Source organism: Lissotriton helveticus, chromosome 3_1 (genome assembly GCF_964261635.1).
Source record: "Lissotriton helveticus chromosome 3_1, aLisHel1.1, whole genome shotgun sequence".
Classification (NCBI taxonomy): domain Eukaryota; kingdom Metazoa; phylum Chordata; class Amphibia; order Caudata; family Salamandridae; genus Lissotriton; species Lissotriton helveticus.
This window is the reverse complement of record NC_136061.1, coordinates 846,147,671-846,291,849: the sequence shown is the minus strand read 5'-3', so window position 1 is coordinate 846,291,849 and position 144,179 is coordinate 846,147,671. Positions and strand designations below refer to the sequence as shown.

Sequence of the window (144,179 nt, the reverse complement as noted above, 5' to 3'; positions counted from 1 at the left end):
AACATCAGGGCGACCGGGGAGTGATCCGACAGGCCCCTCGGAAGTATGGAGGTGGAGTCAATTCTGCCCAACCAGGTTTGCGGGACGAATAGGTAGTCCAGGCACGAAAAGGATTTGTGGACCGCAGAGACAAATGTATATTCACGATCACATGCATGCTGGTGGCGCCAAGTGTCAATCCATCCCATCCCCTGCGCCATCCTACTCAGCCTCGTAGAGGCATCCGACAATTGACCGCCCCCAGGCCTACAGCGGTCAAGTCTCCCATCCATCACATCGTTCCAATCACCACCCACTACTGTCAACACATGCGGGAGAGTCGTCCATACCTCGAACAGCCGTTCAATCAGGGCATCTTGGAGTGGGGGTGGAGCATACACACTCCCAAAAACCACCGGCTCACTCCCCAGACTCCCCTTAACAAAGACATACCGACCATGCACGTCCAGCCATTGTGTTTCATGTGTGTAGGAGACCCTACGGTGTATGAGAATTGCAACTCCTCTGGACCCTCGTGCAAACCCAGCATGGAACACCTGATCATACCCGTATCTGCGTAGACTCAGAACCTTGGTGCCCAAGAGGTGTGTCTCCTGAAGGAGCAACACATCCGCTCTTTCAGTCTTCCCCAGACGTAGAACTGCACTTCGTTTAATTTTGTTGAGCATCCCTCGCACATTCCAGCTCAAAATTCGCATTGAGGCCAGCGGGGGGCTCGTCCCCAGTACTTCAGCCGCCATCAATCATCCAGATTCCGAAATCGTCGGGCCACTGAGGCCACACACACATGCTCAGTCGTCTCCAGGTTCCCATGTACACCGTGCTAAGGCCCTTCCCAACTTCCCTCCCCACCATCCCCGGAACCCCCAAACCCCCGCCCCTCCCCCTGCAAACCTTCCCCAGACACCAACCACACCAACAACCTCCCCTCCAATCCCCCACCCCATACCTCAGCAACATTGAAGTACCTGTCGCGATGCAGGCAATCTCAGCCCTCCAACGGGAGGCCCAAGACCCACTGCACCAATGGATCCCACCCAACTACCCACAAAGTGCCCAACTACTTCCCACTCAACACCTGGGAATGAACTCCGGGAGTAGGCCCGCTCTCGCACGAGCGTCTCCCGACCAACCGTCCACCCATGAACAGGGAGTCATGAAGCCAATCAGTACGTGGCATGTCGAAGAGGAGCGGCTTGCTCCCGCCACCAAGGCGTCTCACCAACCCTGTAGTTCCACGGTGCGCACCAGTACAAGCGTGGGGGTCTCAGGATTTCGAAGGAGAAGAAGCTGTTTCCTCCGGAGTGTCCGCCGTGGCATCACTCGGAGGCGGGCGCTTCTGAGAGCGCGACCTCCAGTTACTCTTACTGCGTGATCGTCTGGGCGTTCTCGGGGGTCTTTCGGTGGTTGACAAGTCCGAGCCCCTCCGAGGGGGGGTGTTCACCTTGACTCGCACCGTCTCGTCCGTCCACTCAAACACTTCTTCCGGGGAGTTGAAAAACTGAGTGCGAGATTGGAAGACCACGCGCAGGCGAGCCGGAAATAGTAGAGCGTAAGGAATCTTGAGTTCCCGCAGCCGTGCTTTTGCCGCAGTGAATGACTGTCTCTGCTGCTGAACTAGTTTAGTGTAATCCGGGAACACAAGGATCTTATGATTTTCAAACATCAGTGGGTCCTGGGCGCGGGCCTGCCGTAAGATAACATCTCTGTCATGATAGTTGAGCAGTTTGGCCATCACCGAGCGAGGGCGAGCCCCAGTGGGCGGTTTGGGAAGCAGTGCCCGGTGTGCCCTCTCCACCACAAAGCAGCGCGACAGGGAGTCCGGGGGGAGCCACCCCTCCAGCCACCGGGTCAGGAAGGCCTCCATATTTCCTTTCTCGCAGTCCTCCGGGAAGCCTATAAAGCGTAGGTTATTCCTTCTGGCCCTCCCTTCCGCGTCCTCCACCCGCAGAGCCAGTCCCTTCTGTATCCCTTCCATGGCAGCAACTCTCTTTTTGAGATTCACCGCGTCGTCTTCAACTTCAGTGATTCGAGTTTCTGTTTCGGTGATTCGTGCCACTGCGTTGCGCAGGTCCTGTCTGAGCAAGGTCACATCGGCCCCAACTGCTCCGATTTTCGCGTCGAGCATGTCCCTTGATTGTGTGATCGCCGCCATCAACGCCACGTTGTCCGGCCCAGAGCCCTGGGGACCTCCGGACGCCCCAGCACCTCCACTGGGTCCCGCGAACTTGTCCATCGGTCCCTGTTTGGGAGCATTCCCACTATTGCCCCCTCTCGTCATGTCGCCGGCGGAGTGGTGACCCCAGGTGAGGGGGGCTGACGGACTAGGGGCACCCCCGGCTGAATGAGTGGTCGCAGGCAGCAAGTGCCCCCGAGGCCGCCCAAGTATATTGTGGCCCCGTCGGCGATCGAGCGTGGTGCACGCTTTGATGAATCAACTGCTGGTCACCACCCTGTTAGTGGTCGGAGAGGCGCTACACCACGGTTCACGCGGTCGATGGGGGGTCGCCCACCCCTCGGATTGGTCCGTCTGGGGCGCCCCAGAGTCCGCACCACGCTCTCAGGTGCCAAAAGTGGGCCTGCCGGCTGGGTTGGCGGCCTGCAATAGTCCGGGAGGGGGGGGGGGTCTCCTCAGCCCTCGCCGCGGTCCGAGGCAACCGCCGAGCGCGCCCTAGGTGTTTGGCGCCAGTGCCCGGCAGGGGCACGCTTCAATGAGGATGGAAACAGGCAGGAGAGCTGGCAGAGCGTTCGCCCTCCCGCCTTGGCAGCAGGACTGTGCCCCGCGGCTCGAGACCGCCGCCGAAGGGGGCAGACACGTCCCCTCCCCCGCAGCACCACGGCTCCTTACCCCCACCTCGAGCTCCGTGTGCGCTCCGACTGCTCTCTTCCCCAGCCGCCGCGTCCGCCCTTGCTCCGGATGGCTGCCCAATCCTCTCCGCCTGCTCCGCAGCGTTGCGCAGTGTGTCGTGGGCGAGGCGGCACTTCCGGCCGGCGCCACCCGGCTCCCAGCTACTTCCGGTCGGACCGCACTGCAGCGGAGGTCCCGGCTGTGGTGTGTGATGCAGGCCTCGTCGCCAGGCGGGCTCCCAGCCGCCGCAAATCACTGATCTCGGGCCGCCGGGACTCCGAAATCGTTGTCGGGGGATCCCCGCGGGAGCCGCTCTCCGCCACACAAATTAGGGTGCAGATCGGTCAGGGCGACGCAGGATACCAGAAGGATAAGGTGACGGCGGGACGGAGCTCACTCAAGCTGCGTCTGCCATGATCGCCGTCTTGGCCACGCCCCTAAGGGGACTAATTTTAACCTATCAGGGCATGCAATGAAAATACAAGCCTTAGAGCAGCCGGGCGGCGCTGCCCGAAACGGACTTGCAGTGGTCCCACAAAAATTGCCAGAGCTGCTTTTGGCTTTCAATCCGGCCTTGTCCAGGTATAATGTATGCAAGGGGGGGGGGCGTTCCGGCGCAAGTAAGCCTCGTAGAAGTGACGCAGTGAAATCTATGAGATTTCACTGTGCCACTTCTAGGACGCAAATGCGTCAATATCTTACGCCGTAAGACTGATGCAAGCACATTGAAATGGGACTTGCCCATGTTAAATGACCCATTGCTAAAGTTGCGTCACTTTTGTGACACACTCCAGCAATGCGTAATTTTTGCACCTCCAGATACGTTCGAAATACTGACATATCTGTAACTCTTTGCGACGTGATGCGTCATATTGTAAATATGACGCAACCAGCATGTCGCAAGGAGGGCGCAATGAAAAGTGACGCAGCGATACATCACTTTTCATAAATGAGACCCTCTTGTGTTTTACCCTCTGTTTGAACATTCTATGCCATCACACCTTTTTTTGCTTTCTTTTCTCTAAGAGGCACCTCTCCTAATTTTTTTCTTAACCAAAATTATGTTTTTTTTGGCTAAGGCTGGTTCTCCATTCTCAGAGTTCTGTTGATCCAATTGCTTCTGTTTAACATCAGAACGACTAAAGGTAGTGCAGTGTGCTCATGGGGTCAGTTGTGACAGAAACAAAGAGAATGGCAATGCTGCAGGAAGGGGGTTGGATGTCGAGTCATTTCTCCAGGTTGGTCTCTTTCTTGCATTCTTAAATATAGACATAGTTCTTCCCTGCCTCACCCCCATCAGCATGACATTTCAGACAAAGGACAAGATGCCTGGGAGCCAGGTTGACCAAACTATTGGTGGGGCCCTGACCACGTCATTTGAGCAAATGCATTGAGGTGCGATGATGAGCATGGGAGACCCCGACTCGTGTGTCCAGTGGTCCTAGAAACAAACAAGAGTGACTGCAAGCCTCCGACTCCAGAGCTGTGGATAAATCACTCTTTTTCCAAACCAGGTGTAGGGCGAACGAGAAACCCAGCTGTCTCTCCTTTGAAAGCAGGGATGGAGTCCTAAAAATAGACGAGGGGCTCATTGGCACAATCAGTGAAGTCACTTCTTCAAATACAATTTATTCACAACTTAAGCCCTGTTCTGCAGTCGTAGACATCAAAGCAGTGAAGGTTTGAGGCACTGCATGACCTAAATGTAACAAATAATGCGTGCATCCTTCGACATTCCTACAGACCTGCCGGGCAAGAAAAACGAAGGGCTGTAAATGCTGCTTTGTCAGGCCCTGCACTGCTGTTAGCATCTGTGGTGGTACATCGTGTCAAATGTGCCTGTTTGTGATACTTTATAGAAAGGAGTACAGTTTACGTGCAGGGATATCTGAGCTATATGAGCCTGCTCTGTTATTGTTCATGTAAACACTACACACATAAACAATGCACTGGAGAGCCTCACAAGGGGAAATCTGAAAAAAATAATGTATTTTACCAAATGAAAATCTGCATTTTTTATGGGTAAATTGAACATCTTAATAACTCAAAATGGCATCACTGTATAACAAAGGGGGTGGAGTGTTCACTATCTCTGTACACCTAGAAAGGGGTGTTTTCAGCAAGTAAAACAAATGTTCTGCCTTCAAAATGAGAATGCTTTACTGCTTCTGCTATGGTGTGTGAGGAACGAATTTCAACCTGGAGGGTGCTACTTCTCCCTTTAAGGAGGCTCTACACAGGCAAATCTCTCCCGCATTAAAAAAGAAAAAGCAGATTCAAGGCATCAATGTAGTCTGGGCAAGATAAACTAGGCCATTGAGCCAGGCCTGCGCAGTTAATATATATTATTATTGGTGACGCCGGGGCCCCAAGACCCCTGTAACTAGGAACCAATGACACGGCGATCTAAGGTCTGATTACAAGGACGGTTGCTATACGTTGTTTTTAGTGTTACAGGTTTGTAACTTTACCTTAAGGCGGCAGGGATCGCGTATGTGACCTCCATGCCAGCATGTATAGCCCATGACTCTGGAATGGCACAGACACACTGCTGAATGTGCCCCTCAGTGCAGCCTTTTCTATTGGCTCTCTAGCCTGCCCTTCACAGGTTTTTTTGCACTACTCCCGCCCCAACATCTCAGCCTTTCTCTCCCATTGCAAATGCCTTTAGTTGGGGTGGACAAAGAGACTATTCTTGAACTCACCCAAGGCAATCAGAAGTGTGCGCGGAGGGAGGGCAGCCCTGTCAGGGGTGGGCAGCCGCTCACCGTGCGGGGCTCTCTGGGCACCAGTGCAAATATTTTGATGCTCCAGACAAAATAGATTTTTCAGATCAGTCTGCCATTTAAGAGCTGCCCTTACCCAAGGGCTAGAAGGACTTGTTTGAGGCCCTTGACTGCAGTCTGGTGACCTCTTGTTTAGTCTTGTGTGGATGCCGTAAGGCAACGGCCTGCCACGACACTAATGTCGTGCCCGCCCTGTGTGCACCAGCATGTCACAGTTGAACAGTAGAAGGTGAACCTCTTTAATGGAAGGGGAGGTGTTTTTCTGTCACTGGTCTGTTTGGGAGAACTTCTCGGCAGAGAACGGTCCTTCAGAATATCTTGATTGACACCTTCCTACGTTTCATTGCGTTGCTGCCTTGTCCGGGTTGAAATACACGAATATCCCAGCCTGGATGTGCATAATGCGGAAGAGAAGACGTGGCAGAAATAGGTACGCGGTTATGAGCCAGGTGCACTGGCAATGCTGTGCGGGTCTCACGACGAAGGTTCATGGAAGACCATAAAAAAGTATGGGAACTATGATGAGTGCAATGGGGGCGGAGTCAGCTGGGTTGGGTGTGGGACCAGAGATGTGGCTAAAAAGAATGAATTGTTCTGCAAATATTTTGTTGGCCTCTCACCTTCAGGTAAATACATATAAAGTGCAACGCATTCTTCTGTCGGACTCTCCCTTGTCTTCACTGTAGAAGAAACCCCTTCCCTTTCAGTCAGAAGCACCTGAAGATGCAACAGCTGTTTCCCAACAAGAGGTTTAGCCACTTCCACCATTGCTGGCTGGATCTATTTCAGGTCTTGATCTGAGGCGGTTCTCAGGGCTTTGGCAGCTGCCTGTGTCCCTGTGCTATAATTTCAGGTCTCAATGTAGGTTATTGTAGAGGTGTATTGGAAGAGCTGTTTAGGGCCAGTCTGAAAAGCAAAACTTTTTGCACCATCCCCACACTTCAGGAAGCTGCACTAGTATTGGGGCAGGTGTGGGTGATGGCAACCCTGAAAACAGCTACGTAGCCTCCAGCCTACCACGGAAATGCCAGAGTGGCACAGTGGCCAGTCCGGCCATGCCAGCATTCGAACAGCTAAGGTTCAGCAGCTCAGAATGGAGTGTCATTACTGGAGCTCTGTTAGGCTTCCAGTAGTGGCAGCACAGGGTAGAGGGGTGAGACTGGAATGGTCCTACTTCCCATGATCATAGGAACCGTGGATTGATCCACCCCAGATTTTGGAGAGGGGGAACAAAGTAAACAATATATCCCTCTCCCACCCTCGGTCAGATTTATGTAGTGGAATTAAAGACCAAACAGTGGCAAGCAGAATATGTCTCTCTAAAGCCATGCTGCACATTGCCGGTGTGTTCCCTTGAAGCCCTTTTACATCAGACGCATAGTCTGTGAGGGTTCCAGGACCTCTTTGTGTTCTTAATTATTTAATTAGAGTGACTGAGGTGTTGACCTTCTACTCTAATCTGTCTGTTTATCAAGACAGGAAACCCAGCAGTACAAGGAAAGTCAGGAGATGCTATTTTTAGATCTCGCCTAAGACAAGGCATGCTCTGTCTGTTGCAAGACAAATTGTTATCTTACAATAGGCATAAAGCCCGCCCAGTGACCCTCATTTATTTTTTAGCAGTGTGGGCTTTCCTTCCTCTTCTTTTGTTTGTACTGTCCCTGGAACATGGACACAAATATGTCCTTCCACTGCTCTCTTCTACAGATGCTACATATTTATTTTAGTTTAAGCTCTCTATAAGAGTGCATGAGTTTTCCTGGTGTCTCCTTCATCTTCCTTTCTCCCCTCCTTCGCAACGCTCAGTGTTTCACTTGCTCACCCATGTGCTTCTGCCCCACATTCCCACATTGCCTTCTCACCCATTTGCTTTCTCCCCGCCATCTCTACAATGCATTGTTTCTCCTGTTTAATCCCCTCACCATCCCTGTGTTGCTTTCCCCACCCACCCACTTGGATTGCTTCAATCCCTCATCCCCTGTGTTGCTTCTGTCCACCTTTGTTGCTTCCCTGACCCACTTTAAACAAGCATTGGCGTAGCCAATAGGTCTCGCTTTTGGGACCTTATAAGTATTTAGTTATGCAGCATAATATCCTTGATGCAATAACAACTGCTGCATGGCTAAAAACGTATAAGGTCCCAAAGGCGAGACCTATTGGCTATGCCAATGCATGTTTTTTTTGCAACACAGCAGCATGAGTTGCTGGGCAACATGACTTAAAGAAAAAAAAGCACTATGACTCGGTCAATACTGTCCACGTCATTGCGCTTTTAAAAAAATGTTTTTATTTTAAAATGCCTAATTGCACAAGCACACACAGAACCCTCCTTGCTTAGAGAAGTGCATGAGTCGGAGGGTGGGTAGAAGTGGTGGGGGTGAACAAGGGGAGAAGAAAGGGATGAGGGCGGGCATGGTGCAAGAGAGAAGAAACCTTCATGGGGTGAGTAATGGGAAACAGGAAACGAAGGGAAAAGCAGAGGGGGATGGGGGAATCTGTGGACAGGGCCATTTACGTAATCATTATAATACGTAACAGAACCTACCCTTTACAATCACGTAGGTTAAAAAAAAAAGTTGCTCAATAAGAAACGCTGTGATTGAAAACGATAACCTGCTCAACTTAATGCGTAACATTGTCTGCATTGCCCCCAGACACAATAACCAGTCCCATCTCTGCTAGGCTTTGAACACAACTGCATGAAAATGCAGCTGGCGATTAATCGGAGGCCGGTGAGATGAGAGGACGCGATAACAAACACTGCCAAAGCCAAGACCTGATCTCCTGCTAAGTGGGCTAGGGCGCGGGATGGATGACACATACAAAGAATATGTCCCACTTTGCATATTAGCATATCACATACTGTGCTTCAATATGGAGACCGCGACAACAATGGGCTTAGACAATGTCCAACCCAGAACTAACCTGTGGCAATCATTGAATTTCTTTCGGCTGCTTACAGACTTTAAAGGCATTAATGTAAACGGTTTGTGCCGGACTGCCTTTGATCTTAAAAGTTACATTGTGCAATAGTGTCAGCATTTCACGTCACTTAAACGAAAACCAAAATGACGTATCTATTCATTAAGAGGTAGTACATGCTTTGGTTGAAAGCAGAGCAGGTCGTAAATGTGTCTAAGAAAATAATGGTCCAATACACGGAGTCCATGTTTTGTTTTATATTTATAGTGATGCAAAAGCAGCGTTCTCAAACACATTAAAAGCTTTTCGAACTTACCAAGGCGATCCTGTTCCCAGCTACTATTTACTCACCGGCGCCAGATGGTCTCCAGGTTTAATTAGTGCTTACGTGCTTTGGGGCCTGGTGCAAGCAATGATGTGGGGGAGGTTCTCTGGCTGCAGGGAACTACGTAGAAGGGGTGCATTGGAGAGGGAGATCGTCCGAAACCACATCCAATCTTATGGTGTGCTCAAACCATAATAATAATAAAAAACAAGGCCTGCACGCCATTTCCATTACACAACAAGTGGTCTTCGACACGGACAGGGCGGCGCGAGTGGGCGCGTGACTGCAAAAGTGAAAGCAGCTGCAGCGTCCACATGCTTTCTGTGTGCTCGCGAGGGATGCGCTGAGCGCATGAGGAGAAAGGCGGTCTGGACACGGACAGGGCGGAGCGAGTGGGCACGGGCTGCAAAACTGAAAGCAGCTGCAGCGTCCACACGCTTAATGACCTGTGAAAGACCGATGGCGGCTGCGCGCATGCGCGCTCGCATGAACGCAAGTTCTAGGCCAGCCAAAACGTGGGGTAGCACTTTGAAAACCCACCGACTAAATGTCTCGCAGAGCAGCGCATGCGCTGGCTCAGCGAGACCTACAAACTATACTCACCCCCACCTGCATCCCCATATTGCCTCCTCCCACCCGCTCTAGAAAAAAGAACGCTGTTGCATAGTTTTTTTCCATTTTAGTTACTAATCAAACTTGTATCAGTAACTATTGAGAAAAAGAAAGCGGCTGTGTCTTTTTGTAGGCACACGCATTAATGCACCCATAAAATGACACTGGCTGGCTGCTTCAAAAGCATTTTTTTTTAGTTTGTTTAACATTAGCAAAGACAAAAGGTCCCAAATCGAGACCCATTGACTTTGCCAGTGCTTGTATGTTAATATTAGTGCTAGTTTGGGTGAAATTGAAAAAATAATAATTAGTAAATAGCTGAATAATCTCAGAGTTCCCCACAGGGTTGGCTCTTTAGGTTGCAGCTCTTCGAGGAGATGCTTTACAGTTCAGCATGATTTCAGACAGACATGTCTGCCACTGTGATTCATCTTTAGTGTTTGTGGAACATTCTAAAGAGAAGAGCGCACCTTTAAATCATATGAAGAATGTGTGTGTGTGTGTGTGTGTGTGTCTGTTTGTCTGTCTAGCGTCAGTTGTATTTAAGAAGTGAAAAAGTGTATTTATTGAACACCACAAAACAAATTAAATAACGATATTTGAATAACAAAACACAAAGCACTGACCTCTGATGTTTAATGGAAGCGAGAAGAATGTAAAGCTACAGTCTCCGAACTGCACAATAAGCAGTCCTGGACTCCAATCCCAGCTTCAACACTTGACCAAATTATGTGATCTGTGGCCCACTGTTTTACTTCACTATGCATGATTTTCTCTTACCATCCAGTTTGAAAGCACATTGAAGTGATTAAGTAAAAGGATCTGCCCTCTACTAAAACCTCACTGATATGTGGATAGTATAAAACCATCTTGCTTCACGTTTAATTACAACACAGGCTATATAAATATAGACTTTATAAACAAGGGGGAGGTAGAGGAAAAAGAACAAAGGGGCTCATCCTTCAGGTAGATAAGTTATAATCTAAGAGAGCCCTTCTGTCACACGAAGGTTTTTTTTTCTTTCCACTGTGATGTTTATTAGGAAAACGGTGAGTTTTCCTTAAATAACCCTCACCCACCAGGGTTTCCCCTTGGTGGCATGCTTCATCATTGGGTTCTTCCCGTTCTGCTGTGGAACGGGGCAGCTACGACCTACGAGTTACGTGGGAGCACTTGTTGGTAAACAAATATAGTGGATGAAGTTTAAGGTGGGAGTGGGAGAGGGAGAAGAATTAAAAATACCTGGCTGGTAGGAAAGGATTCTTAACTTATACCTCTACCCGGTATGTTTAAAATGTGGGGAGAATGGGGGAACTTGGAGGAAACAATGTACCTCAGTTCCGCTGGTCAGCATGTTTCTAGCCCTACCCCAAAGCTATTCTTCAGGACTAAGCTTGAATGCTCCCTAATACCTCTCTGATATCTTCTCTTTCTTAGGGAAAAACAAAACTGTGAGAAAAGCAAATAAATACATACTGCACCAAATGGTGTTTGTATCAGGATAGTCTGTTGACAAAATATCAGTTGCTGCCAAATTGCAGCATGAGACGGTATGGGGGAAGGGACGCCTGTAGTCACACTTGCATGAAGGCTACTCCCTTGCTAGGGGTGGCGCCCGCCCGTGGCCCCACGTTTGGAAGATGCTGCTTTGTTATTTATTCAAAAGGTAAGGAATCTGTGGTTAGAAGTATGCATTAGAAGAGCAATTTACTTATCTTTGGTAGCACTCTCTCTGGTGGACTAACCTGAGATTCTTCACCACCTTCCCTTCCCTCTATTCTGTGGAGTGGACTTTTATGTTTATAAATCCTCCAAAGTTAGAGAACGCACACTGTCACTCTTTCAATTTGTCACTGATGGTCTCCGTCTGACTGTGTGGAAGAGTGCAAATGTAAATTGCATAATCACACTGGAGTGGTATATATAAACCGCTCCAGAGCGGGAACGAGGTGACCACAGAGCCCAATGATGCCACCTGCTGGCACTTGAGAACTTTTACCTTGAAAAAGTTTTGAATCTAAGCGGATGCAGACAAAATTCAAATGGTGAGGAATCTGCAGTTAAATAGAGTATCCTCCAGAATGAGTGTTATCAAAGGTAAGTAACTTGCTGTTTTATGCACTTTGGGTTTGATGTGCATTGCCAGAGTGGTGTGTGTGTCAGTGACCTGGATTAACAAGTAGTCATGACAAGGGGTTAATTTATGTGAAAAAAAAATGCTAGGGCACTCATCAGGAGGCAGCTTGCAACAGCCTATTTCTCCTACTAGCGCCGCCTAAAACAGAACCAACTATTAACCCTGAAAGTAGGGAGATGATGTGGCACAATGGCCAGAGCTGCCGACTTCGAAGCTGCGGAACCAGGGTCAAGCCTCGGCATCATCTCAACATCCTGTTAATCTTGGCAAATCACTTACCGTGCCTACCATAAATGAATGAGTCCTTAACTGGTGCTCGTGAAAAGTGCTGGTGTTGATTATTAAGTGCCGGTGCTGAGCACTGGAAACCACTGACTCAAATTGAGCACTGGTCAGGACAGTTATTAGGGTCAGAAGTGAGGCACATTTGACATACCACCTGTAGGTTCTAAAAATGGAATAGCAAGGTATGCTGTAGTTCGAGACACAACTTAAACACAGTTGTGTAGAGAGCTGCTCACTGAAATAGCTGGGACTCTGTCTGCTGGTTAGGGTCACTTATGAAGCTGTGTGTGCATCCAGCATGGACACAATGTACCAAGTGAGAGCAGTCTAAATAGAAGCGCATTGCTAAAGCTCCTTGTTCCCATAACCAGAAAATACCTGGCAATAAAATACGGGGGGCAGGAAATGGTGGCACTGGATTGTCAGCAGAAGGTAGGAACCAGCACACATTGCCATTGAGGAAGAGATATACATTATTAAACAACTAATCAAAAAACTCAGAGTAATTGAAGAATCGTTGAACATTTTAGAATGAATTGAATAGTGCAATGGTTAAAAACAGGCAGGCAGTGATCAGGCTTGTAGGTGCTCTTTGCTGTTGTCTCACTCATGGAGCAGCAGAACTGAGTTTGATGTCTGTCACGCAAGTGCAGAAGCCAGGCCCGGACTGGCCGTTGTGGGCACCGGGTAATCCCCCGGTGCGCCGCAAGGGTGGGGGCCGGTGTTGGTGCAAAATCGGCCCTGTAACAAAATTTGGCCGAAAACCGGCCCTGGCAAAGAGTGCGGTCGCACCCCCCCCCCACCCCCCCACCCCCTCCGGCGGGGGCGGCCGAGCACTTTGCCAGGGCCGGTTTTGGTTCCCAGTCAGGCCCTGGCAGGAGCAATGGCAGCTACCATAAACAAAGGGTGGTAGGGCGGGTGGAGGGAATGCAGGAGGTGTCGTGCCTCTCCCATGTTAAAACAAGCATTTACAATGCAATGGTTTTGCCTTTGGAAAAGTTAGAGCTATTGGCATTGTAAATGACAAAATTTGTATTTATGTGTTGGTTTTGAAAACAGATAAATAAATGGCATTGTCATTTACATTGCCATTAGCTTAATCTCTCGCAAATGTGAGACCTATTGCAATTGCACCCACACATACACACAGAGCCACACACACACACAAAGGCACACACACACACACACACACACACACACACACACACACACACACAGAGCCAGCCGCACACACAGAGCCAGCCGCACACACACACACACACACACACAGCCAGCCACACACACACAGAGCCAGCCGCGCACACACACACAGCCAGCCACACACACAGCCAGCCGCACACACACACACACAGCCAGCCGCACACACACACACACAGCCAGCCGCACACACACACACACAGCCAGCCGCACACACACACACACACAGAGCCAGCCGCACGCACACACACACACACACACACACAGAGCCAGCCACACACACACACAGAGCCAGCCGCACAAACACACACAGAGCCAGCCACACACACACACACAGAGCCAGCCGCACACACACACACACACACACACACACACACAGAGCCAGCCAAGGCTGCAAAGAAGATAAAAAGTAACTGGGTAATATAAAGGAGGTACAGGAATATGAGTAGTAGAGATTGAAAAGGTGTGTGGCACATGAAGAGGTCTGGCAACAGGTTATGAGGTAAAAAGGCTGAGTGGGTGTTAAGGAATGGGTGGGATCTGCAGAGTGGGAATGAAAGTTGTCGGGGTGGAAGAAAGGAGCCCAGGCTGGGGTTCAGGATGAAGGGGAAGAATAGCAACACAGAAGGCAAGGAGCAGCATTAGCACTCCACGTGACCTCACACTGGACAACTGGACAGAAACCGCAAGATTTCCAGCCCACAGATTTACATATTCTGCGCACTAATGCACCCATCACTGGAGAGACTAAATTGCATGCATCCTAGCATCAGAGCGCAGACAGCAATGGGGAGGGGCAAATGGAGCAAAGAGGCGGGAGATATTACCTGTAGCAATAGAGGAGGGGGCACAACTGGGTGCCCTGGGCCATTACCTAGAGCAAAATGCTTGATCTCAAAGAAATGCTTTGGAAGAACAATGGTTCAGGGTAGGCCTTAAGAGGTCCTTAGCGAGGAATAGAACAGAGAGCGAGTGCTTAATAAGTCGCTGGGGAGCAGAGGTAGTAGGTATTGGTAGGAGTTTTTTATTTTACTCTCTTTTCTTAAGGGTATACATAAATAACTATACTGTATTGCAGGTGCTCAAGTGAATAATAAGGTGCAGGACGTGACATAAGTGATCAAAGTGAACGAACTGTCACACAACAACAACAAGGATAAAAACACAACAATTATATACAAATAGAACGGGTGAAATTCCTTGGGTGGGTCGACGGCGTTTCGATCTATATTAATCTAGATCATCATCAGGACAGATGAGCCTCCTGAAACTTGCCGGTGCTCTTTAAGGCAAGGATGATTAGTTGGCAATACAGTAGATGTTGCTGTACTCAATTTGAATTGTTTACTTAGTGAAAGCATGGGTCTTCCACTGAGGGGAACAAGTAGCGCTCGGTCACATCTACTTTGCCCAGGGTCCTACTTGAATTTGAGGGGTTTAACTGTGAGAACCCGAAGTTTAGTGGAAGGGGTTCGCTTAGCAAGGTCGCTTTTGCAGTGCAGCAGTCTTGGCGCCTGTAATTATTCGGGCGTCACGTCGTGGCAGTAGAAGGGAGTCCAGGTATCTCTTCCGCGATAGCTCAGAAAGTCCTGTGCACCAATTAAGCATTAAGGCTAGTTTAATCTGATTTTTAAAAAAATCAGCTTAGTCCGTTCCTCCTACCTCCTGGCTCCAACCTCAGGTCTGCACCCCTTCACCTCATGCCTCTCCGACCTCTGCAGTCTGCAACCTCTGTGAAAGCTCCAGGCAGTTTCCCGGTAGCTTCACTCCAGGAGGTTTCAATGCGCCGTTTGTATTTCAATTGCCGGTACCTCACCAGCACCTCCAGCTGTTAGGATGCTGGTCCAAAGAAAGAACAGCCAGTGGTGAGATTCGGACACAACGCTGCGTATCAACGCATCAGCCGGACATCAAAGGGCATCAAGGGGGCCACCATTAGGCACTCCATAAACCAACACGGAGCTCCATGATTTCCGTGACGTGATCACTCAAGCACTGAGCGGCAAAACTCCATTGCAGGGGGCAGGGCTGCGCTACTTGTGGCTACTCGGAGGCATGGTTCTACGTAGCCATCCCCAGCATGCAACCCGCAAACCGCTATTGCGCTATTAGCGTAATAGAGAGCACAGAACTATCGCACTGCTGAGAAGCAGCACCTTGGACACAATGAACAAGATGACGGGATTTTGACACGGAGAGGTAACCGCCCGAGCCACACGAAGGAGACCTGCCGGCAGGTACACTATGGCGGAGCTGCTGTTCAGGCGCTGTCAGACAATAGCCTGCATTGCTCCCTAATACTAAATTTGTTGGAGGTACCCACTAGGGGTGCCGGATGGCGCGGCTATGCGATGACAGCGGCGACAGCGGTGAAGATAGGACTGCTACCAAGTGCTGTGACCGCTGCCCACAAGCAGCAGAAACATTCGTATAGGGCAGGTACACGAGCACTACCGGCGAATTAACTTGAGGGCTGCCGGCAGCCTGAAGCAATACCATCCAGTGCGGCCGACCGACGGCCCTCCGGAGGCCGCTGCAGTGATTAAACACTTACCGGGGAGAGGCTTCAGATAGCGCTGACCACAAGACCCCCAGCACTAAGTTGTGTAAGATGACAGGGGCTTGATGCAGGATGGGCCCGCTACCCCAGCGTGGCTGATGAGCTTAGTGAGTACACAGGGAGCGGGCCTGCAACGTGGGAGGAGATGGATGACTGCTAAGCATTCTGCTGCCCAGGCGAGACTTTGAGATCCAATGTAAATGTGAGGCAGCGCTGGGGAAGAGATCTGCTGCATGCGGTTGCGTGGCTGTATGGAGGCCCAGTGCCTATGATAACATCTCTGTGGGGGCCATCTTGAGAATGGTTTGACTGTGGCTGCAAGTACAACAAGCACCTACGGGCACACAGACAGCGGGAGGAGGGCGGGAACGGACAGCGGGAGGGGGGGCGGGAAAGGGCACACGGACAGCGGGAGGGGGGGCAGGAACGGGCACACGGACAGCGGGAGGGGGGCGGGAACGGACAGCGGGACATCGCGCAACCCACCCCTGAAAACCACACTTCCAAAATGGCGAAAACAAAGCTTGGAAAAAAATAAATAAACCACCGCCCACTGCCGCATGACGTAGGAAAAGGGGCAGGATGAGAAAAAGATCGCCGGAACGCCCACGAATCGCCTCGGACCGTGACGGACAGATCTCACTTCCAATGGCTAGCCTCCATTTATGGAGCTAGCCAATGGAAGTGAGAGGCGGTGACCAAGCCACATACTCTTCTCAAAAGTTGCATCGTGCCGCCTCTTCTCTTCCTGCCTGGTCCCAGCAGACCCTGGGACAGACTCCCATCCAATCCCTGTGCTGCAGAGCAGCACGGGATTGGCCTGAGTGGGATAGAAAGAAGCTCCGCTCACGCCAGGGAGTCTGTGGGGTTTCTCAAGCCCGGCTGCTCAATGCAGCTGGGCTGGAGAAAACCTAAGTGCGCATGTGTGTTTTGGTCGGCCTGAGACTTCCAGCCAAAAACACATGAGCACTTAGGGAATGGAGTGCACATAGCACTCCTCCTACCCTCCCATGCCTTGGCCCGCCCCTCCCTACAGTGCTGGCTCAGAGCGGGCAAATGCAAAATAAAACAATTATTTCGGTTTTCATTTGCTGGCACAGAGCCAGGCAGTGGGGCGACGGTCCTCCGCCATCGCGAAGGAGCCACCTCTGCAGGAGCACTGAGGCTGCTAGAGACTCCCAGTGTGTTGCTAGCTGTGTTCTACATGCTCAGAAGTGTTGGTCCGAATTTCAAGAATTATAGTGATGAAAATGAAGCTACAAGTCCCAGACTCCAAAGAGTTGATCATTGAACAAGGTCTGTCTGAAGATGAGCCGCGTGGGACAGGGCTATTTGGCAGCTGTGGGGCAGTGAGGAGAGGAGCTTTGTGCACTTGTTGACTAGAACTATTGTCACAGTTAGGTCTGGATAGATGAGAAGGATCCAGGGTGTATCTATTACTATATTGGAGAAGGTCGGAGGGAAGTGACCGGTGCATGGAAAGGAAAGAGGAAAGTGAAGATGAGATGGTGATATGAGAGATGTGCAAGTGCAGAGAACAGTGAGAGGGTGAGATGATGAGGCAAGATGCAGGGCGAGGCAAGATATGCATAACAGAACGTGTATTTGTGAAGCGCACTTTCACCCAGAAGGACATCTTGTCTCTGAATAACAGATGTTTGTTTGATGTTACTCATTTTATTGGCATTAGAAGGATGAAAAGCTGAGTGGACCCGACAGAATTTGAACTTGTGACTATGAGGTCAAACACAGGCCCCTATAGTGGATGCATGAGGGCATGGTGGGGTTCAGATGAGCATGGTGAGCAACGCAACATTTTTTTGTATATAGTTTTTTTGGGGTTTCACAGTAATACTTCAAGTGCATTCTCGAAGCCATATACTTTTGATATTTTGAACGATTCCCAAAATCCCCCCACACGCCCCTTCTCCTACCAGTGCACACCTAAGGTAGGTAGACAGTGCGGCAAGCAGAGTCCATCAGTATCTGTGCCAGGCCTGACATTAACAATGGTGAGCAATGTAAGATGATTCCATTACACCTTAAAGCCACTAAGGACACTGCAAATACTTATACCCCCGTCCCACAAAATGTTGTGACCTCAATCTGGCCTATGGGCAAGTGAGGTCTCCTCTCACGCCTGCGGGGTACCAACCCTCTAGCCCCACAGTGTGGCCTGCTCATAGGCATGATGGGATCATAAGAGGAGACCCCGAGCCAACATTGAGACTGCATTAGAATCCTTCCAGGCACTAGCATGCCCCATCCAGAGAGGGAGGAAAGCCCTATATTCTGTGGCAGAGTAAATATAAGTAGTCCCCAGGACAATGAATCTAACAGGAATATTCAGTGGCTCAGTAATTCCATTGATTATGGTAACTGATATGTTTATTCTAGTCATACAATAATTTTTATGACTGATATACTCGCACAGAAACGTAGCCAGGTATATTCACTCAAATGGTAATTAATTCTGCTTCACATGAGCAGGAAGATATTTTCATGAGTAAAGAAAATGTTTAATGACCAATTAGATGGCGCCAGAATTCTAAGGTCTATTGTGCACAGCTGATGGTGACAATTGTAAAGTGTTCTTATAAGCTCATTTATCAGTAGCTCTAGTTAACCGGCTTAGTACTGAGGTAGCTGTAACTCCTGAGATAATGGCTTGAACCGGAGAAATCTTGGTAGAATCTGCATCTTAACTTTTTCATTGTTTAGAAGGGTTTTTCATTTATGCCCACTGTAAAGTGAGTAGTTTAGGCAGTGCTTTTTAGGTTTCGCCTGGCGTAGCACTGCGCAGCAGTGTTCGCGCAGGCGAAATCTTATGTTTTAGCAGTACGGGGCTTTGTCCCGCCTCCCTGTTCCATTGGCTAGCTCCATAAATGGAGGCTAGCCATTGGAAGAGAGATCTGTCCGTCATTGTCGGAGCAGATTCGTGGGCGTTCCGGCGATTTTTACTCTTTCCGCCCCTTTTAGAACGTCATTGCGGCGGTGGGCGGATGTTTTTTTTCTTTTTTTTGGTCTCGGCATGTTTTTGCCATTTTGGACGGGTCTTTTGCAGGGGTGGGCTGCGCGATTGTCGTCTCCGTGGCTTCGTCCTATTTCATAAATGCTTAGTTTACACTGGAAATGGACCAGTGAGACCATCCTTCGCCCTGGCCCGCTGGGAGAGCATGTGCCCATGCGCATTTTCAATCGATTTCTCTCCTCCGCGACCGGGCTGGGAGGAGGGATTTGAGGCGGGGCTTGTGTGTGTTGGCTGATGCCGTCCTCTTCCTCTAATCCCTGCTGCTGCTTCTTTCTCCTCGCCGGGGTCCCCTCTGCCAGAGCTTTCTCTCCGTCTGTGCAGCCTCGTTTTCCCGGTTCGTATGCGGCAGCTCCTGGGGCTGGATGCTGGTCGTTATCCTACCCAGGAGCTACCAGAGACGGCGTGGACTAGAGGTAGGTGGCTGGCTGGTGCAAAACTGCTTCTCTCCTGTTTTATGATGATGCGCGATTACGGGTCCTCGCTGCTGTGCTGAGCTGGTAACGTTAGCATGGGGGTGGCGGTAACCATGAGGGAGGGATTCTCACAAACACATGGACTCTCCCTCTGGGGCTACAGCTCCATCACCCAGCGGCTTTATAGAGAAACTGATTGACTCCCCTCCCTTTACCTTACCTAGCAACTCGGATTAAAATAGGAAATTGTCATCCTCTCACGCCCCGTGTCCCCTCTCGATTTCAAACCGCTAATTCTGACGCCCTCTCCAGGTTATTTTCTTAAACATATTTTGAATGGAAGCATCTAAAAAAAATAATAAAGCGTTTGTTTTTCTCAAAATCCACGCGTGGTGCCTAGCAACAGGGCGGTGCACTACTTTTCTGCGTAAGAGCCGTGTGATTTGTGTTTTTATTCAGATGTTTGTGGCTTTTTTTTCCCGTCAGCTGTTGTGTTTTTTTATGAATGTAGTTTTGTGCTTTAAATACAGAGTGCCCACGCCGGCCCTTTAAAAGGATGTATGTGTTATTCAGGGCACAGGTTACTCCAAGGTTGCCCGTGGTGAGGGTGGTGCCCTCACGTTTCTTCCTCCTTCCGCATTAGTCCCCACCTTCCCTGTGGCCGCTGACAGGTGAGGGTGCAGCTCCAGCAGGAACAGCGATGATGTTGCAAAACAGATTGCACTGGAGCATCCTCAGGAGGCTCTCTGCCCACGAGGGCAAAGAATACATGTTGTTAGGAAGCTTCAAGCCATTCCATCAACTAATCCCAATAACGGCTTCCAAGCACCCTTTTTCGAGGCTGCTCACACTTTTTTCTGGGGTTTTTTCACGCATGCCGGCACAATGGCAAGAAGGCATGTTTAGTCACTTCAACTCCTGGTACCTTGCAGCATGTCTGACTCGTCCCTGTGGCTAAAGTGGAGATTGCAGAGGAGGGTTGGCTCTGTCAGTTATTTTTTAACATCAATGGGGCTATCCCACCTTATGAAGACCATAGTAGGTCACATCTCGCTTTAAGGATTGGAGTGTTTTGTGTACCACAAGTGCTTTTGATATCTGCTGCTCTATCCTGCAGATGATTGCACGAGCGTCTGGATGTCAAGGGAAATGGTTATTTTGTCACATAACTGTAGTAAGAACACCACTTGACTAGTGAGCAATGAGATTCTGAATGTCAGCCAGTTTATCCACAGACATGAATAGATTTTAGAGTTAAGTGTAGACTAGAGTATTAAATAGCAAACACAAGGAGATGAATGGCTGAAACTTTTCAGACACTTGCCCCAAGTCACAGATTGGGGTTGAATCAACCATCGTTCTTTAGTTCACTTTGCCACCTCAGTTCAGACCCAGCTATATACAAATCAGTCTTGACCCCAGGCCTCATGGGAACAGTCCAGCCCAAATTGCCAATCCAGGTCTTCCCTGAACCGGACACAAGCATCCTGGGGTCCCTTTCGGGTAACACCCCTAATCAGCAAGGCTAGCTTGAATCCAGTGGCAAAGTGAGCAAGGCACCCACTTCGGGTATACCCTGCCAACAAGTGTGTGGAGTATTAAGATATCCAGGTTTATCGACCTGGAAGCCCCTTGGTTGGATGAATGCTGAGTAGTTTACTTTGTGCCCCTGTTTCGTTGGCAACATCGTTAAGAGGAGGTTATTTCCACACATGCTTAACTAAATAAGCTAGTTCCCCATGTTGGCTGTTACTTAAGTGAGTGGTTTCCCTTAATCTCCAAAAATCTGGATACGTTAAAACATCTGCAGTAATAATGCACACAATGTTGGTGAATGCGGGCCCTGCAGCCAGAGAGATTAAGCTATTGGCATTGTAAATGACAATGCCATTTATTTATCTGCTTTCAAAACCAACACATAAATACAAAATTTGTCATTTACAATGCCAATAGCTCAAACTTTTACAAAGGCGAAACTGTTGCATTGTTAATGCTTGTTATTTGCATGTGACCACGCCCCCTACTCTATGTCCTGACTCTTTCCCATTTTCAGTGCATGCGTATACTCGGTTTACGCTCTCATGTCACCTATTAAGTGAAGCCTCGTATGCAGGACACCTTCTTACATAAATGTATGATCATCCTCAGCAGCTCCCTTTTTGTGATGGACTGTGTGCTTCAGAACATGCTTCGCACATGCTCAGAAAAGTCATGCACTTCTTCATGATCGCTTCTTCTATTAAAATTATTTTTTTGTGGGGAGGAGCATGGATGGCTTGAATGGTGTACCTTTTTATTTTAATTTTATTTTATTTTAGGAGTTTTGTATAGCGCTGCCCTGACCCGTGGGTATTGGAGCGCTTTACAACATTGTTTCAAGATATTTTAAACATATTAGAACAATTTTCAGCAAAAAAGTTCGGTAGTCCAAGAGTGCTGAGTCTTCTAGAGGTAGTGGTAGAGTCCAGAGGTAGCCTTGTTGAGTGCTAAATTTCGGTATACTGAAGAAGATCGGCAGTCCCAGACTGCTGAGTCTTCTGGAGGGAGAGTTCTGAGGTAGCCTTGTTGAATGCTGAATTGAGGTAGACCGAAGATTGTGAGGCAGCGTGAATATTGTGCATAGCTAGTCATTCAGGTGGGTTGAGGTGGATGTGAGCAGTGTATAATAAGAGAACACCGGCGTCAGGGATAGCGTGGCTATCCATTCGGGAGGGTGCGGTTCAGCAGGAAGGTTTTGAGGTGTTTTTTTGAATTTTGTGAAGGAAGGGATATTCTGATGTCTGCTGGGATAGAGTTCCAAATTTTAGGTGCGGTTCCGGCAAATGATCTCGCAGCTGTTTTTTGTTTGCGTGTTCTCGAGGGGATGAGAAGGAGGGAGTTTGAGCTCCTGAGGGTTCTCGTCTGCCTGGCCCTTTTGAGTTTGGTGGCTAGATAGTCCGGTTTTCCAGTGTGGAGGGCTTTGTGGGTGAGGCATGCTGTTCTGGAATTGGCAAGCTGTTCTACTGGGAGCCATTTGAGTTCTCTTAGAGCTGGTGAAATGTGGTCATATTTCCGGATTCCAGTGACCACATTCTGGCTAGTGCGTTGAGTGTTGTTTTGAAGGGAGCCAAGTTGGATTTTGTGGCGCCGGTTAGGGTTGTGTTGCCATAGTCGAGCCTGGATAATATCAGAGATTGTGTGACTTGTTTGAGGTCTTTAGCAGGGATGAATGGTTTGATTTTATATGGAACCTTTAGGTTGAGGAAAGCAGTCTTAGCAGAGTTTTTGATGTGTTTGGTCATGTCCAGTTTGGGATCTAGGGTGATTCCTAGGGATTTTACGGATTTGGCCAGGTTGAGATTACCGTTTCGAGCGTCCAAAACTTTTAGCCACGCAACAATTTGAGGGTTCTCTTCTTTGTTGGAGATGAGGAGGATCTCTGTTTTTTCTTGATTGAGTTTGAGGTGATTTTGGGATAGCCAGCGTTGAATTTGTTTTAGAGTGTTGTTGAGTCTGAGGATGTCTTTCCGGGAGGAGGTTTCTAGATAGATCTGGGTGCCATCAGCGTATAGGTGGAAGGGGATCCTCGTCTTTTTAAGAATGGTGGTGAGGGGTTCCATGTATATGTTGAAAAGTTGCGATGAGAGCACTGAGCCTTGGAGTACACCTCTGCTGACAGGGTGGAGTTCAGAGGTAAAGTTTTTGATTTTTATCTTTTGCGAGCGGTTCTGGAGGAAAGAGGTGAACCATCAGAGGACCATTTCAACAGCACCAACCTTTTCTTGTATGGCCTTGATGAGAAGTGGGTGATCTACCGTGTCAAAGGCTGCCGATAGGTCGAGGAGAACCACTTACCAAACACTGTCCCCAATATCACTCGTCTGCTCCTTTTCGTCAAAACGCCAAGTTACTTCTCCATCCCCTCCAACTTTCTAAATACCAATCATTCTGAACATGAAAGACGGGCTATTACAAAATGACTCGAAAAAATGGTATGAACTCAGCCACCATCTTGAAGGGGGAAACCTTCCTCCAACAATACAGATTTCACAAGTAGAAAATTCAACCCCGCGATAACTGCCTGGTCAATTCCCTATAAGATGTTACAAATACCATGCTGGACTCCTGTTCTACCTCATGATGACGCGTGCATCAAAACTGTACACTACTAATTCCAAGTGACACGGTAGGAAGACAGACTAAACACTCCGATCGGTGAATGCTGGACCGCAATAACGAAGGAGGCAAGTGTGCCCCTACACTGCCAAATTACTACTTCATCAGTCATACCCTACAAGTCGACAGGGTCAAACTCATAACACCACTGATCGTTTGGCACAACTACCTCACAAAGTTCTATGCGACCACGAAACCCAGATTCCTGAGCTGGGCATCATTTTAGGACCCACATATGGTACCATCCAGTTGATCACGTGTTTTCAGTGATAGGCGTGGCACACATTATGAAAATGAGTCGTTTCGCACTTGGGTGAGGTGGAGGTCTTTTTTGTTTATGCTGGGAACTACCACACAGATAGTTCAGCCTGATAATTTGGGATATAGGTTTTTAAATGGTAACATTAAGAGTTATTGAACTTTCGGAGAAGTATCGGCATACTGAAATGTATATCTTTCTTATTGTTTTAGATTTTCCCCTGATGAAGGGACTGACAAAGTCCCGAAATGCATTGGGCTCCATCACAAACAAGCTGTTGATATTTGGAATATCTGTAAACCTCATACATTGAATTCCATGATACATTGCGTTATATGTTTGTAAAAATGCATTTGCTATTGTACAATTTGGAAAACTCAGTCTATGTATAGATGCTTATCTTTATGTTCTTTATTGAAAAAGTATATTGAAAACTAAAATGTATGTTTCTATAAAGAGGTTTAAAACAAGGAAGGTTGCCTTCAGTGAATTGTGCGCAGCGTACCCAGACACTAGTACTTTGTCTAACTAATAAAAAAGTTTTGAATATATGTACCAGGGGTCAAAACTGTACTATTTGAGACTTCAATATTATGGTACAACCGCAGCTGAGTGGTATTATTAGAAAGAATCGCTTTAGTCCCCTCCCACTACTCATGAGTGAGACATTGTTTAGCTCTAAATAAAACTTTTAATGGATGTTACATGGGGCTAAAAACATGTATCTGCAACATTAATGTGATCAAAACCCACATCAACGAGCCTCCCCTTACTAAAGACATAAATTAAAAGAAATATACAGTTAAGTTTTAGTAGGTATCCATGTTAAGACTGTCTGAATAAGACAGATAGACCAGGGAATATCTGAGAACATTCTGGTAGGGGGCCCCCTAAAAGACTGGGCCCCTAGGCAAGAACCCACTTTGCCCATGCCTTAAAACGTCTCTACTGGGGCAGAAACCTTTGAGTATTGGTTTAACGCTTGGACTAGTGGCTGATCACGCCACTCTGGTTTGCTTTCTTCCATCCTGATGCAGATAGAAGCCGCTTCCGAGCACCCTGTATACTTGGTGACATTCGTACATGTCAGAGTTGTTTCATAGGGTCCCCAGAACTTGCAGAGTCAGACACATAAGACTTTAACTATAGTACAGTGAAGGGGGATATCTACTTGCCGCCATTCTATAGAGGTGCAACCACTGACTCAAGTCTAGTAGAAGCATCCCTATGCAGTTTAAAGAGCTTAGGCACCATGTTCCAGTCACACACACCGGTAAGTTCGAACATGTAACGCGATCAAGTTTTAGTGAAAATGGTGCATTGGATCAACAGAAGCTGGTAAAATGGCAGAAACTGGCATGCTAGATGCACAGACACCACATCTAACATTTATCTGCCGCAGTTTATCATAGATGTATACAAGCAGATCGCTGAGAAAATGGACTACCTGGCCACGTATATACCACTTCTGAAGTAAGGCATGGACAAACTTTCTAACAATAGGATGGAGACAAAGAGAAATCAGGGGGCATATTCACGAATAGTTCACACAACGCAGTGCATTGAGGGAAGTTGCTGTGCTGCTTTGCATAAAACGGCGAGAGCAGAACTGCACCATATTTACAAAGATAGGACACAGTACTGCTCTCTCCCTGTGATGGCGCACTCGTGGCTGCGTAGTGCCAATGCAGGCTCCCTTGCTCCATGACACAAGTGTGCCTCCATTGTAGTCAGAATACATTTTGTGCAGGAAGTGATAGCTGTCTACAAAAAACTATCCCTTGTGACTATTTCCTCTTTGCATGTGTGCTGCAGAATGTAGCACACATGCAAAGAGGAAGTAATGCAAAGAGGAAGTAATGAGGAGAAATAAAGATATTTCTCCTCTGTACGAGAGTCTTCGGTAGGCGCACCAATTGGCGCCACCCCATTTCAACTAATTTTGAGTAAATACAGGTTTGCATAAAAATACACCGGTAGATGCATAGGAATGCCCATAGTGCCATGTAATGCCTCCCAGATGCAAATAACACAATACAGAGCTATGCGCTGTGATGCATAACTTTCTTTTTTTTTTTTAACAAAGTCACACAAATCAGGCTTTGTAAATTTCAAAATAGATTTTGGGCCAGGGCTGTGCAAAAAAAGTGACACAACATCAATATAAAATCTTATTAAATCTGTGACTAGATCTAGAATGTGGCACAATGATACACTCCACACAAATCGGCAAATTAAAAATGTAGTGAAGAAATATGAAACGAAAGTCATGGACTTGGCCGTCGGATTGCAAAGAAATACTGTGCAACTATTTGTCCTGTGTAAGTGCATCGATATACTTCCTGTGGAAGCGTTCCAGAAAAGCTTTCTACCATCACTCTTTAATCGCATGCGCACGGAGGCTTTTCCCGCTGTACGTGGCGTTTTTTAAAAACGCGCGTTACAGCGTGCGAGCGGCGCAACTGATGACGAGCTGAGCTCGTCATCAGCACCGAAGTGGGTAAATACGAAGAGCCCATGACAGGGTTCCAAGTCGAAAGAGTACATAGACCAGCGACACAGCATCAGCTGCCTGGTCCTTCCATGAGAATGATAAAGATTCCCTACAAAGATAAAGATCCAAAAAACAAGATTTTATCAATGTAGCAGCATCAAAGCAAAATAACATATAAAGGTAACAGAAAAAATTTCCTTCAACCCTGGAGGGCTAACCTAGATATGGATAGCAAACACAAGACATTTTAGGGTAACCTAGATATGGAGAGCAAACACAAGACATTGAAGGGGCAGCTTAGATATGGAGAGCAGACACAAGACATTGAAGGGGCAGCTTAGATATGGAGAGCAAACACAAGACATTGAAGGGGCAGCTTAGATATGGAGAGCAGACACAAGACATCGAATGCAGTGACACTGCAAAAAAAAAAAAGCATACCGTACACACTCCTTCCTCCATCCAAGTTCAGAATTGATGCAAAGGATAAGAGATATTTGTTTGATCACAAACTTCAGAAAGAAGGAACACTGGATAAGAATTTATAGGATTTGGATTACCAGACATTTGTACAAATGAAACAGGTGAGCTTGACAAGAAAGATTAGAGAAGGGACTCCTAGTTATACAGTCAGTAATATATATTTTATTAAAACATTGTAATGATGTTTGACGTTACAATGACTAATGAATAATCAACCAACGCCTCACCGATCACATCATCAACACCACGCAGAATGGATTTAGGCTCAACCACAGAACAGAAACAGCACTCATCGCTGCCACTGACGACATCCTCATAATCATTGACAAAGGAGACACAGCAGTCCTCATTGTCCTAGACCTCTCTGCAGCATTTGGCACAGTCTCACACTCCATCCTCATCAGGCACCTGAGGAAGACTGACATGCAAGTACCCGTTCTGCACTGTATCTGCTCTTTTTTAACAGATAGAACACAAGCTGTCAGCCTGCTACCCTTCTCATTGGAAACCAGCAAACTCATCTGTGGAGTGCCTCAATGTTGATTGCTCAGCCCTTTTGGCTTCAATGCATACATGATCCCTGTGGCCAGCCTCATTCATTCACACAACATCAACATCCTCTACTATGCCAACAACACGCAATTCATACTCTCTCTTTTAGGCAAGACCCCCCAACACAAGAAAGAAATTCACCACCTGCATGACTGTAAGTAAGTAAGTAACCTGCATGACTGATGTCGCTAACTGAATGTTAATGTTATTTGTATTTATAAAGCGCAAACTGATACCCGAAGGTGTCCTGGCGCTATGAGAAGACTTCCAGTGAGCTGAGCATGGGAACATCCAGTCCCCAATGAAAGCCAACTGTCTCAAGCTCAGTATCAACAAGACAGAGGTAGTGATCTTCAGCAAGAACACCTCACCATGGGACTCCGCCTGGTGCCGGCCTAACTCAGACCCACACCTTGCACCAAGAATCTCAGACGTTTCATCAACAACAAACTGGACATGACCACATAAGTCAATACCATTACTGCAACCTGCTTCCACATCCTGAAGATGCTGAGGAAGATCTTCAAATACTAGACTTGGACAGTCCTACATATCTGGACAGTCATATCTCCTTCCACCAACCACACAGGCACCTCCACTCCGCATGACTGCTGCTCGCACACATCCCACACATACACAGACCCAGATCAGTAGGACAGACTTTCTCTTACATCGCTCCTAAGGCACAGAATGGCCCCCCACTCCACATCAGAGTCTCGGCCTCTATTCGTGAATTCCACACAAACTTAAGACCTGCCTTTTCAATAAACCAACCTACCAAAGGCAAAGCTAGACACACACTCCTCCTCAGCGCCAGAATGCCCTCGCCAGCGATAGTGCGCTTTACAAAATAGCATACCATAACATCTTTTTGAAATTTATTGGGAAAATTCAAGGACAGTAATTCTGGGGCACTGCTATTTTCTGGGGTACTGGGGATAATAGCCACAAGGACAGGATTTAATGTTGAAGTTGTTTAGGTTAGGTGTGAGTTTGTGATGGAAGGCAATGTGAACCGTGTGCAGAGACTGAAGAGTGGGGGGATCTGTTGAATAATTGTAAATGGCAGACTCTGCGGAATTAGATTCCTTGATTCTTTGGTGGAGCAGCTGAGGCCTAAACAGATGCCTGTTCTAAAGACTTCACAGTGACAGCTGGTAGAGTTGGGTGCATGTCCTCGTGCTAACAGGCACCGGACTCTCCGTCAGTGCCTGGTTTGTCTCTGCAGCAGTGGTAGCCGGTACAGGTAAGTGCGGTGAGGCAGGGTTGGGGGTGTGGGTCGACAGATGACGGAATAGGTAATATTAAATGAAAAATAAAATAAAACCACTTACCTTGTGCTCGCCACATTGCCAAGTCGGCAAGCGCAAGGTAAGTGGTTTCATTCCATTTTTATTTAATATAACCTATCCCGTCATTTGGCAACTTCCACCCGCCTCACCGCTCTCACCTGTGACGGCCGCCACTGCTCTGCAGACTCTCTTCTTAGGAGGATGCCTAGGAATTAAAGCACCTCTACCAGAGGTTTCTTTCTACCTACATCAGAGAGAATATGCCCTGCAATTAGTCTTGGGCAGCCCAGGTTGTACAATCTTGACCCCCTTGATTCCTAGGTTGCCGCGGTTTCTGCTTTCTGTATATCATTTTAGGATAAGCAAGCCCTTTGACTTTTGTCCTCTGAACCACCAGCGTGCTGTAGTGCATGGTAAAATAACAGCCCTACCGCTTAGGCTAGTTAACGCACTCAACAGTTCTCCTGGGCTGGTCTAGGTGTGACTTTGCAGGTAGCGCTACCCACACAAGGTAATTTGCATTTGGTTGGTCCTAATCTGATCCTTCCCATCAGATGTATCCTTTTGAGAAGCCTGCAGATCTGGAATTAGTCTGTGGACATTTTACTTTAAAATTTTAATTTTGATGGAGATTAAAATGGTTACTTTGTTCAGCCAGCCAAGTTCAATGTACTTTCGGCTGCAGGCAACATATGAATATTAAATACCTTGTCTAGGATCTTCTTGTCAGAATAGTTACACCCAGGAAACCACATCAAGGTGAAAATTACCCGATGTGCTATGGCTCTTCCCACAGGGATCAGAGCAGACTTTTGGCTCCGACCCTGAAATTGAAAAGCTCTAAAGTACCTGAAATTATGAAAATGAGTAATGTAAAAAGAAAAAAAGCATCTGCACATGATGTATATTACAAGTAGGTCTCTGGCTTCATGACATCTATTTTTTACATGTCCATCTGTATTTATCCATATTTGGGGGTTTTTCAATCACACTAGTGTCAATCCATGTTTATTTTTCCAGCTTGGAAAAAATGAAGGGAGAGATTTACTAAGATGTTGTGCCATGTTTGCGTGACAAAAGTGATGCAAATCAGCGCACATTTTTTTCCCCCTATTTACTTTCCAGCGCTAGACTTGTTTAGCGCTGGGAATAACGAAAAAGTACGCGAAGCAGCGCTTAGCGCTGCTGCGCAATACTTTGCGTCGTGGGGGCGTGCCAAGGGGGGAGCATGGGTGCTCCTATACAACCACCCAAGTTTTCTCACACTAAGCCCATTTTACTAAATAAAGTAGATGAGGTTTAGCGTGAGAAAACGGCGCCCTTTCCACGTAGGCGCACGGAAGGAGAAATGCTTTAATTTCTCCTTGCTTTTTCTACTTGGCATGAGTGCTGCACTGTGCAGCACGCATACAAAGTGGGAAAAACTATGCAATGTCTGTGCATCGTATTTCGTACAGGAAGGGTGCCCTTTCTGTACAAAACCTATGCTAAACTAATGCACACTCCCTAGAGCTATGGCGCTATGGTGTGTGCTTGGCGCACAGCTGCTGTAATCGGCATCAGCGCAAGGGAAAGAGGAGGAGAGAGCCATATCTCTTAAGATATGGCACTCTCCTGCTACCTCCCTGTCGCGCAACGCATCGCAGCCTCACGGGGGGCTGCGCTGAGTGAACTTTTTGTAATCTACCCCAAAGTTGCTATGGGTATACTTCAATATTTTTAAGCAAAAAAATGTGCACTTGCACGTAGATTACTGGCTGGTGTTTGAACTATAAGCAGCCCTGCATATCGGTGGAATAAATGGCATTGTAAAATGAACACTTATGCACTTTCACTGTCATTTGAGGAAATGTAATCTATTTTTGGCCCCTATTGTTGCCATTCTGTACATCTGGCAATCATGACCGATTGAATGGAAACTCACTCTGCATTTTAAAAATTGGTAAAAAGCAAAAAATTGGGACCATTAAATGTACGTACACTATTGTCTGAGTACCAGTTAAAACAATCAAAGTGGACGGACCCACTAGCAATTGCGACTCACTCTGATTTTGATTTAATGAGTGCCAGAAAACCCTTAGGTTTATTAAAAGACCCCTCACCCACCAACCTAGTAGGTGGCATGCTTCATCATTGGCTCCCAACTGGGAAGCCAAATGCCACCCAGTTGTGCTACAACACCTGATTACAATGGAGCTGGTCTTGTGTATTGGTGAAGGAAGTGATGCAAGTTAAAATTATCTCTGGGGATCCTTTCTGAATAAAACTTTATTCTCAGCGGCCCAGGACAAGGTTAAAAAAAGAGAAAAGGACAACTTTGGAAAAAAGATCCGGGTTGGACCCACTGGAAAAAACCTGTAAGGAGAAAAGACAGAGACAAAACACAAGTAACATAAAATGCAGTCTTAATAGCAGTATTAATGTGCCACTGTATTTTGAGGTGTCTTTGGTGGATAGGCACAGATATGAGTCGATCAAAAGTATCAACCTCATGGTTGACGGTAAATGCATGCTGTACAGGTATATTGTGCTCATTTGGCATGCATCAGTCTGCTAGTTGTGGCGTCCTTGTAGCATGCCGGTACACCACAACAACAAAAGTAAAGGATTGGGGAGGCCAAATGAGGTGCCGTGTGTGCCTTTAGCTATACTGTTAAATACTAAGTGCTAGGTGTTGACAGGAACACATCGTTATGTAGATGTGCCGCTGAGGCCATAGCAAAACGTCACATATGTTTGGTGGCTTTAATTAAGTACGTAAATAATTATCTGCAAAAACTTCATAATTACACTTGCTACGTGTTACTTGTAGCTTTTACACTTGCTACGTGTTACTTGTAGCTTTTAGCAGGACCCGGGAGGGGCGCCCATCTGTAGTCACACACTGAGGGCGAGAATGAAGGATAGAAATATTAGCGGTGGCCAGAAGAAATGCTGACTCGAAGGAGTCAAAAAAGGGGCGAGAGAGCGTGGCTTGCTGGCTACGGAGCTGCACGTGGTCGTGTCTCAGTACTGGCTGTAAAGAAAAGTCTTACTATGTCAAGATGAAGCGTCGGCGGGCAGCACCTATTGCAGTCTCCCAGCAGTCCTGGATGTTACTGAGTACCCCCGTGTGGTGAGAATAAGTATAGAGAGGGTCCCGTAACTGGAGAGGAGCAGGCCGTGCTGACGTCATTCAGTCGCCTCCACCTCTGCTGCTGCCCGTGGTCCACGCAGGGGACCCGCTAACAGTGCGGCCGCTTTAGTGCCACATGAGGGCACAGGAAGCAGTCTTCTAGTGTTTCGGACCCTCTGGGGTCCGGATGGCCGCGTCACTTCCGGTCAGAGGTAGGCGGGAGTCAAGAAGATCAGCAAAATGGTCAGGCGATTTAGTCGATGTCTCTTCAGTAATTTTGCCCGGCGTTAAACGCCTCTAATACCTTACAAAGATTATCAAATAAAGAGGCAGGCGCTGGAGACAGGAAGACAGGAAACACGTTTTATTCCGATGGAGCAGAACACATCAGATCGGACAACAAGGTATCGTCTCGAGGTGCTCTCTGACAGCCTCTCTGAGACCTGGTCTTTTATATACTGGTTTATGACATGTGACCGTTCTTTATTACAATAAAGACATTGTGAAGTAGTGAAAGATGACATCCTCGGTACCCCCCCCCCCCATTCCGGCTCATTCCAACACGTGGCTACAGTAGAGGTCCTCACCCCCCATACAACAGGAGGGGGCTATCACGCAGCTGAGTGTTTCGCCGATTCCTTTGGAATGTGTGCGCCTGATCGAATCTCAAGGGGTGGGGAGGTCATGATCAATAGTAGCTCCTTTGAAAAGGGTCGAGTGCATACAGTAGTGGGCAATAAACTGTATCCTCAGGCCAAGGGATGACCAGCGGTTCATACAGACAATCGGGCTCAGAGGAAGGGGTCATCAAAGGAGAGGTATTCATAGAAGGAAAGGATCAGTGTGATCAGTGTGGATAATCGGAAGGAGGTGTTGGTCAGGCGCGGGGTGTGATTCCTAGAGACAGAGTCATGTGGAAGAGGAGGGTTCATGACTTACGCATGTGGATGCGGGGTCAGCCAGAGTGCATGGGGGAGGCTTGCAGGGTCAGGGAAGTGCGCTGATGATTGATCGTGAACAGGGAGATCATGGTACCTAAAAATGGCTGTCGTGTATGTTCATACGTGAGTCTGAGGAATGGACAAGATGGCGCAGATGATGTTTAGTTCACGAACTAAAATTCCACAGTCCTCCCTTTTAACATGTCTCGCCAGTTTGTCAATTCGGATCTATCCCCATAAGACCACGTATTTCTATCTCATAGAGGGGACTCATGTGTTCAGTTCTAAAGTCCAAAGTCTTAGGGCACATACAGTTAGAAATGAGTTAGCACAAAGGTGGCAGACATTGAATACCTAAGCAGCATCCACACAGTACCACGACTGGTATCAGTATAAATGTAAACAATCTCCATCCCCAGTCCTTCAAAGTGTCCCAAAACCAGCTTCCAAGCGACCATCCTTCTTGCTCTTGGTGAACCTCTGAGGATAGTCTGTGGAGGTGTTCAATTGCTTTGTAGACTGAAGGCGAGTTATCTGGCACGTAGGTGCAACAGCTGGAGCCGATGATGCGGCATGCTCCTCCACGGTCGGCCAGAATCACATCTAGAACAAGGCGGTTTTGGAGAGCCACCAGGCGGACTGCCTGAAGCTCAGCCGTGTTGTTAGCAAGGATGCCAGCCGTGATGTTAATGGTTGTTTCTATTGCCTGAGTTAGGTGTCGGATAGCACGGCTGTTTGCCATTGGTCCCCACAGAGGAACAAGTCCCTTTGCTGCATCCAGGAACTGTGCTCCGGTGGAGTCGGCTTGTTCAATGTCTCCGGCGCGCTTTTGCCGGTGATGGTAGGCTGAGGCCACATACGTGGGAGGAAGAATGAAGGCGATGTAGTACGTACCCCTCCAACCTTTCGGGAGCCAGGTGTAAGCTTTGGTGCCACAAACAAAGTACATATTCGGAGAAGCAACAAAGGAAGGAGGATCAACTGAGACCAATGTTCTGGTGATGCGGCAGGAACTGTGACCCACCAGCTGCGTTCCCTGGCCTTCAAGACACACGAGTCCTGTGACATTGATGACAGACAGGGCCACGGTCAGGGTGGCAGCTGTTTGCTTCCGCAGGTGGGAGAAGGTGGGTCTGGCTGGATTGTGGAGTACTTGCACTTCGACTCTTTCTTTGGCAGGGATATTCATAAGGAAGGCGGAACCTGAGACCGCAGGACAAATGGGGGCAGACGTTCTTCCTGTTTTGTTCAGCCAGAACCCATAGTAGAAGTGTGACACTGTCTGACCAGAAGCGGCGTTGTCCTTGTTGCTCTCCTGCAAGAGGATCAACCAGGCGAGGCAGGAGCCATGAACTGAGAAAGGAGAAGGGATGAAAGGTATGGAGTGTTCAGTGGCATGCGGGAGCAACCCGCAGATCCAGCAGTTCGTGGCATTTGTAGCAAGGTTGTGCTGGTGCAACAGTTGCACGAAGGAATTGTTCCAGAACTCCCTACGCCTCTCTCGGAGCTGAGGCGAAAGGGGGATCAAGTGATGCTCTTTCATGGTGATTGGCTGTACAGTGGCCAGCAATCTCTGATGAGCGGGTGTGCTGTCCTCCAACATCCAGAAGGAAGTCATGAGGAGGAGGCAAAAGAGGAAAAGGATGGAGTAGGCGATTGTCTTTGATTTGTGCAAATTGTCAGTCTTTGGGTTCCTGTAGTGGGTATTTCCGGTTGCGTCCATCATCTTCTTGTCTGGCGCTTCCATCATCTTCTTGTCTGGCGCTTCCATCATCTTCATCTTCAAGGTGCTCGGTAGTGGGCAGAACCACAGACTTTGTTTAGCTTCTCTCCAGGTGACCCTTGGTTGTTTTAGGTCACCGTTCTGAGATTTTAACTTAGTCCGTGGTCTACTTAGCCGAAGCTCCCCCCTTTCGACGCAGGAAATATCCTTCCCGGGATGGCACAGTGGGATCAGAGAATTTTGCAAGTTCAAGTGCCTCTGTATCAGGATAGCAGTTCAGTGATGGTCGGTCTTTGTTCAGGAGCTCTTCTTGGGTGTCGACGTTTTCTGTCGTGGCCAGGGTCGAGGAGACCTTCTTACAGTGATGGCCGTGCAGCCAGTGCCTCTTTCCCTCCACTCGAAGAGCCGTCCGAGTGGTGATCAGTACTTGCCAGGGGCCCGTCCACCGGGGTTCCAGACTCTTCGCTCGTTGAAAGTTCCGGACTAGAACATAATCTCCCGGTTGGATATCGTGACCGGGGCCCCTGGAAGCATCGGGGATGGCCTGCTGCACCTGTTGATGAATGACAGACAACGTTTTAGTTAATTTGCACAAATAATCTGACAACAGGACGTCGGGGACGTCGTGAATGGAGGTTGGTTTTGGGGCAGTCCAGAGGTTCATTGGTCGCCCAAACACCACCTCGTAGGGGGTCAAGTGGTGCTTAGTGGGAGTGGAGCGCATCGATAGCAATGCCAGTGGGAGGGCTTCTGGCCACTTAAGTCCTGTGGTGGCCACTATTTTTGACAGTTTCAGTTTCAGTGTAGCATTGTGTCGCTCAACTAGGCCAGCGGATTGGGAGTGGAAGACCGCATGGAACCTTTGTTTTACTCCCAGCCCCTTCAGGATTAGTTGGATAACTTCAGCTATGAAGTGGGGGCCATTGTCGCTCCATAAAATTCGACAAAGGCCGTAGCGAGGGAAAAACTCTTTCAGTAGTACTTTGGCAGTAGTCATGGCAGTGTTATCACGGGTTGGATAGGCTTCCACCCATTTGCTGAAGGCGCATACAATGACTAGTACATACTTCAAGCCTTGGCATCTCTCCAGCTGGATGTAATCCATCTGAAGGACTTCAAAGGGGTGGTCGGGGGTCCCAAACCCTCCCCGGGGTACCACAGTTCCTTTCCCGGGGTTGTGTTGTAGGCAGATAAGGCACTGCTGGACCAGGCGTTTGGCCGAGTCGGGGATTTTGTTGTTGTGCCAGACTTTGGAAATGAGTTCAATCATGGGGGCAGAACCTATGTGTGCAGGGGAGTGTGCCATTGTCAGTATGGGGATCAAGTATGAGTCAGGCAGCAACCACTTGTTAGCATCCTTTGTCCGCCAGCAGCCTTCGTCGTCCTTTAAACCCACCCGTTCCCACTCAGTCTGTTCGTCAGGTGTGCTGGCCGACTGGATGTCCCTAATCGTTTCGTCGTCCTATTCTCAGCTGTGGTTTGGGCAGTGATATCGGCCAGTGCGTTTCCTTGTCCAACTACGTCTGTCACCTTCTTGTGTGCCTGACATTTGATCACTGCTAATCGCTTGGGGAGGAGAACTGCTTCAATCAGGGCGGAGACTAGATCTCCATGGAGAATGGGTGTGCCGTGGGACGTCAGGAATCCCCTTTCCCTCCACAAGAGCCCAAAATGATGAACCACCCCGAAAGCATACTGGCTGTCCGTGTAAATGTTTGCCGTGGTTCCTGCTGCTATGATACATGCTCGTGTGAGGGCAATTAGCTCTGCCGCCTGTGCGGATCGTTGTGTGATGCGGGCGGTTTCAACTACTGTTCGGGCTGTCGTCACCGCATAGGAAGCTGAGGTGGTGCCGTCTGGGAGTTTGATACAAGAACCGTCTACCCATAGTTCTCCATCAGGGTCTGTAAAAGCAGTGTCTCTAAGGTCAATTCTACTTCTGGTCTGTTCGTCCGTGAGGGTCACACAGTCGTGTATAGGGGGCACATCGGGGTCATTTTCAGGCAAGGGCAACAGTGTAGCAGGATTCAAGGTTGTGCATCTCTTAAGAGTGATATGGGGTGCAAGTAGAGTCAGTTCGTACCCCGTCAGTCGTGCACTAGTCAGGTGTTGAGTCTTGGTCTGGTTCAAAAGGGTGTCAACTGCGTGGGGTACTAACACCGTGAGAGAGTTTGAAAGTACAATTCCCTCACTCTGACGGATAGAGACAGCAGCGGCGGCTACTGCTCGAAGGCAAGCAGGTAAAGCTCTGGCGACTGGGTCAAGAGTGGCAGAGAAGTAGGCACAAGGGCGTTGTTTGGAGCCGATGGGCTGAGTTAGAACAGACAATGCGCATCCCTCCCTTTCGTGAGTGAAGAGAGAGAAGGGCTTGGAGTAATCTGGTGTTCCTAGGACGGGTGCCGAGCAAAGGGCATCCCGCAACTCCTTAAAGGACGCTTGGCATTCAGAGGTCCAAGGGAGTGGGAAAGGAACATCTTTGGCCAACAGGGAGAGTAGGGGTTTTATGATGAGACTGAAATTTGGCAACCATTGTCGGCAAAAAGAGGTAAGGCCCACCAATGAACGGACTTGCTTCTGTGTTTTTGGGATGGGGGTGTCTAGGATGGTCTGGATTCGGTCGGGTGTAAGTTTCCTCCCTTCTTTGGACAGGAGATGGCCTAGGTAGGTCACTTGAGGTTGGCAGAACTGCAGTTTCTTTTTGGAGACTTTGTGGCCATTCTCCGCAAGAAAGTGCAAGAGTTGGATAGTGGCTGTGATTGCAAGAGGAGTGGTGTCGGCCGCCAAAAGGATATCATCGACATATTGGATCAACACCACTCCATCTGGTAGCTGGACGGCGTCCAGCTGTCTTTTGAGGGCCTGGCTGTAAATGCTGGGACTTTCAGTGTAGCCCTGAGGAGCTCTACAAAATCGGTACGAACGGTTTTTTAAGGTGAAGCCGAAGAGATAACGGCTGTCTGGATGGATGGGGATAGAGAAAAATGCATTCTTGAGATCAATAACGGTGAACGTGGTGGCAGTGGACGGGATGAGGGTCAGAATGGTGGTGATGTCTGAGACTACGGGGTACTGTGGCACTACCACTTTGTTGACTTCTCGCAGGTCGATGATGAAGCGGTACGCTTTCTCATCTCCCTCACCTTGCTTCTTAACAATGGGTAGGATAGGGCTGTTGCAAACATTACTAACCACTTCCTCTACCACTCCTGCATCTACCAGGGACTGAATAATCGCTACCAATGCCTTCTCGCCTTCGGGCGATATCCGGTACTGTGGGAGTTTCAGGAGTATGGCGTCTGGTCGAACAGTTATGTGCACAGGATCGATCATCATTCGTCCTACATCCGAGTCGTTTCTGGCCCACAGGTACAGGGGTAGGGTGTCAAGCAAGGTTAGGTCAGCATCAGTGATAGAGTACATATGTCGTGCGGGGCAGGATCTGGACATGCTTGGGTTGTCGTACAGGATGACTCGGACTCCCTCTGGGGAACACCTAATAGTAGCTCGGAAATGTTTTAGCAGATCAATACCCATAATGGCGTCAGGGGAGTTGGAGGAGAGCAGAAATGTTGTGTCCGTGGGGTTGTTTCCTAGGTCAAAAGAGATAGGTACAGACAGGGGATTAGTGGAGGGCGTTCCATCGAAACCTATCGATGTAATGTGTGAGCCAGACAAGGGTGCCCTTGGAATCAGTCGCTTCGATAAAACACTACGTGTCGCTCCAGTGTCTACCAAAAATGGAGACTTTGTACCCAGGACCTTAGCGGTGACGTAAGGACCTTGCTGGTCAACACAGAGCTCGACTGGATCCCTCCCTCGCCCTTGGCAGTCCTATGCAAAGTCGTGAGCATTGTCGCAGCCGGACTGTTGGCACTGATTCTGTTGGGGGCGGTCAAATGTGTTCGGTCTGTCAGGTTGGTCACTATTGGTGTCGTGGGTGTGCCCTCGTCCCTGCCCTCTTGTCCTGGGGCCATTTGCCATATCCCTTGTCTCGTTATTCTTAATCGTTTCTCGGAGGACCGGGCATTGAGACTTCCAGTGGCCAAATCCTTTGCAAAACGCACACTGGTTCTCATCGAGGTCTGTTCGTGGAGCGCCAGGTGTGGGTGTTCGGTCTCTAGGGGGTGGATTTCTAGGGGCATTTGACCGGTAATTTCTCCTATACTGCTCCCTTCCTCGAGTCACTCCCTGTAATTGAGCAATCATCACTCGTTCTTTTAAATCCTTTTTCTTCCTCTCAGTTGCCCTCTCGTTCTCGTTCTTTTGGTGTTCGTAATACAGAGCCATCTGAAGGATAGCTGCAGGTTTGGAGGCCCCCCAACTACTCTCGCTTGTCTGTAACTTCTGGGAGACCTCTTGTAATAGCCCTTTTACGTAGTTTTGCACGAATAGGTGCTGTCCGGTTGCGGTGGTCATGTCTTGGCCACTGTAATCGGAGAACACTGTCTCAAATCGGGAGAAATACTCTGATACGTCTTCCTGGGGTTTCTGACGACAAGCCATGACTATCGACCAGTCTACCTTTCTCTCTGGGATCAATGTCTTTAACTTCTGCACTATTTTGTCCGGGAGTTCCAGTATGTCTTTTACAGGTTTCTTACCGGGCTCTCGCTGCCTATCTAGTTCACCGAGTTGATTCCAGGTATGTCCAAACAGATCTGTGTGGTTAGCCTTCCGGATTTGCTTCCACACGTCAGCCGGCAGACATAACCCAAAAAACAAATCAATGTCCGCTAGAGTCATTATGGTTGAGCCCAAGGCTGTACTTAGTTCGGTATAAAATGCTGTCGGGTTCTTTCTTAAATCGGGCAGGGTTTGCCTAAAGGTTAAAATATCTTGTCGATCCCATGGTTGATAAACCCAGTTGTACACAACCCTCCCTTTTGCATCTGCGTGGTTAATATCGTCGTTTGTTCCCTGACCTCTTGGGGGAACCCAGTAGGGGGCGGCTTCTCTGATAGGCATCATAGTGTTGGCTACTTCTAATGGGGGCTCAGCCGTTTCAGAGACTGTGAGCTTAACCTCTGGTTTCTGTTCAGTGAGGTGGCGGAAGACCTCAAGCGTTTGCATGAAGAGGTCCGTCACGTCATGCTCAGTCCCATCTCCAACATCGATCTTTCTATATAGAGCCGTCAGCTTAGCAGGACCCTTAGTTTGATACCTATCCTCATATGCGTTCAGGGTGTGGAAGCTGAACCGTAAAATGAAATGCCGTTTGTGGCTACCAGCATGTGAATTGTACATATCCATCGCATATTCTTCGCTCTGTTTCCGTTCTACCAGTGTCTTTGCTATCTTATCAATCCCATCCCGCTCATCTTTGCTCAACCTATTTGGTCTTGCCGTTAGCTGCTTGCTAGTCTCGAGTTCATCTGATGTTGTTACCAATGTGGCCGGTGCGAAGGCCGTAAGGGCCGGGGCACTAGCGCTAGGGTCACCCTCGCCCGTGCTCAGGACTGGTAGGTGCTGTGCCAGTGGCTGGCAGGGGGCATAAGGAGGGGGCATGTAGATGATCGGAGGACCTAGCAGTAACTCGTCGTTTGCCCGTTGTTTGGAGGGCATCTCTGGGTAGAGCGTAGAGGGGGTCCTAACAGGGCATTGGCCTGTCGACCCTGATTCTTGCGTTTGTCTAACTTCCTCTCTCCTTTTTATCTCTTCATCTAGTTCCTTCGCTGCCAGGTGGGCTGCCTTTCGTAATTCTTTCCCTATTTTTGTTTCTTTTCTTTTTCTTCGTTGCTCTGCTTCTTTGCGCCACATGTCGATACTATCGAGCATAGTGGGTGTTGCCTTATTTATTCTAACAGCTGCTTCTAGCGCTTTTATTTTATGATCATCAAAAGAACCTATCAGTGGCCACTGATTTTTGGGGTCCCTTTTCGTATATTTATGCCATAGTTTACTATAAGCTATGGCGACTAGTCCTTGTTTAGTGAACATGTCCTTATTAGGGGTGCCTTCCAATGGAGCTGGATGGTTCATCTCTAATAAGCGGTCCGGGTTGATCCAACTACTGACCAATGGGGAGAAGATAGGCATGACGGGTTACAACGGGGACAAAAGTCTGCACTACCTATCCTTCACTACTTCGCGAAGACTAGACAGAATATTTTTATTCTGCAGTATTCGCAAATGGGGAATACCCAAGGAGAGAACCAATATCGAACAATTAATGTCCGTTCAATCAAACAATCAGTGGCGAGAAAGAAATAGGCGCGACGGGTTACAACGGGGGCAAAAGCCTGCACTACCTATTCTTCACTATCTGCAAAGGAGGACAGAATATTTTTTACCCTTCCCCGTTTGTAGACAGAGAATTCTCGAGAAAGACAATCCTCGAACAAACAATGTTCGGGCAAACAATCAATCAGTGGGGGAGAAAAGATAGGCACGACGGATTACAACGGGGGCAAAAGCCTGCGTTACCTACCCTTCGCTGCATGCAAAGGAAGAGAGAATACTTTTATCCCTCTCAGTTTGCAGACAGAGAATCTCCAAGAGAACCAACAATTCGAAGAGTAATACTAGTATTTTCAATCAAACAATCAAATATTTCTTAGTTTGTCGTGTTACACGACCTTACCCGGACCGTATGGACAGTTTCTCGTCTTCCGCTTCCAGCGCCCGATCGTCCTCTACTCTCTGCTGCTACCGTGGCACTCCTGATGGTTCCCAGTCAGGACCGAAGATCACTCGGGGAGAGGTCTGCTCGGAACCAGTGAAGTTCAGATGATCGGCTGTCAGACGAGGGTCTATCGGACAGGAGCTCTTCCGATCGTTGCAGTTGTTCACTCTGTCGTTGGGACCTCTCCCACCGGATCCACGTGTCGCTGATGGGCCCCACACGTTGGGACGCCAATTGAAGAAGATCAGCAAAATGGTCAGGCGATTTAGTCGATGTCTCTTCAGTAATTTTGCCCGGCGTTAAACGCCTCTAATACCTTACAAAGATTATCAAATAAAGAGGCAGGCGCTGGAGACAGGAAGACAGGAAACACGTTTTATTCCGACGGAGCAGAACACATCAGATCGGACAACAAGGTATCGTCTCGAGGTGCTCTCTGACAGCCTCTCTGAGACCTGGTCTTTTATATACTGGTTTATGACATGTGACCGTTCTTTATTACAATAAAGACATTGTGAAGTAGTGAAAGATGACATCCTCGGTATTCCCCCCCCCCCACCAGTTCCGGCTCATTCCAACACGTGGCTACAGTAGAGGTCCTCACCCCCCATACAACAGGAGGGGGCTATCACGCAGCTGAGTGTTTCGCCGATTCCTTTGGAATGTGTGCGCCTGATCGAATCTCAAGGGGTGGGGAGGTCATGATCAATAGTAGCTCCTTTGAAAAGGGTCGAGTGCATACAGTAGTGGGCAATAAACTGTATCCTCAGGCCAAGGGATGACCAGCGGTTCATACAGACAATCGGGCTCAGAGGAAGGGGTCATCAAAGGAGAGGTATTCATGGAAGGAAAGGATCAGTGTGGATAATCGGAAGGAGGTGTTGGTCAGGCGCGGGGTGTGATTCCTAGAGACAGAGTCATGTGGAAGAGGAGGGTTCATGACTTACGCATGTGGATGCGGGGTCAGCCAGAGTGCATGGGGGAGGCTTGCAGGGTCAGGGAAGTGCGCTGATGATCGATCGTGAACAGGGAGATCATGGTACCTAAAAATGGCTGTCGTGTATGTTCATACGTGAGTCTGAGGAATGGACAAGATGGCGCAGATGATGTTTAGGTCACGAACTAAAATTCCACAGGAGGAGGTATACATACCTTTCCCTGCCCACTGGGCGCCCTCTTTGTACTTTCTTCACGAACCCTGATGCTGTTTTACGATTACCGCGGGACCAGGACCACGAGGTTAGTCTGTTGCGCATCGCTGTATGAACACCCCCCCTCTTCCACTGCTTCGTGGCCGCGCAGCCCTGCCTCAGGTAGTGGGGGGGGGGGGGGTTTAGGTTGCATGATGTATTTAATCAGCTTTGTTATCTTCTGTTTTGCTTTGCATGGTGTGTTAGCCTTCTGGGCAGGCCCCCCCCCCTCTCTTCCTACTGCCATTTGGCCGCGCGGCCGAACCCCAGTAAGTGGGGTTTTGCATTACATGGTTGTATTCCGGCAGCTTTGAGGCCTCAGTTGCGCTGCTTGGTGTTTCAGCCTTCCGTGCGGGCCCGATTTCTTCGAGGCCCGCGAATTATGGTTTGGTTTGGGGTCGGGCGGGGGCCCCGGGCTCGGCGAGGCGTGCTGGTTGGTTGTGGGAAGCGCTCTCCTTTAGTAGTCTAGGCAGTGCCTTGCTCCTGACGCTGCACGCTTTCGTGGCTTCACCCCCTGTGTTCGGCTCCAGTGCTTCAGGTAGCAGGCTATGAATTCATGTTGTGAAAGTCCCTCTGAGTTCATCGTGCCCCCAGTATGTGTTGAACAGGGGTAGGCCTTGGGCCCGGAGATGCAATAGGGTTTAGGGGGGCACAAGGACACTGCCTGCCTTGTTCCTAGCGATGTGCAGCCCATTACGGGTTGTGGTGGGGGGGCATCGTCTAGCGCGGTGAGGCTAAAAGATTATTTTCTCCCCTCCAGCCCCCCATTGCCCGCTGCAGCGAGTGCGTGGATCAAGCAGTCTGAATTTTACCACCAGGGGTGGCCTGTGTTGATTGAGTCCCTCGAAGATGTAAATTATGTTGTGTTAGGGTGGGGATCAGGCACAGAGAGCGACCACCTAGAGCACTATACGCATTTGAAAGGAAATATGTGTAGCCTGGCCTCCGGCTCGGGAGAGCAGCAAGGCATCGGCAGCTCTTCTTTCCACCTCTCAGGGCAGCGTTTTAGGGCTGGCCAGGTACGAACCAAGACTGCCAGACACGAGGTCCCCTATTGATTTTGTAACACTGCAAGGGATGCTGGACTGGGTGCACAAGGCCACGAATTCAAATTTAGAAGCGGCATTGTTCTTGGCCACTTTCAGCCTGGCCGTTTTTGGGGCCATCAGAGTAGGCGGCGAAGTCCAAGCTGGACAAGTCTGGGGTTGCATTGAGCAGGCAGGATGCTAGCCTGGTGGGAGACGCCCTCACAATAGTGTTAAGGAGGTCAAAAACGGACCAAGCAGGGGAGGGGAGGATGATTGTACTGTACCAGCTTGAAACGGCCAGGTTTTGACCTGTGCGTCTGTTCGCTGCCTACCTAGCGCTGCACCCAGCAACTGAAGGTTACCTATTGATACATGCAGACGGTATCCCCCTCACTAAGATCCAAGTACAGAGCATCATGCAGGCTTGTTTGGCGTGGTCAGGAAACAAGATAGAAGGTAGACGTTTTTGCAGCCACTCATTTCGCATAGGAGCTGCTACCACAGCGTTTAGGGCAGGCCTCTCAGCTGAACGAATCAAGCAAGTGGGGCGTTGGAAGTCCCAGTGTTACAAAAAATACATCTGGCCTTGAAGGCTCTGTTTTGGGGTGAGGACTGGGAAAAAAATTAATAGGGACAAGTGTTGGGACATCAAGGACAATTTGCAGCAACTGTTGCCGGTGGCGTGCAGGGTGGTGTAATATGTACATAATTATTAAAGATGTGCAGTGAGGCAATATTACGTTTGACATGAACACATGATGGACATAAAGAACAATGTTGCGGCAACTGATGCCGGTGGTTTGTGGTGAAGTGCAATATGTACATTTAATATGTAGCTGTGAAGTGAGTCAATAAAAGTTTGCAAACTTTCATCTCTTTAATTGCCAGGGACTATGGTCTGGGTGATTGGCCACTCGGGCGTTTTGCAATTGGTACGTGGAACGGTGGGCTGAGAACAGGAAATGGAGACATGGTTTTACGGCCACAGACATTATCGGGCTAGGATATCCAGTCATGCGTTGGACCTGCTTGCTGAAGAAGCTGCAACAGAGACTGGAGGGGGGGAGGATTTCCCCTCCGAATGTGTTGGTGAAACACCTGGGAGGGAATGACCTGGCATCTGTGGGGAGGAAGGCACTACTCCATGATATGACTGTCACCATGTGCAAGTTGAGCAGTCAGCTGGGGGCCTGTGAGATAATGTGGTCTGAGATAACACCCCGGCTAGTGTGGCAGGGGGCACGATCAAGGGAAGCGATGGAGGTCTCGCGCAGGAAGGTCAACAGCGCCATGAGGAAATTCACAGAGCAAAGGGTGTTTGGGTTCATCCGTCATGGTTTACTGCACTAACACTAAGGGTGTTGGGAGGACGATGGAGTACATATGTCCAAAGTGGGGATGGACCTGATCTTACTGGATCTGGCGGAGGCTTTAGGGACAGCAGGGTGTAAGTAAGGAGTAATAGTTTGGTTGGGGGGCTCTGGGGTGACGGTGGCCACACCCAGAGCTGTGGTGGAGTTACAGGGTGATTCAGAGGCTGTAAGGTACATATGGGTACCCTCTGCAGGAGCACAACAAGGGTGCAAAGGCCAAATAGCTCAAGGGAGGACCTCCGGTTGGACCCTGGAGGAGCGACGACACCCCGTTAGTCCTACGGGCGGTTGTGGACCTGAGCAACCGGGGGTTGGCTGGCAGGCTCCGCCCTCCTATGGGGCGGGAGTAGAAGGTGTGGGCAGTTGGCCCACCGGTGGGAGGGGTCTACCCTCCCCCAAAATATGGGAAACACCGTTGGGCAGGGCCCCGGTGTAATTTGGCTCATCAGGTGGCAGGCGGGGAGGGGCTGCCTGGCTTGGGATCGCCCGTAAGCTAACCCACCAATCTCGGCATCTTTGTAATGCTAATAAACCTGCAGCAATGTTTCTCTACAAAGGTGTCTTGTCTGGTTATTCCTCTATGAGATTGCTGCATGGGTGGATGGTGAAATGCCGGTATTGGCACTATGCCGGCTGCCCGGGGTCCACGCAGAGGACCCGCTAACAGGGCGGCCACTTTAGTGCCACATGAGGGCACAGGAAGCAGCCTTCTAGTGTTTCGGACCCTCTGGGGTCCAGATGGCTGCGTCACTTCCGGTCAGAGGTGGGCGGGGAGGAGGTATATATACCTTTCCCTTCCCACTGGGCGCCCTCTTTGTACTTTCTTCACAAACCCTGACGCCGTTTCCCACCCTACCACTTACCCGGCGTGAAGCAGGGTGTGGTGGGGGGGTTTTGTGTCTAATGTATTCTTTTGTGTTGCAGACGGAGTTACAGGGCGATCCAGAGGCTGTAAGGTACATATGGGTACTCTCTGCAGGAGCACAACAAGGGTGCAAAGGCCAAATATCCACAGGGAGGTCCTCCTGTTAGACCCTGGAGGAGCGATGGCGCCCTGTTAGTCCTACGGGCGGTTGTGGACCTGAGCAACCGCGTGTTGTCTGGCAGGCTCCGCCCCCTATGGGGCATGAGCAGAAGGGGTTGGCTGTTGGCCCACCGGTGGGAGGGGTCTACCCTCCCCCAAGCTGACTGTCTTGGGATCGCCCGTAAGCTAACCCACCAATCTTGGCATCTTTGTAATGCTAATAAACCTGCAGCAATGTTTCTCCACAAAGAAGGTGTCTTGTCTGGTTATTCCTCTATGAGATTGCTACATGGGTGGATGGTGAATGTTGCCAATATTGGCACTGTGATCTGTGCCTCTTCTCTGCCCGTGTGGGCTACAGGACTGCCTTGTTACTTTGATTTTACTACAGATGCTTTTCTTTGCCAATTGTGTGTATTAAGTCCGTGGCACCTTTTGAAGCCCAGCGGTTGGGGACCTTCCCCTGCTCTAATTCACCAGTGACCTTTCCTTTGAGGAAGAGGAGAAGCAAGGGAGGGAGAAAGACGAAGAGTGTGAAGGACCTAGATAGGTTGTTCTATAAAGTAGAGACCTCTGCCACTCTAGATCTGAGGAGATTAGGCAGCCTCACAGCGGCGGCTGGCACAGGTAAATGCGGTGAGGCGGGGCAGGGTGGAAGCGAGGGAAATTGACGTAATAGGTATAATTAAATAAATAAATAACACTAAACCTATTCCGTCCTCTGTCAGCTCCCCCCCTGCTGCGCCCTGCCGCACCACGCTTACCTGTGCCGGCCGCCTCTGTAGCCTCAAACCACATGTCTCACAACATATGGTTTGACGTCACTTTGTAATAAGAGGCAGAGGGTGCTTTGCTAATGGTACCAACAAACTTGGGATTTTCCTCATAAAATGCTAGGTTGGGACCACAGGAACGCTGCAGCGACCTTGCATGAAAAGAGATTCTGCAGTCCTTGTCCAGGAAGCCGGGAGGAACTATTCAGCAGCTCCCCAGTGTCTTCTCTGACCCATATTAGCATGAACTGGGGAAGCCAGTTTCCTGGTCTGTACAGGGTTCTGCTGGCTGCCGGCGCCCTGCTTGGCTGCTGCTCCAACCACAGTAGCCAAAAAGCAGGGTGGTCCAGTTGCTGTGGAGTCCAGGAAGATCAGAAGAAGCAGAGCTCTTCAGGAGGATTGTATTTCAGAATATTGCATGCCGAAATTTAGTCCGACACAAATATTTTGCCCTAAATAGCGTTTCCAAAATATTGCCCCATTGAGTGTAGATTTTCTATTATTAACTCCATTGGGAAACAATTTTGCAAGCAAAATTTAGGACAGGATATTTGTCATAAGATACTCTGACCATGATATTCTTGTACCGTACTCAGCAGTGAAGACTCCTAAAACATAGGACCCGACTGCTCTAAGCTCTGGGCATCACTGTGTCCCGATAGGATTAGAGGGACACCATTGACACCCCGAGGCCAGTGACGTGCCAGTTGTGCTCATAAGATAGATCCCGCCTTACTTGCTGAAGCGAAGTATGACAAGCGCTCTTTCTTGTATTCTTGGGAGTTGCACTCGAAGGTCACCGAACATCTACAGTGCGTAATGGTGCTCTGCCCTAGAACTTCAAGATACCCATAAGACGGCCAGACAAAGCGCCAGTTCTTGCCTGAGAAAAACGCAACCATCTCAGCCTTCGCAAGCGCTTCAACGCGAATAGAGCCGTTTCATTTTCATAAACTCTGCCCTGCAAGCTACTGAATCACTTATCCTACCTAGGGCGCCCTCGGTGGAGAGCAAATCACTTCATCAAAGCGTTTTTATCCTTGAGGATACTTTGTTCAGTTGGGTAAACTACCAAGTTCTATTCAATCACGTCGGGCTCCCTTCTGATCCCCATCCTTCTTAAAAGGTCAGATAATGACAGCTGGACACCTTTGTCATTTTGGAGACATTTCACACTAGGGTAATATCTTTTTACATACACTTCCTTGTTAATTATCATTCCTTGCTACACTTGAAATGGACACATTTTGTTTCCTCCAAGATTACATCTTTAATTTCTTTAGAACTTTTTCGGGTTCTTGATCAATATTTTACCCTTTTTATGAACATAGCTTGGTTCTTATAACATTTATTCATTTCACAGTACTGTTTTTTAAACTTGGCTTGACAGTGCTGCTGTATCTTTACCAATTGTCACTAATTAAAAATAAAATACACATAGAGTAGGCTTTGGCTCCACCCACCTGAAGTTTTTTTTCTCACCTCTTGCTATTGGCTGTTTGGTTTATATTTCAGTGCCCTATGAAGTACTTGCATTGCATTGCATGAAAGACTGTTTTAATCTTAAAATCACACTGACTCATAAGACATTAAATACTGTGTCTCATAGATGCATTGAATAAAGAAAGCAATCATGTTTTGTTTTGCTTTTACGCTGTAGCGGGCTTTTTAAATGAAAGCCAGACCTCTTTGGTTTTTCCAATGCTTGTTTGGTTTGTTGAATCCTTGTACAGTCAGCACCTCCCTATAGTTAAGCCTTGAGCTCACCACACACCACCCAAACTTTGAGACAACAATATTTTAATGCGTCTATAACTTGCCTTGATGGGGGTTTCTTAGCAAATGTGAAGATGGGAGCTTGCCCATATCATATGTAAATGTACTTGGTCATTCTCGCCCCTCAGGCTGCAAAGAGGATATCTGACCGTGCATTTTAATGAGAAGAAATGTGAAGAAAACATGTAAGGTGATGTGCCCTGTCAACATTAAGCTTTTATTTTAATTGGCTAAAAATGCCATCAAGTAGACCAAAGACTTTTGAATATGGGTTGTTGGGAAGTTTTACTTGCAAAGCAAGCTTGCTAAAGGTTATGAAATGCGAATAGAATAAAAAAAATGCAAGTGGGAGAATTAAGTTTAAAGAATGTTGCGGTGGAAAAACCTGTCAGCAAACCTTTTTGCAAGAATTTTTACATGCAGTTGAAGTTTTGCAAAATTTCCAAAACTTCAAAACCTTTGTGAATTGTATTGTTTGCTCTGGCTGCAAAACTTCATGTGTGAAATTTAAATTTCGCCCTTCGCTAACTTGAAACAGCTGTTGTGCACTAATGTTTTATTCATAATTTGGAAAACAAAGCATATGCTGTTGAAAGGTTTGTTGTCACCGAGGCGGTGTCTGAAATAGCTGCACTAATATATAATTACAAATATTTGTCTCTGTTGCAAAGGCTTTTTAATGCCTATTGGAAAATGTTACAGGTTTTCAAAGCTACATGGCCACGGTAAACGCATGAATGTTTTTATAATCCATGTTTCCCACAGTGGGTGAGAAGTACTATTCTCATAGCAGTCCATGCATGTATGAGTCAGGGAGAAAAGCAAAAGATGTGCCAACTTATAGAACATTAAATTACTTGTTCTCACACCCCCCTACAGTCTCACCACCCTCTTCTCCTAGTGCCAGTTCTATGTCCCAGCATCTAATCTGTTAATCGGCCTGCCACATGCCCGGGTTGCCCAATACCAAGACTGCCTAGTCTTGACTCTACCTCTTTCTTCACCCTACACTTCCTGCCTCTCTTGAAGCTTCTTTTAATACCCGAGTTCTTGCTTTTTCATTGCGTTATTTATCTCCTCCCTTCGTTCTTCCATACCTCTCTCTCTCTTGAAATCTCTCTCTCTTGATCTCTCTCTCTCTTGATCTCTCTCTCTCTCTAGCTCTTGATCTGGGTCAAAATCTGAAGATGAAGAATAAGTCAAAATCTCCAAAATGTAAGGGCTGCATCCCAGTACCTGCAACAACCCGCACGAATTAAGCACAGCTTTCTCCACCTCCTACTTAGCACTGAAGATGTCTGTTTTATCGAGAAGATACACTGTCATGGAACTGGTAATACACGTGATCTCAGTTATAGCTTGGAACACTTTAGGGCAGATGAATATTTTATAGTCATGAACTATACTTGCACCCAAGTGGCCAACTTCAATGCTACCGGGTTCACCTCCCATTCTTTCATCTTCTACATCAGAATGTGCATATATCCCTCCTCCAATGAGAAGATGCACGAAGTTCGCATCAGCAGATCTCAATGCGGGTACTGAAATGCCAGCTTAGACAGAAGCTGTGAGCTAGCTGCAGAAACAGCGGCCATCTTGGAATGATAATATTTTCCATCATTTTCAATAGTCTTCTTGGAACTGGATTGGTAAGCCAGCTGTGTTTGACCCACAACAACAGCTGCGTATGTTGACTCTTCAGAGCCACCAATGTCAGTGAGGTCCTGAAGAAGAGACATCAAGTCAGTCAAAGTAGGTTTACTAGTGGTTGGTGTTAACAGTCCAGTAAGGCCAGGTTAAAGTTGTACCTTTGGGTGAAAAATCCCTGAGTTTCATTCCTTACAATTAAGGCTGCCTGTTTTCCGTTTTTACGGATTTTTACAGATAAATACAGACAGAAAAAAATGTGTTTTCTGTCTGTGTTTATTTTTTAAAGTAGATAAATACAGAAAACTGTGCTTTTTTTAAGTGAATCTCTGTGCTGTCTTACATGAATTATAGGCCAGCAGCTGAGCAGACGGACAGCATTGGAAATTAAAAAACAGGATGGAATTTCTTTAAATAATGTCATGTCATACATTTATGGTATAATGCTAGTATTTACCAGGGGAGGTACTGTTATGTAATATTTGGCAACATAAATAGCTAAAACACGACAGACATCAAAGTATGAGTGCACGTCTATCAGTTAAATAGATATGGAAATGTGCAGTTTTACAACTTCATTTATACGCTAAACACAAAATAAATATGGATAAATACAGATAAAATGGCCCAAAAATAAATATGGATAAATACAGATGGAAATTGCCAAAAAATAAATATCATAAAACCGGGAGCCCTACTTGCAATGCTATGCAGCCTCCTCACTCTCCTGCAAAAGTGTAGCTCTAGGCACGGCCAAACCTGTGGTGTATAACCACATGCACTATGCAATGTGTACAATGTAGGTATATGGAAACCTAAGCATAAAGCGCACATGCAATGGGGTGGTGTGTTGGTATTTGTACACGTACAAAGGCTAGGTACATACAGTCACAGTAAGCACTTATATATGTCACAATCCTTGACCCTTTCAGTAGATTGGTAGAAAACAAAGGTGAAACCTTGCTGAAAAGAAAATCAAAAAAAGGTACGTTTGAAATAAAAAGATTTATTAGGACAAGTTTGACACGTGTGGTGTTTGTACAACATTAGTGGGTTTAGCAAAAGGTGGCAGGCACCCAAAGCCTGTTCTTTGTCAATCCCATCCTCTTATACCAGGGCCTCTCGGGGACCGCTCCCTGTCCCTAATGTTGTAGTAGTTCAGAAAACATACATATTTCAAACAAAAAAATAATAATATTAATAAAGCCAACTTAATTCAATATAAATAACGTGCACCGAACATGATAAAACGTTTGCAATTTAATTACACATAAATAAATATATACAAATTTTCAACAGTTTCCGTCTGGCCTGGTTCAAGTTCGATGTGCTTTTCGCAGCGCAATCTTTTTTCCTCATAGTTTGACAGATCGAGGCGTCCAGGGTGATGTTGTGTAAGCAAAGTACCTTCAATGTCTTAAAAAAAACTGATTTACAAACCACCCTCCTTGTTACGTACTCTAACCTTGAACATGGGGAAGAGAAAATGATGTTAAAAGCTGAGTGACATGGCCTTGTCTCATAGGTTATCACCATATTAGAGCTGGGAGGAGAATTTATTGAAAGTCTGCCAAGAAAATAAGACATATTTGGAGAGGTTTTGGAGAAAGAAGGGCGATTGCTTAATACACCCCTAACACGGAATGTATATTAAGCACGGGGTGAAAAAATCTTAATATCAAGGGCCAATGGGTATAGATATCTCTCAAGCATGGGCTTTGAGATCACTTTTTCAATTTCCTTGTACCTGTGCAGCGGGGCAGTGTGGGATGCCAGCACCCGGGGCAAGGCACGTATTGCGCCTCCTAACCTGGGAACATTTACACTTCCTACTGCAAAACTTTAAAAGAAAAAAATGATTAGTATGAATTTTTGTTAAAATTTTTTTTGTGCTCCCTAAGAATTTTGTACCTGGGTCAATCGCTCCTGTGGCCCCGCGCCTCCCCCACACTACGCCACTCTACCTATGTACACTGGCCCAAAGCATTTCTGCCCTTCAAAATCTGTATGTAGAAAAACCTCTCTCTCCACCCAGTTATGACTTATTATAAAGTCTTTTTATTTTTGATACCTGAGCCGTTACGGCACAGACCCACACTGCACGGCAAAGCAGGGCCTCTTGTAGCTTTTCTGTAATAATTTTAGAGTACAGACATATTACATATGCTGACTTTGACTTCTCTGTTTTTACATTTATTGTAAAATCTGAATACTTGGTATTATTATTTTTTGAGCCATTTTTTTTGGCCCTGTTCAGTAGTCGCAAAAAACATTTTCCCTTGAGGCTCAGCAAGATGAAATACAGCACTATCCACGTTTGGAGACATAAGAAGCTAGCAAGGGCATACCTCGTGGCCATGAAGGGGCTCTATCAAGAGAGTGTGCAGGGAACGACGTTGTCCTTTTTCAGCATTAAATGTTAACCTTTTATACTTCTGTTGTTAGTGATTATCAATGCACGGTGATTTTAATATAACAGATTTTGGGAGCAAGTAGTGTCTGCTATTTTTCAGTTGCACTTTTGCGAAGGGGCTCTGAAATCTAAAAATGTTGAACAATTGAGAAATTTAAGTTTATAATAACAAAAAAAGAACAAAATGGATTCCAATTTTTAAGAAGTAAAATTTGAGACAAAAACTAGCAATGCCTGTTATGGCTGGTATCCGCTGCAAGGCGGATTGATTTCCCAGTTACTGTAACACCCCCCTTCCAAAATTGTACATATTGACACTGCAAAAGACATGTCTTTCTGCGAACAAGATGCTTCTCAAAACTGAATGCAACACCATTTTTAAAGTACATTTTTGTGGGGGGTGGTGGTTGTTAAATGTCCTGCATTACATGTTTCTCTCCGGTGAGAAGGATAAAATGAGGCTTCTGTATTGATGTGTTTCATGGTTGAACTGATGAAGAGTCCTTGTTCTCCATTTTCTCTTGTTTAGAAGGTTGTATATACCCTAAATCTGTGTCTTTCTTGGTGGAATGAGGTGCTTCAAAATCCTTTTCGTCCACATAGTTTTAGTTTCATCCACATGGTCCATGAAACTTGTACCGCTGCGTTGGGAGCCTTCTGCGGTTAGTTTTAGTAGCGTCATCTTATTTCTGTTCCAGTCCTCGGCAGGCTTCAGGCCTCTCCTGCTAGGACTGGGATGGGGCTGCAGCTCTCCCTTGATCCCTGCAAAAGGGGTGTGTGTCTCTCATGTGCCCCTTTATTTCCGGTGCTTTATGTCTTTCTCTGAGGGTTTTGAGTCCCCGCCTGCATGGCCGTTGCCATTCATGAACATTTTGTCCAGCCCCTTAATCGACTCCATCAAGTAGTTCTGAAAGGCGGTCAGGGCAGCGCACAGGGCTGGCCCCCCAAAGCCGTGTGTGATGAGGCTGAAGTGGGTCAAACAGCTCTGGACGCCGGGCTCCAGGATGAGTGACGGGCGGCTGTTGCCCAACGGAGAGCGATCCTGGGCCAACATGTCAGCAAACTCCTTCAGAATCTGCCTGAAAATTTAAGAAAGGGGAGAAGTGTTAACTTTAAACCTAGGTGTGAACCGGTCACTTTTATACCTTTACCTATGGTGGTAGTAAAGGAATTGGTACAAGTAGTAAGATAGAAGGTTCCACTGAATGGCAGAGAAACCTTCCTAGATTGCCAAAAATACATCAGTGTTCAAGCTGGATGTTCAGGGAGAAGTCACATTGCTCTCTGTGGGGCAGCGATGCCCATTGAGTAGAAGGAAAGCAGAGATGATAGGTGACGAGTGCCCGTGTGAAGTGGATGTGAGGGAATAGAATCTAAGGCAGGGAAACCAAGTGGTGGAACAAGGATTTGACGATGAGCGAGCACTTCATTCCTCTGTTTTATCCTGGACAGGTCTGTGAGATTGGAATGTTTGCTACTTAGCTAACGTGTCCTATACACATCTACACTCAACACTTCACTTCACACTCTAAGTACGCCTGGGTGAAATTTTAATTAATGCCGGAGTAAGAAGAGCAATTTCGGTAATTTAACGTTACTCTTGTGACACAAAATTACAGACATGACTCAATTACACTCGTTTGCGTAATTAAGAGTAATTTGGGGCAAAAATCCTCCCACAGGAGCACAGGAACAACACACTTAGTGAGCTACTGCCGGCCGCTGATATTCGAGTTCTGTTGGATTTTGTGCCAATTTCTTAGTGCAAAATGCATCCTCTTGTTTATTTATGACGCAAGGGTGCATTTTGCACTGAGAAAACAGCGCTAAATGCCGGATTATGCTCCTCATGTAATTATGCATAATTTTGCAGTAATTCTACATGGTTATGCTAAAGGGAATTACATGAGTTATGCACATTCCTAACCAGAAGTTATTGTCAACTTGGGATCTGAAGTGAGCTGTCTTACATCACATGGTATTGAAAATTATGTACTTGAGGGCTTATTTACAAGCCCCTTACGCCACTTTTGCGTCATTTTTAACATGGGGAAAATGACACAAAAGTGGAGCAAGGGGCTTGTAAATAAGCCCCTTGGTGTACACCTTCGAATAACAGTGCTGGTAAAATCTGAAAGGGACTTTCTATTCATAGTAGTATAATAAAGAAGACATTATGAAGTACCAATTATTAAGAAAAAAGCATTTGCCACTGTCTGGACTATTATGAAGAATCCAGCAAGAGGAACACTAGAATGAAAACAATCTCCTCTCAACATCTCTATTGCTAACCCTTACACTTATACAAACCCTACCCCCAAACATTTAGCCTAAACTCAGTCATAAACCTCACACTGGTTTCAACCCAGTGCCTGACCATAAACACAGCTTTTAGAACACCATGTAATCCTACATACTCTAACCCAATCTCAGGCCCAAATCCTAAAAGCACCCAGAGTCCTAAACCTAGCGATAACCTGTAAAACAAACCAAACTCTAAACCTAAATTAATTGAGCCCAAATCATTCCCCATGCCCTACTTTAAACCCAACTGTAACCGCAAACATAGCTCTAACCCAATCCTCAAACTAAGCATTTCTCAAAACTTGTAAATGCCATATCTGGACCTACACTGCTGAAAAGATTAGCAAGACGAATAATTAACAAGACAAATACCCAATGTTTCATGCTTTTCACTTTGTTCATGAGTACTCAAAATACAAATTCTTTATTTTCCTCCTTATTACTTTCTTCACAAATATTTTTTTCTGCTGTCTTTTTTTTATTTTCACACAGTGCCTTATAGCTTGTGATGCAGAACTGGGTCTGTAAACGCATACCGTCTTCCTCTGAGCTGCACACAATGTAAGAGTGAAGCTGTGTTGTCTCATATGTGAGTGAACTATATCATTTCTGCACTACTTGTACAAGTTCATTAAAAGATTTCACAATGTACAAAATATGAACCCCTCTGCTGGTATTTTCTATAAGGAAACCAGCCATGGGTATGGCAAAATGGACTTCTATACTAAACAAGCACTGGCAACAAGCCAATAGTTCTGAGTTTCATACTAATGCATATGAATCAGGCATTAACTAGTGTGCATTTGTGTATGCCTTTGTATGCTTGCACAAAGAACATGTCAATGAGAAGCCAAAAGAGAGGCAAGTAGATGTAAAAGAGCCCCTCGTGGATTGCAATATAGGCAGTCCATTCTAGATAGAGAGATACAGCCAATAGTATTAGGTGAAAGAGAAGTATCCTTCTGGGCTGAGCCAAGATGTGATTGACATAGTATCAAGCCAATGAGTGAAAGAGGCTGGTCAAAGAAAGCCAATGGTTGAAAACGGACGATCCACAACTCACTAGATGTATATTTGAAACAAAAGGTCTGTTTAGACCACTATGCTCTCAAACCCAGAACTGAAATTAGGCGTACAACAACTTATTTTACAAAGGGGCTCAAACAGAACAACTGGTTGGGTTTGAATATTGGTGTGCTTAAGGGCACTCCAACATCAAGCCAAAGTGTTCACACATCGACTAGATGTCTGAGCCAAGGCTAGGGGTTCTAGTAGATGGGGCCGCTTGGATGCTGGGCATCTGTCTGTTTGACATTAGTGAATCTGTTTCTCATTACCCCCTGCATTGTAGTTTCCCCGTTAGCACTCACTTGGTGGCCAGAAGCATGTTTTTCCGACTGTGGAGCTCCGTCGGGTCAGAGTGTTGCCGGCACAGGTATTCAGCCGCAGCCTTTGCAGGGAACTCTGTCTCACACACATAACCAAAATCCCGGGCCAGATGTACAGCTTCCCCTGAAAGAGCAAAGACAACAAGCACTGTGAACACTGCATCACCCCTGCATGAAATCCAGTGGTAGCAATTCCTCTATCCCAAGTTATTCAACAACAGGCACCAAGTAAGAACTCATAGTGAATCACACTTGGAAAAAATCTATGTACTGTTCACCTCTGAATCCCAAACCTACAGGGAATTGTGTCCTTACCAAAGATGGTCACTGTGCCTCCAGTTCCACATATGGGTCAAATTAAGAAAAATAGAAATAAAATCTCACGGATTAGAAAGGAGCAGCATGCTTATATTTAAATCCTTGGGCATTTTGGAGGACAGGATAAATAAATAGATACATACATGGTTAGTAAAAAGCATTAGAATGTTAATTGTGTTTTTATAGTGTGCTAATCACCCATGAGGGTATCCAGATGCTCTGTAGCAGGTGTGAGGCCATCCCTTGTGGTTTATTTGAAAACTCGGGTCTTCAGTGTCTTGCAAAAGTCAAGAAGAGAGGAGGAGACCCTGGTGTGTTGTTGGAGGTCAATCCAGGATTTAGGGGCCAGGTACAAGAAAGCGCAGCCCCCTGCTCTGCTTTTGTGTATGCTCGTGTGTATGCTAGTGAGAGGCCAGCAGAGTGGAGGTGTCTGGAAGTATGGTGGAAGTGAATGCAGCTTTTCATGTAGGAAGGGCCAGTGTTGTGGAGGTCATTGTAAGTTAGGATGAGGAACTTAAACTGTGAGCGCTTGTGTATCAGGAACCAGTAGAGTTCCCTAGGGTGTGTTGGGGTGTGGGCTCGGTGTGAGAGATTGAGAGCTACTCTGCTTCGTTGTTTTGGATGGTCTGTAGTCTTCTTGTGAACCGGTTGGTTATCCCTGCAGTCTGTTTCAATAGTCTAGTCTGCTGTTGATAAGGGCTTGGGTGATTGTTTTGCGGTTGTTGTCCTCTAGCCACTTGAAGATTTTTTTTCAGCATCCTTAGTGTTTTGAAGCAGGACGAGACCAAGGCATAGAATAGGGCAGTCATGTCCAGTTCGTTGTCTATGATGATTCTGAGGTTTCTCACTCGCGAGAAGGGTGTGGTTGTTGGTCCAAGGTCTGTGGGCCACCCGGTGGAATCCCATGTCGAGGTATTCTTCCCAAAGACTACTACCTCTGCCTTGTACACGTTCAATTTGAGGCAATTGGATTTCATCCAGAAGACTACTTCTGTAATGCATGTGGTGAACTTGTTCCTGGTGTTGGATGTTTTGTTTAAGAGGGACAGTATCACTTGTGTATTGTCAGTGAAAATAAGGATGTTTATGATGTGAGCTTGTATGACGTCAGCCAGCAGGGGCATGTAAATTTTGAAGAGTATTGGGCCGATGGGTACTCCTGAGGGACTCCACAAATAAGATATAGTGCTTTAGAAGCTTTGGGGAGAATGTTGATTGTTTGGGTTCTTCAAATAAGAAGGAGCAGATCCTTTCGAGGGCGTTTCCCTGGATATCTGCTTTATGGAGTCGTTGGATTAGGATGGGGTCAGAGACTGCATCGGAAGATGCTGATAGGTCTACAGGTATGAGGGCTGTGGCTTTCCTCTGTCGAGAATCATTTAGATGTCATCCATTGCTGCTATGAGGGCAGTTTCTGTACTGTGAGTGGGTCTGAATCTTGACTGTATGGTGTCAAGAAGCTGGTGTTTCGCAAAGGGTGCAGAGAAGTAGCAATATTGGTTGGTAATTGATGAGTATGGTTGGATTATCCGAGGATTTTTTTAGGAGGGAGTTGGCAGCTGCGTGTTGCCGTGGTTCTGTGAAGGTAGCTGTACTGATGGAGGTGTTGAGGATAGGGGTGAGGGCCTTGCTAATAGGGTTTGCTTCTTTATCGAAGCCATGGTGGGAGCAGGGATCAGCCTGGGCCCTGAAGTGGTCTTCATGATTGTTGTAATTTCCTCTGTCACTTGGAGACTTCTGGGAAGGGCCAGGGGGTCCGGTTATGGGGGTGGGGAGGAGTTGTGGTATATGGTTGCAATTTTTTTGCAGAAGACGTTCTAAGTCGTTGCACAGTACTTCTGGTCGGTTGATGTTTCCAGTGACAGCTTTGTACCCAGGATGGATTTATCTACAAGACAGCTAGTTTTGTCTAGATTAAATGCGTCCTAAGTGCAAAGATTTATTACAGTACAGGTATTTGTGTAGCACTTTTCCACCGTTTGTAAGGTCCCGGAGCCCTTTTGGAATCATTTTGCTCTTTATGGTTATGAGATTCTCTGTCACCGGTGCCAAGGTGGTCTGTGGGCTCTGTGTTTGGCTGTGTGTGTCTGTTTTCCATAATGATTCATGTTGGATAGAGGCCATCTTTGGTATTATTGACTGATGTTTTGTTCAGTAATGTTTCTTGTTGAGTAATAGCAGGCGAGGGTGCAACTGAGGGGCGAACCTGCTGGGAGGTGAAGCAGTGTGATCCCACATTTGTTTCCTAGGGTTCAACTGACCCTGGATTCGTGCCCTCTGGGTCCTGCCATATAGTTCATTGTTCTTCCCTGATACAGAGCTCCACTAACAAGACTCATGGAGTCTACCCAGTTCCAAAGGTGCCATCTTCTAGGATACAGTTGATCTAATAGAGCACGGTTTTTTATCGGTTCAGTCAGTATCATGGTAGTATATACCTCCATATTTGAGGAGGAAAGAATTAGTTTATTTGTCAATTAAAACCTTAAGCAAAATCACACAGTTCATTATGTTTAAAAATACATGCAAAATGAATTAAAAGGAAATGTATCATATAACTAATACGGCCCCTGGGCATTGCGCCACAAGCCCTTCACTTGCTTCAACTTTCCTTCCTAGATATTTTAGTTGAGATGCCAAATACAAAACTACATTGGATAAAGTGGCTAAACAGGGGTTGATCTTTTCCCTGATATCTAAAAATGCACAATTGCCATACAGACGGCTCAGGTTCCCTTAAGTCTATTGATATAAGTAAATAAGGTGCATATAAGCAGGACCGAGGCGGGTATGTATACAGTGCCGGCTGGGCTATGAGTCCCGCTTTTAATGTGCAAAACTTTACATCATTAAAAATACCAGAATAGACAAAGCAGTTATCTGCACAAGGCAGGATAGGGAGCAGCTGATTATTGCAATCCCTAGCAGCCCGTCCTTGCCGATTATCTGTGCATGTTAAATTTGCCTAAAAGGTTTCTGATTTATCGCATTTTTAAAATGGATTCGGAAGCCCTCTCCAGATTACTCATTGCATAACCTGTTCGTTGATCATCCTTTTAAAAATATTCAATAACTGAGTCAGTCTGATGTACAGCATTGTGTTGCATGGGTCCATGGACTCCACCAGAGCAGGCCTGCACAACCTAATTCCCCGTTCAAAGAACTCCCGTCTTAATAGAGATCATCGTTGAACCATCAATTCACATTTACGAGAGCCATTTCCCACTGGGCCTAAATTAAAAAGTGTCCACTCCTTTCACATAGGTACTCATAAGACCACAATGTCTCTTCTCATGGTTACTGACCTGAGGACATTTCACAATGGTTACCTTCCTACAAAATTACCACATCCCTTTATCTTACAGTTCATCAGTCTAAAGTGTAATAACAAAATTGAAGGTACTACAAAGTCTTGGGAACAGCATAGCCCTTGTGCTTTCCATTTTGTGACAGGTACTCCCTCCGCCTTACTAACGATGTTGTCTAAAATGCTTATGCACAGTAAGTACTGGTTTAACTCAGTGATTGAAATGGAAAAATAGAAGTGCATGTACTCTGTAACAGGGTGCCTGCTTGTTTCGCAGAAGTGCTGGTACTCTACAATTAAAAGTATTGCATTTCTCTCGAGAAGTGCTGGTACTCTCCCTCTCAAAATAAATAAGTGCCAGTACTCTGTACCGGACAGTACCGGCCCGTTTGAAGCACTGGTTTAATGATAAGTGTGCCACATGATGGGAGGTAGGGGATGTGGGGATCTGGCCAAGATCAAAGCGGATGTCCTCTAGTAGGAAAGCCGGGATTAGACCCGGAGTATTCGAGGTGCGCAGGCACAACCCCCTCACCTGGAAAGACGACGACTTTGTGCCTACGTGTCCTCCTGTCACAGCCAAGGGTGTTACCGTTCACACTGTAGAAACCCTGCCCTGGTCTGTTTTCGGCTAAGGAAAGGTTCCCGAAAGAATTAATCTTTACTCAGTAACAGCAAGCACGAGGCAGGCTGGCGACCGGTAAACGGCTGGTGTGGCGCGTGCACAGACAAGGCAGTATTTACAGTGTACACAACGCAGACACAAAACATGGAGGGCCGCCCTGACACCTCCGCTGACTCAGCCCGCCCAAAAGAAGAGATATATTTACTGGTGGGAACTCTTACACATATATAACTGTGTGTTTTTGCCTAGATATGCAGCATTGGCTGGTCTATTTTCACACACATTGTCCTTCGACGGTGAAGCCCCGAAAGGAGTGAGTTCTCGCCCCTGGGTATTTTTAACCTTTTGGCCTTTTCCTAAATATTTCAATCTCTCGAAATAATGATGAATCCTCACCCAAATTCGTGTTTTTTTTTTGTTCGCTGAGAGGCCACAATTCACATGCCAGTTGTCAATTACTCACGGGGCAGAATGATAGAAGATAGGCCGCATTTACAAAGATAGAACATCTGTATTAATCAATTCTAATTCAAACCTATGGCGAAATTTAAATAGTCCTTGTTTAGTTCCCTACGCACACTTTTTGGAAAAGTGTTGAGCTACATCGACTCTGACACCACAGGTTCGCAATAATGCTTCCCATTCACACCTTTACGTTTCTTTCTGGGCCGAGTTCACCTTCATGTAGCTTTTTTATGCAGTAAATAGAAATGCTTGTTTTGGCGTGTTCTGTATCTTGGTTCTCTGTATTCCCCGTAAAACCCCTCCATAGGCTTAGCTTTTGAGTAAGAGCCTTAGTCGATCTGATACCTGTCTTACAGACTAGAACCGTCCTGTGTGTGCTGGAACCCGCAGCCGGAGGCCCGGACTCAGTAAAGCGAACAGACAGACATACCCTCTGGCGACGAGGAAAGATGGCCGGCCCGGCCGAGGAAGGCCGCTGCAGACCCTGGACAGGTGGGTCTTCTCTCTCGTTCGAGGCGCAGGAAGTCGACAGAACAAGTCCCCGATGCTGTTCTGTGGCACATGTTGGTGTTTGCTCGCGATCTGCGTTGCTATGTAATTATCCCCATTCCTCTTATTATGTGGAGTAACCGGGAGTTTCCCGGTAATTGCAGGTAACTCGCAGATAAGTAATTGCAGAAGCAAGATTGGGGACGAGTTAGTGACGGAGATTAGCAAAAAGCGAGGGCCATGTAAGGTGGAATGTGTGCCCTGCCTGCTTCGAGGCGCCTGGAGATATATCGAAAACACAAGAGGTCCCGGCTCACCTGCATCCCTTGGAGGCAGTACCCTGGGCCTCTCGGCGCACGATGGGGGTATTTTCCAATTTAGGCTTTAATGACGGCCTGCCTGGCTCCATCAACCCCTCCTCGTTATATTGATGAGCCAATCAGATTCGGCCATCTATCCTTATCGACAGCAGACAGGGAGACGGTTTATGAGCCGAACCAGGAGCTGTGCCTAAGTGTAAGGAAGAGTCTGTAAGGACAAGTACAGAGGAGAAACCGTATTTTTCTCCCACCTCAGGTTATTGGCTGTTTGGTGTATCTTCCACTACAAAGCACACTGGGCTATTTTACACCAACATTGAATCTTCGCAAGTTACATCCTTTATCTCATAGATGCAATTTATACAGCAAGGAAGCACTTTTTTCACTTTTGTTTTTTCACTGCAGACGCCTTTTAAACTATATTTTAGTCTCGACTGAAAATGCAAGTCAAACCTGTTGGCTTTGCCAGTGTTTGGTAATGAACTCACCCTATGCACCTAGAGCACCACCGCATTCCAATGACCACCGCCTGCCCCCATAACAAAAACGGATACAGGATGCTGTACTTTGGCATCTTTCTTTGGGGGAGGTTTTGGGCTTTGCCATGTTATGGTGGGCGGGACACAAGGCGTCGCTGGGGGTAGTAGTGGGGCAGTAGCCGGTCGGCCTGGGGCAGAGTCAGTGGAATGTCAGGCTTGGGTGGGGGCGGGTGTTGGGACGTGTTATGCTTTCCTTTATAGGCCTGTCAGCCTCCGCCCTGAAGACGCATTGTTGGGCGGCCTGAGCTCTCACTGGTGGTCCATCCATCACGCGGGGGTCTCAGACAGCGCCGGGGCGCCCCCTCCCCACAGCACGGGCTGTCCTCTATGGCGCCCGCTTTTCATGGACTGCGGACAAAGGCGGTGGGTTCATATAGAGACGGCAGCAGCTGCCGGGGCCTCCTCAGCCACGAGCACAATGAGCCCAGCGAGGCAGGGGGGCCGAGGGGTCACCGTACCCCAAGGGAAGACCCTTCCCTGCAGGAGGGGGAGCCCACTGAAACACTGTATTGTGAGGGCGACACTCTGGGGGCAGTCAGGGGTGCATCCCAACATCCACAGGCACACTGTAAACACAAGAGGCGACGTGACGTCATGACGTATCCCGCGATATCCCCATCAGAGGGTATACACTGCACTGCACCCCAGTATCAGTGCTCAAATGTATTGGTGGTATCACCATAGAACCGCCCAGCAGCTGCATAAATATACTACACGATAGTATCACTATAGAACTATTCTGTAACTGTATATACATGCACTACCTCAAAAGGGTAGTGTTACTTCATAAATATACCGTAAACGCCTGTCACAGAAACAAACTGCACTATGGTATGAAATAGAAATCATCACCTATAAATATTGCCCACCAACATTAAATAACAACGAGGTCTCTGGGCGCTGAATAACAGATGTTTATTGTTACCCAACTCAATGGTATTCATTTTATCGACCTTGGATGAAAGGCGGAGTGGCCCGCCGGGATTTGAACCTGTAACCACTCAGGCCCCTGCAGTGGATGCATTAGTCCACTGAACCACCAGACCCGGCATAAATCAACAACAAAACTGTATGCATGCACTGCACCATAGTATCTTCTCCACAGCATCACATTATAAATATAATGGACCTGCTTGTCCAATCAACCGCCTCATCATATAAATAAACTGCACTATTGTATGAAGTAGGCCGCATCCCTGTGCAAATGTACTGCACCATAGTATCAAATTGACAGCATTTCCGTATAAATATACTCGGCCATAGCATTAAATCACCAACAGAATGGTATACAGAGACTGCACCATAGCGCCTAATCCACAGTGTCACCTTATACATACTGTACACGCAGGTCAAAGCAACAGCCTCAGCATATAAATAAACTGCACTATAGTATCAAATCAACAGTATTACTATATAAATATACCTTACCATGGCATTCAATCAACAATAAACCTGTATAAATATACTGCAGCATAGTTTCCAATCAACAGCATCACTGCATAAGCATACTGTGCACGACTGTCAAATGGACAGCATCTACTATAAATAAACTGCATCCCTGGGGTCAAATCAACAGCACCACCATGTAAATATACTGCACTATACTATCAGATCCACAGCATCAACATATAGCTCCATAATGTTAAATACATGGAATCATCATGGTAATGTACCACAATATAGTGCCAACCCCACATCACCATCCAAGGAATATACTGCACTATAATGTGAACAATTCACGGCTGCATCACTGTGTGCATATACTGCACCGTGGCGTGCGAGATCAACAGCACCAGTGTAGCACTATGTAGACACACTGCATTGTAGAGTGACAAATGAACAGCGACTACCTAACGCCATGTGAATACACTGCAGTGTAGCATGCCAAATCACAACATCGTGTAAATACACTGCACTGTATCAGTGCAAATCACAACATCGTGTAAATACACCACTCTATCACTGCAAATCACAGCATCGTGTAAATATACTGCACTGTATCACAGCAAATCGACAGCAAGACCACAACTTGTGCAAATATACATACTGCACAGTAGCATGCCAAATCACATCATGTAAATATACTGCACTGTGTCACTGCAAACCGACAGCAAGACCACAACACGCGTAAACACACTGTACTGTAACATGCCAAATCACAACATCGTGTTAATATACTGCACTGTAGCATTGCAAATCAACAGCAGAATCACAACACATGTAAATACACTGCACTGTAGCAATGCAAATCGACAGCAAGACCACAACTCGTGCAAATACACTGCACTGTAGCATTGCAAATCGACAACAAGACCACAACTCGTGCAAATACACTGCACTGTAGCATTGCAAATTGACAGCAAGACCACAACACATGTAAATACACTGCACCGTAGCATGCCAAACCGACAAGACCACAATACCGTAAATACACTGCACTGTAGCATTGCAAATCGACAGCAAGACCACAACACGTGTAAATACACTCTACTGTAGCATTGCAAATCGACAGCAGAACCACAACACATGTAGATACACTGCAGTGTAGCATTGCAAATCGACAGCAAGACCACAACACATGTAAATACACTGCACTGTAGCATTGCAAATCGACAGCAAGACAACAACACATGTAAATACACTGCACGATAGCATTGCAAATCGACAGCAGAACCACAACACATGTAAATACACTGCACTGTAGCATTGCAAATCTACAGCAAGACCACAACACATGTAAATACACTGCACTGTAGCATTGCAAATCGACAGCAGAACCACAACACATGTAAATACACTGCACTGTAGCATTGCAAATCGACAGCAGAACCACAACACATGTAAATACACTGCACTGTAGCATTGCAAATCGACAGCAAGACCATAAAACACATGTAAATACACTGCACCGTAGCATGCCAAACCGACAAGACCACAATACCGTAAATACACTGCACTGTAGCATTGCAGATCGACAGCAAGACCACAACACATGTAAATACACTGCACCACAGCATGCCAAACCAACAAGACCACAATATCGTAAATACACTGCACTGTAGCATTGCAAATCAACAGCAAGACCACAACACGTGTAAATACACTGCACTGTAGCATGCCAAATCTACAAGACCACAACACGTGTAAATACACTACACTGTAGCATGCCAAACTGACAAGACCACAACATGTGTAAATACACTGCACTGTAGCATGCCAAACTGACAAGACCACAACACGTGTAAATACACTGCACTGTAGCATGGTAAATCGACAGCAAGACCACAACACGTGTAACTACACTGCAGCATGGTAAATCGACAGCAAGACCACAACACGAGTAAATGCACTGCACTGTAGCATTGCAAATCGACACCAAGACCACAACACATGTAAATACAATGCACTAGCACTGCAATTTGACATCAAGACCACAACACGTGTAAATACGCTGCATTGTAGCATGCCAACCGACAAGACCACAATACCGTAAATAAACTGCACTGTAGCATTGCAAATCGACAGCAAGACCACAACACATGTAAATACACTGCCCTGTATGTAGCATTGCAAATCGACAGCAAGACCACAACACATGTACATACACTGCACTGTAGTATCTCAAATTGCCAAGACCACAATACGGTAAATACACTGCACTCTACCGTACCGTGCACACAAAGTGTGAATAGTACCCTGCACCGCGACCATGCCAAATCGACAACAATGCGCCACCACGTAAATATGCAGTACTGCAGCAACATTTACAGCCACTCAACAACCTGTACATTTTTTCAACTGTTGTGTGCCAAGTTGACAGCAACACTGCAACACCTCGTAGATAGTCATGCTACAGTGTAGCATGACAAATCAACAGCAACATCATGTGAATGTTCTGCACTATCGCGAGGCAAATCTGGAGCATCTCCATGTGAATATACTGCACAACACCGTCTCAAATTAAGAGCAGCACCAGCACACCATGTACTAGACTATAATAAGAAAAATTCACTGCAGCATTCCCAGGTACATATACTGCACGATCATGTGTCTAATACACAGCATTGTCACATATGTATAATGATGTATTGTGTGTCAAAAACCCAACTTTACAGTGTAAGAATTCTGCACTAAAGTTTGAACCCACAGTAATACCACAGGGTTGCTGTACTGTACCAAGTCCACCAGTTTATAAGATGAAAATGTGCTGTACTCTAATTTATAGGCAATGTGGCCTGTTTTATATGCCAGATTCCCAATAATTGTACACAAATAATATGTTAAAGTGTGTCAAAGTCACAGCATCTCTCCACTGCCCTGTGTGATAGTGTGCCCATAATTGGTACAGGAATTCATAGACTGGCATCAGGGGCTAGTGCTTGATGTGTGTAACTTGCATACCTGTGTTAATATAATGCACTGTAGTGTGCCAAAAACCACAGCACTGGGGCAGGGATCCCATACCAGGCTGTGTCACGGTCACAGTGCTAATATAAGAATGAGGAATGAGATTGGGCCAACCCCATAGTGCTCTTTAAGCACCATCTGCATTACATTGTGACACTTTCACAACACCAGGAAAACTACACCTACGTGGCAAAGACAAATTAAAAAAAAACATAACCACACATCTAAATATGTACATACAAGAATATATTGGCCCCAAACAACATACTCAGTGCAGTGAATGTTGCATTCTACCGTCCCAGTTTCATAATGTTTGTATCACAAAACCTGTTCAGGAAGAGTGCACTAGAGTGTGCCAAATACGTAGAAATTGACAGGAACTTTGTACCACGTTGTGGCAAATGAATGTAACAAGGATAAGAAATGTTGCCTTTTATTTTGGCGCTACGCAGTGCTATGAAAGGAACACACTGCGATCGAGGGTCAAAACCTGTCATATGAATACAACAACATAGAGCGAAAAGTGGAACCTATTATTGTGTGCCAAATTCACAGCATCTCTTACACTGCTTTATAGTTTTCCCTTTCGCCCACACAATACATAAATAATGTAATGTGCAACATTCGCAAATTAAATCTAGTGTTTCAGAGCATTATAATGTGTTATCCTAAGGATTTTGGGGGCTCTGGGCAAGACATATATATTTTTGTGAGCCCGGAAGAGGAGATTTGTTTTTATTTTTTGTACCCATTATCTGCTAATTAAAGCCCACAGAAAATAGCTAAAATATGTAATGCACGAGACATCAAAAATCCTTACAATGACACTCAGAGAGGAAGAGAGGTTTAACTAAAGAAACAGAATAGAAAGAGGTCAATTAGAAGAAAGTTATCTTTCCCAGGGCCCCCTTTGGAAAGTGGGGACCCTGGGCAATTGGCCATTTTGCCCATGCCTTAAAACGTCTCTGGCATTATACTGCGCCAATCCGACTGTATTGCCAGGGCCACTAGAATAATACAATACTGCTTCCAATGCATTTGCCACATAATTATGGATTTACCACCCTTGCCTCATAATCCATCGTCTGCTCTATAATCTACTGATTTTTACAAGAAATGTTTCTAGCTAAAATGAATCAAAAGTAACTAAACAAAAAGTGCCACTCGTGCCATGAGGATAACTACGCTAGGGTGAGGTGGGGAGGCCAGGGACAAGTATCAAAATCTTTCCCCGTGACCCGTGGCGTTCGACAGGGTTGTGTCCTGGCCCCAACACTCTTCCTGCTATTCATCAATCAAGTAGTCAAATTTTTCGCAGACACTCCCACTGACGCCCCCTTGTTGGCAGGGACGAGGTTTCCAATGCTTATCTTTGCTGATGACACTCTGCTCCTCTCAAAAACACGCAGCGGTCTGCAGCGGGCGCTGGATCGCTTTGAGGAGTTTTGTGCCATCAATGATCTTAGGGTAAACGTTGGTAAAACCAAGTTCATGGTTTTTAGCAGGAGGCATCTTGTCCTTAGCTCCGTAAGTTTGAGTGGAGTCGACTTGGAACAAGTCGAAACCATGACGTACTTGGGGGTCACCTTGGACCGTCGCCTGGGTTGGAAAGATCAGGTTGGTGCCCAACAGCTTAAACTTGCCCGACTCACTGGTTGCCTTCTGAGTGAGCAAAGGAGATCAATTACCAAACGGGTTTCCCCAGCGCTAAAAATTTATGACATTAAGATCAGCACCACAATCTTGTATGGTGCTGATCTCTGGGGTTATACTGATCTATCCAGCCTATTCAGAACCCAGTGCAAGTTTTTGAGGGGCTTAATCGGGTTACCCCAATCATCACCTTCTATACCTCTATGTTTGGACATGGGATGCAACCCTATCAATAAGATGGCTAGATTTAGACTGGTGGCCTTCTGGAGGCGTCTATGGACATCCCCTGACCTTACCCTTTTTGCCAGGGAATTGGCCGAAGTTAGGTCAATTGGGGGATCTGGGAGCATCCCCTGGTTAAAAAGTGTAAAATCCATCTTGATTGAAATGGGACTTGAACATTTGTGGATTTCTCCAAGCACCAACGTTTTCCCATCGAAACAGGATTTCAAGGCATTGTATTGGGCCTCAGTCCGTTCATTGTTAATAACGGCTACCAGTTCTGTTGGTCTCACGGGGAGGTTCCTGACCATCAAGTTGGATCCCTCCCGTGAGACCTACTGGGATATCATTACCAAACCACTGGACAAGAAACTTTACCACCAGTTTCGGGTAGGATCACTGCCTCTGAATTCCTTTATAAAAAAATGGGCTAAAGGAGCATCTGAATTTTGTAGTTGTTGTACAAGTTATAAAGAAACTGAGGGTCATTTCCTGTTTGCCTGCCCGATTTATTCTGCACCCCGTACAAAATGGCTAAAACGCTTGTTCCAGCACCTCCCTTATGGAAGGTCCTCGGAGGCTATTCAGGTTTTAAAAACCAATACCTCAGAGTTGATTGTGGTGAGTACAGCCAAATTCCTAGGGTGGGCCTGGCCCATTAGGGCAAGAAGCAGATAACTTGTTAGGGCCTTTTAATTTCCTCATAAAGGCCTCCCCACACCACTTTTAAACTAAATTTTGGGGAAAATTGTATATAGCATGAGGTACGTTTCTTGTATCTCTTGTCTGTCTTACAAATTTTAATACGTTCTGGTCAGGTTTGTCTTGTATTTCTGTATGTTTAATAACTTTTTAAAGATAATGTGTTGTTGTTTTTAAGGAATAATGTAATTATAATGACATGTGTTGAAATATTGTCTTTTATGATTTTGATATCGAAATAAAGACTTTAAAACCTGGAAACCTGGCCACTCGTGTACGGCTATATAGTGCCATATTAGCAGGAAAGGTTCATTTTACTGGACTAGACTGTGACTGATTCACAGCATCATTAAATAAGTATTACCCTTTAGTGAGCCAAAATCACAATTATTACAGTGCACACTGCGGGTCTAGTGTGACAATTCTGAAAGGTTCATATGTGCACGGTTTACTGCAATGAGCCAGATTCACAGATGTGTGCACAAAATGTTGCATTACGTTTTGCAAACGCTATAGGATCATCGGTTTAATAGTACACCATGATCTGGCAAGCTCAGAAAAGATGGAAACGAATACTGCACAGTAGTGTGCTACATATATAGCAAAGAAATGTAGCAATGATGTGCCAAAGTGTCAGCATCAGGACAGAGATAAAGGACGTACAGTTTACTCATTCCACAGCGCTCTTGAAGGGATGCTCGAATATACTGCTGGGAAAGTCTCAAAATCAGCATCCAAATATTGTACTTTACTATGTCCGGCACACAAAAGTGACAAAAGAACTGAACAATATTCTCAGAAATTCACACCAGCAGAAGGAAAATACTGGAGTGCAGGGTACCAAATCCGCAGCATAAATAAAGAAATATGGCATCTTGGTGTGACAAAAGAATATCACTAGTGCCATAGAAATGTACTCCTGTTTTGTGCGCTCTATCATGGTGCAACGCAGCACAAAGCTCTGCGTTGTTTACTTACCATTATAAAAGCCCGCAAGTGCAGAGAAAACTAACTCATGCCCACATAACCGAAGCCTACAGCAACATCATGGCATTCTGCCCAATGTACAGAATCGGTAAGTCAATAGTGAACTATAATGTGGCAATTGAATAGCTTAAAGAAAGGAATATTAGGTTAGATTGTAACATTGCCAGAGAATTCCCATTGAATCCTGTAGTAACGTGTACATCTGCGGTGCCAAGTCTGCGTCGTTGTCAAAGCAACACTGCCCTAAGGTGCGCCAGGTTCTAAACTGTACTCATGGTCACTTGAAAAGTACGACTTTGCACCAACAGCGTCTGCTGCTAAAATCTGGGTCAATGGCACACGCCACACTACCCTCTTGTAGAGTTTAACACCTTCCATGCTCATGACGAGCTCAGCTCGTCATGAGCCGTGGAACGCTCACACGCGGGGATAATTCCCCTGCTGTGCTGAGCGTTCCGCGGGAACGGGTGCAGCTGTGACGAGCTCAGCTCGTCATGAGCACGGGAGCGCCGTGCCGGAGCTCGTCATGAGCATGGGGGCGCTGTGCGCGCCCCCCGCCCCCCAGCACAGCGGGGGAATTACCCCCCACAGCGAAGGGGTTAATGGAAAACATGTATCACATTTGTTTGTGTTTTAAAGTTACTAAGAGAAATGCACCACACAGGTGCAGCACTGCGGCACAGGCCTCACATGTTAACTGATCGCCTTCTAGTTCTGATTTCTGTACCAGGGTATTATAGTGGTACTTGTGAGAAGAATGCTTTCCCCTGGCTCCGTTGATGCCTCCACATGAATGAGAGGGGACAGCTTCTGCACTAAAATTAATGCTGAAGTATCAATCAATCAATCAGGATTTATAAAGCGCGGCTAATCACCCAATAGGGTATCCAACGTATTAATGTAATTCAACCAGGGTGGAAAGAATGATTCCTTCTTTGTCTTGAAAATAATATAAGGAGGGCATTTCGGGACAGAATAATGTCACCATTTACTTCTCTTTTTCGCCGGTTTGATTTCTTGAATCTTACAGTGCCTTCTATCGAGACACTTGCTTTATGCAGATTTAATGTGAAATATTGGTGTGCAAGAGTGTTTCCTGAAGAAGATAGGTGCCCCTAGAAGTACATAATGTGGGCACATATTAAAACCAAATCGAAACACCTCTTCTAAAATATAACTGGGATAGGCAGCTTAAAAGAGTCACCTTTTATGGTATGAAGAGTGCCCATGTAGGCTGTTTTCCGTCTGAATGCAGGCAACACTGTATGTTATGTCATAAACTTACTCAGGGAGTAAGAAGGGGCAGAAGTAAAACATTGTGTTCTTGTGCTTTCACACAAGACAAAATCCCCAATGTTAATGAATATCATTTTAGTGGGATCTGTGAGGGTTTAGACTTTTCTTCCTTAAGAAACCTCAGAATGTTGCTACCCGTGAGGATCCCTCTTGCATTTGGGGGGTGTTAAAATGATAAATAGGGGGGAAATATTGCCACAGTGATGCAAATTTTGACATTTCCTGCCACTTAATTGAGTCAAATTTGTTGCATAATTTGGGTCCCCACTTGTGTAATTCCAGGGCCTGGTCTGCAGTAAGACAAACTTACAAAGTAATTTTCAATGTAGTACACTGCAATCGAGTATTCCTGAGAAGCGAGAACATTTATCACACTCTAGTAGGGTTCCTCCTGGCAGCTTCTTTAAGCTAATACTCCCAGTAGTGTGATAAATGTACGTGATAATGAAAGATTTCTGCAATGTAGAAAAGTCAAAGAAATAGTAAAATTAGAGTCCCTTGTGAGCAGAGTTTAAATCGACTAAGATTGCCAGTAATACTAATGTCTGAGTGTGCATAAAATGCCCCAACTACGGCTAAATTCCTGATAAATTCCGTAGAGGAGAGTCCATATGTCTCCTTCAAAAAAGGCACTCAGACCCTATACGGTTTTGACATCTGTTACCACCCTATTGTGCTTATATTAACAGCAGCACTTTCAACTATAATTCTTGAAGGCAATCCACAAACCCCACTGAATGCTTTGGTGGCACGGTATACAATAATAATGGGTCCCTATTTCTTGGCACTGCAGGGCGGCAATTTCGAAGCCCTGAAAATATTTGAAATGATCAATTGATTCACTGGTGACCACTGCAGGGTGCCAACATGTGTTGGCTTGTTGTTTCTAAATTGACTTTCTACCTGCTCGACGCTGTGAACAATTGCTTTAGGATTGCCTTCCTTTCAGAAACAACTGTAATGACATCCATACAAAATTAATGTGAAGATTTGGACTATACTCTATGGGCCTGAACCTGGCTTAAAGTGGACTACCAAATACACACAATTGTATAAATGATTATTGGAGTGCTCGGATTTGTAATTGGACTTATTTTTGCTATTCTTTGGGAGGGCAGTGTTGGATTGTGGATGGTAACCAATCCTTTCCTAGGAGCACCACGTTTATTTTGCAAACACTATATACTCTCCCCTAAATAATACTGTAGTGCGCCTTTTTGCCTGCTTTATACCTGGTTACCACATCTTTTTTATTGAGCTTTTGGGATTATGTTCGAGACTGACACACGAGAAGAGCCTTACCTTCAACCAGTGAGGTCAGCAGCGTCACATTGGCGGCTTTGCGTCGTCCTGCAGGTAGATTTAGCCCTATTTTTTCTAACCGCTCTCTTAAACACCTGCCACCATTTTTCGATTTTGCCCTGAAAAAGAAAAAGAAAGGAAGAGTGTAAAAAACACATTGAAGGTCAACATAGCATTACTTTAAGGTATGGATCGATGCCAACATTACCTGCTGGCTTATGACTTATGATCCCTTGTATCACTACGGTGAGACCTCTCCCACACACAACTGTGTTAAAGTTCCCTCAAGTAACTACCTCTTCTTTTCTACTGGAACCTTCCTTCAAGTCCGCCAAGGTACTCCCAGCCTGTAATACTCCTTGATATTCCAACATTACACCCCAGCATAACTCTGTCCATGTATCTCCTAGTCCTGACCTGCTCACCCAAAACTGGTAGCTCATTTCTTCCCCCGACCCATAACGCCTTCTGGTCTTCTATTACCAGAACACCCACCGACGTCTCACACATTTGTGTTAACAGCACTGGGCGCAGAATATATTTGTATGTAGCTAATTATTTTGATATGACATGTCGCTCTGAATGTTAACAGCCCTTAGTGTCAGAAAACTGTACATTTTGCCCTGCCTTCTAGCAGGGAAGAGGCAAGGGTTTGATGCACACCACCAAGCTCTACCTTCCTTCACCGATTTTCAGGTATATTTCTTAGAAGGTCCCTCACCGTCGAAGCACTCCTCCGAGCAGGGATGCGTTGAGGCACTCGGGCGGGGACAGGCGCCTCTGGACCTCTCCTACGGTCACCTTGTACTTGGAGGTGGAGCTGAGCAGTGAGAGGCGTCCGGGCACAGAGCAGAAGACCTCGTTGGGGTTGGTCACTCCTCCGATCAGGCTGTCCTTGCTCAGGTGCATGGTTGAGATGGAGCTGCCGTTGTGCTTCGAGGGGATGGGCACTAGTTGAAAGAGAAAGGGGGATGGGTGAGAGGTGCAATGATTATTGTCAACAATTGCTAGGTCCTAGGCAGAGCCTTAGTACACAATGGATTCTTCTTGTCATCAAACATGAAGCAACCATGGTCTTTCTACCTGATTCCTACCATGCCCCGCCATGCTTTAGTAACCTCAATCAAGCAGTCTTCTTCATGTGAAAAATAAACTTAGTAAGAAGGCCTCAACGTACTCGCATTCAACAAGTAGCAAATCTTAGTAGGAGCTAGGCATCACAAGGTCTATATGATCACACCTGGCATAGAACAACAAACAAGAAACAGCAATGAACTAGCATTCTCCGTGACACGATAGCCGTGTGATAACCAGATCTCAAGTGTACACAACCTCGACTGGGATCCTTCGTATTAGGACTCTCTGCCACCATGGACTCACTAGATGATCACAACCGAGGTTTGTATGTTATAATAACCACAAAACATTTGTCTTTATAGTGGTACAAAGGAGATCCAATAACAATACCGTAACAGTACTTCAGGTCAGGAGCGGACGCCCAAACCCTCAGGAACCAATCCCATGATCACAACAGGGTCACCATGTTCCAATTTTCTAAAAATAACACTCTTTTAATCCCTGGACTTTTTAATGACACCTCAGATGTACTCAACAGGCGCCTGGTACGGGGAGGAGCCTGAAAGCACATAGACTCGTCTAGTGATAACAGGAGAGCTGCCATGTCAAATTACCTCAGTGAACTCAAGTTCTTCATGGCAAACTGGAGTTGTGGTAACCAGATTTCAACCATGCACGGAAACCACATCCTACAAGGCCTAGAAGGGTCATCCATGGTATGCCAGGATGTTGTATCCAGACCTCAACTTTTACTCAACATCAGTGAATTGTGAATGGAGCCTCAGCCTAGTAACTTTTCACATGATCACAATCTAGAACTGCACAGGCCAGTACCGCAACACACCAGCGATCTTCAAGACAAGAGGCAGATTTGATAACCTGACATCAACAATACTCAGCGATAATAAGTTTAATAAGTTGTCGATCATAGGCGGAATATCAAACCATTAAGACCCGTCACATGATCACAACCACAAGTGACTATGCTTAACCATGCCTTTGAACACACAACTTGGCATTTATATTAATTAACACAATACCATTCCAATCATGCTCCATTCCCACAACTACCCTTAAGAAGAGTCTTGGACCTCAGCATTCCCCCACAACTGGATGCCCTATAATGCAGTAATCTTAATGAGCAGGTGCTCGTCATGGAAAGACAGGTGAAGAAACCAGATCTCAAGCACACTCAACCTCACCGAGCGGTATTTCCTACAACAGGAGTGTACAACCTTGGTTTATGATAACTGGATCCATGCCAGCTTTTCAGAATACCACAGACTATGTAAATGATTCTCATTTGGATTATATTTTCGCAAATATATCCTTTGAGAATTTTCTGAATATCTGGCATGGATCTGTCTTTATGGACTAACATTAGGCTGCCCTTTCCTAGAAGAAGCCTCTGTGCTCATAGATTTGTGCAACAATCAAATGATCAGAAATAGGAGCCTTCAATCTCCCATTAATGGATGAAGAAGAGTGAATTATGGTCAGTCTTGTCTGAATCAATCAGTCATAAAGGTGAATATTTCACAATGAGAATTTGCATAGCCAAAGTTCCTGCTTGTTTTTATTCTTGGACAAAGCCCTTCAACATATGCAGGGTAGTGTACAGTGGTGTGCGATTACTTTTACTATGATTTTCCTTCGATATGTCACCTTCCGTTTTAGGTATGGCTTTATTGCGCATCTGTCTGCAAAATACATTGTTACTAATTTTCAAAAATATATTTAAAAAATATACATAGAGGGGCCTTTGGCTTCACCCAGAGGAATATAACTCTCTCACCTCATGCTATTAGCTGTTTGGTCCGGGAAACGGCAAATACAGCTACCACTTACAACGTGTTGCCTTTGCAACGCGGGAGGAATAACTAATGTGTCTGAACCACACATTACATTTACAATGCAACAACATGCGTTAGGTTAAGAACACTGGACTTTAAAGTCTAATGCTTTCCCTACTGTTACGGTGACTGGAGCTGGAATAGTAATATATACTATTCCAAAGTCCAGCACCCACCCTGAGGCAAGTCGTTGTAACGACTTGCGTTGTAAATGGAATGCATGGTTCAGACGCGTTAGTTGTTCCGCCCGCGTTGTTAAAGAACACATGGAAAAAAATGTGTGGTTGTGTCATACAACCGTTTGGTTCATCATTCCGCCTTCCCATAAGGGCTTCCATTGGAATTGATGAGGGACTATTTCATACCTGAAAACTATTCAACCATCACACTATCTTCTATATCCATTCTCTACAGAAAGCAAATCTTTTTCCAAATTCTATTCTCCAACACTGAAAAGGAAACACTTCAGGCTTTAATGCTATAAAGAGCATTTGTGCATGAAGCACACATAAGCTGCATTTTGAATGCATGTGTTTATATGTGTTGGTACAATAAGGCCAGGCATATTGGCATTGACACTGCTTGTTTTTCTTTCTCCATAAAATTAAAAGTGATTGGTCACAGTATACAGTGCTGTCTTAACGCATGGGCACGTGGGCAGCGGGCCAGGGGCCCCATGAGCATAGGGTCCCCATGCTGACCAGAATTTAACACGGATATTCTGTTAAACATTTTTAGGTCTTGCCTTCGCAGCGCACATTCGCTGCATAGGAGACCTTTAGGCATCGTGCAGCTCTTTTTCAAAGCATATACTTGTGCTTGTGGCAGCATATGCCTTGCAGGAGTGCGCAGCGGCCCGCCACAAGCATGAGTATGTGCTTTGAAAAAGAGCACACTGCGCGATCACTTTCACGGCGGCGCAGCCGCGTCACTATCGCGGCCACTGCTTGTTCTAGTTGTGGTTGCGCCCACACCCTTCTCAAGATGGCTGATATAGTACCTTAAATAGACTGACTATCTCCTCATTCTATTGTTCAGGATAGGCATAGAATTTGCATTTTTTTAAACCGAATTCCCTTGGCAGTTGACAACACTAGATTGGCCCCTGGCTACTGCAACTTTCTAACGTCGCTCTTATATTTCAAATTGTGACAACCTAGATACATAACTAGACATGTTACTGTACACAAACTATACGCACCAGTCCGGTTTTGTCGTCACTGTCATAATAAACAAACTATTGAACAGCGGCTTGAATTCCAGCTTCCCCACTCGGACTAATTGTGTGATCCTGAGCAGGTCACTTCATCTCCATGGACCCAGTTCCCTTCCCTGACAAACCTGAAAGCAGTTGCAGAAGCAGAATCTTTCAATGAGCTCCGCATTTCAGCACAGTTGGTGGTGTTTGTCTGTCCCCAACTCTGTGCCGCTTGCACTGTTCACCAGAAGCTCTCAAGTCGTCCCTGAAGGGCATTTATCATCATGTTAATGATATTGCTCCAGTTCGACCCCTTGTGCTCCTGCACCCGCAGGTTTCTGCGAGCCCGCATCTGATCTGCTCATAATTACTATAGTCATGGATACTCATTAATAATATATGGTATAACTAATAGCGCCTCATTCATCATGAATTCCAAATTTATTACTGCGATACACTTCGCTTTAACGCAATCAGTTCATGGGCTCAAGCACAATGGCACTTTATCACCATGTGCTATCGTTGTACTGTACAGCCTTGAAGCATTCGTGTAGCGCCTCTTACCGGTGACTAGGCTCAGGGTTGGATTGGGATTGAAAATCGGCCCGGGCACGCAAAAAACAAATCGGCCTACATTTGCATAATCACTCCTCAGCCAAACCACTGCTTTGGCGTAATCTCATAAAACAACTTTAGGAGGAGAGGGGGTAAAAAATATGCACACATTAGTTTACAGTGGTGAAACAAGTGAGGCCACTTCTACTCAGGCCCCCTGCCCCCGCTCAGTATGTGCACACATTAATGGGCCGGCCAGAGCGACAAAGGGAATGATACCTCTGCCTGTAGCAAAACGGAGGTAATAATGAGCGCCCATCAGCCCCCAGAAAGGCCACTCAGACACCCACTGGGCCGCTGGCTCTGTTCGAACAAAAGAGACAGTGCCCAAATGGTCCCCCAGACTGCTCAAAAAAGCAGCCCACAGCAGAACTCGGACACCGGCCCCTCGGGCATTGCCCGAATGCCCACGTTACCAATCCGACGCTGACTAGGCTCTAAAGCGCTATGGGTGGGCTTGTAGAGATGAGTCTGCTGGCTGTGCTTGGCTGGTACAGTGTGGGTTTATACAAGGGCACGTGTGGTCAGAGTTCTGCCCTCCTATCTGACTATCTTTCAGCTGCTACAAATATGTTATGCCAGGGGGCTGCCAAAGCCCACAGACAGTATAAAGTTAATTATACAGCTAACGCGAAGGATGTAAATTAAAGTTTCAAAAACGCAGCTAAAACTTGACATAGGACTTTTAGTATAGCACAAAAGAAATGTAGAAAAACCAAGTGCAAAAATAATAAGCATTTGCAATGCAATAGGTCTCGCATTTGCTATTGGCGCTGTAAATGACAATGCCTTTTATTTATCTGTTTTAAAAAACAACACATAAATAAAAGGCATTCTCAATTACAATGCCAACAGCTCAAACTCTCGCAAATGCGAGAGCTATTGCATTTCAAATGCTTGTTATTCCTGCGAGCGGTAGTGTAAGCAGGGCTCAGTGCACCGCTTTGCCCAGGGGCCTATAATGCTGTTAAGAAGACCCTGTCTGTATACAAGGAACGGTTGGGTGTCCCCGTACCAGGACAGCTTGTTTTATAACTAGGCCTATTTTAGAAACTCTTTTGCATTCCGAGTCTCTCCTCTCAAACTTTTTTTTTTTTTTTTTAATCAATCCCGCGCGAGCTGGAGTGCGGCTGCGCACATATTCTTCCTGTTGAGTCACAGACCGAAGAGCGATGACACGCCCCAAGGGAAAGCGCCAACTAAAAACGCTACACCTGCCCCCGGCCAAGACTGAATGACAAACAGCCTTTGTGAATTAATACCATTTCAAGCCAAAGCCAAACAAAACGGTGGAGTCCTGCCAAGAATTTCTTTTAGAGGTTAGATAACCCGCCTCCCCCTTCCTTCTTCACTGTCTTGTACTCACCTTTAAAGGGCAAACCTGCAATTTGCAAATTAATTATGCAACTTAGAGGAATCTCATTTTGCTGCAGGTAACAGCTTTCTTCCCACTGCAGCAAAACAAGTTCTCTTTCAGGAAAAGGCTGGTGGTAAAGCTCACGGGCCCTGGAGGGAGTGTGTGGCTTGAGCTGATGCTTTCTGCCTTTCTAGAAGTGCCCGGATCCCGTGTTTTAAATATTGTTTACAAGTCAGCGTGATCGCTCAGAGGACAGAGCTGTGGGAATCTGTCTGTAACCTACAGGTACAAGTCTGGGCTGTGTCGACCCAGCCTTTTGTCATCGATATAAGAGAAAAGGAGTACTGTTGAGTTGGGGAATAGTACTACTGATTATTCAAGCGCCAAACAAATGGTTCTTTTGCAGTGTACGTTAATATATTTATTGTTGGGAATTTTATGGGAGTATTCATTACCCGCAACATTTTGCTAACATGTGATCTAGTGCACGAAGCCTGGTGGATGAGGCAGTCTCTATCAGTCAAGTCCCGACTCTCCAGGGGACACCATGCGTCTGTGCCCTTATTATGAGTGGCCTGGGTGGGAAGGCCATTAGTATTGCAGCTTTTCGGAATTTAAAAGGTGTGATAATTTCTGTGCAAACAGCAGTTTCAGGGATCGGAAGGAACAGGTCTCTCGTAATGGATACTTGCCAAGCTTTTGGGCATGTGCTTGCGAGGCACAAAGATTCGCAAACCACTGCGTCGACTAACTAACCATTAAATAAGTCCACACAAAACTGTGCAGCGCCACACGACTGCCCCCACAACCATTAGTAAACAAAACGTACAGGTGTTATGTTGTACTGGTATTTGCCACCACCGAGGTCTTTCTTACCACTTGCAAAGTATAAAGTGCTTTCTCGATGGCTAAGTAAGTGCCCAGCCTAATATGTAACTTTAGATGTTGTCAATGACTGCTGTAACTCGCAAAAAAAATTCCCTTAAGTGCCGTACTACTGACCTCTAGTAGTATACACATTGTTCTCTGATAACTTTGTTATTTGATTGAATTTATTGACACATTGTTCCTTGAGATATTGTTCTGGGACACACTTGTGACAGTTAGAGAATTGCATTGTTTTAAGTTTTGACTAATATGCATTATGATAATCAGATTATTGTAATGAGGATTTTTTAACACATTTTAAATATTGAAAGCAAAAATGATCTTTTTGTATTGTATGAAATAAAAATTTATTTTATCCAAATAGACTTGTTAGACATTGTATATTGGATTGTATGATTTGGTTCAGTGTATACTACTTGAGGTCAGTAGCAAGGCACATAAAGGACTCTTGTTTTTTTGCGAGCTATAACTACCCGGTCCCTTTTGGCATAACTGGGGTAACTCTCTCTTTTTTGTGCCATGAAGGGTGTAAGACAATAGTCTGAAACTTGCAAGCCCACTATAATGCCCGGCTAATTGGTTTAATTATGATCCCTCACTGTCAGGGTCGCCAGATGTTATGTTATGTGTTTGGAGGACATGTCAATAAACTAAAAATATATTTATAAAAAATAAACTATGTCAGATTCACTCTGAACCTACAAACCCAATTGGTGTTGGTGTTTTTCTACCTTCACTAGACGTCTCATGGGTCTGGATCTGCATCCTAAAATGTCAGATTACTCCTGACACTATGTGATTTAAGCGTCTGACCAATTTCAAGCTTGTCACTCCGAATTAGTCTACCTCCATTGGTTTTAAGATAACCAAAGGGAGTTTCTACTTGACTGGATAGTCTACCTCCATTGAACCCAGACTTTTTCCTGAAGGTCTAACTACTCTTTCCCTGACCACTTCCAGGCCCCCTTCCTTCCAACCCATAGTCAATGCAGTATTAACACTGAAGAATTGAAGTTCTTGCCATATTCGTTGTCTTGTCCTGAAGACGTCCCGTCAATGAATTCAGGGCAAAATGTCATTGCAATTTCCAGCTAAAGACATATCTTGTTCAAATTGTGGTTGTGCATTTTTTTCTGATTTATAATTCTACATGTTCTTGCAAAACTTTTTAATTGTATATCGCCGCGCTTTTATCTTGTACACGTTTTTCAGGTCGTCTCCCATTTAAGTACAGTGTGTTCACTTTGTTGGCAAAAAGCTCTTTCTGCTTCATAACTATGACTTTTCTATAAAGATATTATTTTGCTCATCATGTCTCTTTGGTACTTGCTGCGCATCATTTGGTTATGTTGATTGTGCCAACAGTGGTAATATCATTTCTAAATGATACCTCAATCAGAAGGTTGTTTTTTTTCTTATTAACCCCTCACAGGCACTGGTTTAATCACTCAATGGCTCTAATTTAATCAACCTCTGAATGATGAATGTCTGAGTCGTCCCTCTCAGGATTAGAAATTGTGACCTGTGACAGAATATTATGGGGTATATTTACTAAAGTCTTGTGAAGATGCTTGTGTGATGCAAGATGATGCAAATTGTAGCTTCTATCTGCTAAACAGTTTAAAACCTCCACAACTACAGCATGAAATTGCACTGCACCTCACTAGTGCTAGTGCAAATATTAGTAAATATAACCCCCTTTTAAAGTATTGTACCAGTGCAAAAAATACTTTTTTAATATGATAAGAAATGGAACATAAACAATTTCCCCACCTTTTAAACAGAGAACTAAGGTTGAAGTAAACGATTCTGTTCAACTTCTTATTACAAACAGGAAATCAAGGGATATGTACATTATTTAATTTTCTTTTATCAATGTATTAATGAAACAGTGATTTAAAAAAATATATAATAGGTCAACGGACCAAAAGTTATAAAAATCGCAGCAGCCTCTGTTGTCATGCAGTGCAAGACCCTTTACAAAGGTTGTCTGAGCATCTTTCAGTTGCTTATTACTGTATTTGAACGTCAAACTGGTATTAATGAGCTGAACCTTTTGCCCAGACAGTGTTAATATGACACATTTATGAAGCAATACTATCACAAAATGTGCTGCAAAGGGTCTCATAATTTGCCTTTTTTGCCATATGATGCATAATTTAGCCCTCTCCTGCCGCATAATTCCACTGGCCCTGGGCATAATGTCTGACTGGAATGTACTGTAAGTGCTTTCGCAGCATAGGCAAACCAGGCTTTGGAAAAAGCTGGACTTTTTTTCATTCATCTAGCGCATCAGAAAGGCCGGTAGGGCTGTGTTAAAGTTAGTCTGACGTCAGGGCAGAATAAAATAAAGGGCAGTAGAACTCAGAAGAAACTTAACTGTACTTTTCCCTGGTCTCTCGCTTGCTCTCACTAACACATGCACTACAAAGGAACCTTTCTCACTCATGTGAGAGCCAAGACAAAAAGAAAGAGAGAAGGAGGGAGATGAAAGGAGGAGAGTAAGAAGGGCAGGGAGGCAGATTGTGGAGTAGAGAGAAAAAGAGGTAAATAGAACGGGAAGACGGAAGGAAAGGATGACATTAGCGAGGATAAAGAGGGGAAAAGAAGAACGTGAGGGGTGACAAAGTTAAAAGTGTAAATATTAGGAAGAAGGCAGGAAGGAGGAAAGGGAGCAGACAAATGGATGGCAAAGTAGAAGGAAGGAGAAAAACGAAAGAAGAAAATGATCAAAGGGAAGCTGGAAGGAGAGACTGGGGGTGGGATAAGTGGAAAGAAGGAAAACGACAACGAGAGAGAAAGGGTATGAGCACAGGAAGGGAAAAGCAGAATAAAGAGCAGAAGGGAGGTGATACCAGTAGTAGGAGGTGGGAAGGGAGGGAAGGATGGGATAGCCAAGAAGGAAAAAATTCTTGAAAAAAAGTATAATTGAGAACGGTGGCTAATCCGTTCCCGCTCCCCCTTCCCCGATTCCGGCATTCTGATAAAAATCTCCTCTTGCTGTAATTAGGGCTCTGAGCCGCCAGTACGCGTTCCGCGCTTTCATTTTCGAGAACAAACATTTACCCAGGTCTGGGGCTGGCCTGCACTTTGCTGCCCAGGTCCGTGGTCCGTCCTGGATAGGGTTACCACGGCCCGCAACAGAGCCTACACTGCCCCGACTGTTCCAAGCGGGGCCGCCCGGGCTCTGGGCCGCGAACACTCACGGACAAGTTTCCAAGCAGATGGAGGGAGCCGATAGCGCCAGCTGAGCACAGGCACTCCGAAAAACACGCGTCAAAGGAAGGACTGGGGACGCCTTCTTGAAAACGTTTTAGAAAGTTAGGAAAGAGTTTTGCAAAAGTCTGGAAACAAATCTCCAGAACGATTCTTGGGATCTACTGAATGAAAATCAACAACGAATCAGAAATAGAAAGTACAAGCAGGCGGCACTCCTGCCTTCAGAGACGCTCAAAGCCCGAACTTCAGGAACTTATGGATCTTCGCGCTATGCCTTCCAAACACTCACAAGTTACTGATCCTGCCAGTCCCTACATACCTTCTGCAGGCTCTGGCACATATGTGAATTCTGCAGATTTGCTCAGAGCTTAAGCCTGCCGCAGATATATGTGGGCGCCCATATTATTTTGCTTGTGTCTATATGTTAACATCAAACTTGGGCTACGCATAAAACAATGGGCAAGAAGGCAGAGACCAACAGATGTAACTAGTAAGCACGCCTGAACAAGTAGCTTTTGAGCTGATTTCTGAACTCATGAAAACAAAAATAAAAACACAAGGAGCTTGGTGGAAATAATTTGGGAGGCTGACTTCCCCAGAGCCCTTTCTAATTCAATTAAAATCCTTGTGCTACCACGGCAAAGAGATTGCCATCACTATTAGCGACATTGAAAAGCTAGCGTAGCCGAGAATACAGATTTGTGGTCTTCTAGGTACTACTATGCCAATAAACATAGCCAGAAGCTAGGGAAATGATTCACCTATTGCCACCATCTCTTCTCCACACCTCTTCCACCCTTTATCTTTCACCTTCTCTGCTTCCTCTTCCCAGCTTTTTCCGGCTGCCATTTGACCCCATAATTACCCATGATTTCTCTAATCTCTTCCCTGCTGTCCAAAGCTCACCTCATCCTCTTACAGCAGGCACAACCTCAGAGAAGACTAGAGCTATCAGCTACATTTATATTAACACTGCAACAAGCAATTACCGCACCCTACTGAGCCCTGAAGGAAGCCACCAGTATATTGTGAACTTTGCCTGGCCAATCTACAGAAAAGTTATTTTCACACTCCATGCCCCACCTATCCTCTCGGGAAAAATAGTGATTACCTGCTAGGGCTTTAAGTGTGGTTTAAACCCCTCTAATTCTATTCTTTCAGAAGTAGCTCATTGATTTGGGGGACTTATAGGTTGTACATAGTAAAGGATTAAAGGTTGAGAATGGGGTGAATTTAGGGAAAACAAGCAGTGTACTGTAATTCAATGAAGTGATGGGCGCTCACGCCTTCCTTGTTCGAACGCAGAATCCTCTACACTCTGACTTCAAAACTAGGGCTCTGTGGAGTTTTTATTATGGGAAACAATTCTTGCATAGATTACTATCATAAAGCTACCTGTATACTGTGTTGAGTTTCCTGCTTTTGCAGTATGTAGCCCCTGACGTCGTTTTTTACCCACAAACTTCCAATATTTCTTCACAACTGCTAGTAGGTGCAGAAAATGGTTTTGCTGTTCTCACACAAGTTCACTTTAACACAATTTTCAGCGTTATTTTAACTATTGAGTGGATGTTTGCAAAGTGTTTTTCAAGCAACTTCGAAGGGGCTTGAAAGTCCCAATGTTCATGTAAAAATCCACATAATGAAGAACTTTGCGAGTTACATTTAATAATTGTAGTATTTGTGAGACTTACACAGAAAAAGAAAAGCTTTGCACACCTCTAGTCAAAACATAAAGATACATACGTAGTAATGACACATGATTCTTGTCTATTTAGGGTTCGGTTTTTAAAGGAAATTGTAAATCTAAGTGAGTTCAAATTCGTATGCTCCTGCTAGAAATGTAAAATATCCTTGAACTTCATGAACAAATTCCCCAAGGCATAAACTTCTCAAAATGTATGTCAGGCCTAGATTTCAAGGAGTACTCTTGGAAACCCTGATCTTAATCTTAAGCAATGTGCATTGTTAACCATATAAAATCTGTTGAACAATAGGCAGAACAGAGCATCTGAACTGTATGTTTTGTGTTTTCTTTCTACAGGGAAAATCATGTTCTCTGCAAAGCAACCATATAATGTGAAACAGATTTCTTCCGTTTTCCCACCCTTAACACACACCGACATTTTGTGGCTGTACATGTGCTAGTGTTTATATAGTGGGAGAGTTAGAGAGTACCTGCAACATATTTTGTAAATCCCACAGAGTTCTGAATTTGTGAGAGATTCCAAGACGTTTGCACGCCTCCTGGTCCCCACACCATGCACCCATCTCCTAACCCACCTACATTTTTCTTAACCCCTTCCCTAAAAGTTCTGAAGTGCTAAAGTTCTAGAGGCAGGCCTACTTTTCCACTAAAAGAAATTGATCGCTGCAAAATCTTGATCCTTCAAATTAGGATTTCCTATTTCGCAGTGGGAATTGGTCTACTCTACAGGTATAAAGTATATGCCATTTGGACCACTCTTTTCCAAGTCTAACTTTGAGGCACGTTTTGTTTGTAATGATTTTGCTCTCGCTGCTTCTGCTGACCATCATTCTATGTATTAAAGTAGTATACCCTACAGGAAAGAAGACCTGGTGCATCTCTAGAGACCCTGATCCCAATGAGTCTTATCTCATAATCCTTTATACTAGGCCTCAATTTGTTCACCTCCTCTAGTTATGCACCTATATTTATATTGCATTTGTCATATTGCTTCTCTGCTCCAGTAACCCCAACTAAAGATAGCTTCCGGACAGCCTACAGTCTACCTTTATTCCCCTGTACAATTTAAATGAATGCTATGCTTCAATTTGCTCTTAAAACATCAACCTGTGTTTAAAATAACCTCGGAAATTCACAGAAAAAACAAAGCTAAAGTGATGTTATGGTTACGATACAAAACCTAAAAACACTGAAATTAGCCAATTATGGCTAGCTAAGCAAAAAAGATCTCACTCAATCCACTGCTCATGATCTCACATGAGAGGTTGCAGATAAAATCGCATACAATAACACTGATGACATCACCAGTTACCTGTTAAATGATTGATGACATCACTATGGGCATGATGTTGTTGGACTACAGGGGAAAGAGTCCACTTTGGACACTGGGGATGTTATTTTATGTTGGCTATCAAAAAGGTGAGGCAGCCATGAGCAAATACACAATTTCGATCAGGACTTGCTAATGAGGCGGGGGAGAGGGGCTACCAGGCTGTATTCGCGAGATGGCCGGGAGGCCATTGAGTGCTGGAAAGTGAAATGGGGAAGTAACAAATGATCCCCTTACCTATGGTACAGAATGAAGGTAAAACAGAAGAGGGTACGGGGAAAAAGCAAAGTTAAAGCTAGAGCTCGTCTCTGTTTTCTGAATAAGGAGCGGGTAGGGATTTGGCTGGGGTGTTTTCTGCAGTTGGTTTATGTTTCTAGGCCATGCCAAGAAGACTGGTTCAGCCACTCCCTCAAGTGCCTGGCTTGTAAACCTGGGGGCAAAGATGAGAGGGGCGGTGAAGATGACGGTAATAGGGGCGTATCACATAGAATCCTAGGCATCAGAATACAGATTCCTAAACACAAGCTGCTGTCTCTATCAGAGAGGCGGCCTGTGCTTTATTTCAGCCCCTGTAATTAATTATGCAGCACAACACTGGAGCACAAAAAACATTTGCGTTCCCCATAAAACGAGGCCCCCAGGGAAGAGGAGGAGGAAAAGCAAACCAGGTTTTCTTCCCTCACCCTAAGAACAGATGTTACATTAACAAAAAAATAACATTTCCCTTTTATTTGATGATTTTTTAGTCCATTTCCAGGCAACAGAGGGAAAAAAAGAATTCCTCCTAGAGTAGTGTCCGTAGGCATGAAAATTAAATATGGAAACCCGACAATTGACTGATTCTGCCCCAGCTCAGCTGGCGTGTCAGAGCACAGCCTGTCAGAAAATCTGAAAAATATACATGATTTGCTTAATTTGGTGTGAATTGATCAAAGGGGCCAACGTCTGAGATATCCCAAATAAATCTTAGAGTTAGACCCTCCTATGTTACTGTAGCTGGGGGATGTTATGTTGGAGCTCCCTAACACATACACAGTAATTTATTTATTTAGAAGGCACTAACAAACTTTCTCAAATAAAGCGCTCTCACGGACGAGTGTACAACCCGTCCGCTTGCATTGCCAGTGGTATGAAGCACTACATAAATGCATCTAAAATACAGCTAGAAAACATAACGGGCAGATTTACAAGCACCTGCGCCACTTTTGCGTCACTTTTCCCATGTTAAAAGTGACACAAAAGTGGCGCAAGGGGCTTGTAAATAAGACCCAAAGTTTGTTGACCATTCAGCGTAACCTAAAATGTATGTAGCCCCCTGTGATTTGTGTTACCAGCTTTCATAATGGTCATACAGCCGCGGAAAAATTGTATCAAGTCCCAAAACATTGTTTTCCATTAAACACTTAAGATTGTGAGGCAGTACTTCAAAAGGGTTGTGTTGAATTTGGGGTATTTTTTAAGTTTTCTCTAGGTAGACAGATGATGATGTCATTCTTTTATACTACCAGGAACTTGCCAGCAAGGCGCCAAAATATGCAAAAACAGTGTTTAATAATGAAAACCTGGACCAGAAGCCACACCTAGCTCTAAGAATGGGACACATTTTTTTAAGTCAACGTGCCCAGTCTGTTGGCTTTACTTGAAATAAAGGATCTTTTCAGGTTTGGCCTATAAACCGCTTTAGTTCATTTCCTAGCATCGAATTTTTCCAAACTGTCCTATTAAAAATACATAGAGGGACTCTGGTCAGTCCTCTTTACCCACTAGTCAGTTCAAGTGGAATTCACATTTCACGTCCGCCCACCACAGCTTACAACAAGGGGCAATACTTCAGCCCACTTCAGCGATTGGCTCTCTTCAATGTGACAGCTTTTGCTTCCGCGCATATGCACATCCATCTAAAAAGTAGCCCAATTCATTGCCACAGCTGGTAGACCCTATTTCTGCTTTCATTTCGTTATTAAACTTATTTTTGTGATGCATTTTTTTTTAAACATATGCATACCACCTTTAGACCGCTGCATTTTTACTTTTTTTGTTACCTTTAAAATTTGAATGCCTATTGCACATCTTTTCGAATAAAAAAACAACATAATAAAACATTACAAGCTTGCCAAGGCCAGGTGTTAGGACTTTGGACTTCGGGGGAGGTTTTCCAGTTTCATATGAAAACGGATTGCAATAATATCTTTTGCAAAAACCAAGACTTCCAACTATAGGCTGCCAAAACCTCACTAATATTTCCCTGCAGAAATGAGCACCTGTAATTAATTCCTAAAACCACCTGAACATACTTCCCATATATTGTACGACTGGGATAATTTGCTAATTCATTTAATTTAGTATTCCAATTCCAGTCCACGCATGCTAGTCAGTAAGTAAGTCATACTTACGTGCAAGGCGAACTTCTGTATGGAGGTGCTTGGGTACTGTCGAGACTTTTGCAAAAAGAGAATATTGCACTTTATGCTTTAACATGATCTCTTCCTTGATTTATCTGGGTGAAATTCGCCACGTTACATGAATGACAGAAGATGGTTTTTCCGCACAGTTCCTAATGCTGCGGTTAGGAAATAAACCCTTTGACAAAAGATGTTGCTTCAGCTGGATCCGAAGTTGGAAGGCCCTGTGTTTATATATGTCAGCGTTATAATAACACAGCGATTAGGGAGGCTGAGTTTGAGGCCTTATCTGCATCTGAGGCTTTCATATCTGATACATCAAATGTGAGACTTGACACTGCAAAATGCATCAGACCACGTGCAGTTCTTCAAACTCTTGCATTAGGATACCGGTGCGCATTGCGTTTCCTAGAGCCGCACAACTAATAAGGCTTCCACCCAGAAAACATTTTCCCATATCTGACTGGGATGAAGAACTTTCTCATTGCGACTGAATCTCTTTTCCAACACAGCTTCAAGAGGTCTAAATCAGCGCCAAATGTTCACGGTGTTCACTGACAATTACAAATTAGGTCATTCAGATTCACTATACTTAAGAATTTTTTATGGATGCCCTGAAAATCTGGAATGGATCTAGCCCTTCTGGAAATACCTCGGGCAGCCCTGTTCTAGCCTTCCACATCTTCAATGGTAGCCCAGCTTGTTGAGATCTTGAAGCAGTGACTCGTTACTTAGCAGTCCAACGTTACCTTCCATCAAGTCGAATTCAATCTACCAATTTTCAAGCACCAACTTTACAATTCACAAACAATAAGGCACCAACACCTAGTCTCTCAGATCAGATCCTTAAATAAAATCTCAAAAGAGTCTGGAGCAGCATGGCCTAAATCCACCCCAAGGGTGAATTCCAGGATCTATTCATACAAGAGGTTTTTTTTTTCAGGATCCCACTTTCTGCTCAACACCACAGGAAATTATGGTGATAGATTCAGCATTGGTTAATTTTATTTCATTTCATCAGGAAATATGGGTCTGTGGATTGTCATATTTCTATTTGGGGTAAGTGTACGTTTCTAGTTATTCATACCGAAATTCGTGTTGAGAATACTGCGACGCTGAGTCTGATAAAGTGATTTAAACAGGATTCCATAATTTGAAGTGATTTTAAAAATCTGTTTCCCTGGTCCCACAATCAAGAACTTAAATACTATGCAGCATCACCTCTCTGGAGTCATTCATAATTTCACTTCACTTAAATTTCACGTTCTATTTGCAGATGCTTTTTTCTCTAGTTCAGAAGGTCAGAATATAAGAACAAGCATCGGCAAAACCAATTGTCCTTTAGGACCCACTGACTTAACCAATGCTCTGGCAGCCATGTCATTTCGTAGGTGCAAGCATGTGTCAGCATGAACCTACGAAATGATGCAGGTGCTATTTTTATATTTACAGATCCAAGACTGATCAGTACAAAAATAATAATAATAATTTGACTAGTGCAAAAACACTTTTTGTTAGGCTAAGGGACCTGGCAGCAATTGTCTGACAGACACTCCAAAAAAAAAAAAAAAGATGGCGTAAGGATGGGTAATGCAGGGAGGGAGCAGGTGGGAAGGAAGCAGGATATGCTTAGACGTGAGTCCCTTGCTCACTTTGCCACTGGATTCAAGCAAGCCGGGCTGATGACGGCTGGAATGCCAGAAACCGGTCCTCGGAAGCTTGTTTCTGGTCCAGGGAAGGCATGGCTTGGCAGTTCAGGCTGGACTGTTCCCATGAGGCACAAGGTCAGACTGATTTGCATATAGCCATGTCTGAACTGGGGTGGCAGAGTGGGCTAAAGAACGGTGATGGATCAAACCCAGATCTTTTGACTGGGTGTGAGTGTTTGATTGGTTCTGATGCTCCGTCCATCACCACCCCCTTTTGTACCGTTATCCTAATGTCAGCAGTGGCAGGATACAATTCATCCAATCAAAAGGAGGGTAAAGACGATATGCTCCAGGGGAGGAAAAAACAGAGGAATGGCAGTGATAAACACAAGATGAATAAGGAAAGCCACTGAAAAACAAGAAGCAAATAAGAGTTGCAACAATGTCAAACAATAGTACAAAATGGATTGGGACGAAGCCCACTGTTTTACCTGGCCCTATTTGCAGGGTTATCCCTAAACTTGTTGCCTTCTTCCTCCTATTTTTCTGACCTGTTTTGCTGGTTTTAGAACTCTGGGGACGTTACCACTGATGATCAGTGCTAAAGTGCAAGTGCTCCTTGTGTATATTGTGATTATGATTGTCTATCCATGATTTGCATACTTGATTTACTGGTAAGTCCCTAGTAATGTGCACTGTGTGTGCCCAGGGCCTGTAACTCAAACGCCACTAATGTGCCTGCAGCACTGGTTGCGTCACCCACATGAGTAGCCCTGCAAACATGTCTCAGACCGGCCACTGCATTGTCTGTGAGTGCAGTTTTAAACTGACATTCCGACCGGGCAAGGGCACCCACTTATCAGGCCCAAACCTTCACTGTTACTACATGTAAGGTACCTCAAAGTTAGGCCCAAGGTAGCCCCATAGGCAGAGTGCAGTGTATGTGAGAGGTTGGACATGTATTGGTATTTTACATGTCCTGATAGTATAATACTGCTAAAGATGCTAAGGGTCCAAGAGATAAACTGTGGCAAGCCAGAGAGCATGTTGATGAAGCACAATGTGTTCCCCTCCCCTTACTGTTTGCAGTGAATGCTTCAATAATGCCTCTAACTAATAGATTAACTCTTGGAGCTATGGCTGAAATGCGAGTTTTGAGTCTGGGAGACCTTGGGATTACTATCTACATTCCCGATCCTTTCTTATAAAAAACAGACAATTTACCTACAGGCAGGTGCCCCAGTGAGAGGCGGACAGGGCTAGGGAAACATCAGCTATCTGTGGAATACAGCGACTACAAATAATGCCTTCTGAGAATTGCAGTCTTGATTCGCTTTTATTGAACCAACACACCTGCTAACAGTGCTATGTGAGAAAGAAGTCCAGGACTGGAATAATGGTTTGCAGAACACATAGAGTTAAGTGGCACTTCAGCCCCGCGTAGGGTGCTCGGATGTCCCAGTTTTACCCGGACAGTCCTGGTTATTTAAGGACTGTCCGCTATACCCACACATTCGGTAAAACAGAATGTGTACGTCTATAACGCCATTGGTACTCATGTAAAGCGCTCTGATACTTTTGGGTCGAGTTTGTGATACATAAATCTCAAACAAAAACAAAACAAAGACATGTCCCAGTTTTGAGAGAAGGTCAGATGAACGTGTACATTAATCACAGAGTTGTCCAGGCTCACGTTTCATCCAGCCCTCTTATCATACCAGAGACACAATTTAACTTTCACAGTCACCTGTGTTGCCTCACCTTATTCAAGCAGCACAGCAGGATTTACTGAGGGGAGAATGAGGTCTGCAGAGCCCATAGGCCGGGCCGGGGCCATCAGCAGTCTGACCCTGGAGTTCTTGCAAGCAATGGGACGGGTTTGGGTGGGGGGATTGTTTATCTTTCACCATATATATAAACATAGCTGAATGATGTGTCAACATTTAGTCTTATGTGCATGTCCCGGTTTTTGGTTCAGAAAATCTGGTCACCCTGGCCCTGTGTCCAGTGCCTGTGTGCTGTAACTTGTCCATAAAGAAATAGACCAGGGTCATGTACACAAAGCCAACCAATGCCGTGCATGCGTCACTCTAAAAGTGCTAAGAGGAAAGACAAGCCTGTGCACACTTGAGGGAGGAAATAAGCCTGTTGGAGAGACATTCACTTTCCTTAGAAAGTATTGAGGCTGCAACATTAAGCAGAAAAGTGGGGCTAGATTTGAGCTCACAGTCTGAGACTGTAGAGAAGGAACTTCAAGAGGCTCTTCCCAGAACACATGATGTAAACAGCAGGCAGTTCATTGGATGGTAATCCAACAGATAGAAGTAAAACAGCAAATGCATTCCAAACAAGCATTCGCAATGCAATAGGTCTAGAATTTACGAGAGTTTGAGCTATTGGCAATGCAATAGTTTAAACTCTCGCAAATGCGAGACCTATTGAATTGCAAATTATTTTTGTTTACTAGCACCCACGCGGCGCTTCCACATTTATGGAGGCTGCGCCTTTTGTTTCGAAAAGCTGCGTCTAAAGATAGGGGCGTGGCTGACATTACAGTGAAACAGCAGCATGGGGCGCTTTGACAGAAAAAGCATCTGTTTGTCAAGTTGACAACAGATGTTTTTTTTTGTAAAAACGCCCATGCCGTGCTTTCCCGTTAATAGCGGCAGCGCACCTGTCTTTAGACATGGCTTGTCGAAACAAAGGGGTGTGGCCTCCATGAACTTGAAAGCGCTGTATAGGCGCTAGTAAACAACACAAAAATAAATAATTACACGCAGTTGCTACACTTAAAGCAGACCGCGCTGCTTGAATAAAGAAAGAAATGTGGCCTCTATAGTTAAAGCGGATCGCCATTAGTAAGTAAAATGAAAGCGGGTGGCGTGCTGCGACATAATGGCTGAAATAGGGGCAAATCATTAAAGAAAATAGTGCTCTCAGCCAAGATAAAGCAGACCGTGTAACAAGACAAGTAAAAGGTCCAGTTTTTATGGAAGGTAAAAAGTGCAGACAAGGCGGTACCAAAGAGGGACTAACAAGCCTAATAACGACTTGGAAGCCAGCGTTTACGAAGGAGAATGACAGAAGCCAATTAAAAATATGGGCGGAGCTTCAAAGTCATACTCCAATACTGTGTGCCACGCAGCAGTGCATGCGCTGCCCAGGCTCGACCTAAAAAGGGTTAGGAGGTAGATTAATAGGCAGATTGCAAGTCTGGTGATGCTTATCTGCCAATTTGTAACATATATTCATGAGTTCAGTGTGTGATAGGGAATTATGACGGCAAAGAAGTGCTTCATTCTATTCTGAATAATTTCCAATTACTACTATACCACAAAAAAAACCTCTCCACTTCAAAAAAAAACTTTAGACAGACCTCTGGTCATTACTAATCTATCTATATGAGATTTAACCAGAATCACACAATCGGTCAAATGGGAAAGCCGGGATTGGAACCTAGATTTAAAATCTGCAGTACTATTCACAAAGCGGTTTTCAATCTTGGCCCCTCCTATCTGGCGGAGAATTGTTTGCGCTATTGTCCTTCTAGGTCTCTCCGCTCATGTTCTAAACATTTGTTAGAGGTTCCCTGCATTAAGAGGGCTAGACTAGGGGGAAAAGCCTTTTCCTATGTGGGTCCACGCTATTGGAATGTGCTCTCCCTACATTTACGTCAATGCTCTAACCATCTACAATTTAGGAAGCTGCTTAAGACCACTCTCTTCTCCTGCTGACTTAGGCTGTAGTTGTATTCAGAATGTGCGCCCCGTCCAAAGCGCAGAGATACTCCTTGGGAGTCGATTCTGGCGTATACAAATAAATAAAATAGGTCTTGTTGTGTTCCATCACTGGAATCCTAATCATTAGGCCATATTCTGTCTTAGGTTATAACATATCAACCGCCTCCCCAACTCCTAATGCCCACTGTTGCCGGAGGGGCTTTCCTTGCACAGAGTGAATTAATTTAGTACCGAGATGTCATAATGTGAATCTTACTGAAATGTTCCAGGTATGATACATTTTAACACGCATGTTAATTCCTGGGAAAACCGGTTTCCCCGAATCTCCACGAGCTTGGCTCACTTGTGCGCTGTGAGGAGACAGCAGCGAAGAGGTCTCTGAACTTCAGCGTGTTCCCTGTCTGCCACAGGCTGTGTGCTGGATGCCTCCGCACCTTGTCGAGTCTTGTCGAGGGCTCTAATTGGACCTATACGCCACCATCTTGGATCAATTTGTGTCACTCAGCGTTAGTATCAGTTTGTGCGATGAGAATATTGGACGAGTGCCAAGCAGTTCTATAGCAACAGGTCTGTAGGGGCCTGTCTGAGGGCACCCCCGGGAACCGCAAGGGAGACAGGCCATTCAGGCAAAGCTACTGTTTACAGGCAACACAACCTTGTGCTTTTACAGTCAAATCCACCATTTTGCCATGCCTAGCACCCCGTTTAACACATTTGGCTGAATAGAACGAATTCACAAAGTGTATTTCTTTGGTTAAGACTTGCACAAGGTTTACAATGCCTGTAGTTTTGTGAATATAAAGAGCACTCAAAAAAGTTCTAGCAGGTTCTGTTGGAGAAAAACGTCTAACTCGAACTAAAATGTGCAATGAAATTTCCAGCAAGAAATGAAATTAAGAGGGATACTGCCCACAAAAGACAATGAAATTATTTAAAGAAAAAGACATATCTAGCAAAAAAAAGACAACTTTTTAAAGAATGTTTAAAAGGCATAGTATGATACCTTAAAGACAGAGGTCAGCCTGTTTTTAAGTTAGAAAAGTTGTGTAGGAGGTCGAAAATTTGTTACATTTGCAGGAGTACCAAAAATGCAACTGTTCCAATTTTGAGAACAATTAGGGGCACATGCATCAAAGGCATTGCATTCGCATAGGTAATCGCAATTTTTGCGATTACCTTATTTGCGAATCTATTTAGGGAATCGCAATTTGGGATTCCCTAAATGCGAACCATTTAGCATTTCCAAAATGCGACTTTGCATTTAGGAATCGCAAATTACCATCAACTTCAAGTTTATGGTAATTTGCGAATCCTTTGAAAAATTTACATAAGTGCTTTTTTCAAAGTGCCATGTGGCGCACACACATGCCCATATGTGTGTGCCACATGTGCACACTTACCTTTTGGGGGGGGGGGTGCATCAGCAGGGCCTTAGGCCCCCTAGCACCCTTTTAATTGCATTCACAATTTGCGATTACCAGTTTGGTAATCGCAAATTGGGAATACATTCCCATGCATTCCTATGGGCCTATAGGCCCATAGGAATGCATGGGAATGCATTCCCTAATAGCAAATTGCAATTTGCGATTCGCTAATAGGGAATGTTAAGGATTCGCAAAAATATTTGTGAATCCTTCATTCAGAGGCATTTGCAATTACCAAATAGCGAATCCTTAAAATTCGCTATTTGGTAATCGCAAATGATTACCTTGATGCATGAGCCCCTTAGTTTCTTCAGCTTCCTGAATTCGAGGCGGCAAACTTTGTTTATTTTTAGCCATCTCAAAATAGCGCGAGTTTTTCATTTCAGAAATCATATATTTCTGAGTTTACCCGGTGACACTGATTTTTGTAAAGTATTAACAATCATTTGGTTTGTAATCATCGTGTGAAGGTAAAGTCTGAGTCCCTGAGAGAGAACATTTTGTGCCCCTCCTCCTTCCACCCGGAAAATATTCTTGTAGACTTATGGCCTTATTTAGAGTGTGGTGAACAGGGAACACTGCCACAAACATGGAGGAGCATACCGCCTTCTGCGCAGTCAGTGAACCTGCTCTATTTAGAGTTGGGTGAACCATCATGTTTCTGCAGCGGGTCCTTCGAAGCCTCTGACGACCGCAAAGGACATGCAAGGGTGGTAAGAAGATTATGTTTTTCGATTTTCAAAAATAAACTCCTGCATTAGGTTTGCCGAACAGAGGCATGAAAGATGATAGATGCTTAGTAAAGCTATAGTCAGGGCCAATTATTAATTGTTTTGTGATAGTATTACTTCAGTATTTAGTCATTTTTACACTTGGTAACACTGTCAGGACATTGGTTGCAACTTGTTAGTACTCATTAGTACCAGTTTAACACTCAAATGCAGTAATAAGCAACAGAAAGGTGACAAGTACAGTTTTGCAAAGGGCCTTATAGGGTGCTGTGACACTTGTGACTGCATTTTTAGTAACTTTTGAAATGTTTGAGCTAGAAATATTTTTTATTGTTAAAATCTGCACATTATGCAGCCGATGATAAATTATGTGCCAAATCTAATTATGTGGAAATTGCTGCCGCCGCACAATCGTATAATTTCAGTGGCCCTACCTATAGTGCTTCAGATAAGACATTGTGGCCATGGGTCCTCTGATGGTGTCGCCAGGCAGTCAGAGATCTGTCAATATGGCAGGTGTTCATCTGCCAGGGTAGCGGAAGACATCCTATCCACCCCACTGGTGGGGTGGTAGGGCCCCACCAAACCCTAAATAACGCCCTTTGTCATCTATGATTCTGTTACCTAGGGGTCACAGTCTTAATATTATTGATTATGACACTTCAATTCATTCCCCGACAAACAGAATTGTCAATTGTCTCTGGTTGCTTCTGTGAGAAATATTAATATATTAGTCATCAGCATTGATTTTATCAATTTCAGAAGGACAAAAGGTTGAGATGGCCCTGATGGATTAAAACCTGCAGGTTATGGAAAAGTTTCAGCTGTGCTTGCTCAACCCACCGAGCTACACAATATACCTGCACCCATAGCTTTTAAGCCTCCCATGCAGGAACAATACAGCCATGTATTTTTTGAAATGCTTGTCTTAAAAATTGTAAATATTTTTGTAAAGCAGGGTTCTGCAGGGCAATCCACAACTTAGCACATTTTTTGTGGGAGTACCAGATTCTACTATTGCGTCAGCATTAGCATGAGGGCTATTACAGGATGGTTTTAATAGCGCATTTGTTTCTGTTAAAATACTATCATATGATTCAGGCGATTTGCCTTAATGTCTGTCAATGCGGAGGGCTGGAGGCGTAACTCCTCCATGGCAGTGGGACCACATTACAATGTCTGACAGGGTTTCTTCACGTGTCCCAGCTCCTCACACTCTGTGCATGTGTATCAGCTAATCACACACTCCGTCCCTGTACCCCAAGATCGCACTCTGTCAATCCATGTTGGTCTGTCCATGGACTCCATCCTCTTCACATTCGATTTCATTGGCCCAAACTCCTCAAAGCAACTACGCAGGTGCCCCAATCTACTCAAATATTGAGCTGTTAAACCTTACCAATGGCGGTCTGTGCGCTTTAAGCCCCTCACATTGTCTATACTTGTGCTTACGACACTCTTTGCCCCTATAACCCTTGTTCCTCACAACGTCTTCACCAGGGGCGTAGCTTGGTCAATAAGACTGGGGTTGGGGGTGAGCTTCAGATATCCCAACAATCATGATGTTAAAACACATTAGATGACAAGCAGGGTGCACAAGAGAGGCTTAAGCAGCAGCAGAAAGGGAAAGGAATGGGGATTGGTAGGGGCAGTAAGTGAGAGAAAGCACATTATTTTGTGAAATAACCAAGATTTTTTTAAGTCTTTCCAAACAGAGAGTGTGTGTGCGTTTTTTACTGTGTGTCTAACAATTCCTTGTGAAGCATACAAAACTGAGAGCACCTGTACCCAACTATTTATCCCAAAACACATTTATTAGGGGGGGTGTAACACCCTAAACACCCCCCTGAAGCTATGCCCCTGGTCTGCACCCTAAACTCCTCACACTGTTCATGACCCTGAGCGTATCCATTCTCTGTTTGCCCCAAGCTCCTGCTATGTCTGCCCATGTATCCTACGCTCCAAGAACTGTCCGGCTGAGTGCCCAAGCTGTTTGCAGCGCCAGTTTAGCCCCGAGTTATCCACACTTTGACTATGTGGCCAAGATCCTGGCAGTATGTGTGCCACGAGCTCCTCACGCTGTCTGTGTATGCTCCAAACTTATCACAAGAACCTCACTCTGAGTAGTCCAAGCTCATCACAGTGTATATCTGTCCTCGAACATCCTTGCGCTGTATATATCCCACACACCCATACATGCCAACAGACCCGATTCAGGCAGGAGACTACCTATTTTCCACGCCAAAAATGGCTTTATTTTAGCTGTCTCCCGCCTGAAATTGCATTTTCAACAATAGAAGTCAATGGGGAATTTTCATTCTCCTGATTTTTTACTTTAAATCTCCCAGGTCCCTGCCCTAAAATGTTGGCATGTATGCACACCTCACACTGTGCCCTTAGCTCATCACATTTACGATGTGCCCCCAAGCTTCTCACAATGTCTGCCCATACGCCCAGTGATCCATAGCACTGTCTTTATGCATTAAGTTCCTCACACTTTGTGGTTACATAGCGCCGCATGCCGCGTTACTCTGTTTCAGATAGCTGATCACTCATTAGGAGTCGACAGGGCCACTCCTTGTGGCAAAATAGCATTTTGGCGAGCTCTCACGGGTATTCAGCCAAAGAAGTTCTCCAAGTTACGGTTATCATTTCAAACAAGGAGATTTATCTTGGTGGTGAGGAAACTGGTTCCGTCCCGTGCGTCCTTGCGTGCTATGCAGGCAGCCATGTTGACGTCGCTGCACGCGCGGCGGTAAAAGACTGATGCAAGGACGAGCACGAGATGAACAGGACGCGGGTTAATTACCCCTGGCCCAGTGCGCCAATTAGGGTCCCTTCGGGGCCGTTATTGACTCACATCTTCTGGCTGTTGGCAGAGCTGCGACAACAGGCTGCAAAACAAGGCCGTGTCGGCACTTGTTGCGAATGAAAGGTCGATTTGTTATTTAATTCACAAAGCGCTGTCAAAGATCTATTGGTCGACTGGGAGGCCTAGAACTCTACGTCACGGCGTTGGCAGCGCATGCGCAGGGTGTGATCTGTGCCACTGTCCCTGCGCAACTGAACGTCAAGCGAGGGCTTAAGCAGAAGCGGATGTAGCGTTGCAGGCACCTAGCAAGTTCATATCATCTGCAATTTCCCAAATGGCAGATAAGGAGTACGATGCTCAAAGGGTTAATATTTACTGCTGACATCGGCTGCATTTCATAATCCAGAGATCTGTAAACTAGGTGCAATTAAACTGAGGGACAGAAACATCTCTTTTTACAGTGCTCAGTACTGGGCGGTTTTCAGGATGCACGATATAACAAGTTAAGGTATAATCAATATAGAAAACGCACTCTTAAGGACATTTTCAACCTGTTGGCCAAAATGAAGGCACATGGCATCAGGTTAATACTGTTTTTTTATAGGCAATAGAAACTGCAAATTCGGAGGTGTTCATCAAATGTTACTCCAGGATTCCTATAAACTTAGGCCAGAAGTTTGGGAAGTCAGGCCGCACCACAGCTCAGAAACCAACCCTTACTGAAATGGGCATTTTCTGGAGTGATTTGTGAATGTGGCTAATTTGGACGCTGTGCTCAATATTCTAAAAAATGATCGATGTGAGGCCCAGTATATAAATCACAATTTAGGCGACTGTGCTCTGAATGTCATTCTACAAAAATATGCCAATGGAAATGTTTAAAATTCTTCATGAGTTCTCTAAGCCTACCAGCTCTCACAACAAGAACTTGCCATCATCTGAACTTTGTGAGTCACTGGCCAAGTATTTCATAAAAAATTCTAGGGTATTTACGAATTTTCTCCTTCCTTTTTGGACTCACCCCTCACTTTAATGTTTAACCGCTACCGCGCTACCGCGTTTTCCCGCTGTGCGCTGATTTTTTTTAAAACAGCCGGTTTGTGACAAAGCCAGCTCATCATCCGCGTAGCGCAGGTAACGCCCATGACGAGATGGCTTTGTCATCCGCATCGAAGGGGTTAAGAAACAATGACTTGATACAAATTTTGGGGAGTTTTCATGTATGAATTCTGATTCTCATTCAGAACCGACACAGGCTGGTTTCAACTCTGAACAAGGCACAGATGTATCACTAGTCACAGTCCAGAATGGACTGCAAATGATATTAGATCAAGGTGGGACTGCAGTTCTAATTTTCTTAAACCTATCTATGGCTTTAGACTTAGCATGTCATTGCATTGAATTAACTAGGCTTGCTGAGGTTGGAGTAAAGAACCAAGTACTGACGTGGTTTCTATAATACGTAACTGGGTGTAGTCAATCAGCTTTACGTCTGCTGATCACTCTTCATCTCACTTACTGCAATGTGGAGTTCCACAGGGATCATCCTGCAGCCTCACTTTATTCAGTCTGTATGCTGCACTTTTATAAACATTAAGGGGCACATTATGATGTCGGGCGGATTGCCCGCGCAAGGCTGGCGGTAGGCACCGCCAGCCTGGCGGGGGCAATCCGCCCGACATCCACACTCGTTTCCCCCACCGCCATATTAGTATGGCGGGGGGACCTCGGCGGACGGAAAGACCGTCCGCCTCTTTTCCGCCCCGGTCGCCTTGTGGCCGGGGCGGAAAAGGAATAATATGGTGGCGGTGTCTATCAGACACCGCCAGCCATATTATGATGGTTGTGTTTAGGTGCCTTTCCGCGGCGGTGATACCGCCACGGAAAGGCATGCGGTCTTCACTCTGCGGGCCCCCATAATGAAGTATAGGTGGGGGGTACACACGGATGGGTACCTGTGGTACCCCCCTTCATTTGCATTAACAAAGCGGCAGGCACCGCGCGGTGCCTGCCGCTTTGTTAATGCAAATGCTAAAAATGCATTTTTAGCATTGTGGCGGGCGGTGCTGCCCGCCACTGTGGCGGGCACATCCTAATACCCCCCACGGGACCCCAGCCCTTATGGTGGGCGGTCCCGAATTCCGATGGGATGGCGGGCGGACAAAGTCCGCCCTCATCCTAATGACCCCCTAAGTGTCCTGCATGTGTTGTGAAGACACCCAGGTCATCCTTAGATTGGATCAGGCTGCTTCTGCCGCTGATGTCTAATAACTGTTTGAGGATGAATTTAGATAAGACTAAGGTTTTGTTTCTGGGCGGTTCTACCTCCTCTTGGCTCTCTGACTGAGGGCCATATTCCCTTGGTCAAGCCCCAGAACGCCCCAATATTGACACATCTTGTGGTGTTTGACTTCACCCTCTCTTGTCAAACTCAAACTGATGCACTTATATCTCCTTGTTCTTTTAAATTGAAGGAAAATTATTCTTCCTTACCAACCAAACTCCTCCCACTTTGCTATTATTCAAGCCATAGTAGTAGCTTGTCTGAACTACTTTGATACCCTTTATCAGGGTCGACGGGCCTACTCTGTCCAATGTCTTTAGATCCAGCAGCGACCGGCACAATTAAGTGCAGTGGGGGGCAGGGTGGGAAGGGGAGAAGCCTACAGATGACAGAATAGGTATAATTAAATAAATAAGTAAGACCTATTCTGTCGTCTGTCGGCTTCCCCCCTGCCGAGTCCTGCCCCGCCTCACCACGTGTATGTGTCCCGGCCGCTGCTGTTTAGATCACCCAAAGCAGTGCAGCTTGGCTAGTTGCTAGTGAAAAACTAGTTGAAGCTGTTTAAGAGCGATGTATTTCTTTCAAGGCTTTCAACAATCTAATCCCTTTGTTCATCCATCAGCTCTTTCATCAACACTGTCCATCTAGCTTGCTATGCTCTGGATCAGCATTTTACTTTCCAGTTCCTAGAGTATCCAAGATATGGCAGGCAGTCGCTCCTGTGCATACCTGTCGCTCCTATGCAAACCTGACTAGATGGAATGAGCTTTTTGTTTTGCTTAAATCTGAGACCAATCTGTTTAGGTTAGGGAACAGATAAAAAACACACTCTTTTTGCATTAACAGTTATTTGTCTTGGCAAGAGCTGCTTGATGATTTACTGTTCTATTCAGCATCATGGCACCTGGGGGTAATTGCATGCTCTATAAAATACATATATAAATTGCAATCAGGTCAATGCTTGAAGACATCTTGGCATTTTACACGCTTCATTTTGAAATTACCAAAGACTAAAACACTGGAACACACATTTAAGAATTTAAAAATATTTTTAGATAGTGTGTTTTAGTCATATGTATGAATGTATATGTATATATATATATATATCTCATACACATTAATTTACTGATAAAACCTCTGTTGACAGACCTCATAGTTAGATTTAAAATCTTCTGAGAAAAGTCCAGTTATGGTCACCACCTCTTCTCGTGACAACTTTTAAATGCAAGCTTACTTGCCTTAGATTTTCGCCGCGGCCAGGGCGACTGACGCTGGAATTTGGGGATCACGGTTCGATCCCCAGCGCCGGCGGCAGGTTAGCCCAGCACCATGTGGCTCTGGGCAATAGCTTGCTTAATCTTCCCGACGGCCCCCAGCGCCTAGAGACCCTAACGGGTGATTGTGCGCTTTACAAATGTGGATTATTATTATTATTATTATTATTTTGACTAGGAGATTGTTGTGCTGATGTGGTGACCATAAAAGTCCCCTTGACCTAGGTTTTGTCAATGGATTGGTGGGGATTTGGAGTTTTACACTCATACAGGTCCAAAGCAGTGCTGTAAGTGACAGGTTGGCCCTCTGTATTATGATGACCCAGGAAATACATGAGCTCTGATTTCAAGGAACAAACTTCTAATGACCTTGGACTTTGTTTTGCAGTCCATTGACCTTGGACCCTGAAGGAACCACATTTCCTGGCAAATATGGCATTTCTGTGTTTTTCCCAATCACCTCTGATGAGCCCTGATGCCCTCAGTGGTGGCAATCAGGCTGGGACTATTGAAGACAAAATATTGACAGGTCGCAATATAGTGACCAGAATATTGAGGGGCAAAACATTGAAAGGTAAGTTTGTATAGATTTCCCATACCTACCTCCACACATACATACTTTGGTGATTTATATCTTCAAGGTATGTAAATGTGAAGTTAAGAATAGTAAATTCATACCTCCTCTATGCACTTACCTCTTTCATATTTTGTTTCTTGATATTCTGGTCATGATATTGTGACCTGTTGGTATTTTGGGTTCCATATTCCCTACCACAATCTATTAGGCATAAGATCACAGAGGTCAGTTTTTGTTTTATGCAGCAAAAAATTCTAGCATGTTAGCAAAAGTCATCAAACTTTATACATAGCGCACTAAGAAAGACCAGTTTCTGTTTCAGAATTACACACTGATTGTGAACCTTTATCCAGGGGAACACCCAAAACCTACTAGATGGGAGAGAGAGAGAGAGAGAGAGAGAGAGAGAGTGATACTGATTTAACATTTTGATTTACACAAAACCTAGTCAAAGGACAACCAACTCTAACCATAAAGTCCTAGGTGCCTCTATTACCCCATCAGGCTAAATTTTACTCGCTTTGATAAAAAAAAACACTATGATTTACTTCACAATGAACTTCAAAAGGTAGCACAAAGACAGCAGGACGGACCTTCTCCACCGCCTTGAACCTTGCAACCTCTGAGATGATAAACACCCTCCGAACCCAGGATGCTCTGCAGCTTGCCTTGGTGCACCCTCTGATGGGATAGCAGGGGCCCATTTTAGTCTGGAAGAACCATTTAAACAAATTACTCGTAAATAGATGCCTACCCTTAAATATATTTCTATGACACTCTCTAGATCAGTGAGGCGTAGAGGCCTCCATCTGCCATTACTCTTCATCATTCTTACTGCACTTATATTCTAGAATTAGGCCTGTTAAAAGTAATAACCCTTTTTGGTCCCTGAAATTGATTTTATGTGTGATAATGAATTGGTTATACTATCTCTTGCTCAACTTAGACACCATAGGGTTGGTACATGAAGAAAATCGGAGTGAAAAACAGTGTGGATCTCATTTGCCATGCAAAAGATTTTGTTTTTTACCGTGTTAACAAGTGCTGTGATGAAGCAGCATTGAATCGCATAATACAAAATCTACCATAATCTATGCAAAGTGGGCGGAACTGCTTGGAAACCGCAAAAAAAACTCAGATTGCTTGCAAAGCCAGATCACTAAATAACGTGAGCTGGCTTTGCATGCAATCCTACCATCAAAAAAATACTAGGCGCAAACTACGGGGAAGCTGGATATTGAGCAATATTTCCATGGGTAATGTCTAACTTTAGCAAAAATACACATTTCACTCGCTTTCCCTTAGAGGCTTGTTTGCATGTAGAAATTAGTACTGGAGTGTGTACCTGAAAAAGAAATCTCATGCAAGATATATATATATATATATATATATATATATACATACAGTTGCTCTATACCATGGCACAACTGTTTAGCAGAGCTTTTTTGGCACGAGTCTGGCCAATGACATCAAAGACATTGAGTTTCCATAAATACAGTGCTGCACAGCTTCCTGCCATTAGCACAACGCAGTTCAGTGTATTTTCACACAGTGCTGCTCAGCACAGGATTTAGTGAATCTGGACCCCACATTCCTTAAGGCAAGCACAAGTGCCCCAACAAGCTCTCCTGGAGAGTCAAGAGCTGTGTCCTCAGACCCAGCATCCTGGTCATGAGGAAACCGCTCTCGTACAGCTTGTGGACCACCTACAACTTCAGCATCTGGGAAAAGGCCTGAGGATTCAACCGATAATTCACAGGAATGACGCTGTTCCTAATGTACCTCATGCATGTGTCCTCTAGGTACAATTTATTATAATGAATTGGTAAACAAACACCAGCAGGACTCCAATTTGCATGTCAGGACGCCAAAGAGTGTTTTCCATTAGAGGAGTATTTTTTCTTCCACAGGGAACATTAATGGGAACAGAGGGTGTCAGACAGAGAGACAACTCCTCGGCTCTGGCTCCTCAGAAAGCAATACTTTTTGCTGTACCATGTTACATTCACTTAATGGTCGAAGCACTCTAATGTGGCGGTAACACCAAAAGAATGTGACAAAGCGCAACGCCTGCATTTGTAGCGTTAAAAAAGGCTTAATTTCTAAAAAAAAAATAGAAATAAATGCAGGTGCCCAATTTTTTTGTAGGAACCCACCGAAGTTGCTGCTAAATGCTGAGGTTGACACTTAACAAATGCTGCCTGGGGTCGCCTCCAAATATCGAAATCCTGAATATCCACAGGATATAATATCGTTGCAATAATATAGATCAAAACATTAAAAAGTACGTTTTTAAATATTTTCCATATTTAAATACAAAAAAAAAAATATATATATATATATATATATATATATATATATATAGAGAGAGAGAGAGAGAGAGAGAGAGAGAGAGAGAGAGATATTTTGATTGATTCAAGGTAAAGAGATGTGGAGTTAAGAATAATATTGTTATCTTGGATTTGATATTCCCAGGCATGATCAGAGTTCGATTGGGTCAAAAATTGGCCAGGGCACCGCAAAAAAAGTCCCATACTCACAGAGTGTGCCTTTTTTTTGCAAAACGCTGCTTTAATGTTTTAAGTGGTATGAAAAGATGGAGCTGACTGAGGGGGGTGGGGATTGTCTTACAAAAGTGGCATGGCCAAAAAAAGTGTTAACAGAATCATTTTCAAGAAGCATTGTCTATGTAATTGAGGATGTGGCTTAAAGCACATGAACTCAATTCCTCTGCCTGACCAGTATTTGGGTAGCTCGCTGTGAGTCTTTCATTACTGCAGCCAGTGCTTCCAAATTCACCATTAGAAGATGAGCAGAAAAACATGAAAAACATTTCAATTAGGGGAGCCATAATCAGGGAGGGAGAAGTAATAGACGCTCCTTTTAACTCTTCTGATACAGTATCAGAGTCCCAGCAGAAATGTTTTTTCCCAAAAAGCCTGAGAATTGCCATCGTCTGCACATAGGACTTGATGCGTGTGGGTGGAGTTAACATTATTATAACCATGGTAGTATGGGGGACTGAACTGAACTTATGACCTTTTGTCATACTAGCTGTAAAGATCTTCCAAGCACATATTGATGCGAAACTTTTGTTTTTCTTAACTTCACTGAGATAAAAAAAACGCAAACGTTGCCAACACTCACCCTTCTGCATTGGTTAGTTCACATTGGTGAATCACACATAACTATTATCCAGACCCCTCTCTCTCTCCTCCTGCTTTCCCTGTTCTACTTCTTTCTTTCTTATCGTTCTTTCTTCTCTTTCTTCCCCTTCTGATATCTTTTGGATTATGTGCAATACAGCTAATTTCTTGTTATTATTTTAATATGAAATATTTTTTATGTTGTATACTTTGATTTCGTATTATTTGTGATCTCGTTATTCTTCTGACATGGATGCTATATTGATGTATATACTCTCCTAATTTTTTTCTTTTAATTATTTAATAATCACTTTACCCTGATGTATTGCATTTTATTATAACTGTACGAATTTGTACTTTTTTAAATAATAAAGATATTGAACACAAAAAAAGACCACAGGTCCTTACACTTAAAAAGATTTTTTTAATTACTATTATCCAGGAGTTACTGCAGCACCATACGCTTCTATTAGTCTAGACCAAGGTAGAGAGCATCCTACTTCTGCGTGGCACTTCCCCTCTAGTTTTCCTGGCCAGTGCATGAATAGCTCAGTTTTGGTTTATTCTTTGCATTCTGGGAATTGCAGTCCTGATGGTAAATTGGATCCCCAGAGCCGCAAATCCAAATCGGACATGAATGTGCCCTAAGCCAACCCAAGTCCGCTTCTTATACCTATGGGACGGGTCGGCACAGCACTAGGAATGACACAGCTGGACCCCGTTAGGGAAATGGTTCTAACAGAGGCCCATCTACCCCAGCAACAGGCCTCCAGAAAGGCAGCTCAGGCCCCCATGGGCTGCTGGCGGCTGCAGAACCAAACAGATAGATCACAAATTAGCCAACACACGGCCCAAAAACAGCCCACAGCTGCAACTCAGGGACTACCCATTGCCTGACTGCCCACCTTACCAATCCGAACATGGGCACAATTGGGTTGCCTAGTCTTGATTCCACCTCTTGCCTCTTTCTTCCGCCACCTACACCTCCTGTTTCTCTCTAGCGGGTTCTTTTTCATCACTTCTTACTCCCTTTCGAAACTGTTTCCCTATATTTCTACTCCTCACTGTGGGTCTGTTAAGGAAAAATATGTCTCGAAAGGTGAGTGCCGGTGCACAAATAAAGTAAAGGCACTAGCCTGTTGTCCCTGACTCTATTTTGAGTTCTTTGCCTCGTCCTGCATAGTGTTAGAAAAAGAAGCAAATAAAAGGTGCGCACCTTTAATTCTGGGCCCTAGCACCGTGTTTGTAGATTCCAAAGAAAGATGTATGGCAGCATTTTACACTTTATAATGGTTTTGCAGACAAGTCTGTCGGTAGGAATGCTTCTTTTCCAGTGCTATAAATTTAGGCCAGCTGTAAGCGGGATCTATATTTTCCACAAAACTATAACTTTGGAGAAAAAAATTAAAACTCCGCCATGAGTGGACCCCGTGCTTCACAGCTTCCCCCACTTTGAAAAGAGCATGTGCGCAGGGGAGCGGCTGCAGTTACCCTCATAAATAGTTGCCCCATTTACTTACAAAATTACTTAAAATCACAAAAAATAGCAAATTTACCGTGTAATGGGACGACAGACGGGCTTTTACAGGCATGTCCAACTCTGCGGCCTTTCAGAAATGCCTGCTGTCTGCTAATTAAAGCAGCAAACATAATTGTGGCCAGGCCTGGTTCTGTGATTCATTTTAATACAAAAAAAACATTTTTCCACAGAGACAGTGTGGCATGCTCCATTCTTTTTCGTGAAATGACTACTGTTGTGTATGGGGAGAAAAGTGTCTGAGAGCTTCATTATGACCCCCCAAAAAAATCCCCCCCACTTTACCCACTCCTCGCCACCGACAATAAATATTTTATGAGGCACATGAACATTGCTGTGCCTTGATCAAAAGGAAACACTCCACATTCCCTTGGTACTCTGGAGAAGGCCTCAGACTTGTGTTGCGAAAACCAGTGGATATGTTAATGTTCTGCTGCCTTTTGGCTGTGTTTTGAGCTGTAGAAATACCATGCACATACTTACACACATTACTAAACTTAGGATTCAAAACAATCATTTGGATGTGGTCAGTGTTGTCTTAAGGCCTTTTAGGGCCCCTGCAACAACTTTAAATGTATTTTACCCATTTCCCGCTCATTGAAGCACCTTGATACCATACAGTCAGGGTCCCTGGAATAATGCGGCTGGGGAGGGCCAAATTATGCGGCGCGGTTTAGTAAACTATGTGGCAAGAATAGGTAGTTCATGAGGCACATTTTGTGATAGCATTTTTTTCATTGTTTGTCATATTTTAAATTGTAAATGCTGCCTGGGCATTAGTTGCACTTCATTAGTACCAATTTAACACCTAAATATAGCAATAAGCCACAGAAAGGTGGCCAGTCAACCTTTGCAATGAACGTTCACCTGCTCGTCAACATGTATCACTACGTTTTTTGTTTTATCCATTTGAGCAAGAAATTTTTTGTTGTTGTTATATTTGCAGATTATGCAGCAGACAATGGATTATTTGGCAAATCTACTATTATGCGAAGATCTTCACTGGCTGCACAATTGCATAAATCCAGTTTCCTTGCATACAATATTGAATTATATGTTAAAGGTTGAGATAGAACAATAGATAGAAAAGAGAAAAAAAGCTCACTTTCCCTGGGGCTTTTAGAAGTTAGGGGACCTGCACAATTGCTCACTTCGTCCATGCCTTAGAACGTCATTTGCGCAGCGCCAGATCTTGTCTGATGACGTCACGGGTAAGCATGTATTATCTCAGTGGAAGCCCACCAAAGCTTTCTTACTTTCTGAGTTAATTATTAAATAATTCTAATGGTATCTTTGTGGGTGCAACTTGACACAAACCCGGAACCAAGTTCTGTCGCATGTGAAACGTCTAGAACACGGAACATAGTCATTGTACTCCTAGGCTTGGTTCTGTTTTTTGGCGTTAATTCAATAATAACAAAACTATATTGAAATGGAATAATAGGTCATCTTTACGAATCTTATTGAATATTTTTTCAAGATCGATCGCTATACGCCACATCAGTCATACAAATTGCTGTCGTCAAACACATAATGCCTGATGCAGCAGTGAGTGCTCGGGTGAATCTGGACAACTTTCTTCTGGTCCCTCGCAAGAACATCACAGTTGACCCAAGTAGAGTGCTTCCAAACTTTCTTTTTCAGTTTGATACATTTTTTAACGTTTACAAAAACCGATCACGTCAGGAATCAAATAAATACATGTATGACGCCATAAAAAATGATAAAGAACTTCATATGGTAAATACATTGAATTGTGTGATTTCTAAAAACAAATGCAAAACACAACAGCAGGAATGGATTTCTAGATCTATCTCGTTTATCCCTTTCCCGGCTTACACTTGACATGCATGCCCTTTAGGAGGAGTGTAAGTGTAGGTCCAGGAGTAGGAATCCATGCTGCATTTTTAGGACACCAGTGCCCATGCAAATGAGTTCCTTTGAGCTTAATTCAATGTAAATGTATCTTATGTGACTATCCTTTAATCTGGCATGGATCTGACCCACCGTTCCTGAAGTGTGTTGGATGCTCTTGATTTGGAGTTATCCTTTAGGTTAGATTAAGGGCCATTAACCAGGATCTACGCGTTGCCATTGACACATTTTCTACATTGCTCCAGTATGGGAAACACTCTTGCTCTACAACAAACTGCCTTGTGGGGATATATATAGAAGCACCCCGGTCATGCCAACTGCCACTTTGCCATTGTATGTGCACCACCATTAATATGCAAGAAGTTGCACTGCCCAAATTATTTACAGGACCACGGTGATGCCAGTAAAACATTGCCCTGTGGGTTTAAAGCATCATTGCAAAGCAAGTATCCACAATGCCAGGGGTTGTACATCATCAGTGGCAAACATTCCCAACCCGTTTTCTTGCTCACGCTGCACTCTATTTCTTAACCCGGTCATGTCTCAATGTTTGTTTCTAAGCATAAGCGTTATAATGGTCTGTTCATTCAAGCACTGTCTGTTAGATTGGTTTCTATCACAAGGGCGGCTCTTCCGTTTGAGCAGCGGAGCGTTGCCCAACTGGTTAAACTGTCGATCCATGCTCCAGAATTCAAAAATAAAATGGTAATAAAGTTGGTTTATCACCATTTTGTTTTTCAATATAACCCCGTCCTACCGGCCACTGCTGGTTGACAGCAGCTGGGATGAGGATGGGCTGCCTCAACACTTTTCAAAGTGCACATGTCTTTTTGGCCAGCCATCGTGCGACGGCCAGCCACACATGTGCATTGAAACCTCTAACCCAGCTGTCTTAAAACAGCTGGGTTAGTGCAAGTGCAGGGCTCTAGTGTCCTTTGGGAGCAGCGAGTGAGGCCGCTTCCTCCAATAAGGGTGCTGCTCTCACAGAATGAAAGCAGCACCATGATTGGTTAAGGCACTTCTCAAGGGCTCGCACTGCAAGAGGAAGACTTGCAGTGACGAAGGGGTTGGAGTCGGACGGGTCGCAGTTAAGTGTTTTTTATTTTTTACCCACCACCCTTTTGCCCACTCCACATAGATGCCAGCTGCCTCTGTTCTAACAAGACCCAGGCCTCCAGCCACTAAGTCATACATCACAACTTCCGCGTTTCAGGTACGCCCCAGCAAGAATGCTGCCTCGCGACCTGGGTGGGTACAGCCTTCAGGCTCGCTCACATCCTCTCCTTTCTTTCTTGTTTGATTATTGATTCACTGCTGCCTATCTTCTCCTCCCCCCTCTCCAAAAGCAGGGCACAGCAGTCCAGATGTGCTCCAAGAACTGGACAAATCATTCCAGTGGTGTCCTGCAGAGCTGGTGGCTGCTCAGGGCCAAGAGACGGGGACCAGTGAACCCTGTTCCCCTTACCCAGCAGCAGGGCGAGATCCTCGCTCGAGGTCCACTCAGCCTTCCACGGTCATTAAATGAGCACCAGTTTCATTGTGTAATACTGACTGTGCCTATCTAAAGCAGGGGTACTCATAGTACGGCCCACGGGCCGGTGGCGGCCCGGCAAGCCTTCCTGGGCGGCCCGTGGGCATTGCAGACACCTGTGTTTAAAAATTAATAAATTAAATAGTGTTCGCAAATACAGCCGCAGCAGCGCGGACTCAGACTCTGCTCTGTGGGGGCCCGGGGGATTCCAGTGATTGTCAGAGGGGAGCTGCAGGGGCCTACGAGGTGAAATTCAACAAAGCCTAATTAACATGTAATTGGTCTTTTAAAGACCCATGAAGTACTTGGTGCGGCTGTGTGCCCGCGGCCGGGGAAGCTGTCTCAGCCCGGGCTGAGGGCTGACACACACACACACAGGTGAGAGGACAGAGAGGGAGGGAGAGACAGAGGGAGGGAGGGAAACAGAGAGTGGGAGACAGGGAGGGAGACACAGAGGGAGGGAGGGACACATGGAGGGAGACACAGAGGGAGGGAGACAGGGAGGGAGACACAGAGGGAGAGTGGGAGACTGGGAGGGCGACACAGAGGGAGAGTGGGAGACTGGGAGAGAGACACAGAGGGAGAGTGGGAGACAGGGAGGGTGACACAGAGGGAGAGTGGGAGACTGGGAGGGAGACAGAGGGAGAGTGGGAGACACAGAGGGAGACACAGAGGGAGAGTGGGAGACTGGGAGGGAGACACAGAGGGAGAGTGGGAGACAGGGAGAGAGACACAGAGGGAGAGTGGGAGACAGGGAGGGAGACACAGAGGGAGAGTGGGAGACTGGGAGGGAGACACAGAGGGAGAGTGGGAGACAGGGAGAGAGACACAGAGGGAGAGTGGGAGACAGGGAGAGAGACACAGAGGGAGAGTGGGAGACTGGGAGGGAGACACAGAGGGAGAGTGGGAGACTGGGAGAGAGACACAGAGGGAGAGTGGGAGACAGGGAGGGAGACACAGAGGGAGAGTGGGAGACTGGGAGGGAGACACAGAGGGAGAGTGGGAGACAGGGAGAGAGACACAGAGGGAGAGTGGGAGACAGGGAGGGAGACACAGAGGGAGAGTGGGAGACTGGGAGGGAGACACAGAGGGAGTGTGGGAGACAGGGAGAGAGACACAGAGGGAGAGTGGGAGACAGGGAGAGAGACACAGAGGGAGAGTGGGAGACTGGGAGGGAGACACAGAGGGAGAGTGGGAGACTGGGAGAGAGACACAGAGGGAGAGTGGGAGACAGGGAGAGAGACACAGAGGGAGAGTGGGAGACAGGGAGGGCGACACAGAGGGAGAGTGGGAGACTGGGAGGGAGACACAGAGGGAGGGAGGGACACATGGAGGGAGACACAGAGGGAGGGAGACACAGAGGGAGAGTGGGAGACTGGGAGGGCGACACAGAGGGAGAGTGGGAGACAGGGAGGGAGACACAGAGGGAGAGTGGGAGACTGGGAGGGAGACACAGAGGGAGAGTGGGAGACTGGGAGGGAGACACAGAGGGAGAGTGGGAGACAGGGAGGGAGACACAGAGGGAGAGTGGGAGACTGGGAGGGAGACACAGAGGGAGAGTGGGAGACAGGGAGAGAGACACAGAGGGATAGTGGGAGACAGGGAGGGAGACACAGAGGGAGAGTGGGAGACTGGGAGGGAGACACAGAGGGAGAGTGGGAGGCAGGGAGAGAGACACAGAGGGAGAGTGGGAGACAGGGAGAGAGACACAGAGGGAGAGTGGGAGACTGGGAGGGAGACACAGAGGGAGAGTGGGAGACTGGGAGAGAGACACAGAGGGAGAGTGGGAGACTGGGAGAGAGACACAGAGGGAGAGTGGGAGACAGGGAGGGCGACACAGAGGGAGACTGGGAGACTGGGAGGGAGACACAGAGGGAGAGTGGGAGACAGGGAGGGAGACACAGAGGGAGAGTGGGAGACTGGGAGAGAGACACAGAGGGAGAGTGGGAGACAGGGAGAGAGACACAGAGGGAGAGTGGGAGACAGGGAGGGAGACACAGAGGGAGAGTGGGGGACTGGGAAAGAGACACAGAGGGAGAGTGGGAGACAGGGAGAGAGACACAGAGGGAGAGTGGGAGACAGGGAGAGAGAGACACAGAGGGAGAGTGGGAGACTGGGAGGGAGACACAGAGGGAGAGTGGGAGACAGGGAGGGCGACACAGAGGGAGAGTGGGAGACTGGGAGGGAGACACAGAGGGAGAGTGGGAGACAGGGAGGGAGACAGAGGGAGAGTGGGAGACAGGGAGGGAGACACAGAGGGAGAGTGGGAGACTGGGAGAGAGACACAGAGGGAGAGTGGGAGACAGGGAGAGAGACACAGAGGGAGAGTGGGAGACAGGGAGGGCGACACAGAGGGAGAGTGGGAGACTGGGAGGGAGACACAGAGGGAGAGTGGGAGACAGGGAGGGAGACACAGAGGGAGAGTGGGAGACTGGGAGGGAGACACAGAGGGAGAGTGGGAGACTGGGAGGGAGACACAGAGGGAGAGTGGGAGACAGGGAGGGCGACACAGAGGGAGAGTGGGAAACAGGGAGGTCGATACAGAGGGAGAGTGGGAGACAGGGAGGAGACACAGAGGGAGAGTGGGAGACTGGGAGGGAGACACAGAGGGAGAGTGGGAGACAGGGAGAGAGACACAGAGGGAGAGTGGGAGACAGGGAGGAGACACAGAGGGAGAGTGGGAGACACAGAGGGAGACACAGGGGGGAGTGGGAGACTGGGAGGGAGAGGGAGACTGGGTGGGAGACAGAGGGAGAGTGGGAGACACAGAGGGAGACACAGAGGGAGAGTGGGAGACACAGAGGGAGGGAAACAGAGAGTGGGAGACAGGGAGGGAGACACAGAGGGAGGGAGGGAGACACGGAGGGAGGGAGACACAGAGGGAGGTAGACACAGAGAGGGGAGGGAAACAGAGCGGGAGACAGGGAGGGAGACACAAAGGGAGAGTGAGAGACAGGGAGGGAGACACAGAGGGAGAGTGGGAGACAGGGAGGGAGACACAGAGGGAGAGTGGGAGACTGGGAGGGAGACAGAGTGGGAGGGAGGGAGGGAGACATACCGGAAGGGAGGGAGGGAGACACAGAGGGAGGGAGACAGAGGGAGGGAGATACAGAGGGAGAGTGGGAGACTGGGAGAGAGACACAGAGGGAGAGTGGGAGACAGGGAGGGCGACACAGAGGGAGAGTGGGAGACTGGGAGGGAGACACAGAGGGAGAGTGGGAGACAGGGAGGGAGACACAGAGGGAGACTGGGAGAGAGACACAGAGGGAGAGTGGGAGACAGGGAGAGAGACACAGAGGGAGAGTGGGAGACTGGGAGAGAGACACAGAGGGAGAGTGGGAGACAGGGAGGGCGACACAGAGGGAGAGTGGGAGACAGGGAGGGAGACACAGAGGGAGAGTGGGAGACTGGGAGGGAGACACAGAGGGAGAGTGGGAGACAGGGAGGGAGACACAGAGGGAGACTGGGAGAGAGACACAGAGGGAGAGTGGGAGACAGGGAGGGCGACACAGAGGGAGAGTGGGAGACTGGGAGGGAGACACAGAGGGAGAGTGGGAGACAGGGAGGAGACACAGAGGGGGAGTGGGAGACTGGGAGGGAGACACAGAGGGAGAGTGGGAGACAGGGAGAGAGACACAGAGGGAGAGTGGGAGACAGGGAGGAGACACAGAGGGAGAGTGGGAGACTGGGAGGGAGACACAGAGGGAGAGTGGGAGACAGGGAGAGAGACACAGAGGGAGAGTGGGAGACACAGAGGGAGACACAGGGGGGAGTGGGAGACTGGGAGGGAGAGGGAGACTGGGTGGGAGACAGAGGGAGAGTGGGAGACACAGAGGGAGAGTGGGAGACACAGAGGGAGGTAGACACAGAGGGGGGAGGGAAACAGAGCGGGAGACAGGGAGGGAGACACAAAGGGAGAGTGAGAGACAGGGAGGGAGACACAGAGGGAGAGTGGGAGACAGGGAGGGAGACACAGAGGGAGAGTGGGAGACTGGGAGGGAGACAGAGTGGGAGGGAGGGAGGGAGACATACCGGAAGGGAGGGAGGGAGACACAGAGGGAGGGAGACAGAGGGAGGGAGATACAGAGGGAGAGTGGGAGACTGGGAGAGAGACACAGAGGGAGAGTGGGAGACAGGGAGGGCGACACAGAGGGAGAGTGGGAGACTGGGAGGGAGACACAGAGGGAGAGTGGGAGACAGGGAGGGAGACACAGAGGGAGAGTGGGAGACTGGGAGAGAGACACAGAGGGAGAGTGGGAGACAGGGAGAGAGACACAGAGGGAGAGTGGGAGACTGGGAGAGAGACACAGAGGGAGAGTGGGAGACAGGGAGGGCGACACAGAGGGAGAGTGGGAGACTGGGAGGGAGACACAGAGGGAGAGTGGGAGACAGGGAGGGAGACACAGAGGGAGAGTGGGAGACAGAGAGGGAGACACAGAGGGAGAGTGGGAGACTGGAAGGGAGACACAGAGGCAGAGGGCGACTGGGAGGGAGACACAGAGGGAGAGTGGGAGACAGGGAGGGAGACACAGAGGGAGAGTGGGAGACAGGGAGGGAGACACAGAGGGAGAGTGGGAGACTGGGAGGGAGACACAGAGGGAGAGTGGGAGACAGGGAGAGAGACACAGAGGGAGAGTGGGAGACAGGGAGGGAGACACAGAGGGAGAGTGGGAGACAGGGAGAGAGACAGAGGGAGAGTGGGAGACTGGGAGGGAGACACAGAGGGAGAGTGGGAGACAGGGAGAGAGACACAGAGGGAGAGTGGGAGACAAGGAGGGAGACATACCGGGAGGGAGGGAGGGAGACACAGAGGGAGGGAGGGAGACACAGAGGGAGGGAGACAGAGGGAGGGAGATACAGAGGGAGAGTTAGGGAGGGAGAGAGAGAGGGAGAGAGAGAAAGATGTGTGAATGCTGGGTCTGGTGGCTTGGTGGACGAAGGTGTCTGCTGCAGGGACCTGTGTTCAACCTCATGGTCAAAATTTGTGTTTGCTTTAGCCCCGCCCCCTCCCCCTCTGACCCCGCCCCCACCGGTGGCGGGAGCCACAAACCACACTGTAAATTTGGCCCCCGAGAGAAAGTTTGTGAGTACCCATGATCTAAAGTGCCTGAACCCAACGTCAGTCTAAGAGGCACTATACAAAATAATGGCAAAACAAAAAACAATGACAATGAACTTGGCAAAACATCTACAGGCGTGTTTCTGACAACAGAATACAATACTTCATGTGTAGTAGGAGACGTGAAGTTAATTGTGTGATAAAATATTTATCATTTACAGTAAAGAGATGGTGAGCTCTTAACTACAATATAAACGTCACCATCAGCAGTACTCAACATGTATCTCAGAAAAGAGGCCACAAATTGTCATCTGCCCCCTCACAGTAGTGGCACCCCCCGCGGATGTCCACATGAGCAGCACTGTGCCAAAGTGCACTGAGTGTACACAACTGAAGTGTAAAAGAGAGAGACAGTGTGTGAGAGAGGGAGAATGTGTGTGTGTGTGTGTATGTGAGAGAGAGAATGTGTGTGTGTGAGAGAGAGAGCGAGAGAGTGTGTGTGTGAGAGTGAGAGAGTGTGGGTGAGAGAGAGCCTGTGTATGTGAGCATGTGTGAGAGTGTGCGTGTGCAATCTTTAAGTGTTAATAGCTTCCCAGCACAACAATATCTTCCTCTAGTAATCTCTCGATTTAAGGCATATGCCTATGACATTCCTGTAGTAAATGTGTCTTTTTGATTCTCACATTAGAGTGTTTTTAACTAGCTCTATGTGATAGTCCTTCCTTGTACTAAGCATGGCAATGTCATAGCCTTCCATGTAGTAAGCATGGCAATATTACATTCATTCCCTGTAGTATACATGGTTATTTTAGGTAAATTCCTTAAGGTACGCATACAAATGTTATTTTAATTTTTCACTCCCAGGAGTAAACATACCAATCTAACATTCATTCCATATGCAAGCTTTCCCATGTTGTACTCACTCCCTGTAGTACACATATCCATTTTATATTGACTTCCCTGAGTAACTATAAGAACGCAATATTCACTCCCTGACTCAAGTGCACCACTGCTATATTCACTACTCGAACTAAATACTACATTGTATTGCATTGCAGAGCACGATGTCTCCCTGCCTATGCACTGAAGCTCATTTGCATACAGGTAGGACGTCACTCCACGGGAGGGCAATGGAAGGAAGACTATGGGTCTGTCTTCTGTGCTCAGTGTGCTGTGTATAACATTGTTTGTGAGGAGCAGAGTTCTGCTCTTTCTGTGTGTTATCCTGCGTCTATCGGTGGCTCTGTATGAAAAGGAGTGAGGGCCAGGATGCTTCATAATGGCTCCATGCAATAAGCATCCCTGCGATATGTACTATTATAACAAACAGAAGGTACACATGCCAATATCAAATCCCAGCGCTTCCATTAAATATCAAAGCGTTATTGACTCCCTGTAGTAAAGGGAAGCCGATAATAGCACAAAACACACAGTGGGCGTGGAAAAAGCGATTTAGCAGCCAACATAAGTATAGGTTTCTAGACAACCAAGTAAAATCTATGGGTTTTAACCTTAGATGATTCTGTTCTAATTCAATAAGATAGCTCAGCGAGTTAATGTACCTGCTGCAGACTAAATTTCCCATGCTGCAGATTACTGGTTCGAAACCATATGGAACAGAGTCACATTTCATCCAACAAAGGTCAATGAAAGCTATACCATATATTGAGCCATGATACCACCGATTAGCAGTGTTTCAGATTCCGGGCCTTAGTGAATATTAAAGGTCCATCATTGTTTTAAGTGTGCCTAAGTTATGCTTCAGGTACTAGCACAAAGGTACAAGGTACGGAGGGTTAAACTTCCCTGGGTTCAGATGAATATCTTACCTAGAGGTTTGAAAATAGAATGTCAGTAGCATTGCGCAATCCCGCAAATCAAACAGTAAAATACTCAAGAACCGCAATACCTGTATTTGTCGTTCTTTGGCGCAGCAATTGATTCCTATGAAAGTGACGCACCGACTGCCAAAGTCAGAAGATGGAATGGGTGAGTGACCAAACTGTAGCCAGCATAAAAGGATCACTGATCTCTGCTTTGTTTATCCCATATGCACCTGACCCACTACAAATCACCAGTGCCTTCACAACATAATATGGAATTAGGCGTGGAAGATGGGTTTGCCACCCAGTGACAAACCTTCTCACAGGCTGCTGAATGTTGTACCATATTTTGAATAGTAGCATCTGCCCCAGACTACTTTACACCGGAAGTATGGAGTGCGGTTCTGTAAGACCCGGCCCAGGAAATGGTCCACCAAAGTCAACGAAAGCAGGGTGAAACATGGTCACATGGGACATCATTGGCCCCAGGCAGTCTGAGGACATTGCATTCATCATACTGACACTCTACCCCACCCTGGGCAGACAGTCTATGTTACATTATGTTATGTCATGTTATAATGTTTTCATATAACATATTTCCAGTGGCTCTTTGGTGGCCTGGTGATGGGTTGAGCCAAAATGAAGGGTTCTCCTCTGGGGATTAGGTCTCATGACCCTCAATGTCACCCTGTCTCTGTGTTGTTTGCACCCCTAGTTTAACTATACTGCCTAATCCAGAGTCTTTTAGTTTAGTGGACACTTCTTGCTGTTATTATTTGAGGCTTTCATGGTAGTGGTTTCTCGTTCCTTCATCTCGACTGCTGACTTATAGCTGTGGTTTATCATCATGGAAGCCTCCATGGAGGAATGGTCTTGTGACTTACCTCCACGCATGAGTAAGCGGAGATGCATGTTGTGCTGCTGTTTTTGTCATTGGGGTGTGGGATGCTGGTCAGTGTCTCTACATGTTCGATGGGGTCTGACTAACTTTACATGATGTTGAGGTTCTTGTGGCACAGTTTGCTCTCACGATCTGGTGCTTTAAGGTCTCAGCCTTCACCTTATAGCCTTAGAGCTCTCCGTAGCAGGCTTTACCGGCCAGTAAAGGCCTGTTACAGCATTTAACAAGAGAGCAGGCCTTGAATGACCATTAGAACCTGCTACGGAGGGTTCTAAGGCTATTAGAACATTCTGCCCCTCTAGAGCAGAATGTTCTATTTTGCAAAACAAACGCTTCACGGAGACTGAGGGGATTGAAATCCCCTCAAGCTCATGAAGCCTTTGTTTGCAGCTTTATTTTTTGGAATGTTGGAGCTCTGGGCTTCTACCAGACAGTATTTTTGGATAGCACAGGGTACCCTGTAGCCGCACCTTCTTGCTAAATATTCTGATGCTCCATTTGTGCTCTCACTGTCACTGCAAATATGTAATGTGTGACTGACTCTCTGTACCTGTGTCCTGCTGTCAGTCTTCTCCCTGCCCCAGCATTATGTGTTTACGGTAATATGCACAGGCAGGCTACAAGGTCAGCTCGACTTTCCCTGCTCTCTGTCACTAATCGATACATTTATCTGCAAAGCCAGGAGTTGGGGGGGATAATCACAAGGAGGTGAAGTTAGGGGAAACTCAGAAGCAAGGGAGAATAGAGGCGTTGAGGCTTGCGGGAGCGCCCCCTTAGAAGGGTTTAAGTGAATAGCTCAAATCCCAGGAGGCCACTGCCTAGCATATTAGTGCCCCACGTGTAACCCTAGGCTGCCACGGCTCTAGGTTGCCAGGGCTCTACACCTGGTCCTAGGCTGCCAGGGCTCTACACCTGTTCCCAGGCTGCCAGGGCTCTACGTAAGTAAAATCAATTATCCCTTGGGATCTGAAAATGAAGTTTTTTGTTTTTTTTTTTTAATCAAAATTTATCTCAATCATACATCCATACATTCACTTCTTGTGTGGCTAATGTTATTCTATATTCTGTATATATGAAATGGTGCCCGGTTCCCAAACCTCCTATCTAGGGACTAATGGAAGCGCCTGAACAGTATAATATTCCAATTTATACATTTATTGATATCAAAAAATATCTTTAAAATCATTAAAAAATATCACAATAACACAAATACATTAACAATGTTCAAACAATATGATTAAAACCCAGCAAGAGACCAAGTTCCGTGATTTTGGTCAATCATCGGTATGTCAATTCAAGGGAATCACATAAAGTCCACAATCCAATTGATCAATTCTGGGACCTGGTTCCTTGAATTTGACGTATATAGCAAATGCGTCGATGCGTTTCGGTGTGTAGTTTTATAAAAAACACCTTTATCAAGACCACAATTTCGTCTCTGTCGTGCTTGCAATAATGTTCAGTAAAATTATCTAAAGCTTCGGGACTTTATATATGTCCGTAGTGGTTGCCAAATCCTATGATGATGCTAGCTTTCAACCCCACAGATGAATAGTTTAGAGTAAACGAGCGCGAGCCGAGTTTTTTGAGTGCTACAGCCCCGTGCGCGAAACTGGTAGGAGACTAAACTTCGTCCAATGCTAAAGATAGCGTCTGGTTCGAAATTTCAATTTTCAGATTTTAGTCTTTAACGTGTCCTAATATTATATAGAGGTACACGGGCACTTGTAGTTGAACGCGGTATTTTGTGAGTATTACTTCAAGCTTCCGGAGCCGTTTTCAAGAAGCAGCATCAGGTCCCCATATACGGTGGATCCTGGTATCGTATGTGGTCGCGTCTGCTCTGGAGTCAGCAAAGGGCTCTACACCTGGTCCTAGGCTGCCAGGACTCTACACCTGGTCCTAGGCTGCCAGGGCTGTACACCTGGTCCTAGGCTGCAGGTCCCTACACCTAGTCCTAGGCTGCCAGGGCTCTGCACCTGATCCTAGGCTGCCAGGAATCTGCACCTGGCTCTAGACCTGGTCCTAGGCTGCCAGGGCACTAGACCTGGTCCTAGGCTAGCAGTGCTCTACACCTGGTCCAAAGCTACAACTAGTCCTAGGCTGTCAGGGCTCTCCACCTGGTCCTAGGCAGGCTCCCAGGGCTCTACACCTGGTCCTAGGCTGCCAGGGATCTATACCTGGTCCTCGACTGCCAGGGCTATGCACCTGGTCCTAGGCTGCCAGGGCTCCCAGTGCTCTATGCCTGGTCCTAGGCTAGCAGGGCTCTAGACCTGGTCCTAAGCTAAACTTGGTCCTAGGTTGCCAGGTTTCTAAACCTGGTCCTAGGCTGCCAGGGCTCTGCACCTGGTTCTAGGCTGCCAGGGCTCCCAGGGCTCTAGAGCTGGTCCTAAGCTACACCTGGTCCTAGATTGCCAGGGCTCTACTCCTGGTCCTAGGCTGCCAGGTCTCTAAACTTGGTCCTAGGTTGCCAGGGCTCTACACCTGGTCCTAGGCTGCCAGGGCTCTGCACCTGGTCATAGGCTGACGGGGCTCTGCACCTGGTCCTAGGCTGCCAGGGCTCTGCACCTGGTCCTAGGCAGCCAGGGATCTATACCTGGTCCTAGGATGTCAGGGCTATGCCCTTGGTCCTAGGCTGCCAGGGCTCTACTCCTGGTTCTAGGCTGCCAAGGGCTCCCAGGGCTTTAGACCTGGTCCAAAGCTACACCTGGTCCTAGGTTGCCAGGGCTCTATACCTGGTCCTAGGATGTCTGGGTTATGCCCTTGGTCCTAGGCTGCCAGGGCTCTAGGCCTGGTCCTATGCGGCCAGGGCTCTGGGCCTGGTCCTAGGCTGACAGGGCTCTAGGCCTGGTCATAGGCTACCAGGGCTCTAGGCCTGGTCCTGGGCTGCCAGGGCTCTGCACCTGGTCCAGGGATGCCAGGGCTCTGCACCTGGTCCTGGGCTGCCAGGGCTCTGCACCTGGTCCTAGGCTACCAGGGCTCTAGACCGGGTCTTAGGCTGCCAGGACTTTGCACCTGGTCCTGGGCTGCCAGGGCTCTGGGCCTGGTCCTGGGCTGCCAGGGCTATGCCCTTGGTCCTAGGCTGCCAGGGCTCTAGGCCTGGTCCTAGGCTGCCAGGGCTCTATACCTGGTCCTAGGATGTCAGGGTTATGCCCTTGGACTTAGGCTGCCAGAGATCCCAGGGCTCTAGGCCTGGTCCTAGGCTGCCAGGGCTCTAGGCCTGGTCCTAGGCTGCCATGGCTCTAGGCCTGGTCCTGGGCTGCCAGGGCTCTGCACCTGGTCCTGGGCTGCCAGGGCTCTGCACCTGGTCTTGGGCTGCCAGGGCTCTGCACCTGGTCTTGGGCTGCCGGGGCTCTGCACCTGGTCCTGGGCTGCCAGGGCTATGCCCTTGGTCCTAGGCTGCCAGGGCTCTAGGCCTGGTCCTCGGCTGCCAGGGCTCTAGGCCTGGTCCTAGGCTGCCAGGGATCTGCACCTGGCCCTGGGCTGCCAGTGCTCTGCACCTGGTCCTAGGCTGCCAGGACTCCAGACCGGGTCTTAGGCTGCCAGGGCTCTGCACCTGGTCCTAGGCTGCCAGGGCTCTGCACCTGATCCTAGGCTGCCAGGGCTCTAGACCGGGTCTTAGGCTGCCAGGGCTCTGCACCTGGTCCTGGGCTGCCAGGGCTATGCCGTTGGTCCTAGGCTGCCAGGGCTCTGCACCTGGTCCTGGGCTGCCAGGGCTCTGCACCTGGTCCTAGGATGGCAGGGCTATGCCCTTGGTCCTAGGCTGCCAGGGCTCTAGGCCTGGTCCTACGCGGCCAGGGCTCTACACCTGGTCCTAGGATGTCTGGGCTATGCCCTTGGTCCTAGGCTGCCAGGGCTCTAGGCCCGGTCCTACGCGGCCAGGGCTCTAGGCCTGGTCCTAGGCTGCCAGGGCTCTGCACCGTGTCCTGGGCTGCCAGTCATCTAGAGCCAATGCTAGGGTGCCAGTGTGACTTCTTCAGTCAGGCCCCTGTTGTCTCCCCCATACGAGGCCTGGGGACAGACTGGAGGCATGCCAGTGGCTTGTCAGAGGACGACGGACAGAGCTCTGCCCGGTCACTCTGGGATGTCTGAGGGAGGAGCAGCAGGATGACAGTTTCGGAGAGGGGAGGAGGGCGTTGGGGGGGCTGGTCCCATTGTCCCAGGCTTCCCATAAGGGAGGGACAGGCCTGGGGAGGGATGTCCACCAGATGTCAGTCAACACTGCGCCGGGAACACCATGTCCACCGCAGACCCATTACTTGTACTCAGTTGTTCCCTAAATGTGCCCTGTTTATCTGGCTCTCCGTGCACCTACCGCGGTGAAACCTCTGCCGAAAGCTACAAACAGGCCGTTGTCAACAACATATATCGCCCGACCCCCGCCACCGCACTGGGAAATAACAGAACAGAAACCCGTGAGCGGACACTTGCAAAGGACGGGAGTGTTCACGGGCAGGGCCCCCCACAGTCCGTTCCCTCACCGGTCCGCTCAGATCGGAGCCTCATTATAGCCAACAATACTCTTCTGTGTGCCAGAATACCCAACGACGAGCAGAAGATGCCACCAGAGGTGCTGGAGTAACTAGGCATGTTTCTTCAGCCATGCACACAAGATACACTAAATACAAAGTGAATAATACCTTGTAACAGCAATTCCCACTCTACACAGGGTGTGCTAGAAGCACAACTGAAATAAAAAAAATCCCATTTCGTTATTTAGTACAAATAGCTCAGTGAGGTGAGTGCTCACTGGAGAGATCTGAGCGTTACCCAAGGGCCAGAGGGTCACATCTTGGCATGGCCAGCCCAGCCCATTCTTCCAAGGTGTACCAAACGAGTGCCACTGAGGTAGGACCATTATGACCTCGCTGGCACTTAAGTATGCCAAGAGGCATGCCAGTGGGCATCAGGTGAGCGTATCAATGACTCCATCAGAGGGAGACAGATACGTCTCTGCCCGAGACAAGCCAATTGTACTTATTTGCATTTGAAAATAGAACTGGTTACATACATGTGTGATGCACACACATGCATGGGTCTGGGTGGCTTGCCACATAATCTCATACAAATATATTCAGAAATATGTGGCGCCTCCTTTGTAGTAAACACCGAAGAGCTGAGGGCGAAGTTTAAATATTCATGGAGGTTCTCCTGCAGCCGAATAAATCTGCCTAGTTACAAATGATCTAATAATGTCGCTCTGAACAGTTTATTGGGAAAATATTTTACATCCTTGAGCTCTGCGAAGGATCGGGGCTTGCCTTCCAGGGCAGACGTTTGTTACAGGCATAGAAAACATGAGAACATTTTGGGATGCCTCCAGATAAATTGCTTCCACTATTTATGGGTCAAGCGCCTTTGAGTGTCTCTCTTAAAGACGAGCAATAGAGTTTCACAGCTATAAAAAGAGATTATAGGCCGGAAAATGAGATGCATATTCAAGGGCATGAAGCAGCTTACAGAGAGAGAGAGTTGTCTTGCCCTCCCCTTGTGTCTGGCCACTTCTTACTTTTGATGCAGCCACTCTCAGCCAGGACCAAAGAAAGGGTGAAGGAAATGCAGAGGGATACATTACAATACATTCCGGGTCTTTGTACAGTAAGTAGCCTTAAAGGAGGGATGCTATGTTAATTATATGTGTTCTGTTGTATGTTATGTTACCTTACATAATTTGTACATCACACTCTCACCGCGGAGGGTATCTTAGCACTGAGTAGGTGTGTGTGCCTAGCCTTGCCTAGGGCAGGCAGGTACATTGAATAGTCAGGCCTCCAGCTTCTTGCGGAATTCAAGAAGAGAGGAGGGGGCTGCTGTGTGAAGTAGGAGGTCCTCCCCGCTTTAGAAACGATGTAGGAGACAGGGGCGGCCTTAGGCATGTGCAAGCTGTGCACCTGTACAGGGCCACCAAACCCCAGGGGCCACCACGCCAATATATATCCTTAATATAATAATCCTCTGAGGATGGATGCATATTTGTGTGGCGGCCCCTGGCAGGGATTTGGTGGCCTCCGCCTATGTTCCACTTCCAAACACCCTGACCCCCCCCCTCTCTTCACTGGCCTCCGCGCTCCACCCCGCCCAGACCCTCTCTTCCGGGGGCCCCTACCTACGCTCCCTGCCCAGGGCAGCCATGAGCCTAGAGCCGCCCCTGTAGGAGATAGCCAGCCCTATGGATCAGTTCTGGTTGATACAAGAGAGTGAGGGATAGAAAATGGGGGAGAAACAGATATAGGGGAGAAAAATGGAAATAGACACAGAAAGGAAGCCAGGTAACATAGAAGGAGACTGGCAAACAGAGACACAGAGAAAGAATGATTGAGGTAGAAACTGAGTGGGAGAAAGCAAAGAGGCGGAGTGATAGAGACAGAGTGTGAAAGGTAGCAAGAGACTGAGAGAAATATAGAGATAGGAAACTCTGGGCAGGAGCATGCACACCCACTGGGTGAGAGAATTAGAACAACTGATATACCCTTCTTTCCTCCTAGCACCCCTAGCCTGCCCTACTAGTCAAATGATAACTAAACACTGTCACCCGCAATTCTGACAGTAACCAACTCATTATGTGTCCAACCCGAAGGGCCATGGCCCATATTGGTATGGGGGCAGATAACAGCCATTACTGATCTGCAATAAAGTGCTCAAAGGTTATTAGTACCCCAACTTTTACCATGCACTCTAACCCAAAGGTCGGCCCCTACTCCACTCAAAAAAGCAAATCTCACACAGAAAACCTGTTCTCTGGACTTGCAGCCTCAATGCACCAGACCTGCCCCTCAAGCAGCATCAGAGTGGAATGAAGCTAGCAGAATAGAAGCCGTAAGGAAAGAAAACGAGAAGATGCAATACAAAGGGCCACTCACCAGTATAGGGTAAGCAGGAAAGCCCTCATGAAGCTGCCACTTGGAAAGGGAACTAGCATCCAGAGAGTCACTACTGACCAGGATATAACCAAGTTGATAACACAGACTGCCCTCTTTTCGTCAGGCCCCTGACTGACACTGCCTTCCTTCCACTGGGTGTCGCCGGCTTGCCCTGCTTTGAGTTCGATCACTCAATGCTAGGGGGCTTCACGATGGTGGGTGGTAGAAGTTCTTCCCACAGGTCCGTGCCCGCTCTCCCTGCCTTACTACGTCTGAACTTCTTCGCGTGGGCACTACCATACTGCCCAGATTTTACCTGATGCTGGCCGAGCCATCTTGATTCCGGTTACATACGTTTGCAATGTAGGCTGCCTCTGCCGAATAGGGTGGTGGAAGTCATGGAGGGTTGGAGAGGTTTTCAGATGCACCTTTACTGCGCAAAGAATGATGCACTATCCGCAACATTCCATTGGTCCTGTTAGTTTACCTAAGACTGAATGAAATGGCCACTGTTTATCCTGTTTGGTAGTTAATCTGAAGCTCAGGTAAATGGCAGCAAACAAAGGAAATACAATCAATTGACCATGAGGAGTCATGTTCCTTTCAAGCAAGGCATTAAATATTCCCTGTATATTGCACTGAAGTAAGGATAGTAGCCTAAAGAGGGTGGGCCTGATATCTGAAGGATTGTTCCTGGCTTATGAAATGTTAAACTCGTCTTGAGCCACGAAAGGTGGGTTTGATTTATAATGGGATCCCGTGTCCCAAGACAGTTTAAAAGAATATTTTATGCCTGGGTCAACGGTTCATCACATCGCACAGAGTGTCTGCAATCAAAGATTGACTTTCAAACCCGAAAAGTCTTGAAAAGGCATGCTTTTATCAAATGCTAGGCTGGCCACGTATTAAATGCTTGCAGACATGGGGAGGTTTAACTGTGTTAATGGGTTTTACAACAAACTAATTTTGTAAGCGGGGTAAATATATGATTTACCTATTACGTTAAAGTTTTCTTACATGGTGTATTTGTTGATATATTTAGGCCTCTTCAGGCCAAGACAAAATAACATATTTTAATGCCTTCTATACAATCATCGAAGAGAAGATATAAGTGACTTAATATAAAGTATAATGAAGAAAAACAACTTGTGTCACAGATTTAATCTCCTTTCTTTACAAGTGAATAAAAGCCTTTTCTAGAGATTTTGTTTGAGCATTTAAACTTGAAGTTGACGCTGTATAAAGAGCTTTCAAGAGAGATTTGAATTTCTATTTATAAACATAAACCAGTCTTACAAAGCTGAGTTTACTGAAATATGTCTCACTGGAGGTGCAAGTCTCTAGGGGAAAGATTTCTTCTAGGACACAGGTGCTTTAACTATATATATTTTAATTTTAACTGGTAATCTGTAATAAAGCAAATGACATGAATTCATATTTTAAAAATGCAAGAGCCTGCCATCCTTATTACAGCCCAAATGGGCCAGCCAGAGTTCTCCTGGTGGCAGATTCACAACTAAAAATAACAGGTTTGGTTCCCTTGTACAGGTAACTTTAAGATTCCTGTGAGTGGTCTTGCTTAAGACTCTTGAAAGCAGCCTTAATGCCCAAAATAGTCCTAACAATTATAGTAAATTGTTACACTTTCACGATACAAAGATGCAATTTTTTTCACAATTTCTCTGTCCGTCCTGGTGACACATTACGATATTGGTGTTAAAAACCCTTTTAACCTCCACAAATCACTGCAACCCCATTTCCTGTTCAATCGTCAACACTGCACTTTTTTATGATGTGTTACATATATGTGGGCATTTTCAGTGCCAGAAGGCTTTTTACAGTGATAGCTAACACTTTACAAGAAGCACATATAACATAAAAAATTCTTCCACCCTTCCAAGATGGCAGAGTGAGTTAAGTTTTCGCCACTAGCACCTAATATGATTTGTAGGTAACAAATGAAATACCTCAGCAAAGTGAACTCCTTTAATCCTTTTAAGGTCGATATATTGAATACAGCAATTAGCAGGAACTCCACCTATTTATAGTGTTTACAAATGTAAAAAAAAATGGTCCTACAAGCTCTATAAAAAAGTATTTCTTATTTTTTTCATACTTTGTTCTAACACTACTTTTGTCAACTACACTTTAAACACAGGCTCTGCCTATCACCAAAATATTCATTTGGGTTTATTTTAACATGGAAAATTACATCAGACTTCTTTCCTTTCTTCTAGCATGGAAACCATTATAATTTTATATTCACTATAAGAGGTTTTAATTTGCATGGTTTCCATCTGCACAGAACAAAGTATGTGTGCTGCCCCTGATAAGTAACTGCTTTGCCTAGATGTTACCTTGAATTCTAAGCTTTAAAATAAATAACAATTTGTCATTATCTACTAGGCATACATGGGAGATATGAGAGATACGCCTGCTGACTATTGTTTTGTTATCTTTTGTATTTTTGTTATTTCAAACATTATTTTTTTTTTTTAAACAAAGTAACATTTTGGAGTACAAAGAAATTATACCTGTCCATCATTTAATGCCCTCCCTCGCTTCCTGGAGCATTGCCACTTTAAAGCACCGGTAGAAGTAACAGGAGGCTTTAAATGAATGTTCATCCTTAGGTAGCAGTTCTTAAGGGCCCAATCACTTTTAGGCACTACCATCACTAAATGTATCTCTACACTATGAGGTTAAGAGATCATTTTGAGACATCCGAGCTGACAAAGGATTTGATTCAAATCAAATATGTCAGTAGGTTTTTGAGAATTTTGTTTTGGGTGGGATAGCTTTAGCGTGTCAAACAGAAGTATTGCTCAAGTTTGCAATGCGCTTTAGTAACATGGAAGTAAACATTTGTAACAAAGTGAACTTGTAAAACGAGAAGTTATGATAGTGATAAACTGATGTTGTTGCTACACAACATTTGACGTGAAAAGATGAGTGGATCTACTTTTTTTTCTGCATATTACTTACGTCTGTTTATAAAAGAAAAACATGTTTTTTTAAAGAGAAGGTATGGGCCTATGCCTGCTGAATGTAAAAGCTTTTATTCTCCCAGCTGCGGGTTTGATGCCTGAGAAAGCCATGACTTGAATGTAAAAGAAAAAAAAATGAAGAAAGGATATTGCTGTTCAGTTGATACTCCGGCAGATACAGCCAGAGATGTATTTGCATAAATACATCATGTGTTTTAAAGCTGTCCATAAATCAATACAATTGCCCCCTCGGGCTTCTCAACAGGGCCTGGTGAACAAATGCATGGATCCTATTAGGCGTTAGGTCAACAGTGAAGAAGAAAAGCAACAGCTGAAGTATGGCAGCCATTGTTTACAATGCATCATGCATAACTTAAATGGCAAAACGTCAGCTCCCTCCTGAAATATTTAGTGCCCAGGACTCCCTAAAATATGATTTCCACATGCAGGATGTCCCCGGGCCTGAGGCAGGCACGTCATTGGAGCAAGATGATTGGGAGGAGGGGGTCCTTTCAAAGGCTCAGGGGGCAAAGGGGTCTCCAGTGAGCTCAGGAAACCAATGTTTGAGAAATGTGTACAATGTACTGTTGTGGAAAGTTGTATCCGTGCATGGATGAATTTATAGCCTGCTGGTGGTTAGTCCATGGGCCGCATACGGTGTAAAGCAAAGCGGGATGCGCACAACACATTAAAATATATTTTGATGTTTGAAATAAAGTTGTTTTGTCATAAAATACACAGGAAAGCTTAAAAACTTAGGTAAAACTGTTGAAGAGCACACTGAGGGTGCTAAAATTTAAGCGACAGAAAAAACGTCCTTTCTTTCTGTTATTATTTTTTATGAAAGAGCAGTGGTTTTGAAGAAAGAAAGAAACAAAACGTTATGTAATTTCACAGTCAAAGAGGAATCTTTTGGAAAAAATCTCCAAAAAAGCACCTGCTTTTAAAAAATGAAATGTAAAAATAAATCTGTATAAACTCGGAGCTAAAGTGACAAAAATAATTAAAATATTAAAATAAATAAATAACTGTGGAATATTTATGTAATGAGTTTAGTTTTCTGACATTTGAATAAGAGCACTGTTACTTTATTTAGCTTAAGATATGATAATTACAATAATAATAACAATAATCATAGCAGTAACATGAACTGATATGTTTGTACTCTACATAGCATCACCCAACTAAGAGTTTTTCTCTATATCATCCTCCACCAGATGAGAGGGAGAGTTAGACTTTTAAAATATGTTTTGAATTTTTTAACACAATGAAAGCTAAGCATATTTGGGCATGTGTTGCCCGGTTGTTAATAATCACATACATAGGTCTGTTTTCCTAGTTACATCTTAGATTCATTTTCGAGGCCCAATGTAAAAAAAATCCCAACAGTCCTCTATTCTAGCTCATTAAAAGGTGGCATGAATTTTCCTGAAAGTTCTTTTAAATAAAGAAAAATCACATCTTTTTCCCCAAGGAGAACAGTGTAAATTTGGAGAACAAGACGCACCCACATTTTGACTTTGTTTCAGGACTGACTACTTTTTCAAAGAAATACATTTTAGTGAAATATGTTTGCGTAAGCTGAAAGTAAAAACAATAAGTGTCATTTGAGGTCGCTGTACAAAGAGCAAATATAGAAAAAGGTAAAGAACAAGTTGGTAGAAGAAAGTCTTGAGTAGGAAGAAAACAAAATCGAAGAAGCAAGAAATGAAGATAAATATAGTGTTACACAAAAACTACAGCTAATAATATGTAACTGATATTATTATTCTATTCAGAATAATAAGAAAGGCTATTGTATTTACAATTTACAACCCTATTGACAATACCATAAGTGCTATTAATATTTTGTCTGCTAATAAAGTCTTGATTATCAGTATATTTCTTAATAAATATGCCATTGACAACAAATCAATTCATCTACATTAAACTTTCCAGGATCAAACGTTGTGCGGGGATGGTGCCCCAAATGTCCTTTTCAATTATTTAAATGAAATCACATATAAGACTTGATTGCTCAAACATGACTCCGAAACGACTCAACTGAATTTAGCCAGATTCTGAAAGCAGAAATAGGCTCCTATTTATGACCATTAAGTGATAAAATTGATTCCTGCTCTTCAGTTTTCAACTTGTCCACATCAAATAACACCTGTATCAGATATCTTGGTAGGTTGTCATAGGAACTAAAAACACAAGTAGGCAAGAGTTCTCTATAAAACATAATGAGGGTATAGCAGGCTAAAGTGCTTCAAATGTACTCATATAAAATGACACCAAGGGTTCAAACTTTCAAAAGTCTTGAAATTCACCTGTTAAGTTAATGAAGTAACTTTAACTTCCCAGCATTTCATCGCAATTTTCCACCCCAACCAGCAACCACATATGCACAGTTATGCCATTGGGTATAGGGATATGGGTGACAAAATGAATGTTGCCTAGTTATCTTATATGGTTAATTGAATTACTTTTAAGGTGTTAGAATCTTAATGATTCTCGAGGTATGATTTTCAGTGTAAATGTATACATGTGTGTGTGTATATATAGTTTCACCTCTACCCAGGCAGGAATATCAGCCACAAACCTCTGCCCACTGCCTGATCTGCCCACCATGCCCTTGCATTGAAACGTTCGTAAAGATGTACACTTAAAAACAACTCATCATTCTGTCCACAAATACATGCCACCCAAAAAGTCCACACTACACACTACAGTACTCACCATTGAACATAGTGAGGGCTTTCATATGAAGGTGAGAGAACCTTGACCAATGGTAAGGATGCTATTGATGTATGTTGTCTTATATCAGTCACACTAGCAGGGGTACCCCTTAAATTGATTTAGAGTCTAAATATGGGCCTCCTCCAGGATGCACGCATTACTACGCCAAAGTAAAGTATATCAGTAATGGGTACAAGAAGAACATAGTGAAATATGTTCACTATATATTCCACCTTCAAATATACAACCTAGTGATTTACATGGAGAAACAATGTGTTGTAGCAGATTCTGTGGTTCTGATTACGAGCGTAGATTCCTTTTATCGTACGTGATACATAATGATACCACGGAGCACATTGTTTATTGGGTGTGATAAATAACACCTATTACGAGTTGATGGGGAATAACATGCACATTTCGTCATGTTTAACACACCAAAATGTGCATGATACAGTAAATACTGTATGCTTATCTCCCATTAAATTTCGACACGTTTGACCTACCAAATATTAACGGATTGAGGTATTTAACGTATCTGGTAATTATCAGATGCATTGAATACCTACCAATTTGTAATTCTGACCTGTGCATAAACAGAGGTTTATGCACAGGTCAGAATATACCGACCAACTCGTTATCAGGGCCTGTGTGTTTGTATGTCTCTACACAGCATACTCTGCAAAGCTGTAGTTCTGTCCTTGAAATGCAGTTGTCTGTCTATGAGGCATCATTCTTTTTCCTCCATCTACACTCTCATTCATACAGGCCAGGAACTGCACTGAGAGCTGATGTTACGCTGTTTCTATGTCTCAATCACTTATTAGACATTGTTTTCTTCTTCCTTCAACCACTGTTTCTGCCACAATGGTTATACAGTTGTCAATGTGATGCAACTCTCAGGACACTTACTTGTTCAAAAGCCCTTTTTTACATCTCTGTATCCAACATGCCCTGTGGTTTCCTCTCTCTGGTATCTGCGGCTGAAATCGGAGTGCATCATCCCTACCAGGGGCCTTCAAATGTGTGAAGTTTTTGTCTCAAAAACTTAATGAACACTATAATTACACTTAATGTAAAATAGCCTGCAATATGTGCAAAGGGATTTCCTGCTTAAGATGAAGCAAGTCCTTTTAAAATATAGAATTTTAGTAATACACAACTAGAATGCATCTAGTGCAAGCGTTTTTTTATAAAGCGTTTTTTTATATGTTTTTATTAGAAAGACACATTCCAGGACTCGGCTGGTAACACCCATGCATTACCTCTCAAAAAGAATAAATCTTGATCACCGGGAAAAGACTCCATTAAAGCTATATACTGATTTAATTGAAGCAATGTTTAGATTTGTTGATTAACCAATTGCACACATTTACACTTCTGTCGGGTAACAGGCACCCTGGTTACTTCTTTCTCTGTCTGCCTCTCCCTTGTCTTCCCAACAGGAAAGCCACTGAATTCCCTTTCAATCAGAAGTACCTCATTTCGGCATTAATCGTTCAGGAACCGGTTTTTGAATTAACAAAAAGTATGGCAAATGTTTTTGTAAAATCAAAAATGAATAGGAAGATTGTTCCCAACTCATCCTCCCCCGCACTTCAAACACAGCCCATAGTTCAACAAAACTTTCTGCCTGTGGCTTTTCACATTAAAAGCAGAGCCCATGCCCCATTTTACATTAGAGAGAAAAATGGCCACGAACATTCAACCAGTTTTAAAGTCACAAAGAAAACTGATTTAAAGTAAACAGACGAGAAAAAAAATCAAAACAGTTTTCAGGATAAATTCACTCTCAGGAGGAAATATTGGCATGTGCATAGACATATAGGCACTGGTACAGAAATATTGGCACATGTAATGAATATGTTGGATTTCTCGCTGAAATGTCATTTGCGAGAAACTGTTGGCATGAGAGTCACTCACAGCGCATACGTTTTGGTTAATTGTAGAAGGAAATATTGGCATTCCTAAAGCATTACTTCCACTTGCGATGAAATATTAGCACTCACGAGGAAATTCTGCGAATTTGAGAGAGTAATTATACTTGTGCATAGACTTAGGAAAATTGGGACCTCCTCCCATTAGCAGAATGCCAAAGATCGGGGCCAAGACGAGATTTTGTTCGAGTAACAAAAACGTCCAGACCTGTACATGTTCTTGACGAGGCTCCCAGCCAAAGAATGCTTTGTTATTTCCCACCTAAGTGTGTGCTATAGAAGTCCCTCACACATACAAACAGACATTTTCTATCCACCTCTGCACTCTTGTATTTCTGTAGATAAATCACATGTGCGTGTATGTGCGTGTATGTACGTATGCGTGTCTTCGAGGCAGATACAGATATATAAGCAACGTTTAGAGAAGCCACTTAGGCCCTGGCATTATATATCGCAGGATTGCGCCTCGCAGGAAGTTAAGGTGCGCGCGCTTAGAGGCCACAATGGCCGCTCCACAGGGGCACGCGGGTTCCTAGGTGTCGGTAAGTGGCTCGGTGCCTTAGAGGTCGTGGCCTCCTCACACAGCCGGTCCCCAGCTCCGGGTCGGATCTATCAGGAACCCTCAGCTCCTGTCACTGACACAAGCTTGAGTTGAAAGACTTTTGGCTGTGATGGGCTAAAGGCCTGTGGAGTCAGCCAGGCCTGTGGAGTGGTCAGTGGGAGATTTCTAACAAGGCCTAGCTCGCTGACGGGCAGTCAGGCGGAGTCAGGCACTACACAGAGCTGTTATGAAAATTATCGCTAATAATCCGGACAGACCGGTCCTCCTGGGCTCTGGAACAACCACAGATACACCGGTGATCACTCCAAGTGTAAACACGCGGCCATCTTTACTGACTGAAGTGAAGAGATAATGAAGGCAGGGCGGGAATAGCAGGGCAGGCCTGTGCGTGATGGCGCCAGTGCAAGAGGTGATCTATGCTCATAGAGGGGCGGGGCCTGTACGAGTCTGACACCGCACTGGTGAGTTCAAGTACAGCACAACACTGCTCACACGAGGTCACTATAGCACAACACTAGTGTGGTCACATTTAGCAAATAACACAGTCTGGAGATGTTCATACACAGCACGTGCAGGTGTGGGTCACGTATAGGACCGCACTGGAGGTCGCATTTACGAAGCGACATAGTCCTGTTGTGGCCATACAGCTCGTAAATGTTTTGGGGTCACATACAGCGCAGCAGGTGCTGCGGACACACAGCACTGAACTAGTCACATGCACCACGGCACTAAACAGGTCGCATACAGCGCAGCACTGACACAACAACACATAGCACAACACTGAAGGGTCACGTACAAGACAGCGCCGGCGGAGTCACGCACACCCCAACGCTGGCGAGGTTACGCACAGCGCCTTTGGAGTCACGGCGGGGTCACGCACAGCGCTTGCGGGGTCACGCACAGCGCTTGCGGCGTCACGCACGCTGTCGGGGTCACGCACGACAAAGCGCTGACGGGGAGGGAGACAAGTAGCACATCACTGTGGGGGGTGGGGCACACAACAGCACAGACCAGAGATGCACGGCAGATCCTTACCTTTCTTGATGACAGACTGGTCCAGAAGGCTCATCCCCGAGCTGTCCTCCACCACCTGCAGGGGCACCAGGAACAAACAAGGGCGCTTTAGAACACGCGCTGGGAACACGGGGACTGCAGCCGCCAATGCACGCGCACACAACCAGGAACACACAACCAGGCCTGTACGAGAGCACAACGCATCAAAACACACGCTTTCAATATCAGACATAAATCAGGCAAGTTCATACACACACTTCCATATAAAAGAAACGTATACAGATGCAAATACACAAACCAGCGCAAAACACAAATGCAAAAAAAGGTCCACGCACACATCAAAACATGGCACATACAAAAAGTTCGGCCTCTAGATCCCGTGACTGCTCTGGAGGTCTGATGCCTCTTGTTCTAGGTGTTTTCCGAGGAGCTATGCCTCTAAATGCCCTGCTTCTTGGCTCTACGTCCTTAATTCAGAATGCTCCGCTCTCGCGCCCTGATCTTTTGATATGTTATTGGCTCTAGGCGCCATGTGTGTTCTGAGTCTAAGCCCTTCGATCTTAAGCTATGTGTGCTTCTAGTTTTCTTGTGTGTCGTGATGCCCTGATCTTTCGCTATTATTAGCTCTAGTTTTCCTCTATGTTATGGTGCCGGGTGCCATGATCCGTTCCAGTGGATACTCTGCAAGCCGTGTTTCTGGGTACTCTGAGTCTTGAGTCTGTGCTGGCTCTGCTGTTCTGTTCTTACCATCCAGGTGGCTTTCTTGTGTTCTTTTTGTAAGTGCTGTGCTCTCGGGTCTAGATTGTCTGCTCTCGACGGTACCGTGTTACAGTTCTAGACGTCTTGTTGTTAAGCTTTTTGATTCGGGTGCTGTACGCGTGTGCTCTGCTGTCTAGCACAAATGCTGAATCCTGGCCTTGTTTCGCCTCAAGGTGCTCTTAATCAAGGCGCTATGCTCTGGATTCACCGGCTGCAACTTCCCTCCCACTCCAGGTTCGCTGTTGTGTGCCTCAGATGCTCTGCCCTGGTTCTAGCTTCTCCACGTGCGGACTCCGGGTGCAGGGTGAGGGGTGCTCTGCTGGGGTTCCAAGTGACCTGCTCTCGCTGGGAATTGTGTGATGCGGTAATACGTGGTTTGTCTGTAAAGCGGTAATTTTGCGCCTTGTTTGTGTGGTAACATGGGTGTTGCCAGTGGCAGTATGTGGAATGCTTGTCTGTTCACTATTTGTATACGACAGCGGGTAAACAATAGCTTTGGAGCGCATTTTGAGGCTAAACAGGGGCTTGCGTAACAGATGTGCGGGGGGGGGGGGGGGGGGTGTTTAGGGAAACAGGCCCACTGCTCCCAAAGCCATGCAACAGACAGACAAACCACCCTAGGGCGGTGGCATGGCTCCAAACACACCTTAGAAGACAGTAGCAAACGTATGCGCACACACAAATCAAGCAGACAAACACACATAAATTGAAGCTCACGTCTAGAAATACACTGAACACACCCATTCGACTCACAGAACATGTGCGAATACGCACACAACATGCATACCGCGCAAACATACGCTAAACACACACATATGCAAATTATATAAGCCCAGAGGCCCCATAAAACATATATACAGCACGCAGACACTAAATCTATAGAAAAGTTTACAGCATACATATATACTAACTCTTACGTGCAAGCACGAGTACACACGTGCTACCATTTAGAAACGCGCAAAAACACGCCAAGAACATATATTCAGAAAATATCCTTAGTATAACTGTTGCTACGATTTAAGTTTTTACACTGAAAAGAACAGGAAATAGTAAATAAAAATGCACAGTAAGAAATGTTCAAAAATTCTACTTGGAACCCCGCGTGTACAACTTGAAAAGGAACGCGCCAAAATATCAACAGCGGAGAATAACATGGAAAATCATATTTACAGATGCGAAGGGGTCGGGGTGGGAGGGGATTATGGTATTGGCACAGTGTACGTCCACGACAAAATTGGTTCAAATATATTTACAATAAAAAATAGCATTTCCTAAGAACTGGAGGCGTGTTCCCTGTCGCCGGTTCTGTAAAATAAGGAATTTACTATCGGGCGCGCATGTCTGGATAGGACGAGGCATAACATCGGGTTGATTGGGAATGCTCCTTGTTGGGACCTGCCCAGTCCTGCGTGAATTCTAATTTTAAAACAATTGGTTTAATTATATTCCGTTGTGCATGGATTGTGAACTAATCGCAATAAGAAAATATAAATATTGAAAAGGTATTTAAGCGACAACGAAACCAACGCCCAACATAAATATCAAAGAGTCATATATATATATATATATATATATATATATATATATATATATATATATATATATATACCTATATCTATCTATCACTCTCCGCGCTCTCACTATATATATATACATATATACATATATATATATATATATATATATATATATATATATATATATATATACACACATATATACAATATGTGCGTGTGTGTAAAAATTGTCTTAATTTCGTAAATTGTAATTGTAGGTAATGATGACGCGTTTCATGTAATTTAATTTGCAAACAACACGCAAATGTTCGTGAACAGCGGGTAGAAGAATTGGCCTTCCAGATTATTTTAAAAATCTTTCCCGTTTCCATTTCTTAGACGGGCTGACTTTTGAGTTTATGTTTCATTTAGTGAGGGCCAGTTTGAATGAGACACCCGTGCAAAAAATGTAACACAAGTCTACTAAAAAGGAATGAAAAGCATACACGAGCTCTTAAAGCTATAGCTCAAGGGAGAGCTTTTTTATCTTTTAGTTTAAAAAGCCTTTAAAAAGCAATTCAATGTGAGCTTTAAGGAGACGAAAATAAGAATATGTATTTAACAAAGAAGCTTAACGCGTCACCCGCCTTGCAGATCTAAACACAAAAAGTAACAAATATTTTAGAAACAATTAGCAGTTAAATTTGCCGTTGGATTTTTCGTCCGTGGACACACATGAAACCACAAACAAGGGGAGACTTAAACATTTGAATTCTTTCTTTTTTTTAAGCGCTCAGTTGTCGCGCATAAATATTAAGAGCACAACGAGGTGTATTGTTGCCTTTTTGGTTTCTGATCGCAACAGATCTCAGGATTACCTGTAATTACGGCCGCGATAGATGCGACTGCCGTGGGCCGGGGGCGGGGCAGTGTCCTGCCAGCAGCGGCGATGCACCAGGAAAGGCGAGCAGGATAAACGCCAGCGGCGGCCGGGCTGGGATTGTTGTTACTTATGGATATCACTTTGGCTGCAAGGTATGACGTGTTGCTATTTATTAGGGCGGATGGCCATTGTTGTCGCTTTAAAGGGTTACTATTATGTCGGAGCATTTTAAAGTGCATTGTCCCACACTACAATACGCTATGTTGTCTTGCATTCATGTATTTTCGTTTCTGCGGGGCACATCCTATGCTGTCATTTTGATCTACTTGTTTTAGATGGGAGGAACTGAGCATTGTTTGCTTCTAAGTGCCGCGTGCTTCTACCGGGCTTGGACCCTGTCCGCTCAAGCTGAAAAGATTGGGCCTATGTACCACATATGGGGTGGGAGAAAGGGTAGGTTAATTACCCCCACTTCTGGAATGGGAGGGCAATATGAGGCAGCTGAGGGTGAATAATGCAGTCAGAGTCTGCAAACATGCGTCAGATTCCTGGCTCTCTATGGACGCGCAGTGTGATCTTGTCTTTACAACTGCAGAGCCCAGAAGCGTTTCATGCATACATCAGATCCGTGGCAGTGTGGCACTGGGGCCACCTCTCTGTACGGGTAGGAGCTGGACGGTTACTGGAGATTTAGCTTAAATGCAAGTGACAGTGACGCATAGTGTGATCCGAAGATAGGGGGACTACTTCAAGCACTTTTAGCGCGCAGAAGCGGCCTGTAGCGCTATGCACATGCAGCGCGCAGAGGAGGCCCGTAGCGCTATGCACATGCAGCGCGCAGAGGAGGCCCGTAGCGCTATGCACATGCAGCGCGCAGAAGAGGCCGGTAGCGCTATGCACATGCAGCGCGCAGAAGAGGCCGGTGGCGCTATGCACATGCAGCGCGCAGAAGAGGCCCGTAGCGCTATGCACATGCTGCGCGCAGAAGAGGCCAGTAGCGCTAAGCACATGCAGCGCGCAGAAGAGGCTGGTAGCGCTATGCAGCGAGCAGAAGAGGCCCGTAGCGCTATGCACATGCAGGTCTGTGAGCGTGGGTTTGGAGGCACTGAAGAGGTGAGCGCCTTCTGAACACTTGTGTAGCGCCGAGAGAAGGCTCGCAGCGCTGAGACCCACCTGGATGTCCTCGATGCTGTGGTGGCCCAGGCCGTGCAGGCTCAGGTGCCCGTCCGTCAGCCCGTGGCCCCCGTCCCCCAGGCCGTGCAGCAGGCGGGGCACCGCGCCGTAGTCCCGGCGGGGGTCCAGTCCCAGGGCGCGGTGCGTCTGGGACAGCAGCACCCCCTCCTCCTGGCGGGCGCGCTGGGAGTGCCAGGCCTGCTGCTGCTGGTGCAGGGAGCCCAGGCCCGAGTAGGGGTCGCTCAGGTGGGGGTAGCCGGACTCCTGGCTCTGGGAGTAGGACAAGGAGGGCTGCGGGTAGGGGGGCGGGAAGTACGGCGGCTGGAAGTCCGAGGCCGGGGTGTGGCAGAGCGGCGGCGCCGACGAGTAGCCCGCCTGGTTCAGGGAGGAGAGCTGGGAGAGCCGGCTCCCGGAGGAAGAGCTGTTCAGTCCATCAGGGCGGTCCTGGGGGGAGAGAGCACAGTCAGAGGCAGGTAACAACACTGGAGCAGCAAGAAACACAGACAGGTGGAGACCCAGGCAGGTGCAGGTCATCAGGAAGGTACACGTCATCAATAACCACTGATATGGAGCCTATCGATACACTAAGGTAGGTACACGTCATCAATAACCGACAGTATGGGGCTTATTGATAAACAAAAGTAGCTACACTCATCAATAACCACTAGTTTGGGGTCCTAGAGACAAACCAACGCATGTGTGGATCATCAGTAACCACGAGTGTGGGGGGAGCCTATCGATAAACTAAGGTAGGTACACATCCTCAATACCCAATAGTAAGGCGCCTATTAATAAGCAAAAGTAGCAACACTCATCAATAACCAATATATTTGTATTGTGATTGCATATATATAGCGCTTACAACCCTTGACGAGGCGTTGAAGCGCTTTTTATGGGCCTATTGATAAACAAAAACAGCTACACTCGTCAATAACCAATAGTATGGGGCCTATTGATAAACAAAAGTAGCTACACTCATCAATAACTACTAGTATGGGGCCTGTTGATAACCTAAGGTAGGTATACGTCATCAATAACCACCACTAGTATTTTCGGGGCTATCGATAATCTTAGTTAGGAACACGTCATCAATGCCCACTAGTATGGGGGGTTATCGATAATCTAAGTTAGGTACAGGTCATCAATACCCACTAGGTTTGGGGGGAGGGCTATCGATGCACTAACGCAGGTGTAGATGATCAATAGCCACTCGTACCAGTGGTTTAGCCCTGAACTCACTCAGGCCCAGGTCACCAACAATGAACTCGTATAAGGGGCTTATCGATAAACAACCATAGGTAAAGGTCACCAATAAGAATCTTATATACATGGCATCCAGATGATCAATACCCACTCAGACAGGTACAGACCATCAATAACCACTCGTTTAAGGTGCTTATCGATAAACTCGCGCAGGTGTGTATCGTACATAATCACTGCTATCGGGGGGTTATCGATAAACTAGGGCAAGTGCATATCACTATTAATCACTGGTATCGGGGCCTATCGAAATGCTGCTTATGGAATAGCTTATCAATACTTTCTCAAAATGGTACAGAGCACCAGTAGCCAATTATACAGTCACATATCATCAATAATCCCACAGACTTGGTGCAGGGGTTATCAATAAACGAAGACATGATCACAAAGATCACCAGTAATATCTCAGGCAGACGTGGAGAATCAATATCTCCCTTTCCCCTCTATTAACAGCTTGGTGGCAATCCATTCAGACACGTGGGGTCATCCACACGCACTCAGGCAGGCGTAGATAATCAATACTCGCACACACAAGTCTTCGAAGGGGTCTCACAAACTGTTGGTCTCAGCGTGTGCTGCTACATGGGTGTGACTCGGCCGGCTGCCAGTTTCAAGTCTGTGTGTAATAAAATGCGACCCTGTGTTTTCCAAAATATGTAATGTCCCCCTTGGTTATGTGGAAGGGAGTCACTCCTAAGCGCCTCGAAGGCCTAAACCCAATCAAATCAAAGCGCTATCCGCGCGTATTGATGAGTAATATTCAAAACACCCTCCATGAACGCCGTGTGTCGCGTGGATGTGTTGTGCATGTTTATATGTTTTGTTTGAGCTTTGTGTGGTATGTGTTATGTGTGACGTTTACTTATACGATGTGTGGGTTTTGCGTGATGTGTATTTGTGAGTGTGTTTGGTGTGAAACCTTGTATTCTCTGCGCACACCCCTCTGGGTCGTCAGAAGTACTCACACCATCCATATAGGCACGTATGGTTCATCGGCATATCGTTACAGGATCATGTATCTCCTATCCATCCATACACAGCTGCTGATTATCTATGCACAATTACAGGGCAGCCCCACAGATTCATACTGTCTACACTCGAACATGCCACCAGTGTGCTTTTCATGGCTCACACACACGCCCAGAGGTAATCTCACCCTTCAACCGTTTCCATACCCACGGGCCACAATTAAACGGCCATAGCGCCCGTGAACACGGGTAAGGCGCTGCACTGTAATTGTAACAGACCGCGTGCATTTTGTGTGTCGCCGGCCAGCAATTATCTCTTCTACTTTGCAAGCATGAGCGTCCTCTGTACACCTCAGGCAGGCCACAAACACCCACCCCGACCACCAATAAACGGCGTTCTGGTCGGTAAACACACACCTGGGGGCACGCGCCTGCAATCACCTCAATCACAAGGTGTCTGACATTTAACATAACATAAGGTAACGTGAATTTGAGCACATTCACCCATAGGTACCTTGGCGCTGAATAACAGATGCTTATTGTTACCCAATGGTACTCATTTTATCGACCTCGGATAGATGAAAGGCTGAGGGGACCAGCCGGGATTTGAACCTGTGACCATGGGAACACAGGCCCCTGCTGTGGACGCATTAGACCACAGAGCGACTAGACACGGATTTAAGCGCCTTGAGGTGGCCGTGGACGCTCAGACGCTATAGCAATAACCCGCCCAAGAGATGCCTGTCAGCGTATGTATGCGTGGATAGCTGGTTCAGAACTCAAGCCACATAAAGCCCCTTATGGGGAGGGAGTAAAGTGGCAGATACGCGCGTCGTGTAAAGCACATCTCCCTTGCAAGCAGAAATGTAATTTGAAGACGTACAGGCGGAGGGCTCCCAGCGCCTAAAGGACCACATTCTGCAGCGGCGCTAGTGCAACTGCAAGCAGTGCACTAACTCCGGTGCATGCACACTCGTGCAACACACGCACGCCCGCTTCAAGCGCTTGTATAACGCTGAGCTCACGACCCCCTACATCTGTGTAAGAAGTGTTGAGCAGACATCTATCTGCATGACACGGTGACCCCCCCCCCCAGTCACCACTATTCACCTGCAATTCGTAGTGAAAAGGCCCCCTTTGTCTGTGCCACTTAGAGCCCGCCAGTCGTGCCTGCAGCCTCGGGTAATCCCCGTGTGGGAGCCCGTGCACCAGGGCACAGTGGCAGAGATGGCACGGGCGCCGAGCAGACAACATGCAGGGCATGTAGCAGTGCACATAGCGGCTTGAGGCGGGCTGTTGCCCAAGAGGCACTTATAGGAAGAGAGGGAAGACGGACATAGCAAGATGGAGGTAAAGACATCGCTAGGTAGACTGGCAGGCACCCTCGCCAAGGGAGACCTGCGATTGTTGTCTGTGTGTGTGTGTGTGGGGGGGGGGGGGGGTGCAGTGACCTCCAACCCCTGTCTCACTGCAACCAGTTTCCGGGTGCTCTGGAGTTCGGGGCATCAACTTGTGACTTCAGGACTCTCTGCGCCCCTCCCCCGGCTATGGCGACGAGAGGCATCAGCCGACACCCCCAGATCAGGGGAGCGCGCCCCTGCACGACCCAAGAACAGGGATCGTCGACCCCCGAACCCCCCCACACCTCTGCAGCCCTCACCTCTGTAGCCCTCACCTCTGCAGCCCTCACCCCCCACCCTCTCTCCACTCTCCCCCCCCCACACACACATTCATCTGCAGAATGTGTCTGTCAGTCCCCAAAAGTAGATGCAAACATTATAAACCAGCGAAGGCCCCCCCACCACAGGCACACGCACCGCCGTGCCCTCACCACAGCCCACCCGCTCTCACTCACCATGGCCGAGTACGTGTGCACCAACATCTGTGCGGAGGACGAGGAGCAGTGCAAAAAACAAGAATACACCAAAGCAGCGAGCGAACAATCTCAGTTCTGCCCCCAGAAGCCCCGGTCCATGCAGCGCCGAGACGCGGATCCGTGGGTGCCCAGTGCAGGTGGGAGGAGGGGGGGGGGCGTTCCGGGGCAGGGCGTTAGTGCGAGCCCAGGGTCAGTGCCGGGGCTGGAAGTGCAGGAGGGGCAGTCAGTGGCAGTACTGGGGTATTGAATGCAGAGACAAGAGTACGTGGGAAGGGGGTCGGTGCCCCGAGGTTACTCTGCGGGGGGGACAGGGGGGTATGCCAGGGCTCCAGTGCCCGGGGGAGGAGGTGTGCCAGGGAGTCTTTGCTGCAGGGGTGTGCCAGGGGAGGTGAATGTAAACCCCAGGTGATTCTGCCACCCTTGTTTGCTGTGCCACGGGCGGGTGCCGGGGGGTGCCAGGGAGTAGTGCCCGGGGGTCGTCGCTCCAGGGCTCTCGGTGCCAGCCTCTCAGACCCTGCCTGTGCTCCGAGGGCTGCAGACGGTGCCAGTGCCACAGCCGTCCGCCTCTGAGGACACTCCGCCTCCATGCGCTCCACTTATAGCGCCGGGGACGCGCAGGAGGCGCGGGAGCGCGCCTTAAAGAGACAGCGCACGCCTGGCTGCCTTCCAGCCCTTTGTGAACTGTATAGTTGGAGGGGTTATTGGGGGTGGGTAGGGTGGCAGGCGGGGGCAGAAGTGAAGGGGGGGGAACAAGGGAAGATTTTATTTACTGGCACTAGGCACCTCTTTAAGTACACAATAAAGAGAAAGAGTACCCTTTAAATATTTACACATATGCAAAAACCATGCATATATAAACACACGAATATATTGACTTATGGTATGTATGTTTACATGTATGATTGCATGTTGGTTTTCATACATACACACATGCGCGTTTATACACAGTAGATTTATTTATACGTATGTGTGAGTATATATAGATTCTCACATCTAGATACAGAATACATACGGCCATAAACATATATTCAAGCTCACAAACTTACATATACCGGTACCGATACACATATATTAATGTTATTAGTAGCAGTACGTAGCGCTTTTCGGTTACTCCAAAGCGCATAACAAATTGAAAAAACATACTGCTAGATTAAAGGAAGCGACGGGTGAGTCCGACGGGACGTGGCGAGTGACCTGCGAGTCACTCATTCTTCGAATGCGACACCTTTCTTGCTTGAGATGAGTGGCATGCTAAGCACACACATGCACGCGTTTAAACACACACACACGTTTAGATATATGTGTGCAAACATCGTTACACATACATACAACTTGTATATATGCACTTACCTCTATGTTTACATGCATACACATTT

The 144,179-nt window shown here is 46.2% G+C and overlaps 1 protein-coding gene across 1 annotated transcript; it reads right to left on the bottom strand.

Annotated features, from left to right (window-relative positions):
* Window positions 1–50,549: 50,549 nt before the first annotated feature.
* TFAP2E (transcription factor AP-2 epsilon) lies at window positions 50,550–143,355 on the bottom strand. Its single transcript, XM_078681150.1, has 7 exons — window positions 142,783–143,355; window positions 138,700–139,143; window positions 134,410–134,464; window positions 73,022–73,250; window positions 72,301–72,419; window positions 55,651–55,792; window positions 50,550–53,055 (listed from the first exon to the last, which is right to left on the bottom strand). Exons 1-7 carry the CDS (start codon window positions 142,807–142,809, stop codon window positions 52,773–52,775), a joined length of 1,299 nt encoding a protein of 432 aa, XP_078537276.1. The 5' UTR covers window positions 142,810–143,355; the 3' UTR covers window positions 50,550–52,772.
* Between the last annotated feature and the right edge of the window lie 824 nt (window positions 143,356–144,179).

Coding starts and splice junctions, on each gene's coding strand:
- TFAP2E (XM_078681150.1), bottom strand. CDS start 142,809: ATGTTGGTGCACACGTACTCGGCCATG. Junction 134,465..138,699: donor ACAGCATCGAGGACATCCAG/GTGGGTCTCAGC, acceptor GTGCCCCTGCAG/GTGGTGGAGGACAGCTCGGG. Junction 72,420..73,021: donor CTCGGAGGAGTGCTTCGACG/GTGAGGGACCTT, acceptor TTTCTTTTTCAG/GGCAAAATCGAAAAATGGTG.